The following is a 144,179-nucleotide window of genomic DNA, read 5'->3' on the forward strand; positions in this document are numbered from 1 at the left end:
AAATATTTCACATTTCAATTTAATTCTGATTATAGTCTTTTGCTTAAGATGAATTATTTCATTTATGTTAAATTTGCTCTACTTAATGACCTAAAGTAAGTTGGGTGGAATTAATGACTGTATTGTCACAAAAATAACCTTCCTTTGTCACTGAGATACATCCAGAAAGTTTTTCCCTAAGTTTTTCAAAGTTTCCATTCACTGACGGCTTTACCTCTATAAATGTTTTAAAAAATAAAGATTCACTTCTATGTTGTATTAAAAACAAATTTTGCCTTGGAAGAGAAAAAAATAAAAGTGCTCTCCTTAAGCCTTACTTCCAAGTGGAAAAGACCACCAAAAAAGAAATTTCCAAGTTAAATGTGTAAAAAATTTCATTGTTGATTCATACAAAATATACTACCACATTCATCAATGCTTCAATAAGCTCCTCAACTCGCAGACTCTTGTGTTATACAAACTGAATATTTAGTCAAAGTTTAAAAAAAAAACCTCTCTGGGTAGATGTAAAGGAAAACTTCTTTTCTGATAAATAATCACACTGGGATTTTACATCTCTGACTTTATTTTTATTTTTTTTCTGACTTTATATTATTTAAAAAACGTACAACTTCCATATCCACAAGCAAACTCCCTGGTTTTTAAGAACATTTTTTTCCCGGGGCGCCTGGGTGGCTCAGATGGTTAAGCGTCTGCCTTCGGCTCAGGTCATGATCCCAGGGTCCTGGGATCGAGTCCCACATCGGGCTCCTGGCTCAGCGGGGAGCCTGCTTCTCCCTCTGACCCTCTCCCCTCTCATGCTGTTTCTCTCTCGCTCGCTCTCTAAAAAATAAATAAATAAAATCTTTAAAAAAAAAATGTAAAAAAAAAAAAGAACATTTTTTTCCCTTATGTTTCAGAGTGTTGTATAGAAAAATAAACATCAAAATATAAACTTGTGGAAGAATACAACAAAAAAGCAAATATTCACAAACAGGGAAGGTACTGTAAATGAGATAACTCTCCTTCATAAATTTGGGATTTTAATGGTGAGAAATTATAAATGTACCCAAATATCATAGCCATTTATGTGTCTGGAAGAAAAGCTTAAGATATTAAAATTATCTGGCAATTTAAAATTTTAGTTCATCTCTCATAAGGTTAGCTTCCTAAAGATCTGTTTTCCTGACATAAGTGACACTCAATGGGATACTCATCATCTTCGCATAAGAAAAACCATATGAAAAAAATGACAAAGGACATCATGTCAATTTCAAATCGTATCACAATCCAGTATTATTAGAAGTCAGTGACTTAGCAAGGTTATACAATATTTTATAGAGCTGTTCTATGCCCAGACTACAATATGCTCTATTCTTCTAAGGAAAAAAAGCATCTTACAAACACCCTCATAACAAAATCAAAACTATGTAATATATGATAAATTAATAGAGGAATTCCCTGTTTGCTGAAAAGACTAAATCCATAAATCTAGTTAATTAGAATCGTGGATAGAAATTTGGGTGTATGTAGAAAAATAGGTTAGGCTTGCAAAAAAAAAAAAGAGAGAGAGAGAGAAGTGTATCTTTACTAGAGTCACACTATACCTGGAACTGCAAGAGTTAATAAGAGGTAAGGAGGAGGTGAAGGGAAAGGAGAGATGAGGAAAATAAGAAAAACTGAGCAGGTGAAAGAAAAGATTCAATGGAAGGTATTGTTGGTCACAGCTAGGTGTCAGAAACAAAACTAGAAAAATGGGAACTGCTTCAACACTGGAAGGGAGATAAAAAAAAATGAATGTATACCACATAGTAAAAGAAAAAAGAAAATAATAAATAATAAAAAGGCTTTCAGGCGTTCCACAGAGCATATCTGTGAAAAAAATAAAGCAAGCAAGCAAGAAAAGAAAACAGTGAAATTGAAATTTTCTCCAAAGGTATCTCATCTAGAAGGCTTCATTGTGCCTTCCCTTTCACATCAAGAATTTAATTTTGCATTCCCTTTGTCTGTCTAGAGGCACATTTCTAGTTTATTCCATGGATTTCTTTTTCTTTAAAAAAAATTCTCCTTATTGGCTAAAAGAAAGGAATAAAAATCAGATCCTTGCCTAATTTCTTTTGACCCAAGTTTTGGAAAGATGGGAATATCTTAGTCATCAACTTCCATATTTGCTCATTTTCTCTGCTGCACAGATAACAAGCACCATTTTCATTGTCTTTAAGACACTCTCCTTATGATGCTAATACTAACAGACTCTCTCTTATGAATTTACCATTAATCAAGAAAGCTCCTTCTATATGTTCATGTAATCGAATATAGTAAGTTAAACTGCTCTTTTCAACGCCAGGATTGTGGTTCTAATCTGAGCACACATTATATTTCTGGCCATCTGGGGTCGACCAAGGCTGCGGTGGGAAGTCCCAACCATCAGGAGGGGTGATTTATTCGGGCCGCCTCTTCTTGAATAAACTCAAATTTCAGATTTGACTCTGGAGCAATCCAAATCCTTCCCTGACTCTTTTGCTGGTTTTGGCCCAGGGTGCGTAAGCTTATCGGATTCTGTCCATATTTACAGCCTGGGGCTAATTCTGACCTGAGCTAACCTGCAATCAGGAAGGACACTTGGCCAGTCACTTCCCTAAGCTACAGCACTTGGGAGCGGAACTAAGACCTGGGCAACTGAATCCAATCACCAAGTGATTCTCACATTACCTGGGTAAGGAACCTCAGTTTCTCTCTTTGTAACTTCAAGGGCATCAATTATTTCTCACTTTACCAGCATATTACAAGCATAGTGAGCCGAGCCATTCTCTTCCCCTGACCAACAGTACACAGCATTTGTAGAGGCTCATGGAATGAACAAACTACCGTTCAGCTGATGATGCCAGACCCCATATATTGTGCCTCCTGCTTATGCCCATCCCCCACAAGTAACCTCAGGGAGTAGTCCGGATCCTGAGCTGCTCTCTGGTGCCCATGGCAACCCCATCTATTAATGCTGAAATGTTACTGCAGGTTTTTTTTTTCTAGAACAGTTCTGAAATGAACTGTTGATGCTGCAGTTTTTGCACATCCTTCAACTTATGTAGAATTCACAGCCGGAACTTACCAGCCTGAATCCAATCAAGTTCTCTAAGACACACCATCTAAAAGCTGACTTATGCATTCTTACTGATTAAACCTGCCATTTAACAAAAGCGTTTTTGTATTTCAAAATTCACTTTCCTCCTTTCACTATTTTTTCTTAATTGCCATAGTAGAAAACTACTTTTGGGAGCAAACTCTCTTGCAAACTCTTACCTTAGATTTATGTGAATACACACACTATGTAAGCACACGCATACATGCAATACTTGGAAGGAATAAGCATTTTAAAACTCAGACATATTCTGTATCTAGAAAGTTCTATGTAGTTTCTTTTCAATTTACCATTTCTTTGGGTTATCATATTAACCAACTGATATTGGTTAAGGACAGAACCTTATAAACGCCCTCTGCAAAATATTTTATAAATCACTTATTTGCAAATTCTTTATTATCAGTTTCTAAAAAAAACAACACAAACATCAGTTTCTGTGAAGAAATTTGCTAGTGCCCAAGTAACATTTGATATATTTGATAACATTTCCTGCTTTAACTTCTTCCCTGTAGCATCCTTCTTTAGGGTACTCTCACTTTCACTGGAAATTATATATTTACTCATTTTCCCATTCTTGCTTCTCTAATAATTATTCTTTTAGCTTTATTTTTTTATTTTTTTAAAGATTTTATTTATTTGACAGAGAGAGAGAGAGCACAAGCAGGGGGAGTGTCAGGCAGAGGGAGAAGCAGGCTCCTCGCTGAGCAAGGAACCCAATGCGGGACTCGATCCCAGGACCCCGGGATCATGACCTGAGCCGAAGGCAGTGGCTTAACCAACTGATCCCCCCGGGCGCCCCTCTATTAGCTTTTTTAAACCTTGTTTTAAGGGCTCCCGGGGAACTCAGTCGGTTAAGCATCTGCCTTGGGCTCAGGTCGTGATCCTGGGATCGAGCCCCGCATAGAGCTTCCTTCTCAGTGGGGAGCCTGCTTCTCCCTCTGCCTCCCTCCTACCCTGCTTGTGCTCATTCTCTCTCTCAAATAAATGAAATCTTAAAAAAAAAAACAACCTTGTTTTAGAATTATATTTATTTAATGTGTCTGTCTTTAAGAGTTTAAAAACCCTAAAGCTCTTTTATTTGTATGTCACCTGTTAAGGGAATATCTTTTATAAACTGCAATAGAATGCCAAGTTAGTTGGAAGAGCCAGAACTCTGTCCTGGAATCACCCACCTGAAATTCAGCCACTCCTTGGATAAATAGCTGCAGCTGTGAGAAAGCACAGTGCGGCTAACACTGCACACCTGGGGAAGGCAGGAAATAAATGGAAATTCTCTACCTGAATTTGCAGGGTAGGATGGGCAGAAGGGGATGTTTAAGAGCTGGACTGCAATGATCCTACATGGGAATTTGAACCAAAAACTCAGGGTTAAATCTTGCCTTATAATAAAAGATGGATGAAGCCATTATCAGAGAGAGGGTCTGGCAAGCAGCAGGCGAGGGCATGTCCTTCGGGTGGAGAGAAGGCGGCCTCCTACAGCATTACTGAGGGTACCAGCGGCAAGGTAATTACATTCTCTCTGTGCAGACCCAAGCAGAACCTACCAGGAATATACCCAAGAGCTGGTGGGCTGCTGCAGCAGTTGTAGGGAATCGGTTAGTCATTCCGAATGAAGAGGAGCTTTCCGGCTGCTTTTAGGAAGGACTGGCATAGGCAGGAAGAAGTGAAACCTGACAGATTTGCTAAGCAAGGGCCAGGTAGTTTCAGTAAGAGATGGTCTTTTCTTGTGAAGTGCTCTATTAATTATCCATGTGGGCAGGAATTGTTTCTCTTGAGCAGTTACTGATACAGATATTCAAACAGTTAATGAAACTCCATCTGTATAGAGCTTGCAAGTGAGAGTGCTGGCTGAATTCATTAATTTCAGATGTGAGGCTTTTTTCTTTTTTTTTTTTAAAGCAAGGAGAAAACCCAGTTTGAACAAACAGTATTTGTAAAGTTCTGAAAAGACAGTGTTACTGGAAATGGGGAGAAAAAAATGCTTTCGAGCAAACCCTACTGTGTTTAAAATGAAAAACAATGATAAAGGTTTCCATATGTAATTAAAATCTCATTCTGAAGTTAGCACTGTCACTGGCTTCCAAAGGACTCAATTAACAGGAAACTGCAAAGAATATGACATCTTCTTTGAGTTGCTTTAAGTAGACAAGAGGTTGGATAGTAGCTTTTACTCCCAAATGACAAGCAATTGTGGTTCATTCCAGGGTAGAAGAAAAGGCTAAGAAAAGTAGGTTTATAATATGCCAATAACAGTTTCAAGTGTGCATATTTATCATTAGACCTATGCTAAAATTCAGACTGAAAATGGTATCTTTTACTTAGCTATGAAAATTAACTTATTTCTTTAAAAATAAATACAACCACCCCCACTTCATCTGAGAAAGGAAAGGTGCTCACTCCACACACACTTGACCAAAGTCTCCTTTTCAGACAGAGGCTTTCTTATAATTGAAAACTAAATGCAGTCCTGGGGCTCATCTAATCTTCCGAGAGGTGGGTTTCCCAGGTGCCTGGGGCACTATCAGAGTTTCATCTCAAAGTTCTGAATGAGGTCTCCACTGGTTTGTGGAAATGGTAGCAAGACGGGACAACTTCAGTCACTCTACATGCTAGGGATGTTGACAACCAAGCCAGTCAGCCATGGGTGATTTGCTTAAGCACTGTTTCAGGTGTCTGCCTCTTCTAGTTGCTGAAGATTGGGTCTGAGGAATTCAGCATCTGAAACAACCCACCACATCCAAGCACTGAGAGACTAGGGCTCCCCCCCCAACGAAGAAAGTAGACCATGTGGACACTTGGGAAAAGGCAACAGCACTGCACACTCTTAGGGCGAATGTGCCAAAGCAGGGGCACCTGGGATGTCAAAATAATTAAATTATAAATACCAGCAAGCTATCTGTTAGCCTTTACCTGTGAGGACTAGGAAAGCTAAACACCTTAATTTCTGGACTTTCCCTTTGATCACAGAAGCAGACCCTGGGAATTTTTCGATTCCTTCTTTTCTTACAGGCCTTTTTTTTTTTGGTCCTTAATGGAGATCTTGAACTGCAGAGCCGCCGTGTCAGAACTCAGATGGTTAACATTCACTTCTTGCTGTTTTATTGCATATTACTGTGCGCGCCTGAGCAGCGGGAGCAGATTCGGGCAATTACAATCAAGTCAGGGCACACGCCGCGGCGGAGCAACACGGGCATGATGAGGATACTGATGAGGCACTTATCGAAAACCCCACATCATCCACACTCATCAGCCACAACATGTCACCCCAAATGAGGCATCAGCTGCCTTCAAAAGGCTCATTGCACAGTGTTTACCGCTTCCCTCGGACCCACTTTTGATTTTACGGTCAGAGCTGGGTTCAAACAGCAGCTGTCTGGCAAAGACAGGTCTGTGGCTTCTAGCAGCTTCCCCCAGAATTCTGGGGCTTTGTCTGGGGAGCTTTGGGGAGCAGGGCCTGGTAAGGCGAGAGGACGCGGGAAGGCAGAGAAGTGTCCAGTTCCGTTTCTCTCAAAGAGGAATCTCTTTCCCAGAAGGGGCCCTTGATTAATTTCAAGCACTAGCACACAGTGGTGGCATAATGGGGGTGGGGGTAGGGAAGCAAAAGGAGTCTTTCACAGATCTCCTTAAAATAGTAACAAGGTAGGTGGGACCTCTCAGGAAGACAGTAGTCCTAGAAAGGTCAATCCCTTTGGAAAAGACAGATCCAACCAGGAGAACCATTCAAGTGGTAATTTTTAATTCATCATCAACTCATTCTTGGGTGGTTGGGGGTGGCACTCATTAGCAATTTAAAGGAAGATTTTATTTCAAAAACCCTCTTTCTGCTATAGAAGGAAGTAGATATATTCCTAGGAATATTCCTTCAACCTATGTTGCTTTGGGTTAGTGCAACTTGCAGCTAAACACCTGGGGGAATCTATTTGTTTACTTTGAAAAAAAAAGGAGTATGAAAAGCCACTGCCATCTATTTTTGACATTTCTGGCTGGGAGAGGGAATTAGACTAATACTTCTTTGCACAGTTTTTTAAATAGTTGGATTGTCAATGCCATTTATTTTAAAGCTAAATGCTCTTAATTTTGTAAAAACATCCTACAGTAAAACACTTTCTCGTTAGATCTAGATTACTGATCCAATACCAATAAAAGCCACACAGACTTTAAATTTTTCACTCTTTTTGGCTGCACCACCCCCTCCAACCAAGCCCTAGAGAGTGCCATCTCAACCATACAAAGTGGTCAGAATGAATGGTAGCATGTGACATCAAGCTTCACGTGAGGCAAGCACGGAATAAAGGTGGGCTTCCTCTCCCCAAACAAATTATCTGTCTTGGAGATAGTGCCACGTCCAGATCATCATTTAGCAAGGGGCTAGGGGAGATTAGATGGGTTCAGAGTGACAGTGTGGGCATGGGCCAGGCCACCAGGCAGAGCCATAGACCCTGATAAAGGTCCAGGATCCTGGGACTTAGGAATAATCCCAAGTACCTGTCAGCCTGAGGTGTTCCTTTCCATACCAGGTAATGGGGGTCATGAATTCTCTTTTCAGTTTAAGCACAATCATTTCTAGTTTATTTGCACGATTTTTTTTAAAGTAAACTCTGTGCCCAATGTGGGACTCGAACTCACGACCCTGAGATCAGGAATTGCATGCTGACTCAAGAGTTACATTGACCGAGGCAGCCAGGCACTTCTATTTGCACTATTTTTATATGTGATTCTAAAGCAGTTGGCATTAGGCTTTTAATGGTATTTTAACATCTTTACAAAAAGTGTGGAGCCAAACTCAATACTTTGGAGACTTCTGAGTTTGAATAACTGTGATAAATATGATAAATTAATCTACTTTTTCTGGTAAGTCATTTTCCTCACTCTTCAAAATTAAATTAAACCAGAAGTTGCCAGAAATTTCAGGAAAGGGGCTCCTCACCTCCATTCTGTCTTAGACGTTGTGTTGGTTTTCTTTCTAGGTCCCTTTCTCTTCTAAACCTTCTTAAACTCCTTTCATGTCTCTTACCTGATAATATTCCAGATTGGTCCTTTCCTAAATTTAAGTCCACAGGTTTGTATCACATGCCTGGATTCAAGGGAAAACACCATGACACGGTCTCGGATGGTGGCCACAAAGCTCAGAGTGGCACTAGGCTTTGTTAGCTCCAAAGGAGCTGAGGCAAGCATGTTCTTACATTTCCCTTTGTCAACTTAGACATCTCAGTGCCTCCAGTAAGAAAGAGGAGATTTGATGTCCGAAGAACCTGTTTATCAGACTATGGTAAGTGAGTACTAAAAGCAATATGAAATGTAAATGCAGAAAAGAAAATGGGTGGGTACTATGGAATGGTGAATAATTTTGGAAGCTGAGGTTAAAATTAGCTCAAGAATCTCAAATCCATCTTGGTCCTTCCAAGTTTTGCTTATGACTAATTTTCACTAAGTCATGTCTTATCATTTGGAGCTCTTCAAGTAGGTGGCATCTATCGATGATACATAGAGAGAAAATTGGGTATTAGAGTTCAGCAGCGGTTATAGAGAGGACTCATTAAGCAATCAGGTACATTTGCATGGACATTAGCAACCTTCTAACCAGCAACAGCACCTGCCTTGGTTACTGGTTCTAGGGGTTGCCAACATTCCTTAGAATTCTTTATGAAATTTTAGTATCATTGGTTGTGTGTGTGTGTGTGTGTGTGTTTAAAATTTCTACATATTGGATACCCTTCTATGTCTTGCTACTGATAGAAGGGGTGGGGGGAAGGCAGGAGAAGGACTGCAAATTAAAATGCAGCATAATAAATTCTAGGCAGTTATCCAAACCAAATGAAAAGGAATTATTCCTGTAGAGTATTCACAGGAACTCACTGGTCAGATGGCTACTGAGTCTTCTAGTTTTCAACCTCTGGTTTAGGAATAGACAGAAAATCCTGCAGGATCCTTGCTGGGAGCTTCAGAGAAGATCCAGGCAAGAAAGAGGCGGTTTGCATGTGTGTATTCACATGAGGCATGCACGTCTGAAGAGTGTGTGTGTGTGTGTGTGTATCTCTTTGTGGGGTCATCATCTAACGCTCTTTGTGATGCACATTCTAAATTAGGCAAAAGGGATGAATCTTTCAAATGCAGATCATGTTTGCATTAGAAGAGCAATGAGAACACTTGTCAGTTTCAGAACATTTATGTGCTAGAAGTACTGTTAGCAGAAGAGCAGTTTAGATAAATTCAAGACTTTTTTTGCTGATCACAAACATTAAGCTTCACACCTGAAGCCCTCAGCCCCCCGCTGTGCTCTAATCCTGGCACCATTCACCCTTAGAGACTCAGAGTGCTGTGCCTCAGCTCTCAAACCTTTGATTGCCCTTACTTTGAATGCCACCACCTGCAAAAATGCCTTTTTATTCCCTTTGAGCCTCTTGAGAAGGAAGTAAAAATGATAATTCATGACAAACATTAATTAATTGTTTACAAGATGATCTTTTCTTTTTCCAACTTCTGTTCAGCAGACATGTTGAACTGCAAGATTCCACTCGCAATGCCAGCATTCGTCAAGAGGCCTGCATTGTTGTTTCTCACTGAGGCATAGGACCGACTGCAGACCATTGTTTCTAAAGCTCAAGTGGGCCTGTCTGGTTCGTGTTGGAAGAATAGGGGTGACATGCGTGAGTTCCCCAGTATAAAAGAACTACCAGTTCTAGAAGGGAATGGGAGTTTAGGCACTAATGCAGAGTAAATAAACATTTTTCACCACCTCTTGCTCCATGTGATTTTTTTTAAAGGTCAAGAGCTGCCATTACAGTATTTTAAAAGCTTCAAATTATGCTTAAAGAACGTATCACTAAACTCACAGAAACCTTATCAGAATTGAGGAGCCTACTGTGATTGGTCCTTGAGTTTATCATCACTGGGAGGTGGATTGTAAAAGGAATGCTGATGCCCCATTGTTTCTGATCTCCTGCAATTTGCTCCAAGTGGATGTTGCCCAACTTCTTCCAAATTTTCTTCAAACTATGGAGAGTGCTGAGACACTTCAGTTTCAAAATTTTATACGGTCCACACTGCAGGTCACACATTCTGGACAGGCAAGAATAAAGTGCAGGGACCTTTCACCACAAACATGTTCAAAATGCAGAGAATGGGTCATGTCCCTGTGAAGCCTCCAAATGTGTGTGAAAGAAAGAGAGAGGAGTAAAAGGCAGAGGGAGATTTCTTTTTTAAATTAAAGAATAAAAAGCTTACTTCAAGGAAGTGTAGAGTAACAGCAGAAAGACTTCCTCGGCAACTGAGGTTTTCAGATTTCAAATTAGGAGCCCTTAGATCACAGCTGCTAGGCTAAAAATCAATTCTATATTTTCTGAGTTAATACTACGGATTGCACTTAACAGACATGGAGACTAATAAGGTATGCAGAAGGAGTAAAAGCAGCGCACACACACAAATTCAGGCCTTAGTTTTGGCCATGATCCAGCACAATGATGTTTCAACCAGATTTGGAAAAAAAAAATCAATAACATCTGTGGTATAATGGTTAATTAAAGCAGCTCTTCAGCAGAGCTCAGGAGGAGAGGCTCGGCCTGAAATTCAGACAGCTGAAGCTTGATTATCAGGAAAGAATGCTTTTTTAGCTATGAGTGGATAGGCCAAAAGCTGCAATGTGCCGAAATGGGGAGAAAAATTGCTTTTATTTTAACTTTCTTTTGTAATCAATACATGCTTTTCACCTGTATTAGGACACTGCTCCTTTCAAAGCCTGTTACTCCACTTCAGCATAAATTCTAGCTACTGTCTTTTGAAACTTAGGTTTGAAAAGGAGCCCCCATCCCCTGCAAAGAAACAAATATGCAGGTGTGGGTGCTTGTCCTTAAGACCAGTTAAAGATCAGGCTGATGGTCTGAAGGCTTTAATCAATAAGCTATGAGCAAAGCTGACCTGACCTTGAGGTATACAAAGGTCAAAGCCAAAGTACTTAAGGTGACACAATAAAACTACTAAAAATTCTCAAGGAAACTGTGAAGAGCAGGGTCAAATTTCCTCCCTTTTCCTATTGTTCTGAGTACTGTGCTAGGGATGTTTTCCTCCCCTTTTTAAGGTCAAAGGTCAAAAAATCAACACTGATGTCTCCTGGCTAGACAGCAAGGTCAGTAGGTGACTTCTCTAAAGAAAAAACTATTGGTAACAACCCATCTGACTATTGGCACCTTGCTTTGGCTTCTATCTTGACTAGAAGTGTCAACGAGGGCTACAAATTTCAAAACTCCCTCTAGTCAACTGCGCTCAGAAAAGGGGCAGAGTGAGGGTTCAGGAGCTTCATGGCAGAATGACACTGGAGTGGAATCTTAGAGGATGAGAAAGAGTTTCCATAGAGACAAGGTTGAGAAAAAGGTAGAGAAGGCATTCAGAATTTATGTACACTTGTGTAAATTATAAAAACTGTTCAGATAGCAATACAAGCCTTTCTCAAGAAACAAGAAAGGTCTCAAATACACAACCTAACCCTACACCTAAAGGAACTGGAGAAAGAACAGCAAATAAAGCCTAAACCCAGCAGGAGAAGAGAAATAATAAAGATCAAAGCAGAAATCAATGAAATAGAAACCAAAAGAAAAGTAGAACAGATCAACGAAACTAGGGGCTGGTTCTTTGAAAGAATTAACAAGATTGATAAACCCCTGGCCAGACTTACCAAAAAGAAAAGAGAAACGACCCAAATAAATAAAATCATGAATGAAAGAGGAGACATCACAACCAACACCAAAGAAATACAAACAATTATAAGAACATACTATGATCAACTATATGCCAGCAAATTAGATAATCTGGAAGAAATGGATACATTCCTAGAGATGTATCAACTACCAAAACTGAACCAGGAAGAAATAGAACACCTGAACAGACCTATAACCACTAAGGAAATTGAAGCAGTCATCAAAAATCTCCCAACAAACAAAAGCCAGGGCCAGATGGCTTCCCAGGGGAATTCTACCAAACATTTAAAGAAGAATTAATACCTATTCTTCTGAAACTGTTCCAAAAAATAGAAATGGAAGGAAAACTTCCAAACTCGTTTTATGAAGTCACCATTACCTTGATCCCCAAACCAGAAAAAGACCCCATCAAAAAGGAGAATTACAGACCAATATCCTTGACGAACATGGATGCAAAAATTCTCACCAAAATACTAGCCAATAGGATTCAACAGTACATTAAAGGAATTATTCACCACGACCAAGTGGGATTTATCCCTGGGCTGCAATGTTGGTTCAACATCCACAAATCAATCAACGTGATACAATACATTAATAAAAGAAAGAACAAGAACCATATGATCCTCTCAATAGATGCAGAAAAAGCATTTGACAAAGTACAGCATTCTTTCTTGATCAAAACTCTTCAGAGTATAGGGATAGAGGGTACATACCTCAATATCATAAAAGCCATCTATGAAAAACCCACAGCGAATATCATTCTCAATGGGGAAAAACTGAGAGCTTTCCCACTAAGGTCAGGAACACGGCAGGGATGTCCACTATCACCATGCTGTTCAACATAGTATTAGAAGTCCTAGCCACAGCAATCAGACAACAAAAAGAAATAAAAGGCATCCGAATCGGCAAAGAAGAAGTCAAACTCTCACTCTTTGCAGATGATATGATCCTTTATGTGGAGAACCCAAAAGCCTCCACCCCAAAACTGCTAGAACTCATGCAGGAATTCAGTAAAGTGGCAGGATATAAAATCAATGCACAGAAATCAGTGGCCTTCCTATACACCAACAACAAGACAGAAGAAAGGGAAATTAAGGAGTCGATCCCATTTACAATGGCACCCAAAACCATAAGATACCTAGGCATAAATCTAACCAAAGAGGCAAAGAATCTGTACTCAGAAAACTATAGAATACTCATGAAAGAAATTGAGGAAGACACAAAGAAATGGAAAAATGTTCCATGCTCATGGATGGAAGAACAAATATTGTGAAGATGTCAATACTACCCAGAGCAATCTACACATTTAATGCAATCCCTATCAAAATACCATCCACTTTTTTCAAAGAAATGGAACAAATAATCCTAAAATTTGTATGGAACCAGAAAAGACCCCGAATAGCCAGAGGAATGTTGAAAAAGAAAAGCAAAGCTGGTGGCATCACAATTCCGGACTTCAACCTCTATTACAAACTGTCATCATCAAGACAGTATGGTACTGGCACAAAAACAGATACATAGATCAATGGAACAGAATAGCCCAGAAATGGACCCTCAACTTTATAGTCAACTAATCTTCGACAAAGCAGGAAAGAATGTCCAATGGAAAAAAGACAGTCTCTTCAACAAATGGTGTTGGGAAAATTGAACAGCCACATGCAGAAGAATGAAACTGGACTATTTCCTTAGACCACATACAAAAATAGACTCAAAATGGTTGAAAGACCTCAATGTGAGATAGGACTCCAACAAAATCCTAAAGGAGAACACAGGCAGCAACCTCTTTGACCTCAGCCGCAGCAACTTCTTCCTAGAAACATCGCCAAAGGCAAGGGAAGCAAGGGCAAAAATGAACTATTGGGACTTCATCAAGATAAAAAGCTTTTGTACAGCAAAGGAAACAGTCAACAAAACCAAAAGACAGCTGACAGAATGGGAGAAGATATTTGCAAATGACATATCAGATAAAGGGCTAGTATCCAAAATCTATAAAGAACTTATCAAACTCAACACCCAAAGAACAAATGATCCAATCAAGATATGGGCAGAAGACATGAACAGACATTTTTCCAAAGAAGACATCCAAATGGCCAGCAGACACATGAAAAAGTGCTCAACATCGCTCGGCATCAGGGAAATCCAAATCAAAACCTCAATGAGATACCACCTCACACCAGTCAGAATGACTAAAATTAACAAGTCAGGAAACGACAGATGTTGGCAAGGATGCGGAGAAAGGGGAACCCTCCTACACTGTTGGTGGGAATGCAAGCTGGTGCAGCCACTCTGGAAAACAGGATGGAGGTTCCTCAAAAAGTTGAAAATAGAGCTACCATACGATCCAGCAATTGCACTACTGGGTATTTACTCCAAAGATACAAATGTAGGGATCCGAAGGGGTACATGCACCCCGATGTTTATAGCAGCAATGTCCACAATAGCCAAACTGTGGAAAGAGCCAAGATGTCCATCGACAGATGAATGGATAAAGAAGATGTGCAATATATATACAATGGAATATTATGTAGCCATCAAAAGGAATGAGATCTTGCCATTTGCAACGACGTGGATGGAACTGGAGGGTATTATGCTGAGTGAAATAAGTCAATCAGAGAAAGACATGTATCATATGACCTCACTGATATGAGGAATTCTTAATCTCAGGAAACAAACTGAGGGTTGCTGGAGTGGTGGGGGGTGGGAGGGATGGGGTGGCTGGGTGATAGACATTGGGGAGGGTATGTGCTATGGTGAATGCTGTGAATTGTGTAAGACTGTTGAATCACAGACCTGTACCTCTGAAACAAATAATACATTATACATTAAAAAAAGAAGAAGAAGATAGCAGGAGGGGAAGAATGAAGGGGGGGGAATTGGAGGGGGGAGACGAACCATGAAAGACTATGGACTCTCAAAAACAAACTGAGGGTTCTAGAGGGCAGAGGGGTGGGGGAATGGGTCAGCCTGGTGATGGGTATTAAAGAGGGCACGTTCTGCATGGAACACTGGGTATTATACGCAATGAATTGTGGAACACTACATCAAAAACTAATGATGTAATGTATGGTGATTAACATAATAAAAAAACTGTTCAGGAGAATATGTATATAAGAAGTGATGCAAATGTTTTATAAAATCTTCATAATTAATCTTCATATTTTATATTGGCTCTCGTTCCTTATTTTAAAAACTATCAGGATCAGAGATTCCAATGCCTTCCTTTACAGCTATCACAATCAACTAGTTCTTTCCTTCTTCCATTTGACCACACTCTCTCACTGGAGATTGGAAAATTTATTGGTGTTTTCTCTAAATTAAATGCATTCAACATCTTTGGCTCTTAACCAGGGGTCCAGAATTTATTTGCCAGCATTTAGTCATATACCTAGCAACATGGAACTGGGAGATGTAGACTTTATTCTACAGTCACTTGTTCAGCCAAAAAGTCATGTTAAGGTAACCATATTAGGCCTAAGCAGTAGCTGCTCATGCTGAGCTCAATGTTAGCAAACCAAAATTTCACTCAGTTTCTATGCTTGGCTCTCCCAAAAGAGGAAGGCTTGGGTCAACCAATTAGTGCTTGCTTCTCAGCGTAAGTTAATATTATGAAAATATTATATTTTTCTAAAGACTTTATAAATCATGAATTAACTATAGAATTTTTTTTCATTTGGCAAGGAAAATGCTATGAATATATATGATTCAGATATTTTTACAAGAAAAATACACAAATGAAGATCAAATGAACAGATATGAAAAATGCTTTGAAGATGGCATTAAGTATTATGTAAACATACACATAAAGGGTTGTATTATGTTTGTTATATAAACACATTTTCATTAAGATTTCCAAAGAAAGTAAAGGAGGTACCACTGGGGAAAATTTGAATACAGACTGGCATGATAAAAAGATTTATACTGTGTAGAAAGACAGCTCATAAATGCTGAGGAAGCATTTTAGTTGAGAAATGAAATAATATATATGATGGAGTATAACTATTTCATTCAACAATGGTTATCTGCAGGAAATGACAGGGAAACAGTAAGGAATATTAAGCTAGAATGAACTGAATAATACAGCAAACGTGATATTCACATGACATAAAATCTTGCTGTTTGAATATTCAAAGCCTGTAGGTCAATTAAACTCTAAATCCAGTTTCTAAGTGAAACTCATTTAATTTTTATTTTCTGGGAAATTACACTTGGGAGAATACTAAAATTACTCACAACCATTTAGCTAGTAATATCACCAGCTACATATTACAGGGAATTTCAACCTTTTCTCAGGGTTTTTTCTTTGTTTTATTTTGTTTTGTTGGAGTAGCCACTGTGTACTAAATACACCATTAGAAAAACTAATATTAATGCCTAGAACTTTACATCTTAAGCCTTTTATGTACATCACTAACTTAATTCAAATTAACATTAGCAAGGTAGGTACTATATAAAGTCATGCCCATTTTACAGATAGCAGAATATGGCAAAATTGCTTAACTCAAGGCAACTGACACCAGAGAAAGGTGTGAGCGGAGGTGGTTATGGACACAGTGAAATGAAAGAAATTCTTGGGTCCCCAAAATGTGTTCTGGACAGTGTGTCTTTTATTTCTAAAATGCTCTTTTGAGGCGCCTAGGTGGCTCAGTGGGTTAAGCATCTGCCTTCAGCTCAGGTCATGATCTCAAGGTCCTGGGATCAAGCCCCACGTCGGGCTCCCTGCTCAGCAGGGAGTCTGCCTCTCCCTCTCCCTCTGTCCCCACCCCAGCTCATGCCCCCCCACAAATATATAAAATCTTAAAAAAAAAAAATGAATGCTCTTTTACCACTAGACTAAACTCAATAGACGTATGGTGTCTGATCTGCAACAAGTACTAAGAACCTACTGTGCTGTGTCTAGCTCATAGTTAATTATCCTTCAGCATTGTGCAAATGTCCTGACTTACGACCATTTGTCTTCTTTATCATTTGGTCCCTCCGGCTCTCAATGTCATCATATGTAAAATTTGCAGAATAGTTTCATACTTATTTATTAACCATACATACTTATCTCAAATGCTTATCTGAGATAAAAGTGGTGAAAACTCAACTCAATTTCCATTGTCTTCTGCATAGCATACTCCAAATTCCCCTAAACACAAAGAAAGGAAAATTTACGCTGACTAAAAAACTAACAACTCACTGCTGGCATCTCAGAGAAATTTTTTTACTAAGTATATGACTGAGAAAGCTATAATGAGATAAATAATAATCAGCCTATGAAATGTCTCAACAAACTGAAGAGCCCCTTCTCACCTACGGCCAACATTTCTGACTGGCTTATACAACACTATTTCCAAGCCCCTTCTCCCCTGCCCCAGAAACACTTTCTTTGTAGACTTGCCAATGCAGCCTCCTCTTCCTTCCTTGTGCCTTCACCAGAAAAGTGCCAGAGTGGCTGTCTTAAGACCACGTGGGGACATGCATGTAGATACAAAGCCAATAATCCAAGGATCACAGAACAGAAAGACAGAAAGCTGGTAATAGCTGAACTGCCAGGCCAATCCTGAAATTGCCGACCTCCAGACATAATGGGTAAACAAATGTTGTTACAGTCTTTAACTCTAAGATTTTCTGTTACTTGGAGCTGAAAATATTTCTGACTGAAACACCACACAGAAAGTGGTGGGGAGGAACATGGCCTCACCATGGCTGTATTTCCTCTCTGGCTCAGGACAGATATAACTGGGCAGCTCTCCACTACTGTGCAGAAACTACATTTTAAAATAAATCATTTTTATATCTCTGATAACACAAAAGTAATTAGTGTATACTGCAGAAAATATATAAAGTCCAGAAATACACAAAGAGAAAATCACCCATAATCTCACTACTTAGAGATATAACAACTATAAATATTTTCCTATATATACCTTTCTTAAATTGTTAAAAATCAGAAGCAGACATGTCTAGCTTCCCTCTGTGAAACTACAGATATATAAACCATGCATAAATATGTACACACATTATTTCACAAAATGAATTCATTATAATCCATGCAACTGTATTTTCTCTTTTAATATATGTTGAAGATATTTCCATGCTAATAAACATCTATTTGCATAGATATACATTTGACTGTATAGATACCAAAATTTATTTTGGTGATACCAAATCTATTTTATCATCTAAAAGTTTTAGCTATTAGGGGCGCCTAAATGGCTCAGTCATTAAGCGTCTGCCTTCAGCTCAGGTCCTGGGATCAAGATCCGCATCAGGCTCCCTGCTCCGCGGGAAGCCTGCTTCTCCCTCTCACACTCCCCCTACTTGTGTTCCTGCTCTTGCTATCTCTCTCTGTCAAATAAAAAAATAAAATCTTTAAAAAAAAAAAAAGTCTTTGGCATTTGATTATATACATAAAATATATATATTTCTCTTGGTATAAAACCATAAATATATACTTCTTTTTGTGTATAAATACACACATATCCTTTTCAAATTTTACATAATGCTGTACTTGCAGGTTTGACATCTTTTTCTACTGTATAATTAATATTTTATAGTTACTTAAATATTTTTTGCATTATTTTTTAAGGATTAGGTTCTAAAATTGGTATTTTTAAAAAATTTTATTTAAATTCAATTAATTAACATATAGTATATTATTAGTTTCATAGGTAGAGTTCAGTGATTCATCAGTTGCATATAACACCCAGTGTTCATTACATTATCTTAATGGCTTTATGATACTTCACTAGCTAGGAATATTAGCATTTAATCAGTATCTCTGTTAGTCATGTAGCCTATTCCCAACGTTTGTTACAAAAAGTCACCAACCCCAAACAAAATTACTTGCATATGTGCAAGATAATTTTCTTAAGGTATATTCCTAAAAGTAGAATTACTGGGGCCCAAAAGGACATTTACTTTTTTTCTTAAAAGATTTTATTTATTTATTTGTCAGAGAGAGAGAAACAGAATGCACAAGCAGGGGGAGCGGCAGGCAGAGGGAGAAGCAGGCTCCTTGCTGAGCAAGGAGCTCGATGTGGGGCTCGATCCCAGGACCCTGGGATCATGACCTAAGCTGAAGGCAGACACTTAACCAACTGAGCTACCCAGGCGTCCCTCCATTTTTTTTAATTAAATTTTTTATTTTAATTCAAATACTGTTAACATACAGTGTTATATTAATTTCAGGTGTAAAATATAGTGATTCAACAAGTCTATACATAACTCAGTGCTCATCATGATACATGTACACTTTGAGCATTTACATTTTTAAAGCTTTTAATGGGTATTTTGAAATGGTTTTCCAAAACCATTGTAATAACTTGCACTCCTGCTAACAGTGTAAGAGTATTCATTTCCCTTACACTGGAGTGCATTTGCTGGAAGCCAAAATACTGTCCCCCACTGACCCCATATTTCCTCAACTATTCACATTTACAAAATGCCTTTGTCAGAAACCTGTAAGAAAGAAACAAAGTTGAAGGTGTTGGAAATTCCCATGGGCAGTGGTAGGCAGGGTCCTGGAAAGGGCACTCCCTCTCAATAAGCAGTCAAGGCTTGGGCACAACAGGGAAAGTGGGAAGAACAGAACCTGCTGCAGAGAGCGATGTCTGGCGGTTTCACTATTTGCACTGTCAGCAAACGGTGCTTCAGGGTGGTACAAGAGCCCATCTAAGTGTATCAGGGCTAAAAAAAAAAAAAAAGGCCACTCTTTGATTAACCCTTCATGGATGATATCCAAAACACTCTTCTCACACTTCTTCAAATCAAGAAAGACAAAATTTTCTACAGAGAAAAAAAAAGAGCATACAGATTTCCATTCTTCAAAGTAAATACTCGAATCATACAGAGTGAGAAGGGACAGTAGGTTATGGTCCAAGTAGATTATAATTAATGAGAACCAAATTGTCTTTCATATGTGAACCTGATAGAATCTTAGATCAAAAGTATAATATGGTGCTGCTCTAGAAGTGACAGATCCCAAATTATATAAGCATGCAATACATATTATATGCCTAGAGTCATCTTTATCAATGAGAAATTCCAATATGAACTCCATCAATGATTTCTATTATCAGATTTTTAAAGAAACAATAAAATTACAAAATTCTAATTTAAAAAATGTCTAGGGGGCGCCTGGGTGGCTCAGTCAATCAAGCATCCAACTCTTGATTTCGGCTCAGGATATGATCTCAGCTGTGAGATTGAGCCCTGTGTCAGGCTCCACACTCCGCGCGGGGTGTGGAGCCTGATTGAGATTCTTTCTCTCCCTCTTCTTCTTCCCCTCCCCCCTCCTTAAAATAAAATAAAATAAAATAAAGTCGATTGAGGAGCCCAGCTAGACATGATACCTAAAAGCGGGAGACATTAGTTTGGTTCACAGGTACTGGGGGCCACTGGAGGAGCTAGAGCTGGAGTCCTTAGCGACACAGTTTGTATTTCTCTTTATACATTAGAACTTCATGGGAGGGGTTTAGGCTGAGCCCTCAGGTACTGGATCCATGCTTCTGAGCTCTCCGCTGGCTGGGAGGGGTCCCACTCCACTAGAAGATTTTACAGTTTCTAGCCAACGCTGATATATCCAGTGAGCACAGTAGGCACAATGCCTTGGGACCACAATACTTTTAAGGATCAACAAAAATGTTACTTTTTAATTTCTTTGAAAATCAGGACTAAGACAGGGTCTGGCAAAAAGAGAACAGTCCTGGGTTCTAGGCCAACTCTTCCATGAATTGGCCAGATGATCCTGAGTTCAGGATCACTTTAAAGATGCTTTAGGAATTCAGAGAACTGTATCCCTGTGAACTAAGAATGTTCAATATGCACTTGCACAGGCCTTGAAGAAATGCTAGAATCTAAACTGGTAGCCGCTGAATGGCATGCATGTACAGAATAGTCAGCCTTCTCATCATCTGATTTATTGCTTCTACTTTCCTTCAGTGCCTTTTGTCAATACCTAATCTCCCTATGTTAGATCCGGACATTATGTGTATATTCTAAGCAGGAAGCACTTTAAAAATGAAGCCATGCCTTTTAGCACCAGTTATTCACTAGAGTTTAAGAATTTCTCCTTTTCATTGAAAAGGAACATACAGTTCTCTTGGTACTGTAGCCTAAAGGAAAATGGGCTGTCAGCAAAAAGAGGTAATTTAGCCAGAATTCCTGTGCTCTGTACTTGAGCTATAAACAGGGTCTTCATAAGGGCCTTGTGCACTTTTAAACTTTAATAACTCAGGTTGTGCGTGTTAGAGAAACAATCTGTAAACGGTACTCAAAAGTAAATGTATTAAAGTTTAGGACAACTACATTACACAATTGCACACAATATGTACTCATTTCAGATCCTTTGACAAATGAAATATGGCCAGCAGAATTGAAGTTCATGACAGCTCTAAGAAGAAAATTGAATTTGCCTTTAAATTTCATTTACAGTATACTATCATGTCTAACTCATATGCTTTTGAAGTTAAAAGTTTAATAATGGCACAGAGACTTTATAAAGATCCTGTACTTGAATTCAGTGATAAGTATAGTTTGAGAGAACATCACACCATCTCTTAGCAAAGATAATATACCTGCTTACTTTGGCTGCTTTTAAAACAGCTTCAGAAACAGAAAGTAGAGTAAGTTTCCACAGTTGGTACAACTCAGTAAACACAATAAAACAGAATATCTGAAACCAGACGCTAGTTCCAAGCTTTGCCAATAGCTTGGCCGAGTGACGCAGGAAAATCAGTTCCCTCTCCTGTCCCTCAGGTTTTTTCATTCAGTGATAAAAACAGAGTTACATGGGCCACGAACTCTTTGTCACCTGGTTTTTATGAGCCTCTGTGTGTGTGTACAAGGAAAGGAGTTACTCTCTTACCCTCCACATTTTCCTAGTTAAAAGTCTATTCCAGTGTATCTCAATATGAGGACAAAACACTAGGAAAAAGCACAAAACAAATGGAGTTACTATTTCCTCCTAGTTCCCCAAACTGAAGGTTGCAAATCTACCAAAAAAATCTGGGTGTGTGCATTTGAGAGGGAGAACAAGAATGAGGTTCTCTTAAAGTCCTTGCTGAATACATAGAGCCGAGAGCTGGGACAGAGTTACACAATTTGCAGATTGCTTTGGCTGGTCTCTGTGTGCTTTGCAAAATGATTCATTTCCTTTATTTGGTCAAGATAGAGAGATATTGGGCACATACAAATTTGATGTGGTTTTTGATTGGAATAGTTTATCAGATAAGTAGGTAAGATTTCATGATAGAGATGGAGAGCATTTTAACATTTAAGACCAAGGGCAGCTGGAGAAAATGGTGTAATCCAAAGGTGTCATATTCCCAGCTTCCCCTCTGGGAAAACTTTGCTCCTCCTCATTGTTTTCCCGCTTTCCTGAAGGGGCACAAGTACTGTTCTGCTCCATCACAACTTTCTTCCTAAGGGAATCTGATAAACATCTGCACACTAAGTTGCAAGTTACTATTAACTCCACCAGGGGTATTGTATTTTAACAGAAGCCAAGTTCAAGAAGTAAACTGACTGAATCATCAGTTTGATTGAATGATTGAATGATTGAATGATTTCAGGCAACCCTGGATGGAGTTGGAGAAATACTTAAGGGAAGCAAATGCAAAGAGGCAGGCAGTCTTGCTTAGGTCCCTGAAATTCTGGAGTGGGCAGTCTTCTCCCCAGTCAACTCTGCCCTCAGCAGTTAGCTAGGCTTTATCTAAAGTCGGCCGTGGGTTGTGCACAGAGTTTTGGAGATAGTTTGGAAATGAAGATTTTTGGGTGAGCTGATGGGCTTCAATATTTGGAAAAAATGGGGATGACACTGCTCCCCCTGGAGTTTTTTCTTCAAAGTCCTTAGATAAGGCTATGGCAACTAGGAAAGCTGAAGCAGCAGCTAATACACCAATTGCTGTTGACTGAAGAACAGGCAGTGGGCTAGCCTCTTAGTTCTAGGGCTGCAGCAGGAGGGGTCCTTGGCTCAGTAAAGTCAGGATTTACTCCACTTAATTGAACTTAATCAAACAAAGAAGTACTCTATTCTGGACTGTTTATTTGTGGGGTTTTTTTTTTTTTGATGTAGTGTTCCATGATTCATTATTTGTGTATAACACTCAGTGCTCCATGCAAAACGTGCCCTCTTTAATACCCATCACCAGGCTAACCCATCCTCTCACCTCCCTCCCCTCTAGAACCCTCCGTTTTTCAGAGTCCGTCGTCTTTCATGGTTCATCTTGGACTGTTTATTTGTGATTCTGAAGGCATGAATTAGAAAAAGTCATCTATGCTGCTATTGGCTTTAAAAGATTTTGTAGAAGGTTCTCCAGTTTTGGAACAGAATCTCTTTTCAAAGTAAATATTTTGGACTACTGAAATATGTTGTGGCCTCCACCCATGGCTTTTCATTAGGAGCTTTCCAAAAATGTTAATACTACTTATTGTATTGTTATTTGATTTGTGGTAATGTATTTGCACACTCACTCCAAACTCTCTTCCTTGGCCTATCTTTGATGCAACTGCCCTCTCTTATAAATAGGGCAGGCAGCCAGAATGTCTCAGACAAAAAAAGTCCCAGTTTAAATGGAGCATCAATCAAAAGTACAAAAGCCAAAGCTCTTTCTTCAAGTTCTCTGCTATCATTTGGGAAAAAGAGAACACCAAATGTATCATCTTGGATGCATATGGTCTTGCCCTCATAGGAAAAAGCTTTTAGAATGCTCAAGGCAGCATTTATAGCATTCAGACATTTTTAAAACTTTAATTCAAGTGTGTATTAGTACTCTTGATTTGTTTCTTGTATCTGCTGGCAAACCTAAAGGATTTTATAGGTTTGACTGGGAAGTACTTTGAGTAATGCTTGGAAAAATTTGTTCTCATCTATATTTCACCAATAGCACTGGTGTCATACCTCGAGTCCTGGTTCCTCTACCTAATCTCTCTGAACTTCAGTTTCCTTGTCTACAAAAAAATAAAGACAGAAAAACAGAGACAATAATATCAATGTGCATCACTAATTGACAGGAAAAGCCCCTACACACCAAAACACACACCTCCCAGAGGCTCTCACACAGAGCAAGAGCGAAGGCACTACACCTCTGTTCAGTGTTTCCTTTATCCCCAGGCTCCTCAGGGGGCATTTAGCTAATACTGGCATTCCTTCCAGACAAAACTGCTAAAAGGGCTGAGGAAAAAAAAAAAACCAAATTTTTATTATACTACTAAGCCAGAAAAGCCTCCTTGAGAACTTTGTGCATCTCTTTAAGAAAATGTTTACAAATACCAGGATTTCTTAGTTCCTGAATCAAATGCAGTACCAACAAGGACCACTCCCATATGAGAGAAGGAAACAGTCAGTGCTCAGGTATCCCTGAACAATCTTGCTGCCTTCAGCGTTGGAAACCACATTCCCCCCCTTACATGGCTCAGACTGTCACAGACTTAGATGAGATGTTACAGTGAAGTGCTCCGCTCACTCTAAAACACTCTGCAACATGAAGCACTGTTATGACTCTACCGTATCTACAGCACAGCTGTTAAAAATAACCCTGATTTGCCTTTCCAGTTATATACTGAATCAGGTTGTATGTATGCTGGTACAGGAAGTTTAGACCAGCATTTTTATTTGCAAGAAGCAGTACTGAGTTTGGAATAGGTTAGGAAAGCTCAGGAGGTCTTTTCATTTCTATAGCACTTTGTTTCACATATAGGTCTCAGAATTTGAGGCTACCTTAAAATCCCCCATACCTTGCTAAACCCTCTCTAAAATATTTCTACCTAGGCTCTTCCAGCTTGGACAGGAGTCCTTGGGGAATGGGAAACCTTCCTACCATCGCAGAGGTCCGTTCCATCTGTATACAGTTCTGACTATCGGAAAGTGTACCTCTGGGCTCTAAATTACAATCTGCCTCCTTGAAACTGTTTTAAGAGTGTTAGGTGAAAAATCTTTTTTTTTTTGGATGATAATAGTCATTCACCGTTATTGTAGGAAGTTCAGAAAATGTAAAGAAAATATAAAAAAATAAAAATTACCCATTATAAAACCCCAAGATAACCACTTTCCTTTCATTTTAGTGCTTTCTTCCACATCTCTCTAAACTATATCATATTACATATGCAACATTCTATTTTGCTTTAAAAATTTTTGGTAAGGTGTTTGAATTTCTCTGAAAACATCATTTTTTCCAACATATTATAAAAATTTTTAACCGATAGAAAAGTTGAAAGAATTTTATGGTGAAAGGCCGTAAACCCACCACTGAGATTCTTCCATTAACATTTCACCATGTTTGTGTTATCACACGTTTAGTCATCTGTTCACCTCATTAACCCATCTTATCTTTTTGATGCACTGCAGACATTGCAGATATCTCTACACTTCCCTCTAAATACTTCAGCATTCATATTTTTAACTACAGTCCAACTATTAGTCCAACTAATGCTTTTCTATGTAAAATTTACATACAGTGAAATACATAGATCTTAAGCATATATGCATTAAGTTTTGGCAAACGCACACCTGTGTAACCCAAGCCCATATTAAGATACAGAACATTATCCTTACCCCAGAAAGTTCTCTTATGTCCAATTAATCCCTGCCTGCGTTGCCAAGCCCTAGTTTTGCCAAGTTGCGAATTTCGTATCATTGACTCGTCTGAAATTTGTACGGTTGGGATCATACAGTATGCACTCTTCTGTGTGAGGGTTATGTCTTTCAGCATTTTTTTTTTGAGATTTATCCATTTTTCTGTGTTATACACAAACAAGCAGCTGTTTGTTCCTTTTTACTGCTAGTTACTATTTCATTGTATGAATATACCAATTTATCCATTTTCCTATTGGACACCTGGGCTGAGCCCAGTTTTTGACCATTATGAATAAATCTGCCATAAACGTTCTTAGACAAGTTATTTTGTGAATGTAAGCTTTTCTTTCACACGAGTAAATATTTAAGAGTAGAATTTCTGGATCTAGGATGAGTATATGTTTAGTTTTTAAGAAACTGTGAAACTATCTAAACTAATTGTACCATTTTACATTTCCAATAGCAATGTATGAGAGTTCCAACTGGTCTACAACCTTGTCAACATGTTATACTGTAGTGTTTTTGACTACAGACATACTGGTGAATATACAGTGGTATTTTATGATGCTTTTAATTTTAATTTGCATTGCTCTGATCACTAATGATGATAAGCATTTTCTCATGAGCTTCTCTGCTATTCATACTGTTCTTTTTCTAACAGGTCTTCTAAAATCTTTTGCCTGTTTTTAATTGGGTGGTTTGTCTTTTTATTGTTGAGTTTAGGAGTTCATTATATATCCTGATTACGAGTCCTTTGTCTGACATATGTTTTGTGAATATTTTCTCCTGGTCTGTGGCTTCATTTTCATTGTAATGGATTTTAAAATATAATTGTTTAATTGCAAAAAATTCGATTTTATGAATCTGTATAGTTCATTTCACCACTTCTCTACTGTTGGATACTTAGGGTTTTTCTGTTTCGTTTACAAATAACATTGCGATGAACATTTTTGTACATCCTTATATATTTTAAACACTTACCCTTTGTCACATGTGTTAAACTCTTTTCCCATGGTTTGCCAACAGTACTTCAAAGTTTTTAGTTTTGAACTCTAAAAATACTGGTGAGCAGAGACTGCATTTAGACAGGCCTATACCCAATAAATTAGCTACAGACTTGAGCAAAGTAACTTCTCTAAACATCAATCTCCTCATCTTCATGGGACTATTGTTGACAGTGAGTTACAGAATTGTAGTCCTTGACATAATACCTAGTATATAGTATGTGCTTAATAAATGTTGGATATCTTGATGATGATTTTTACTATTGCTTTTATATTTTTTAATGCATTTGTTTATTTTACCAATTTCAAGATCACTGAAATATTCACTTATATTTTCTTCTAGTTTTTGCCTTAAAAAATTTTCACTCATCGATTCATATAATCTTCAAAAATCATTGTTTTTGTCTCTCCATTCCCACAGTCATAGCTCATTTTATTAATTATGTAACTGATTTGATATTGACTAGAACTGTCTAAACAAGGGTATATTAGTTCAACATTGCTGTGTAACAAATTATCCCCCCAAACTTAGCAACTTAAAACAATAAACATTTATTATCTCAGTTTCTGAGGGTCAGGAATCCAGGAGCAGATTAGTTAGGTAGTTCTGACCCAAGTGCCTCATGAGATTGCTGTCGAGATATCAGGTAGGATTACAAACCATGTGAAGGCTTGACTGAGCTGGGGAATGTGCTTTCAAGATGAGTTTCAAAGAATTTGTGGACACATTTAAAACCACCAAAAATGATGAAGAAGTGTTAACAGCATTCTTTTTGTTCCCTATCTTTTATAAAAATATCTCTAGAATTTTTTTAAATACCTCTAGAATTTTTATCATGACTTAGTCTGACAGAGACATTCTTCATCACATTAGATGCAAAATATTTAATTCCCATAGTTCTAATAATTTCCTTATTTTGAATAGTTTTCTTAGATTCTTTTTGACACAATTGTATTATTTTCTTCCTTTAACCTGTTCATGTAACAAATAGCACTGATCCATTACCTAATGCTAGACCATTCTTGTATTCTCAAAGTAAACAGTAGCTGATTAGTTGACATTTTAGTCAGGATTTCTTTTTTCAGGATTTCTGTTTCGATATTTATATGTGAGTCCATCCTCTTATGGGTCCCTATTTTGTTTCACATACATGTCTTTTAAGCAACATGCAATTAGAATTTGATATCTGACACATAGCACAAAACATGCTTTAGCTATTAATATTTTCTGTGGCTTTAGACCTGGCTTTACATTAAAAATTATTTTTTACAATATTTTTCTTTCAAAAAATGTTTTTTTTGTTTTGTTTTGCTTTTTTTGCGAGCTGTACCCCCAACCACCTATGCCTCCACTCTCTCGCCGCACACGCTCGCCCTTCTCCTCAAAAAAATGTTTTATATATTGTACTCATTTCAAGGATCACATTTTTATTGATCATTTAAACTTAATTCTTTAAATGGGTCAGATGTTTATTGTTAGTCCTTTCATGGCACAATTTCTCCTATTTTTGATCTATTTTTAAATCACATTTTGTTAATTTTCATGTTAACTATTCAAAAAAGATGTACAGGTTTAGACAACTTTGCTCAGCAACACAATGAGGAGTCTCTGAGTCAGAGAGCTCCAAGGCTGTAGTAACCTGGAGTCTTAGAACCACAAGGCTCTGTCTTACCAATGGGTAACAACTGTCCAATGAGGTTTTGCAGAGAATGTGAAACAGGCAGGTTCTAAATCGTTTAAAATTTTGCTTGTTTGGGCCATGTCTAAAATAAATGGATATGTAAAAACTTGAGTGTGGTACCAGTGGGCTTTTGAGCTAACAAATCTCAGTCTCCAGGGAAGAAATAAATAACCTAGGCGCCAATGTACGGGCCATCTTTGGCTCATTTATATAACATTTTTTAGTGATTTCCCCAAACCAATTTCATAAAGTCTGAATTCTTTGTTATGTGTGGCCACTGAAGTCTCTGTTCAGTTGTTTAGTGGTCAGCTAATGACTGGATAAAGGTTTCCTTAAGTGTCTGGAACCAATTAATCTCTAGCTTGTACTTTATTCCCATTCTTCTGCACTAATTTCCTACCTTTTGAATAACACCTTAAGATAGTTTTCTTTTAAGGTAAACTAATAAACATTTATTTTAGAAAATTTTGAAAATCAAAGAAAATATGTTGTTGATTATTGTGTTTTTTCTTCTACTTCACTGTCCATTCCTTTGTTTCTTTTGGCAATTATTTTTTCATCTCTCCAACCTCTAAATACCCAAAAGTGGGAGGGCTCAGTCCTTGGACTTCCTCTTGATCCACACTCACTTTGTTAGTGGTATCCAGTTTTACAACTTCCAATACCATCTACCTGCTGACAACTTCTCAATTTATATCTCCAGCCTAGATCTCCCCTCAATTTGACACTTGTATATCCAATTGTCTGTGTGATATGGCCATCTAGATATCTAATAAGTAACTCACATTTAACATATATGTTCAAAACCAAAGCCTCACCCGCAGCCATACTTGCTCTCACAGTCTTCCCCATTGCAGTGAATGTCAACTCCATTCTTCCAGCTACTCAGACCAAAAATCTGAAGTTGTCCTTGACGCCTTTCTTTCTTGTCTCATATTTAATCTGTTAGCAATCATGCTGGCTCTCTCTTCAGGATTTACTCAGAATCCTGTCATTTTGCACTACCTCCAATTGCTATTTCCATGGTCTAAGCCACTGGTATTTTTTGTCTTGACTATTTAAATGGCCTTCTAACTGATCTCCCTGCCTCTACCATTGCTTTCCTCCCTCCAAAGTCTATTCTCACTAAAACTGCCAGAGTGGTCCTTTAAAAATCCTATCAAGTTACTCCTCTTTTCATCCTTCTCAGTAAAAGCCCAAATTCTTTGAATGGTCTACAAGGTCTAAGTGGTCTAGTACCTCATTATACCGCTAACCTCATTTCCCAAATCTCCCCTCTTCACACTCTGCTCCAGCCATACCTGTCTCCTGGCCAGGGATACACTAGGCATGCTTGAACTTGCTGGTTCCTCTACTTAGAACTCCTGCCCCAGATATCATCATGGCTATTTTGGGTCTTAGCTTAATACCACCTTATCGGTGACATTTCCCTGGCCATCATTTTAGAAAGTGACCGCCCTCTTCCCATTCCAGACACTCTTTATCCCCCCCCCTTCTTTATTTTTCTTTGTTGTTCTTATTACCATCTAAAATACTACAGCTTTTGAGTACCTGGCTGGCTCAGTTGGTTGAGCATCTGCCTTCGGCTTAGGTCATGATCCCAGGGTCCTGGGATCGAGCCCCGCATCGGGCTTCCTGCTCAGCAGGGAGTCTGCTTCTCCCTCCCCCTCTGCCTCTCTCCTGCTCATGCGCGCACACACACTTTCTCTAATAAATAAATTCTTTAAAAAAAAATACTACCGGGTGCCTGGGTGGCTCAGTTGGTTAAGCGACTGCCTTCGGCTCAGGTCATGATCCTGGAGTCCCTGGATCGAGTCCCGCATCGGGCTCCCTGCTCGGCAGAGAGTCTGCTTCTCCCTCTGACCCTCCCCCCTCTCATGTGCTCTCTCTCATTCTCTCTCTCTCAAATAAATAAATAAAATCTTTTAAATAAATAAATAAATAAATAAAATAAAAAAATACTACAGTTTTGTTTATATGTTTATTCTTAGTCTCCCCCAGTCTCAAATGTGAGCTCCAGAGAGCAAGGGTATTTGTTTACTGCTTTAACTTTACTATCTAGAACAGTGCTTGGCATATTGTAGGTACTTAATAAATATTTGTTTTGAAACTGGATTTGACACGTCTGCAAGAAACTTGGATTTTAGAAAATACAACATCCAATCCAACCCTAACCTGTGCCAGTCGGTTGTCTTCTCTCTTCAGCTTGCCAAGCAACATAACTCGATCAACATGTGCAAGTTAGTCCTTGATTTCAGCTAAGAGAGTAGTGCCCGGTCTGCGACAAGGATGCATTTAGATAGCTTTAAGATAGTACTATTTGTTCACATACATCTATATACATCATCATTCCTTCAAGTTCACTGGCACTAATTTCCTACCTTTTGAATAACACCTTAAGATAGTTTTCTTTTAAGGTAAACTAATAAACATTTATTTTAGAAAATTTTGAAAATCAAAGAAAATATGAGGAAAAAATCACTGTCTCCCTATGCAAGTACAATCACTGTTAGCATTTTATATTGCCTTATGGTCTTTTGTTGATTCATAAAATTTGTATCGTTCATGTAATCATAACTATACAGATTCTTACATTTTTCATATGAATATATCACAAGTGAATAAAGTTTTCAAGTACTCTAAGGAGCTACAATAATTTGGGGAGACTTAAATGCTGAATTGGTAAACATTCAGCTAACCATTCTCTTGAAGGAAATCTGGATTGAGCAAATTGCTTTCCCAAAGGCAGTCTCTCTAGGATAGCTGCTTAAACCAAAGAGGCTAATAATTACATTGAAACCTGTACTGGATGGTCTTGTAAAAGGGTATCTGGTTTGCCATTAAAAATTAAAATTGCATTAACCCCATGCTTCCGGCGGTTGAAGCACTAAGGCTGACCTTTTGCATTCCTTACTCATACCTACCTGTAACTGTGACTTTGCAGGGAGGGGGCCTACCTCTTGGAGGTGAGTTAAGAGGGGACTCTCCAGCTGTCATGAGTGGAATTACCACTTTAATTTAATTACAGGTTTTCTTCAATGGGCCGGATGTTGTTAACGTGATTTTGTCTGTCATTTCTCCTGAAAGTTTGTGATCAGTTTGGTTAGTCCTTAGAATATTAATAGTCTCTTTCTTGAGTCTAATTAAGTTACTAGTACCTAAGCAAAATAGCCATTAAGAGCTATGGAAATGTAATTGCTCCACCAACTGGTCAGCTATAATATTTTATTACAGCAATAGAAATGAAAACAATACTGTTTACCTATAGGAGAACTTATAAAAAAGTAATTACATGTAAAAATAGGAACAGGTTTTTAAGAAAAGGTCATTCTTTGAAACCCGTAATTGTGAAGTTAATTGCTTTTTTTTCCTTCTTGTTGAACATACTTTTTAAAACTTACTTTTCTAAGTTATATTCCAAATTCCAGTATGTTTATTAAATTCATGTTCTTGTTCCTTGTGTGAGCTACTGACTGAAATAGACTTAAGGTGGGACATTTCCCAAGAGTATTTAACATTAAAAGGGAACTCTTAGTTAACTCCAATGCATACCAAATTTGTTAATCTAAAATACAAAACAAAACACCACCTGTTTAGATATGTGTAGTCTTCACAGATACTGCTCTGCTCATGGCAATTTAAAAGAAAGAATATTCCTGACAATTTTTTTTTTTACATCTTTCTATTTATTTTTCCCATCCCATTAAGTCATAAGCCCTCTTCTGTGAAAAGAAAATAGTCTATTATGTTTTTGTTCCTTGGAGCTTTTCCCAAGACAGACTACTCTCAGCACTGTGACAATCCTCCATAAGGAAAAAGCTGCTCAGACATGGCTGGAGAGGAGGCGGGAAACCTGGAAGTCTGGTTTCCCCTTTGCCATCAGGCTCCTGTGTGGATTTGGGAGCCCATGGAACTTTTCTGGGCCTGAGTCTCCTTATCCATAACTCGAGGCCCTCCTATAGATCAACCTACTTCTAGCTCTAACCAATCCATGACTTCATCTTGTCCATGAGTTGCAATTACACTTATGAATAAAAAGGCGTTAAGATTCTTCATGAAATGGGGATGCTTTAGCCCTGTACTGAATACTGATTATAAAAGAATTTCCGTCAAATACCATGTGAGGGATGGTTAGACTTATGTGTGTTTATATGGTGGGATACACAAACACACACATTTTTTTACACACACCATCCTTCTTCTTCAATTCACCTCACACAATGCTGACAGTGGACTATGGTATTATTTTTTTCACTCAAAGTTCTCTGATGGCATGTCTTTAAATGTTTAAGGCCTACCAACTAAAGGGACTTCACAAAGTCAGCTGTCTCCATGCCTTTAGAAAGCATGGTGGTTAAACCACCTCACAAAGATTTGTGTTTGAAGTGACCATTCATTTATTCATTCATGATATATTTATCGAGCACTTAATGTCGGCCAGCTCCTGTGCAAGGAACAATATCCTTAAAGAAAGAGGGAAAGAATGAGGAGGAGGAGAATTCCTTAGGAAATGATGACAGAATTAGGGCAAATTATTTGGGACTTCATCCACTAAAATTGTGGTGTCTTCAAATGACTGACTTTAAATGCTGAACTTGCAAAGAAAAAAAAATTGAGCATGAGAATGCCTTTTGCAAATTTTTGGTTACCAGAGGGGGTGTGGTGGTAAATAGGAGGTGGTGGTGGTGTTTTAAGGTATTGAGGATATCATAATATTTGTCTGGAAAATAGAAGGTGATAAGATGTCACTTAAACATGAGACACTAAGTAAATGGCTATGTCTCAGGAATCAGATGGGAAACAGTCACTAAAGAAGAATAAATCTGGATAAACCAAAAGTCAGAAGAAATATAAGTGCCCAAGCATTCGGCAATTAGACTCTGAAAAATGTTATTTCATCACAAAGGAGTATTGTAGACAGCAGGGGAGAAATCGTGAAGGCTCAAGGCCCCTGATTTCCTCCTATTCTTTTGTTACCTGACTTACTACCCACTAACACGAATTCCACCTCTCCTACCCACACCATCCCTCACACCCTCTTTATTTTCAGTGCGCTGGCCGTGACTCGTCCTACACCCCATCTTGCTCTCAAGCCTCCCTGCACAATACACTCTTGCCACTACTTCAGGGCTCAGTTGAGCACACAAGACTGAGGCTGCTTCCATTTTCCACGTTTCTCTTTCACCACGTGAGGACCATCACTCGCCCGCCTGCTCTTCTGCAGCAGCTGGATCTGGGTGAATACCAGGGCCTGAGGGGCAATGATTGCTTTCTCTTTCCTGCTAAATTTTGGGGGCATTTCCAAAGTTCTCACAGGGCTCGGCCCACCTCCCCTCCGTGCTTTTCCACAAAGCAAAATGTTACGCTGTATTGCCAGAACTGCTCTTGTAGAATCAGGCCCCGAGGAGGCGTGGAAGCGCCTGCAAATTGCCTCGGAAGCCCACGCTTTTCAGGAGCCCACGCACAGTGGTAGGTGTAGCTGCCACTGCTTCCCTCTGAGCCCGCGCTGCCCAGTGCGCAGGTGTGCTTATGCGGCCCAGGCTGCTAGGTGTGACTGTAGTTGTTTTTTTTTTTTTTTTTCCTTCTACGCTTCCCCTTTCAAAGTAATCACTGCAGGAGCTTACACATGTATTCTAGTGACACTAAGCATATTTTTGAAATTCTTCTTTGGTAATCTGAAGAACAAATTTATATCAAGAAAATCAGGATCAATTTACAGCTGCACCCCTTTTCAAAACCAGTCCTACTCAATTTGGCTGGCCTCTGCATGAATTACTTACTTCAAAAATCAAACCTATTTTCTCTGAAGATATTCAAAAGAGATGTAGGCTTTGACTACCACCCTGAGAGGGGTTCCAAAAGTTTGTCGAGAACTGTAACACCTAGGTCTCCCAGGGATACCATTTTGATTTATTTGGATGGATTAAGTCTGGAATATTTATTTTAAGGAAATCAAGCAAACCACAATATTTGGTTTCCTAGTAGAGGATCTCATTTCTCCAAGGAGAGTCACATATCTTGGAAAAACCCCCAAGTTTCTCATTGTCTCAGAATTCCTTACACTGAAATTTGATCACTAAGTAAAATGACAGTTTATTTTTAATCAGGTTGGTTCACTTCCAATGTTTATGAACTTGACCTTTGAACTTCTGCAACCTGTACTAAACATTCACCTAGTGTTTACTCTGCTAGGTACTATGGGAGATATATAAATGAAACTGGCCATTCTCCTTCTCTCTTTCTCATGTTTAGTGAACTTCTATTCATCCTCCAAGAACCCAGTTTGACATCTTCCAAGACAATGAACTGACATTTGACACCAAAATTTTACATATGATTCCACATATAATCTCCACAAATTGAGGTATCACTGAGACAATGCAGTATATGTTTTACATCTAAAATCCTTATTATTTGACATCTGATTTCTAGAAAGGATTCTCTTTCCTCTTCTAAACAAGATAAACAAAATACAAACATGACAAGATGAAGCAAAAATACAGAATCCTATATTGTCACCTCCTTTGAATTTTTTCATATTCTATAGGAGAAAAATCACAGAAATATCTTAAACAGATAAAATTAATGTATGACTAATGTAGCAGTGATTATAGAAAAATATAGGTCAGTATTGTGGATGAATAAATGTTGCTTTCTCCCACCTCAAAACTAGTGTTCTCTATCAGTGTGTGTACAATGGAAGAAAGGCATCATTTCCACAAAGACTTTTTTTAAATCCGGAGATGACACAGGGCCAGGTGATATTTCTTAAATACATTTAAAATGTTGCTTAAATAGAACAGTAACGAGTTGGATAATAATGTTAGTTTTATGAGCCAGAATAACTGGGATATTCCAAAATGACAGCAGTTGGCTGATGGACAATATTAAATTCTCTCAACAATGACTTTTCCCAACATTACTAAAATTTTTAAACATAAATCAAAGTTCTAAAACTTCTACAATGAGGACCCACTTACCCACCATCTAGATTTTACCATTAACATATTTCTATACTTGCCTTATCACATACTATTACCCATTTCTCAGTACACCTTTTTGAAGTTTTTCAAAGTAAACTGCAGTACACGTCTGTCTAAATACTTCAGCATGCGTATCATTAACTGCAGTTCTATATTTATGGTTTTCCCTTTTGAAATAAAATTTATACATGATAAAAAGCACAAATCGTAAACGTTCATGCACTGAGTTTTGACAAATGCAGACACCTGTGTAACACAAACCCCTACCAAATATAAAACATTATCCTCACTGCAGAAAGTTCCTTCATGTTCCTTCTGAGTTAATCCCTGCCCCAATCCCCACAAATTAGTTTTCAACATGAAGGCTTTGAAAAATTTGATGAAATTTTAATAAATTACTCTCCTCTTAATAATAATATACCTAAAATATTTACATCAAATACATGCTTGGAATTTACTAAATATGAGACTTGAGTTTTACTTTGTATTGTTGGTGGTGTACATCAAGAAAGAACAAGGTTAGCTTAGTGGTTAATATCATTTTGTTTGCAAGATTACCAAGTAAAATATGTTGTCCCTACCCTGCACCATGCCTATAAATCTTGTATGTAGAAACAAGTGACCCTGGGTCTTTGTGGAATAGATTGTTTGGGGAACCTCACATAGTTGCCTTCCCCATTGCTTGGGGGCCACAAAGGGGAAGTGAGGCTGTCACATCCTTTAGCCTATTCCTCCCTGGGGTGGCCTATCCTTGCCTCTGTCAGCATGTTTTTTGCCTTCTTCCATCAGTTTGGAAGGGAAGGACAGGACAACTCAAGAAGTGTCTTTCAGTTGGGTTAAATAAAGGGTTCTAGGAAAGGGAAGCGTTAATGTTGAGAAAGCTCTTCTAGCTGAAACGGAATGAGGGAAGGAGCCATGAGTGTGTGCTTTGGCATAGTTTTGGGCCAGAGAAACAAAGGGGAAGAGGGTGAAGTTGACAGCAAAGAAAAAGGAAAGGAAAGAAAAAGATGAACACTGAGAAAACATTTGGGAGAGATTTCCTAATTCTCTCTTTATAAAGTTATCTTCCAGCAGCTAATGTTCAGCCCAGAGGGCTGCTGACTACTAGGCTCTAACTCCTAAGACATCTCCCAGCGATCTCTGTGTTTGTCCCCTTCATGCAGGATAAACTCACCAAAGCCTGGGAACTCTGGCCCCTTTCTCAGGGGGATGGGGTGACCTGATGGTTCTAGCCACAGAACAGGACAGGATAACAAGGAGCTGAAACTGTCTGGCAGTGCTTGGCACTCTACTAATGGGATGGTTTATGTTTATGGTTGCCAAAAAATTTGCTTAGAATGAGCAAAAATATAGAATTTTGTTATACCCTCATTTTCTTTATCTTAGCTTTAAAACACATATATTAGTTCTAATGTACATTAACAGATTTCTTTTTTAAATTTTATTTATTTATTTTAAAATTTTATTTTTAAGTAATCTCTACACCCAAAGTGGGGCTCAAGCCTATAGCTCCAAGACCAAGAGTTGTATGTTCCACCAACTGAGGCAACCAGGCACCCCTACATAACAACCAATTCCTGAGCTTTGAATTGTTTGCCTTTGTAACTGTTCTATATAGACAATGTTACATATATAGACATGCATAGACAATATCAATGCCTGTATATATAATGCTATAATCATTCAAGAAACTTACTTTTAATTTATGAATTGCTTAGGTCCGTTAATGTGCCAATTCTTTTTTTTTTTTTAAGTAAGCTCTACACCCAAAGTGGGACTTGAACTCACAACCCTGAGATCAAGAGTCACATGTTCTACCAACTGAGCCAGCCAGGCACCCCAATGTGCCAATTCTAATATTTACTTTTCAAAAAGATGAGACAGACTCAGGAACAGAAATACTACTCAAAGTCATCAAACTCCCACGTTGGATGAATTCAGAAAGCTACTCTTTGGATTTTCATTATTTAGCCTCTGCCTCTTGAAAATACAATGTATCTGCCCCTGCCTTAGTCAAAGCTGTTGACAATGAACTTTTTCTTTCATTTACTATTTGCCAAAAGGTTCTGTGATAGGAAATGTTATGCAGATCTCAACTCAACTTCCCTCACCCTGTTCAACCAGTCCCCCACCACAAAAACACTCTGACTTTCCAGCAAGCCTCCTCCTGTCTCTTTTCCTGACTTATATTTCAGACTTCCCCGAAAAAGTAAATGGGAGGAATTCACAACTACCTACCACATCCAAGTCCAAAGCTCTAGATTAGAAAGCTCCTGGGCAATGCAGGGTTTATGAAAGCAACCAAGCCTTCCTGAAAGCAATACGATGAGCCCACTGTCTGGAATATATGAAGTACTTGATGAAAATATAAGGAATGAATGAATGAAGAATGAATGAATGAGGTCCAGTGGGCACTTAACAAAAGAAATAAAGACAATCCCTGCTCTCAAAGGGCCTATAGTCTGTTTGGAGAGAGAGAGAAAACACTAACTGAATGGCTGAAGAGTACTTAGAGAAATAACCTTTCAACACTCAAACTAATTTTGTACCAACTTGGCCCATTAAGACCAATGAGCAATACCACAGATGAAGTCAATCATGAAAGAATACCTAAAGGAAGGGGATTCTGAGAGGGGTTTGAGGGTAATGAATTATGGTAACTGTTGAGGGGGGCGGGGCAGGAAGAGGAAGCAATAATAAAATGTGTAAAGGCTTAGGAAGAGGGGATTTGTTTATTGGAGCAAAAATTTCATTAAGAAATAATAAAAGCGAGGTTGGTGAGATGAAGAATAAAAAGAAAAAGGGATATGTCTTGATGAATCTTTAATATAATGGCTCTGTAAGCTTGCAGGTTGGGAAAAAAATCCTATGAAGACATTGTTTAAAGAAAGATAAACTTGTTACTCTGTTGGTTATCATTAGGGAGGCAAGCCTAGGGATGGAAAACCAGCCTGAAGTCTTTGGGATAAAGTTAGCTCCAGGGGCGAGGTCCAGAGGAAGGAGATGGGAGATGGGAATGGAAAGGAGGATCCACTTCTACTAAGTGAATACTGACAGCACAGGCCAGGTCATATTTAAGCAAGACCTGAAAATTCCCTCTGACCTACAGTATCTATCACTTTAAAACTCCAAGCCTCCAGGTATAGATTTGTATAGAATGAACATAATGAGGGTATGCTTTCCTCTCTGCTTGCTAGACCTTTCTCATACCCATCAAGAAAAGAACTTGCTTACACTACAATTGTATCTGATCTTAGCCAATCTACTTTCATCTTCCGTAAGAAGTGAATGAGAGATTTTCTTCTGGAGTCAACCTATTCAAATTATTTTTTGATTCCTCTATGTTTCTTGATGAAGATTTTCAAAGGCCATTTTAATGAACTCTTGAATAATTACAGATTTTAAACATACTGAAACTTAATGACATAACCATTTAAGACTTTCTGAGTAGTTACTTTAACCAAACCAGTGTGATCAAGAATGCTTGAATTTATCTGAAGATTGATTTATCTCAACATTTCTGGGCCTTTGGTTACGAGTTTAGAAGAACGTTTGATTCTGGCAGTGTTACCTGGTGGTTTTGGGCCACCCAACTTGGATTTGAATCCTGGCTACACAACTTATTGGCCATGTAACCGTATTTACTTCTCTAAGCCTCAGTTTTTTTATTAGTAAAATGGGGACTGACAATACTTACCTCACAGAACAGTAGTTCTTAAAGTGTCGTCCTCAGATCAGCCTCATCATACCTACATCTAAGAACTTGTTAAAAATGCAAATTCTCAGGCCCCACGCCAAATTTATGGAATCAGAAACTGCAGACAGGGTCCCGCAATCCGTGCTTTAACCATCCACCAGCTGATTCTGATGCTAGTCACAATTTGAGAACCACTATTATAAGGTAGGCATTACATACTTATAGGGATTGTAATAAGTAAACAAGATAACACACCTAAAGTGTTTGGTGCAGGCTTGGCACAGATTAACTGCTCCATAATTGTCAGAGATAATTATGGAGGTGATAGTGGGCCACAAATGGGAACACTATTCTCAGAAAAGGGAAAACTCATCCAGGTACCTCACAGGTAACCGAGCAAATGTCTGTTTTCTAAAACTGCTCAAACATGAATCTGGCCATAATTCCCATATCAACCTGTATCTGTCAATGACTTAGCATAGATCCCCTGAACACAAGCTAATTTGAAGTCCCAGAAAACAAGATAAAAATAAATTAGTTACAATTACTTTTATTGTTGATTCCAGGTTACCACTCTTTCCCTGACGTCCTCTAACATCTATTGTCAATTTGGGATGCTTACTATGGTTACAACTTTGAAAAACCATGATTTACCTGTTTGCATTAATTTCCTTCCCTCCCTCCCCCTTTCCCCTTTTCTTTTTTCAAAAGATTTTATTTATTCATTTGAGAGAGAGAGTCAGACAGCAAAAGAACTCAAGCTAGGGGAGAGAGAGGGACAAGCAGAGTCTGTGCTGAGCACGGAGCCCAACATGGAGCTTGATTTCACGACCCTGAGATCATGACCTGAGCTGAAATCAAGAGTTAGATGCTTAACTGACTGAGCCACCCAGACGCCCCTCACTCCCCTTTTCAATAAAACTTTCATTGCTCCATTACATCATTCTTGCAGCCAGAGTGAGAAGCAACCCATTAAGCAAGCAGCCCAGAAATGAGATATTCTCTGATTTCTATATGAGGAATCAAGACAACAAAATATAGGGCACCTGGGTGGCTCAGTTGGTTAGGCAACTGCCTTCGGCTCAGGTCATGATCCTGGAGTCCTGGGATTGAGTCCCGCATCGGGCTCCCTGCTCAGCCGGGAGTCTGCTTCTCCCTCTGACCCTCCCCCCTCTCATGTGCTCTCTCTCTCTCTCTCTCTCATTCTCTCTCTCAAATAAATAAATAAATAAATAAAATCTCTAAAAAAAAAAAAAGACAACAAAATATAGACAGATTCCATGACTCTTCTGTCAACTTACTCAATAGTTTGGAGCTTCTACAATCTTCCAGTCCTGGTGCTACAATGAACAAAACAACCCCTCATGAGAGGGGCGGGGGAGACAGAGAGTAATCAAATAGTCATTTAACTAAGTTAAAATTACAATTGTGATAAATGCTATGAAAAAGAGGTATATAGTACTATGAGAACTTGTAAGAATGAGATTAGACCCAATTCTGGCGTTGGAGGAGGTTTTCCTGAGGAAGTGAGTTAGAGTTAAGATCTATGATAGGAAGAATTCTCAATATGGCCCCATGACCTTGGCTCCCTGGTGTTGTGCCTTTATAATCTCTTCCCCTTTAGTGTGAACAGGATGCAAGACTTGCTTCTAACCAATGTAATACGGCAAAAGTGATGGGAAGTCACTCTTGTGATTAGGTCGTAACATTTATTAGAGAGGTAACAGTGGAAATGAAGACAAACAGATGAACTTGAGAAAAATCCAGGAAGTAAAACTGATAGGACTTTGTGATGGTTTAGAGATAAGGATATGGAAGAGGGAAGTATCGAAGTTAACTCTTTGATTTCTGTCTTGGTCATTCTCTGGCATGGGGAACATTGAAAAATGGTCAGATCTGAGGGAGGGGTCAATGCTAGTGAGTTTTGTTTGGGCATGCTGAGTGCCAGGTACCTTTGACACATACAAGAGATGTAGTAGTTGTATGCAGCAGTCCAGGGCTGTGAGAAAAGCTCTGGGCAGAAGATGTGTATCTGAGGGTCTTGGTAGCAACTGAAGCGTTAGTGGATATGGACATTCTTGCCCAGGGAGAGATAAAGAGAAAAGAAAAGAGACCTCTACTCAAATCTTGTAAGACTCCTCCAATTAATGGCTGGCAGGGGAGGTAGAGGTCTGGTAATAAACCAAGAAGGAGCTGCCAGAGAAAAGGAGAAAATCAGCAGTGCAGTGACACTTGCTTGCATGTCTCTCAAGGTGTCTCTCTTAGGTGTGCAGGTGTCTTTGACACAAGGATTATTTCATTCTCCCTCCTAGATTAACCTGGAAGCACTTGTGGTCTTTGCCTTTCACATTTATTATAATTCACCAGTTCTAATAGTGTCCAGGGCACATAATAGGCACTGGCTACATATTTCTTGAATTGAATCATTTCCTTGTTGTTCAAGAAAGGGTGAAATGAATAGATGTAGAAGCCCAGTTCCTTTAAGCACATAAACAAATGAGCAGAGTACAGGATATTGTTTCATTGCATAGATGGTAAATATACAGCTACGTGACTAAAATGGTTCAAAAGCCATTTCAGTAGTTTCTGTTGCTGAAATATGTTTAATCAAATGTTTAATCTCTTAGAGATTCAGAGAACTGATAACAAAACAGGACTTTTTGGCTGTACGCTGCAATCAAAAGTTAATTATTGTTCACACTTTTGGTGTTCCTCAGGTTCTTCAAGAAGGCAAACTCCCAGTGGAAAAGGTGTTAGAGACTATTTGTTTACTTACTCAAAAAATGCATAAAGAACTTCTTACATTCATAATCAGTCCTTTACCAAAAACTGCCAACTAGTGTCCTGGATTTGGGGTCTTTTCTAGAGTGAGTTAAAACATGCTGATGCCTTATCAGGTGCCAACAGAATATGATATAACTCTAACCAACCAACTAAATCCAAACCTCTCAGAAAATGACGCTAAGTAATACACATTCCCAAATCAATCTGCCACCCTAGGCCCTTATGGTCATGGACCTCAAAGAATGTGCTTGGATTCATTTTCTTGGGCTACTAAAACAAATCACCACAAACTGCCTGTCTTAAAACAACAGAAATTTATTTACTCAATGATGCTGGAAACCAAAAGTTTGAAATCAAGATATAAGCAGGACGGAGCTTCCTCTGAAGGAACTAGGAGAGAATCCTTCCTTACCTCTTTCAATTTCTAGTGACCCTAGGCATTCCATGGCTTGTGCCAGCAAAACTCCAATCTCCATCTCTGTCTCATATGACATTCTCCTCTATGTTTCCATGTCCTCTCCTTTTCTTTCTTTTATAAGGACATTTATCATTGGATTTAGGGCCAAACTGGTAATCCAGAATGATCTCATTTTGAGATCCCGACCTTAATTACATCTGCAAAGACCTTTATTTCAAGTAAGGTCACATTCTGAGGTTCTGGGTGGCACAACCTTTGAGGGGTTTACCATTCAACTCACTACACCACTATAACTTCCTAAGAGCCAATTAAGTTAAGCAAGCTCAATTATTCCCATATTAAAAGAAAAAAAATAGACTTTCCAGAATGTATTTTTAAATTATCTAAAGTAATAGGGGGCTTGATTCTGAACTTTCTAAAAGGCCTGAAAAGATGATTTTCTGGATCTAGGTAAGAAGTCCCTTCTAGGAGAGCACTTGGTGCCTGTCAAAGTGTCTTCTGACAAAAGATATCTTCAGGAACTTGGAAGTCCACCATTAGCATCACCCCTTGAGGATCTTTTAGAAACAGAGGCAAGTTAACTAAGCAAAAGGATGTGCCTGGAAAAGATGATACATTTCTGGCTAAAGCTTTAGCAGAGATCAAATTTATTTGATTAACTTATCTCGCCAAATTACCTAAATTACTATCAAATAATAAACTACGTGTTTGGGAGAATCTAGTTCATGCTACCACTAATAAATTTTTTAAAGAGATATAAAATCTAGGGGCACCTGGGTGGCTTAGTCGGTTAAGCGTTTGCCTTTGGCTCAGGTCATGATCTCAGGGTCCTGGGATCGAGTCCCATGTCAGGCTCCCTGCTCAGCGGGGAGTCTGCTTCTCCCTCTCACTCTGCCCCTCCCCTCTGCTTGCACATTCTCTCTCCTACCCTCCCTCTCTCAAATAAATAAAATCTTAAGAAAAAAAGATACAAAATCTAGTCAAGACTAACTCAGTTTGCAAATCACTCATGCCTATGAGATCCACTCACTTCTTCCTAATCTGGGGTGTTGTATTCCCGGCAATTAGTTTTCACCAGAGAAAGAGCCTTATAATGGCCTGATAGGATGAGTCTGTGCCTGTGATCCCCAAAAAGTCAAATAATCTACCAGCCTGCCACTGAACCTGTACTAGAAGATACAGCTATCACCTGATCACCTGTGTAGATGATAGCATGATGATTCAGTACGCATTTTTCAAAATAACTTGTGAGGTCATAGCGGCAAAGGATTGGCTTGAACTTGCTCCTCAGTGACTCATAACCTTTACAGCAATATCATAGCCCAGTTGGAAGCAACAGAGTTCAGAGTCTACAAAACACACCTTCATGTCCCACTAATTGTGAAGAAGAGGTAAGAGCGTGTAGATCATTCCTGAAAACAACCAGTTATGAGAGTCAGTTGCAGCAGAGGAAAGGAGAAAGAATGAAACGTTCTCAAGCCATTAAGAAATGACACTGCTTGTAAACTAAATGTAATTAGGCATCCTGGCTCCTGTTGATTGCTCCTATCAGTAAACATTTGCACCGGGTAAAGAGGAATAAGTCACTGCTCTGAGTTATGGTACAGAAGATTAGATTACAGGAAAGCAGAATGTAGGACCTTAAACTTGGGCCATGAGGCATAATCTTTCTGACCCCTATCCAATGGGATTGGTCACTCTGGCCCCTAACTGGAAGGCTGAATACAATAATGGCTTCAGAGAGGCAAGAGCTCCATAAAAGAGTGACGTAAGTTGAACTCTGAAGGCATATTAACTGTGATCTGCTCAGTACCTGGTGAGAGGGCAAAGACAATTTTGCACTCCACCATTACCTTGAATTTCTGGAGGCTCCAGCTCTCATCATGTCACTCTTTGGTCTAGAAATACCAAGCTCTTCCATCTCACAAGTGAAGTCCAAAGATCTTTTCTCGATAACATCAATTGCTGTTACTGTTATTAATCTGCCAAATTCTAAAAGCACAAAGAAAAAAATATCACTTCCAAATCCCAGCATCCATGGAGAAAACCAGTGTTCCACATAACATTTTGTTATGTTTCTCTGGTACTGTTGAAATGCAGAAATGTATCCAATTTAGAACAACAAATAAATGGAATTTTTAGAGTCAGTTTTCACTTACTCCACAATATTTAATAAGCACTTACTGTAAGCTAAGCACCATGACAGACACTAGGAAGACAAAGATGAGTAAGACCATGTCATTTCCTTAATGTATTTCCCAGCTGAAAGAGAAAGACATATGGACAGAGGGTGGTAATTCAATCCTGTGTAGTCTCAAGAATCAGAGATGCTAAAACTCAATTCTTCAGAGTTCTTCTCTTGGGGCCTTTCTTCCTGGTAATATTATATAAGATCACACGGATATTCCTGAGCACAAAGACATTTCTCTCCATCTTTGTTCCTGTAGACCCCTAGTGTGAACAGTAAAATCATGGCAAGTGTCACCTTAGGTCTGAGCAAAAACTCTGACAGGCTATAGATGGCAAAGCCAGCCAGGGAAGGAAGGGAAGAGACTTTAATTCTAGGTGAAAGCAAACAGCCCCGGAGGTCCCTCCGTGTAAGAGAAAGCCATAATGAAGATGATGATAATCGTATTTTACATTTGCTGAGCATTTTATGTGCTCAGCACAGTGCTAAGCTTTATATACACAATCTCATTTAAGCCTCAGAATAAAGTTATGGGGTAGGTATTAGCATTCTTGTTTTATAGATAAAAAAATCATTAAGGCCAGAGAGGTTAAAAAATTTTCCTAAGATCATCCAGGTAAATGTGGCAAACTTTGCCTTGAACCCCAAATCAGTGCTCTTAATCTCAGAAAATCACAAATCAGAAGACAGGAGCTAGTCAAGAGAAGCAGCGGTGTGGAGAAGGAATTCTACAAATGGCTTCATATTCTGATTCTATACTTTCCTCTGTGAAGTCCCTTTATAATTTTTTTGCTAGTTAGTTTTTCCATTTCTTTGCAGGGAGCCATATCTTATTTATCACTGGGTCCTCAACATCTACAACTAGGTCTACTGGCCTGTAGCATGGGTTCTCCAAACCTGTGTTGAATGAATGACAGATTAATACAAGAATTCAGGCAGGACAAGACTACCTATTTCTATAGGGCTGCAGCGAGAGTTGGCAATGATGTGAGCGAAATGACTCAGCTGGTACCTGCACAGTGTAGACCCCATAAGTGTCAGCCTCATAATCCTACAATGAAAACAGTGTGCATGGGGGCTGCTTTTTCCCTTAGTCTGAAACCTCAGTAGAGGCCTCATCTTAAGACATATCTCAGGATGTAAAAGGCCACTGAAGGGAAATAAAAAGAGGGAGAACTAGACAGGAATGAACTCTGTTTGGGATCCCCACAAACTGTCGTACTGCAATGCATTTCCAAGAATATAAAGTCTCTTGCCTTGATGCCCATGCACAGCACCACTGGCTCCCTAAAGCATTTTCAGAGCTTACTGCAATGCCGGGCTCAGTGTTTGCATGCCTGTATTGTTCTCCTGAGGCACAGCAAAAGTCCTTTTTGATTCCTGCTTCATCCATAGGAAAAAAAAAATACATACTAGAGAAGTCCTGAGTGGAAACGGCATTGTCACCAAGCATAATAGAAACATTTTAAAGATAAATTTCTTCCGATTGCTATGGCCTTTTATCTGGCAACTCAGAGAAGGGTGTTAAAACTGATAAGCAGATTTTCTTTGCAGTACAGTAAAATATCGGGGACTGTGTAGGAAGAATGATCACGCTTATGTTGTCTAAAATAAGATCTGGCTTTTGTAAAGTGTGGTCTACTCAAGATATCACTGTTTATCTCCTACAAAGCCCATTTAGTTGTTTTCTCACCTTTTCTCAATAATCTCATAAAAAGCTCTCGTTTTTCATTCGAATGTGGCATGAAATCTGGCAGTAGCTCAATTGGCCTTTTTCTGGGATGATGAGCCCCTTCCAAATATCCAGTCATCAGCTGCTTCACCTTTAAAGTCAGAAGCTCTTTGATTAAAAAACAAAAACAAAAACACTTTGGTCAAATTCAAGTCCTCCTCTACTCGTTGGTTTCCAAACAAACTGTTGTAACTCACTTTCAGGGGATGTGGACTCTTCTTTACGACCAGAAGAGTTCGTTCTTTTTCTCTTTGCTCACCTCTCCCTGATCACAGAGAGGAAAAGAATGATTCTACTTTGCTCCTGGCTCAGGATGCACATCAGCCAAAGTCAGAAGGACAAATCCTCCTCCAGGGGGGCTGACGAAAGCCATCTTCTTGCGAAAATTCACTGGCTGCCTCTCACACGCCACTTCCCAGGACAAATTCCAGCTGGAGGAGTTCAGAGACAGTAAAAGGTTGTTACTCTTAAAGAACTAATATGATTTTTACGATAAGCCAAGGAGGGCTCTGTAATTCATAGAGTTTCTCTCTTTGCGTGGCTGCTAGAAAGCTCAGAGCTGGAAATTGTACTCTTTTTGGGTAGGATTTCTTGATATCAATTTTTCTTCAGCTATCACTTCATGTTTGTTTGCTGCCCTTTAGTTTCTATCAATGAGTCTTTGTTTTATTAGAATTCTTTTCTTGCATAACTTGCCTTAATCTCTTTTTGAGAAGTAAATGAACTATGAGTAAAAAAACATTTAAAGTGGCTATCATTATTCTGACCATGCTGTTCTTACCTGCGCAACAGGAAAATTAACCCAGGAAAAACAATATAAAATCATCTTCCCAGTGAGCGATTTCTAGCTGGAAACTGTTGGCCTAACCAAAACCAAAATGAAGAGAATAACTCACTCATTTATGTAGAAAAGTCCTCATCATTAATAAACATTTACTTATAGGTTCAAAGTAAACTCATAAAGCTGCCTCCTCTCCTTCCCTGCTGGCCATTTAAAAAAATAGCATAGAATAAAAAAGCAGCCCATTTTAGATAGGTCTACTGAGTCACAGAAGTCAAAATAATCAGATTAAGAAAATATCCTAGGTTCTAGAACTGGTGACAACTGGAGATGTTGTAGTCTAGGAAGTCTGCAGAGACAGAACTAGTTCAAAGTTGCAGACTGCAGCCTTTACAGGCCCACCACAACACAAATAATTTAAATTCAGCATTATGAAAAGTTAGGTCTCATTCCTCTTACCTCCAATTTCTCTGTGAAAATGACAATATTACAAACATTTTACTTTTTTTTTTTGAGAGGAGGTTATCAGTTCCTGTTTATAACTTAATAAAATAATCCTAATTAGATTTTTTTCTGCTTAGGGGAATGGAAGAAAAAATTGTCTTTGATAAATCAAAACCAGATAATGTGATTCATTAAAAACATCCACCAAAGTGATTAAGCACAGCACTTAGAAAAGTACAAAAATTGTGGGAAAAATTTAATCAGAAAAATCAAGGCTGAGGTCAGTGTATGGAAAATTTATTTACAACCCAACCACTATATCTGCAATCAAGAGGTAATGTCAATATAAATGCCATTTAAAAGAAAGACATATACAATATGTTCATCTCCTCGGGGATGGCAAGAATTGTGTCGGAAGTAAACCGAGGCAGTTGTGAAGGCAGGAAATGAGTAGAACATGTAGCTGTACTCCTAAACGCCTGTTATCTGACCCACAAAACCGTCATGCCCTTTAAGAGTCCCTCTCCAGACATTAGAATGGACACTGCTGAAATCATGGTGCTTGATTTTGTCAAAAGGAATCGATATACCCCAGAAACATGTTAAGAGGCGTGAATCATGTATGTTCCTGACATGAAGGTGGATTTAAGACAGTGGCAGCCACTAACCCAAGAGCATTCTCCCTTTATTTGTGCCTATATATTTGAAAAAAAAAAAGGGGGTGTGGATGGGGGGAAACATCCCCAAGTTTACTTTTTTAAAACTAAATAATGTTGCCTTGTGGCACTCATATTGTATCTATTACACATTTCACTTCAAAACCTCATCTCCCCTAAACCCTCTTCAATGCGCTTGAAGTAGCACAGCCAAAGGAAAGGAATTTTCTATTTAACTAGAGCACTGACATTCTGTTACACAATTCGATCTTGTCTATTTACCTGCTCTCAAAAACACAAGACACTAAACACAAAATGCTGAATGCGTGGAGTCTGCAGTGCCATAGGTGTCTGAATGCATCTGCAGCTTCCCTCTCACTCATCAGGGTAATTGTTGCCATGTTATTCCATTTTTTGATTAGTCTAGTCCCTCAAGCTCAATGCTTTCTTCTGGCCCAACGTTCTTCTGCTGGTTGTCATGGTGATTGAATTGTTAGAGAGGAGAAAGGCTCTGTTGTCTGTCATTGTTCTGTTGTGGTTTAGGTAACGCAGGAGGCAACACAAGTGAAGTGGATGGACCTTTTTTGCTCTGCATCATTTCATAGTATTGAAAAATCTCACATAAAAAAGGAGCAAATAGGCCCAACCAAAGAAATAACCAAGCTCTTTCTAAAGGAAAGTGCACATTATTATAAAGAGGCAAATGGCACTAATGATGAACTGAGTAATCTATGAAAAATGCTGCTGAATGTTACATTTATTACTAGAACAATTGCTGCAACTTAAACATCACATACAATACCTACCATTTTTGCAATTTAGAGTAAATATAGTTTTTAAATATACAATTGTAGCATCAACTCTGATTCTCAAGGCTCTCCTACTTTAACCTTATGTTCTGTTTAACCCAAAGATAGCAAGTTGGAAGTTAGAACTGAAGCAGAATTAAGAGTTGGGCAAATTTTTTTTTGGTGGTAAGATAGCATTATGGTCAATTTCTACTTTGAGAGCGTGGCAGTGATTTTTTAAAGATTAGAGCTGACTACAAAGGAGAACTTTTTATTCAAAAGGTAACAAATGTTTTTGAAGCCAATCAAAATAAATATAATCATTCCTCAATTTAATTTTCAATTTTCCAGATTTTTTAACCAGAAAATGGAGAGACATATCATAGGTATATGATAAATGAAGGGATATTACATACACAGGGACCAAATTAGTAATAGTTCCTATGAAAAACTGCTCTTAATCTTCTTTCATCATTGCACTGGTAGACGTATACCTGATTAATCAGCAATTACTTTCATTAGTACTGGTATAATTTTTGTCACTACAAACTTTTTCATTTGTTTGTTTACTTGATTTTGGAATGATTTAATTTTTATTTAACTGTTTCATTTAATTATTTTAATAATACAAATTTTTAAGTAGGTAACATTTAGTAAAATATGATTTAAAAAATTTAAAAAGATGAAATGGTTTACTCTAACAAGTTTCCCTCCCACCCCCTGAAATTTATCTATCTAGTTCTCTCTTAATCCTCCACATACAACCATTGTTGTTAGATTCTTTTGCAATCTTCCAGAATTCCTTATGCAAATATTAGAAAATACTACTAGAGATTCTTATTCTATCTCTTCCATAGTCACCACTATGCTATTCAGTGGTGGTATGCTATTCAGTGCTCTATACTTTTCACTTAACAGTATATTAGGTGGTCTTTCCATATCAGAACATAGAAATCTTCCCCCTTCTCCATTTTCTTCTTTTTTACAACAGCATAGTATTCCACTGTATAGCTGTACTATAATTTATTTAAGCAACCTCTATTAATGGACACTTAGGTTGTTCTCAATATTTTGCTTTTTAAAATAACAAATAATCTTATAATTTGTTATTTTTTATGTGCACAAATATAGGTAAAAGATAGAATCCCAGAAGTGACATTTCTAGATTAAAGAACATATTTACATTTGTAAATGTAATGAAAATTGTCAAAAGGCCCTCTGTAATAGTTCCAATCTACATTCCCTCAATAGTGTACAAAAGTACCTGTTTCCGCATACCTTGCCAACAAAGGATAATATCAAACTTTTGAAATTCTGCCAATCCCATAGGTAAAAAATAGTACCATTTTATAGTTTTAATTTAAATTTCTGTTATGAGTGAGGTCAAGTATCTTTTCATATATTTTAGAGCCTGTTGTGTTTCTTTTCCTGTTAATCCTCTCTTTAGATACTTTGCCCATATTTCTTTTAGGGTGCTGTTATTTTTCTTATTTATTTCTAGGAGCTCTTCATGTTTTTAGAAATGTGTCCTCTGTTGTGTTATAAGCTGGCAAATATTTTCCCCAACTTATCATTTCTCTTTTAACTTTGCATAGGAAGGTTTTTTCCATCGAGAAATTCTCATGTTTATGTTGTCATACAAACCTTTTGTGGTCCTGTCTTTTTTCTCCATCCCCACTCCAAGGCTATGAAAAAACCCTCCCATGCATTTCTGTAGTACTTGTATGGTTTCTTTTTTCAACTTTTTCCTTTTTAAAATATTTAATATTAATATTTAAACTTTATCCTTGTGGAAGGTATAAGATATAGGTCCAACTTCAGATTTTTCCAGATGGCTATCCAGTTATCCTATCTCCAGTTCTGGAATAATCCATCTTTTCTCCCCACTGACGTGATATACTCCCTTTACCAGATGCTAAAGTCTATGTTTTTGGTCTATTTCTGGACTTCCTATTCAGTTACCTTGACCTGTGTGTCTGTCATACATTGAGTACCAGTCCATCTAACATAACAAATACAAACACAATCAAGAGTATACTACAACGGGGCGCCTGGGTGGCTCAGTTGTTAAGCGTCTGCCTTCTGCTCAGGTCATGATCCCAGGGTCCTGGGATCGAGCCCCGCGTCGGGCTCCCTACTCAGCAGGAAGCCTGCTTCTTCCTCTCCCACTCCCCCTGCTTGTGTTCCCTCTCTCGCTGTCTCTATGTCAAATAAATAAATAAAATCTTAAAAAAAAAGAGTATACTATGAGAACTGTACTTACTCTTAAACGCTCTTAATGATATTTGGATTTTCACACTACAAGTATTTTGCTGTATTTAGCCACTGCTCACTCCAACTCATCATCCAAACATATACCCCTTCCTTAACTGCCCCAGGAAATATATCCATTATTACGTTGAAGCAGACGCTGATTGTCACTCAAGTTCTGGGAAAATACAGCTGAGACATCACCAATTTTTCAATTAAAACTACAAATTGAAGAGTATGTATGGCAGAGAGCTGTTTTCTCTTTCTGAATATGCCTTTAAGGGTACAGAGTGTGGGGTGTTCGTACATCTCAGCGTGCTTTCACTCAGCATCTCATAGTGGTTTACAGCCACAGAAATCTGTGAAACACGCTGCTCTCCCTTTCTGAGGGTACTCCACGATGACTTTAAAGCCTAGCCATTAAAGGCATTTGAAAGGGCACTTACTATTTAGTACCCTGTAAACATATATTTTGATTTTCTTTCATACTGTTTAATGGCATAATATTCGGCAAGGATCTGTGGAAACCAGCTAGCAATCACAACAGACACACTCCAAGGAGGAGTACCAGCACTTCCTAGATTGTGTTTCTCTCCGTTCCCACAGCAAAAGGGCTGCAGCCGATTTCATCACTGTGCCAAATATTCATAAGCTTGTTGTCTGTTATTGGTTTAATGTAGTACATTCACACAGATTGAAGTTGATTTTCAGTAAAGGTCTATAAATAACACTCTTTGACTGTGATCTTGAGGCTTTTGAGATCAGTTTTCCAGCTTCCACCCCTCCTTCTTACCAAGCATTTCAATACTGGGGAGACGATTAATGTCCTCGCAACAAAAGATAACTTTTGGAGCAGAACCTACCCAATAATCAGAAGTGGCAAGTAAAAGAGGGAAGGTGGTGACCTCTCTCAGTGACCCGAACAAGAAGAAACTGGAGGAGCCTTTCCTTTTGCTTAGAAAGTGCCCAAACCACTCACTGCAGGAAGCATTGGCTACCAATCGCTTCTCAGACACCCATTACAAAAGGTGAGCAAATCTGAAAGCTCTCCCCCTCCCTCCCCAATTAGTTCAGATTGCAGTCGACTTTCAAAGATAGCCATTGCAGGGGTGTTTTTCTGGTGATGATGCTTTGAAAATAATTTTCTTTCTGAAGGGCCTTCTTTCTATTCTCTCCCCAGGGCAACTTCTGAAAATTTGTTAGAACGCACTCAAACCTCTCAGGCTATCTACGAGCCCTCTAGGTGGGTGGAGCAAATGGTCGCCTTACAAAGAAATACGCCCAGGACAGCTGCACGGTTCTGATCATTTGGGGATCTCTCTCACACAGACGCCCCCTGCAGCCCCCAATGCAGCGTGAGGAATTTTTTTAAAGTACACAGTGAGATTAGTTAGGTGGACACCAAGTTGTTTGTTTGCGTGTCTAAGCACAAAGTAGTTTGGCTGAACTGCTCTTCCAAATCGACAGGACAGATTTCTCACCGCACCAGTATCTACATACAGCAATGGAAGAAAGCAAGCTAGAGCACTTGTATCTTCCGGGCACACTGACGCTAGAAACTGACAAGAGAGGGAATTGGTGGGAAAGACAGTCCCAAGGGTTTAGGGGAACCTGAATAACCATGGGTTATTCAGAACTGTTGGGATATACTGGCATTAGTCCTAGCACCCAAGCCAGGATAAGACTCATTACATCAACAGAAACCTCCCCACATGGTGAAAGAAATCACGCACACTTCACAGTTTGGGGTAAGTACTTGCCTCATTTCAAGCACTATAACTTTCCACTGATGTCTTTTCTGGGGACCCTTACTTTAAAATGCTCTTTAAATTAGGTATAGAGAAGAAAGCAAAAGCTACAGTACACTTCAGTGTGGTATAATTTCTGGGAGTGAAAAAAAAATAGCTGTTTCTATTCTTTCTTTTCTGCCTCAACACCAACTGTCATGCCGAGAATTACACGAGGGCTAGGATTTAATGGCCATGCCAGGAATTGGAAGCAGCACCTGTGGACCAGAATTTAAATCCCATGGACGATTTTTCTTGATGCTTTTATAGAGCATGAATGAGGATGTAATTTAAAAATAAGCCCTGCATCCTATTTAAAAAGATAAGAAGGAGCTGGATGTGTGTAAATGTTTGGATTAAATATGACCAAAGACTGTACCGTATTTAAATGGCTTGGCACTTTAAACATGATGGAATCAGGCTTCATAATGGTGCAAGCATCTACCTAATGGAACTAAATTTGCAATATAGGTGCATAGTGGAAAAGAAGGACAGACAAGTGGCACTGAGAATCTAAGTGAGACAGCATCAAAGAATGAAACATATTGAGTTTAATGATTGACCTTATCGGAGGCTTTCTGCTCTGACAATGAAGATGTGAATTATCCTATTATTCTAAACAGATGGATCATCTTATTAATGCACCCTAGCCTTTCACATTTTTATTTAACTTGAAATTAAATTGAACAATCAGTAACATCCCTTCAAGGAAACAGAAACTGATTCTAGAAATATTTTCTGTAGAGCTATAATATATTTTTTTCTTTCCAGAGACACATTTTCAGCTCTGCCACACTATAATGCTTTGGCTTTCATTTGGATATAGCTGAGGTGTCTTGGAAGTTTCTCTGTAAATTCCTTCAAATCCAGAGGAGCTGAAAGAGATTCTAGGAGCCTGTGCTTTTCTTAATGACTCCACATGGAACAGCATCTTTGGAATTCTGATTTTGACATTGTCAGCCACTTGATAGCCCCTGCTACAAGGAGCAGCACGTGAGCCATAATCAAATGTTTTCTGAATTCATCCTCAGTTCAACTCTCCCCTTAAACCGAAATTAGGCAGTAAAGTAGTATTTGTTTAGAAACACTTACTAGGTACCTGTTTAATACTATAAATGCTATCCTGGCAAAACCTTCACACACAAAAGAAGTATTTTACTGGAAGATCAATATCTGCAACTACTGAAAGGAAAGGAGCTATTTCAAACTCACCGACAAAGCCTTCTGTCTTAGCCCCCATTCCACTCTCTCTTTTTTTTTTTTCCCCCTTTTTGGTTTTGTTTCCTTTCAGCATATTTTAGGAACTAATCAGCTTTATAAAAGGTACCACTGTTAATCTACTGTTTGTCTTGGTCTTCATTGCAGCTCCTTAAAAGATAGAGTGCAAACAAAGCAAGAATTAAGGTCATTCCATTTAAATCCTTCAGAGAGGAAGACAAGGGCTAAGTTATTGCTGAGGACTACAGAGAGGAGGGCTGGAGGAATCCAGGATAAAACAAAACAAAACAAAACAAAACCCTCATTGTTTATTATTTGCCAGCCTCAGAGCAGCCCCCATTCCCATATTTGTGAAGGGATTACCCTCCTACCTTCAGAGATTAATGGGAAACCCAGACAAGTTCCTAGCCCATAGTCCACCCTGCTCCAAAGCTCATTCTCCAGGAAGGTGGACCTTGGAGTGCACTCACTGGGGAGACCCAGAGGAGGACATGGCTCACACCCTGCACACAGCCTGATGTGATTCTTCCTCTGGCTGCTAGAGGAACACAAGCAAACGTAACTGTCAAGGGGATTCCATGCTTGCACAGAGGCAAAAACCACATCTTAGCAGGTGGTAGCTATATATGTGAAAATCTTAGCATGTATCAGACTTAAAAAGGGGAGGGGAGCAAAAGTAAAAATAAAAATAATAATCCACGTGAAAGCATCGCAGTGGCATGTAATACGGGGCCTGTTTCTTCTACAATCCTGATTGCAACCCTACTACCAATATTTTATTTGAGACAAAGTCAGTTTAAGTGTACTTGAATTTCTTTTTTTTTTTTTAAGATTTTATTTATTTATTTGAGAGTGAGCAAGAGAGAGAGAGCACAAGCAGGGGCGGGGGGTGGAGAGGCAGAGGGAGAAGCCAACTCCCCACGGAGCAGGGAGCCTGATGTGCGGGCTCAACCCCAGGACCCCGGGATCACGACCAGAGCCGAAAGGCAGAAACTTAACCGACTGAGCCACCCAGGTGCCCCTTGACTTTACTTGTTGCTGCTATAGTTATTCATTAAATATCACTAAAATATATTAGTCTTAATTTTTTTTTTAATGTGGCAATGGGTTGATCTGTTTAAGTGAACGATTCACTGTAAAGTTTTGCCTTTAAAGAATTAAGGTCAGGAGGCAGAAAGCACGGTCTGTAACCAAGAGAGACGCAGATTCTTAATTCCCAGTATTTAGTAAGGTTTGACACATAGTAAATGCACAATAAGAATTTGTAACATGAAGAAAACCTGGGGTATTTTTGACTGCTGTAATAATAATAGCAATAATATTAATAATAATTGTTAATGTTTACTGAATATTTACAATGTAAATATGTGCTAAGCACTTCACTTATTTACCTTACTTAATCCTAACACCAACATCATGTGGTTATTATCCCCATTTTAGAGATGAGAAAAACCAAAGCTCAATGAAGTTAAGTCACTTGCCCAAGGACACATTAAGTAATCAGTAACAAGGCCAGCCTACAGGGCCAAACTGTTTTACTCAAAACCCTCTGTTCTTAATGCTATCCTGCTGCTCCTTCAAAGCAGCATTTCTTAGCTTGAGTTTAGAAAATACTCTGTGACTGTTGCTGCTGATTCAGTGACATTCTACAGATGAACAAATTACCCTCAAAGAGAATAAGGGTTCCATCTTTAACCAAGATATGAGACAAGAAGAGACTTCCTTCATAGTAACTTAAAGTTTTGTCCTCATCTCCCTGAAGAATTTAACTATTCACAAAATACAGTGATAATTTTGGTGCTGCTTTGTCGAGAGTCATATGAACAAATTTCCTGAAAGGGGTAATGCTCCTTAATAGATATTTTACCTCCACCAGTATTACATACGCACACGCACACACACACAGAGTGTGTCAAGTTTTCCCCAGACAGAATATCTATTTGCAAAACCCTTGGCATATGGTGGGTCTGCCTGGCTTTCTACAGTGTTTGATTATGACTGGCCTAGCTAATTCATTTCATTGTACGTTCGCCCCTCTTTGGAAACTGAACAGGATTAAATTGCATTTTTGAAGCTTTAGCAAATCACCGTGTGATTTAAATTAGAATAAAGACAAACACTGAGATAATTTTTTCTTGAGAAAACTGTGATGGCATTTCTGGCCCAGCAGGAATGTTTGTCCAGAGACTCTTACAGTCTCTCTTGGTCATTGGGATGCCATGTTCTAAGTATATTAACCATTCAGTAATAAATGTAGAATCCATAACCAAAGACTAAGCAGAATGAAAAGCCATACATGAAATTGATGTTTCCTCTTGAAGAATCCTAAAACCCCATCTTTAATAACAGTCCAATTTATTCTCCCTCCAAACTTTATTAGCTTACAGACTAGGCCAAAGAGGACTGAGTTATATCCATGTATTTAATAACTTCTCTACTGAGGAAAGTGCTAAAAACATGGTATTCTAAGTCACTGATAATAAAGTAATAGGGCCTGGAGCTAAAAGCTAAGGGACACCTCTGTTGTTTTTAAGTATATTTTACTGAGCTGTTCAATAATTAATTTCTAGCATGATTATTTACTCAGTCTCATCTGCACCATAGGTTGTAACACTACTGGCCCTTCCAAATAAAATGAGTCGATAAAATAAACAGCAGGAATTAAGAAGGTGTTCTCCTTTGTAGAATCTCTAGTAGTTCTATAACAGAAAAGCTTTAAATTACAGGGGCCATTTAACTTACCTAATTTCAGGACATGGTGTTTTGCTTAGAACCTCTGGATGCTTGTTTCAATGGTGGGCTCTGATGTCTCATCCTCAACAGCTTGGTGCTCATATTATTAAAATGCTACAAAAATTGTGCATGAAACAAGCATGTTTTATCCCTTTTCATTTTCAAATATAAGTCTACAGATTCTGCCATGAGTTTATGGTGATGGTGACTTGGTCCTATATTCCATAGGCAGCATGGAAGTGGTCTTCATTTTGCAGTGAAATTTATCAGGCTAGTCATTAGATGAGCTTCCAGGGTTTTCCTGCTGGACAGGCAGTCACCCCTAAAGGTGAGCTGAATATAAAATAAAATATGTTGCTATGGTAATGTAAAAGCTTCCTTTAATGGACATTTCATCTTAAAGAAAACAAAGACGATTCTTCTACCCTCATTCCCCATCCAAAATAGAGGAAAATAATAAAAAATACAGTAAACTGAACTTCTGCTTATAATTCCTAGGCATCAGTGTTATCTAAACATCACATTTAGGAAATTTTGTATTGTCCGAAAATGACTAATTTAAAAGAAAATTTGTTTTTTAAAGAAATTGTCCCCAAGGTGAGACAAGCACACAGAGTGCAAACACACACCAATTTGGGGGGAAAACACTTTGAGAGATACTGAATTAGTACTTCAGGATATCAACATTCCTTTCTTCAAAATAAGGCCTACAAATGAATTACTATGTATCAAAGTCACATGCTTTTTACTATTGAAAGATTTCCAGAGGACAGAATGGTTATTTGACAATGAATCAACCCATGGCTATATTTTGTTTGCTTTATGAAGGACAACCAATCGGCCACATGTAAATAGTTTTGTAAGTATCCCCCTAGGGAATTGTGGATCAAGATGGCAGACCAAACACATGCACGTACTCCTAGCCACACCCCCTGAAAACACAGATATTTTAACAGAATAGATTCATGGGTATACAAAGAAATAAAGGAAATTTTCATCTGCAGACAAAAAATTCTAAAGAACCTAGAAGACAGAAAAGAAAGGGGTATGGTACTGACTGAAAATAAAACCAGAGAGAAAGAAACACAGTCAAAACCAGGCACAGGAGGGCGCCTGGGTGGCTCAGTTGGTTAAGCGACTGCCTTCGGCTCAGGTCATGATCCTGGAGTCCCGGGATCGAGTCCCACATCGGGCTCCCTGCTCAGCAGGGGGTCTGCTTCTCCCTCTGCCCTCTTCCCTCTCGTGCTTTCTGTCTCTCAGTCTCTCTCTCTCAAATAAATAAATAAATAAATAATCTTTAAAAAAAAAAAAAAAAAAAACCAGGCACAGGAGAGAAGTACAGATTCAGAGAAGTCTTACGCTTAAGAGTAGGCCCTAGAAGAGTCTTGAAGGTTCACTAAAGAACTGCTGTTGGAACAACAAAGGCTAGTAGGTATTCCCTTTCCCCTTGCTTATACAGCGCTGCTGGCAGGAACTGCTTTTAACCCCTGGCTACACCCTCAGAACATCTCTCTCAAGAAATATCTTGCCTACGGGCTCCCCATGTGGGTGCAAGGCCCTGAAACAGGAGGACAGTAGAGTGTAACTCCTAACTAGAACAGACAGGGAAAGAGGTGCGCTAAGGAAGCACCTCCGCCCAGGAAGAACATGCGCTACCTGCCTCTGCCTCAGAATTAAGCCCTCCTTATTCTGGCAGTGGGGAAGCACTGAAGGGACTACTTAGTCTATAACCTGCGGCTCCGAGCCCAGGCACCACAAAAGAAGCCTGCCAGTCTCAGTCAACCCTCTCTGTCAGGGGATAGGCTTATTTATAGGACAAACCAATAAATACCACTTCAGAGGAGAGGTGTATTGGCTGCCTACATTAATGAGCCTAGTCTTTCATCATCAATTATGTTAAATGAACAAGTGAAGTTTACGAGATATTGAAGGAAAACTAACAGCATTTTAACAACAGGAATAATGATGAAAAGCTTCCTAGAGGATTAAAGATAATTAAAGGAATAAAAGAAAACTGAAAAAATAAATTCTAGTTTCTTCAAAAAGACCTAAGAGGCTATTGCATCCATTAGACAAAAATAGAACACTATCTAGTGCAATAAGACCAAATAAGAAAACTATTAAGAGAGAGAGAAAAAGAAATGAGGTGCATCTACCTGAAAGGAAGAGACAGGCTGTTATTATTTGTAGACATACAATCTTCTACCTAGATGATACAAGGGAGTCAACTGAAACATTACTAAAATTAGTAAGTGTTTAGCAAGCCAGCTGATATAAGATCAATAAACACAAATCAATAGCTTTACTACAAGCCAAGTGGAGAGACACTGTGGCGTGGCTAACCGAACTTTCATTCATCTCCTCCTTTCCCCTTTCTGCCTCCCTTGGCACTTGAAGGTGGTGATGTGACACAGTTCTGGCTAGTGAGGAGCGGGCCAACTCTCCTGAGGAAATTTTTGCATTCCTGATACAGGAATCACACCTTTCCCATCTCCTTCTCCTTCTTGTACAAATGCTGACATGGGGCTAGATCTGCACTGAGCATCTTTTGAAGATAAGGCCACAAGAGATAGAAGAGACACATACCCTGCTTAACGGAGCTGCTAAACCAACACTGGCAGCTGCTTACCTGTGGACTTTTTGTTATGTGAGTAAAATAAGCTCCTGTTTCTTTAAGCCACATTTGAGTTTTCTATTCTTTGTGGCCAAACACACTCCTAAATATACGTATGTAATAACCAATGCAATGGAAAAAGTATTTCATGCACAAAGGAAGTAAAAACTGTAACATTAGAAATAAATACAACAAGAAATAAGCAAGACCCAGAAGAAGAAAATGACAATTAAAAAAGGCTACAAGGGCGCCTGGGTGGCTCAGTCGTTAAGCGTCTGCCTTCGGCTCAGGTCATGATCCCAGAGTCCTGGGATTGAATCCCACATCGGGCTCCCTGCTCTGCGGGAAGCCTGCTTCTCCCTCTCCCACCCCCCCCTGCTTACATTCCCTCTCTCACTGTGTCTCTCTCTGTCAAATAAATAAAATCTTAAAAAAAAAAAAAAAGGCTACAAGAAAATGGATGGACCAGTTTCTGATTGGGAAGACTTCTATGATAAAGATTTTAATTTAAAACCTAATGTAAGGGGCGCCTGGGTGGCTCAGTCGTTAAGCATCTGCCTTCAGCTCAGGTCATGATCCCAGGGTCCTGGGATCGAGCCCCGCATCGGGCTCCCTGCTCTGCGGGAAGCCTGCTTCTCCCTCTCCCACTCCCCCTGCTTGTGTTCCCTCTCTCGCTGTGTCTCTCTCTGTCACATGAATAAATAAAATCTTTAAAAAAATTAAAAAATTTTAAAAAATTTAAAAAATTAAAAAAAACCTAATGTAATATTAATAAAAATTCTAATAGGATCTTTAATGGAACATGACCAGCTGATACTAAAATTCATTTGAAAAGGAAAATGAGCAAATATAAACCTACAAAAGTTTTGGAAAAAAAGGAAAAATGAAGACAATTTATTCTATCAGCTATCAAACATATTGTGAAATTCCATTATTTAAAACAGTGTAATCTTAGTGCAGAAATATGAAAATATACTAATGGAACAAACAGAAAATCTAAAACAGACTCTTGAATATGTGGAATTTTGTACATATAATAATGGTGGCATTTCAAATCATCAGGAAAGAATGGATATTTAATATGGTGTTGGAAAAGTAAAGTATCCATTTTATAAGAATAAAGTTTGTTCACTATGTAACACACATAAATTCTAGATATAATGAAGACCCATATATAATAAAATTTAAAGCACTGGAATAAGATAAATGAGAATTTTAAAAAATTTTATAAAGATTGACATATATGATTGACATAAAGGCACCATAAACAAAATTAAAACACAAACCACAGCTTGAAAGAAATGCTTTCAAATGTTTTCAACATGTACAAGCAGAAAAAATATCAATATCAGTAATTATAAAGAGTTCTTACACATCAACAAAATGACAAACTCAACAGGAAAATGGACAAAGATTTTAAACAAACAAGGGTGAATACAGGGAGTTAAAAAATACAAAAAGATTTAATTTCATTAATAACAGAAAATTGCAAATTAATAGCAAAAGTTGGAAAGAGTGTTAATATACAGTTGTCAGGGGCACCTGGGTGGCTCAGTCAGTTAAGCAGCTGCCTTCAGCTTAGGTCATGATCCCAGGGTCCTGGGATCCAGCATGGCATCAGGCTCCCTGCTCAGCAGGGAATCTACTTCTCCCTCTGCCCCTGCTCTCTCTCTCTCTCATGTGCACACTCTCTCTCTAATAAATAAAATCTTTAAAAAAATATACAGTTGTCAATGGATAGAAAATTGTATACTCTCATACACAATTGTAGAAGTGAATTGTGTAGTCCTAGAAAGTAGGACTACAACAAGCAGCTTTTATATTTAAGGTATAAAAATAGAACAGCCAATTCTGATTCTAGGATTTTGACATACTACATGCAAGATTATATCTTTATCAAAATTCCTTTGCATATAAATCTTGAAATATAACCATTTTGGGGGAAGGCAATCAGATATTTCTACCCATGTTGAAAATGCACAAGCATTTTGGCCCAGTGATACCATGAATTCTCTTTTAGCTCTATCACTCATCTTACTATCACAGTCAATGTTCCTGGAGGAATATTCTGTAGTCACTTTGAACAGTATAGCTTATTACCTTTGCCCACCCCCAGTTCCACTGGAACTCTTCTGGTGGGAATCATAAATAGATACCTGTCATACACAATGACATCTTTTAAGTGCTTGTTCTATTTGTCCTTGAAATATTTGATGCTGTGGACCATTCTTTCCTTGATATTATTTCTTCCTTTGGCTTCTAATCCTCTTCATTCTTGTTTTTTCCTTTTAACTCTCAATCTCTTTTGCTCACTCCTCTATCTTTGATCCTTCAAAGTTAGTGCTCCCCAAGAATCGTTGCCTGGCCTTCTCTTTCTTACTCTACCTCAAGGCTTGGTTGAGCTCAACCTATGGGTTTAATTTCTATTTACAGGCTTGAGATTCTAAAATAACCACATCTTCAGTCCAAACCCCCTACTGAACTCTAGATCCTTATTTATACCTCCCTTCTAACATCTCCACCAGGCTCTTCCACAGGTATTCCACCAATCTCAATAAGATGTTTCTCTTCATATATTCTTTGTTTTGGCTGAAGCTCTACTGTCCACCCAGTTACAGTAGCTAGAATCCTGGGATCATCTAAGACACTCTGCCATCCCTCACTCTCATATTCAATCTGTCAAACAAGTCTTATAGCATCTTAGTTATACCTCTCATATCCACCTGTTTCTCTCTATCCTCATTGCTACTATGTTTGTTTATTCCCTCATCATCTATTCAAGTTCTTAACCTGGAATGCATGGGCTCACATGAATCCATGGATGGACTTCAAGAGATCCATGAGCTACTTAGTATTATATGTAAGTATTATATGTAAGCCACCTAAGTATTATATATAAGTCTGTATATGCATATGTAATTCTAAAAAGGGATCTGAGGCCCCCAAAAGGTTCGTTTAATCATTGTTATAATCTCCTAGTTATTCCTCCTGCTTCTAGTCTCACCCTTCTAACCTATCCTCCATCTTGCTGTCATAATGTCTTTCCAAAATATAAATCCAACCATGGCCCTGCTATTCAAAACTGCTGCAATATCTTACCATTTTAAGATTAAAACCCAAACTCATTTGTAAAGCCATCTGTGATCTGGCTTCTGTTGGCTTCTGCTGACTTCTATTGACTTCTGGAGCCTTTTGTATCTCAAGGTTTCTTCCTCCTTACTTTAACCCATGATAAATTTTTAATACTTAAAATGTCCCTAATATCCTGGTTCTTTCATACCTCTTTACTTTTGCTCATATCACTTTCTTTGCCTGGATGCCCTTCTTCACAAAGCCTTTCCTGTGTTTCCTTTGCCTCTAAGCCCATCAAGGTAGAATTGACCACTTCTTCCTCTCCACCCAGAGTATATTATTATACAGCGTATTATACAGAGCTTTATTATGCTCTCTATATTCCTTCATGCCACCTACTTGAGGTTACAGGTCAACTCAACTGTACTCTCTGAAGGCAGGGACAAAGTCTTGTTTTTGTCCTCTACAGCAAATAATACAGTGTGCCCTGTAAGGCCTCTCTATAAATGTTAATGACTTTAAAGGGAATACCAGGTTGGCTGTTTTGTTAAAAAGAAAAGAAGTGGAAAGAGGGATGAAGAGAAAAATGCATCTTAGATAAGAGAATGTGACTGAAAAACTTTGCTAGGTTCTAAACAGTATCTTATGAATATCATCACTTCATTGCAAAGACCAAGAACTCTAAAACAAATATGAAACAAAGAAGATGGTAGAGAAATTTTCAACTTTTTTTTTCCAAGTGGGCCCCACACTAGGCATGGAGCCCAATGCAGCGCTTGAACCCACAACCCTGAGATCAAGACCTGAGCTGAGATCAAAAGCCAGGTGGTTAACCGACTTGAGCCACCCAGGCACCCCAAGAAATCTTCAACTTTTGTTGGGAGCTCAACATAGCTTTCTATTGCCTTCATTCAAATATTAATTTTTTAGATTTATTTCTCATATCCCTTCAGTAAAATTAAAAGATGCACAGTCCGAGGTCTATAGTAGAAAGTAGAATTAAGACATCAGTGTTTTGAGTTTACAAATCAACTAAGTGAAGTTTAGAGGATAGAAAGTAGGACTACAACAAGCAGCTTTTATATTTAAGGTATAAAAATAGAACAGCCAATTCTGATTCTAGGATTTTGACATACTACATGCAAGATTATATCTTTATCAAAATTCCTTTGCATATAAATCTTGAAAAATAATGTGGGATCCTGAAGAATATGTATCATATTGCATTTGTGTGTGGTCAAATGTTGAAGGCAGGAAGGGAAATGGAAAGAGATGAAAGAAAATATGCTATATATGAACCTGAGGGTGGAGGGGAAGAATTTCTAAAAAATACACCAAGTTCTTGAAAAGGAAGTTTCCTACTGGCTTCAGTGAAATAACAATCTAACATAAAGAAGGCATTATCATTGCATCATGCAAATATTGACTGACTTGGCTAATCAGGGCTGTATATCCACAGCTTTTTTTCCCTGGAGTCTGCAGCGACAGCTTTGTGTACTCTGCAGTCTCTTGTGCCTGAGCCAACAACTGATAGAGTATCAGATCAAAGCCTGGATACACAGATGCCAGGCAATTTGGTATTAAACAAGTGATAAGAGTACAAAAGAAGTCTCAATGTACTTTCACCACAATTTGAACAGCAAATAGTTAATTAGGTTGATAATAGATGTCAACATTTCATATGATGTCATAGTTCTAGAAGGTATATGCTCCAGTCTCAGATGAAAAACTAAATTATTTTTTTAAAAGAAGCAAAGATGAATACTATTTCATTATTTGTGATTTTTCTCACCTGAGGCATTTAGTTAAAGTCTTATTTTTCTTCAAGTTTTTTTTTTCTATAAAGGGACAGAATAGAATTTTTACCTGCATAATTTAAGTGAGGTGTTTAAAAGGTGATATGATGAGCCAGTAAAGTTTGCATTCAATGCAAATAATCAAGGCTTGAATTCATTAAGAATTATGGAGATGCTGCTATTTCCAGAGTGGTTTTTTTTTTTTGAGATTTCTTTTGTGTGTGATTTATAAACTATCTTACCCACTCATTCCAAAAAATACAAAAAATGATGTCATGAAATAAGAAACATTTCTATCCTCCTGATACTTTTTCTAAATGAAAATAATTAACTATCTAGTTATTTTAAGCAACTAAATCAAACATCAGAAAACTGAATGCCTTAAAAAATTTTTCTGTGTGAGTATCATATTAAGAGGTCAAAAGTATGAAATGCTCTCAAGTATATATATATATTTTTAAAGATTTTATTTATTTATTTGAGAGAGAGAGACACAGTGAGAGAGGGAACACAAGCAGGGGGAGTGGGAGAGAGAAGCAGGCTTCCCGCGGAGCAGGGAGCCCAATGCAGGGCCGATCCCAGGATCCTGAGATCATGACCTGAGCCGAAGGCAGACGCTTAACGACTGAGCCACCCAGGCGCCCCTCAAGTATATTTTTTAGCTAAAAAATATATAAAGGTTATTAGAGAGACCATATATCTTCCCAAGTCTCCAATAGCAAGCATGAGGTAAATAAATGCCTTTCCAATACTATATGAATTACCAAACTCTTGGAGCAAAGTTTACAAATTGTATTAACTGTATGTGCCAGAAAAACCCAAAACATAAAAACAATCCAAAACCTCCACAGCCAGATCATGTCAGGAAAGATGAAAATAAACATCACAGAGATCACAGAGTTGGTAGGACTTTACCAAGTAAGTGAAGTGTCACTAGCTTTAGTTGGAACAACCACATAGTAAATCTCTGGAATACTACTTCCCTTTTCCAGATTTTATAATAAAATCAATGTATATTAACAGTGCCATCTACTGCTTATCAGTAACACTACAGTGCCCCAAAGTGGCCCACTGAATCCAAGACAGTTATTTTTATTTTCATTAGGGGCATCATCATTGGAACTGGTCCACAGTGCTCTTCTGAGGACACTATAAAATATGATAAATACATACAGTCATCGACTAATTGCTTTCTTTATTTTTTTTAAAGCCAGATCTGCTTTCAAACAGTGATTCATGGGAACAAAAATGTAGTGAAAAAGTACTGGAGTACAAGTCAGGGGAGCTAGGTTATTGTTTTTTCCTATTCCACCATTGTTTGATCTCATTTTCTGGTTAGCCTTCACAATACTTTCTAGCATTATGTTAATGAGGTAATCTTTAGAATTTATTTCTTTCAGGAAAAAATATATCATGTGGGCTCCAGAATGAAGGCATCTAAATCTTCTTGGAAATCTTTTCCAAATGCTTTTCAAACTTAACTGAGAATTCTTTAGTTGAGAATCAGAATAGTTACTTTAAAACTCTCTAACATGCAAATAAAATTATTTAGATGAAAACTAAAATATACAGGCAATCGGTTTATTTAATACAGAGAATTCCAGTATCTGGGTAATTTAGTAAATATTTTCACTTGTTTATAGTCTTGCAGACAGAGCCCAAATCCAATGAGAATAGAGAAATTTACCCCCACAAAATTCACATCTTAAAAATATTTTAACTTCATGGTATCCTGTGCCTCTTGCTGTGATGCACTGAGAAGAACACAATATTACTTAGTATAATATTCCTGCCAAAAATACATAACCTGAATAGAATCATGAGGAAACATCAGGCAAACCCAAATTAAGAGACTTTCTACAAAAAAAAATGGCCTATAATTTTTTTTAAATGTCAAGGTCATACACAACATAGAGGACTGTTCCAGATTCAAGAAGACTAAAGAGACATGGCAACTATATGCAATGTGTTATGCTGGACTGTGTCCTGGAGCCAGGGGGAAAAAAATCGACATAGAATATATTATTGGGACAACTGACAAAATTTAAATATGGACTATTTATTGGATAATAGTATTGAATCAATGGTAATTTTCTTGGATTTGATAAATAAATCATGGTTATATAAGAAAACATCTTTATACTTAGGAAATACATTCTGAAGTATATGGAGGTAAGGGGGCACAGTGTGTGTAACCACTCTCAAATGTTTCAAAACAATAATTATATATGTATGTATATATATAAATGATAAAGCAAATGGTAAAGCTATATATATATATATAAAGCACATGAGGCAAAATGTTAGTAACTGGTGAATCTAAGTGAAGGGTAATCAGGAGTAGTTTTGTACTGTTCTTGAAACTTCTCTGTAAGTTTAAAATTATTTCAAAATAAAAAAGTAAAAAAAATAATGGTAGATACACTGCCTTCCATTTTAAAACATAAATTTTAAAGCAGGAAGAGACTTAAAAAAAAAAACAACCATGTAGCTCAAGCATTTTATTTCATCTAAGAGGAAATTGTAGCCTAAAGGGCTAAAGAAAACTTCGTTAAGGTTGCAAAAGCAATGAGACAACTCCTATCTCCAGAGGCCCCACCAAGTATCCTTTCCAGCAAACCACACTGACTCTATAAAAAGATGATACATCACAGATGCCAACATATCATTTCACTGGCTAAGTCACTGCTGCCAAAACCTCCCAAGTTCCTCACAGTACAAGCAATTCATCCCCAAACAGTCTGTGCCAGCAGTTTGCTGGGCATGAGGAAAGACAATGGAAGACCTGGGAACTCAGAGACAGTGCAGCGAGAGGTGTCCCAGTGCATACATAACCCCAGCTGTGGCCCTTGATCTTATTTTAAACCTGAAATTACATGTAACGGGATCAACTCTTGGATTAACAAAGCAGTTATAGGCATTTTTTTTTTTTAGATAGTACATTTTGTTGGATTTTATGTCTTTTGTTACACGATAAAAGATGAGAGAGTCAAAAGTACAAATGCTGGGGTTCTTGGAATCCAACATTAGCATGCCTTTCCATATTACAGGTTTTCTTACACGGTACAATCAAACCTCGTTAGAAGGTAAGATGAATGAGCCTATTTTCTACATTAAAGTGCCAGCAGTTACAGAGAAAGCAAAGGCAGGGGAGAAAGAAAGAGGGAAAAAAACACATCAAGAAAATAAGGAAGAAACAAGAGTTCCTTTAAGTAATCCGCACACTTGAATTTTTTTAACTTACTAATCAGTGAATTGTAAACAAATTAAAAAAATACCTTTTTATGTGAAAACCAGCCTTTTTGTCTGTACCATAATATATGTATTTATGTTACCTATCACAGCCTCTAGTAAGGTATCAATAATTACTTTTATATTAGCTTATCCATTTAAAAGGCAATAATTGAGTGTTAAAGGAAAATACTGTTTTCATAATGCTCAAATGTCTGATTAATTTTTTTTTTACAGATTTTTAATTTATTCATTTGAGAGAGAGATCATGAGCAGAAGGGAGGGTCAGAGGGAGAGGGAGTAGACTCCTCGCTGAGCAGGGAGCCCGAGAGCAGGATTGATCACCAGGACCCTCTGATCACAACCAGAGCTGAAGGCAGACACTTAGCCCACCGAGCCACCCAGGTGCCCAATGTCTGACTAATTTAGTCAAAATTCTGTTAATCAACCAAAGTTTCATCTGTATTTGCTTCAACAGCATTAACATTTGAAGCCATCAAAAGCAGAAATCTGAATGATGATCCCCCATCCCCAAGTAATTTTTTTCCTCCTGAATTGGCTAAATTTTAATCAATATATAAATCAAAGAATGAACAGTTTTAGACCTTCTGTGTATAACTGTATTTAAACCTGTGTAATAACAGAAATAAGAGTGCAGGCAGAATTCCCAGAAGCATCAAGTTATCACTCCTGGAGTATCCACTGAAAGCCGAGTGGTAATGGGAGAGGCAAGATAACATGTGGTCAAGACAGTGGACTATGGGTCAAGCCACCCAGTGTTGTTGAGTCCTGGCAATGCTATCTACTATCCTCTCTATGCCTCAGTTTCCTCATCTGGAAAATAGGGTAATAAGGCAATCCAGATCATGAGTCTGGGGCACAAAATCTGGTAAATGACTGCTAGCTATTACTATGCAGTTTACTAACAATTTAAACTTTTCTTTTGCACATATTTTACAAGACCCTTTCATGAACACTAATGTTTCTCTCTCTTTTAAGATTTTATTTTTAGGGCGCCTGGGTGGCTCAGATGGTTAAGCGTCTGCCTTCGGCTCAGGTCATGATCCTGGGGTCCTGGGATCGAGTCCCGCATCGGGCTCCCTGCTCCTTGGGAGCCTGCTTCTCTCTCTCTCTCTCTCTCTCTCTCATGAATAAATAAATAAAATCTTTAAAAAAAAAAAAAGATTTTATTTTTAAGTAATCTCTACCCCCAACGTAGGGCTCAAAGTCACAACCCCCAAGATCAAGAGTTGCATGCTCCACCAACTGAACCAGTCAGCCTCCACCCCCCACCACCATGCTTCTTAAAGTAAGATCCATGGACCTTCTGCATCTGGCACCTGAATTTGTTAAAGTGCAGATTCCAGGCCTTAACGTCAGACTGAATGGAATCTTACAGGGTAGGGGGGGAAGAAGCTAGAGCCCTGGACACTGCATTAAACATTTTACCTAACAGTTTGAGAACCCAGATGTTATTCACTTATAGACCTCCATTTACTTTGCTCGTTTCCAATTTAAATTTAATGCCTCACAAACCACAATGCATTATGATAAGAAGACAAAATGTAAATAAATCATCCTTGCCAAGGAATATGTATGACATACCCTAACCTTTTAAAAATGGTGCCCTGGCCAGCAAACATTTAGACGGTGGACTGATTAAAAGAACTTCAGTTAAATCTGTTCCCTAGGTTTCTGAGAAGCTCTGCATTGGGCTATAATAATAGCTGGTGTTTATTGCCAAGAATGGCATTACTCCTCAAATAAGTTATGTTCTGCCCACAAAGTAGCAAAGCTAGTCTAAGAAATGCAGGGTTGCCAGTTCCCACCAGAAAGCAACAGAGTAATAGATGCTACAAAAACCCAGAAGCCTAGTCTCTGGCTCCTCTAGGGCACTTCTCACCTGTCTTGCATTTTAGGGTTCATTCATTCATTCATGCATTCATTCACTCAAAAAGTGTTTCCTAAGCAATCCATTATGTGAGGCACTAGTCTTATGGGTGGTGGATGCCCTAAATTTGTTGATCCTGCTCTTTTGCCACCACATCTGTAAATTCAACTTCAGTTCTATATGAGAAGTTTGTGGGAATATGGGGGGGGGGGGTGAGTAGAAAAGTAGAATATTTAAAAAGAAAGCATTTGCAGAACTGAAATAAACTGACATTAAGATCTGTTGTATCTTCAACAAATGGTGTTGGACAGCAACATACAAAAGAATGAAAATGGACGCAAAAATAAATTCAAAATGGATGACAGACCTAAATGTGAGACAGGAATCCATCAAAATTCTAGAAGAGAACACAGGCAGCAACCTCTTTGACCTTGGCCACAGCAAGTTCTTACTAGACATGTACCCAGAGGCAAGGGAAAATGAAAAGTAAAAGTAAAAATGAACCACTGGGACTTCAACAAGTTTTAAAGCTTCTGCACAGTGAAGGAAACAATCAACAAAACTAAAAGGCAACCAATGGGAATGAGAGAAGATATTTGCCAATTACAAAGCTGGTCAAGGGTAGTATCCAAAATCTATAAAGAACTTACCAAACTCAACACCCAAAAAACAAACAATCCAATTAAAAAATGGGCAGAATACATGAATAGATATGTTTCCAAAGAAGATATCCAGATGGCTAACATACACATGAAAAGATGCTCAACATCACTCATCATCAGGGAAATGCCACCATGAGATACCATCTCACACCGGTCAGAATGGCTAAAATTAACAGCACAGGAAAAAACAGATTTTGGCAAGGATGCAGAGAAAGGGGAACCCTCTTACACAGTTGGTGGGAATGCAAACTGGTACAGCCACTCTGGAAAACAGTATGGAGATTCCTCAAAAAGTTAAAAATAGAATTACCCTATGATCCAGCAATTACATTACTAGGTATTTAGCCAAAGGGTACAAAAATACAGATTCAAAGGAGTACATGAACCCCAATGTTTATAGCAGCATTATCAACAATAGCCAAACTATGGAAAGAGCCCAAGTATCCATCAACTGATGAATGGATAAAGAAGATGTGGTATATATATACAATGAAATATTAATCACCAAAAAGAATGAAAACTTGCCATTTGCAACAACACGGATGGAGCTAGAGTGTATTATGCTAACAGAAATAAGTCAGTCAGGGGCGCCTGGGTGGCTCAGTTGGTTGGGCGACTGCCTTCGGCTCAGGTCGTGATCCTGGAGTCCCGGGATCGAGTCCCGCATCGGGCTCCCTGCTCGGCAGGGAGTCTGCTTCTCCGAGCTCTGATCCTCCCCCCCTCATGCTCTCTGTCCCCCCTTTTCTCCCTCAAAAAAAAAAAAAAAAAAAAAAAAAAGAAATAAGTCAGTCAGAGAAAGAAAAATACCATATGACTTCACTCATATGTGGAATTTAGGAAGCAAAACAGATGAACATATGGGAAGGGGAAAAAAGAGGGAAGCAAACAATAAGAGACTCTTAATGACAGAGAACAAACTGAGGGCTACTGGAGGGAGGTGGGTGGGGGATGGGCTAAATGGGTGATGGGTATTAAGGAGGGCACTTGTTTTGATGAGCACTGGGTATTCTATGGACGTGATGAATCACTAAATTCTATTCCTGAAACCAATATTACACTGTATGTTAATTAGCTACAATTTAAATAAAAATTTAGAAGGAAAAAAAGATCTGTTGCAATCATAGGTATTCTAGTAGATTCTCATCCTTTCTCTCTAATCATAAAAGAAAGAAAACAGATACCCAGTGCTGTATGGAGGACTACACACTTATAACTTCAGAGGCCATGGTGGAATTCTGCTGATAGCATCTTTGGGCAGGAATGAAGAGCAGAGAATTCCAGTGGAAATATGCCATTATGTCTGCCCCTCCCAAATTTTGACCATATTCTCCTGCTGGATTTCCCTCATTCAGAAAAACAAGAACTCATGAGATCAAAATGAGAAACTATCATCTATCCAACCCCAAATTCTGACTCTGACAGTGGCACCAAGGAATATTTGGAGGGACACCTAATGTTGACCTCAAACGTGAGGAATAGACCCCTATCTAAATCTTATTAAGGGAAGTTTAAGCTGTTTTTAGAGGACAGTTTGTTCAGTCTACAAGAAATAAACAATATCAAGCTTTTACTGTTTGCTTGGATTTTCCCTAGGTAAATTCATTTATTTGAGCTAGAGTGCATTGTGTTTGTTCCTTCAAAAACATGAAATTGTGATGGTTTTATTGAAAGGATGATTTAGATTCCATTTACCACAAACATTAAGTACTTTTCCTATTTACTTTTTTCAGCTGTATTTTTAGCTGTCACTGCAAATCCCCAGTAGACTGACCATGCCTTGAATTAAAACACAGTAACCACAGTCCAAATAACCTAAGGTTCAATGAATTTCAGAAAACACACTGGAGAGGCCCCATTTCCCTTCTATCTCAGTTTCTGAAAGCTTCTGATAAATTTGTTTTAGAATAGCAAAATTCCAGAAGGGCATGTTGGAATTAAACTAACACTTGTTGGAGATAAAATTATGTAAGAAAAGCCAGTCTCAGTATTCAGTTATTTAGTTACCTATAATTCTGTCAGGTGGTATTTGTAACTAGGACCACCCTTGTTCTCTGAATAAGTTTTTTTTAGCCCTTCCGAAATCATAGTCAATCTTTATCTGACATCAACTTCATGCTTTCTTTTATAAAACTTGGCAGCCGTTCTTACTTTCAACACCACATGGTGTATCACAAAATCATTCCTCGACATATGAAAGCCTCAGCTGTATTTGTTTCTCCTCGTTTCATTATTTTTTTAGGGGATATATTTCACCTCCATACCATTTCAGTTTGCTCATTTCTTTATTAAGAACTCTAAGGTATTTAGTAGGATTTTCATTTGTACGTAGTCAACACACTATCTGGTTTTGCAACAAGAGTAAAGAAAAAAAGTGGGATTTTATTACATAAAGCCAATAAAATTATAGAATTGTGTAGCCACATTTCTCCCATTTCATCTCCAAGGAAGAAGACAAAGAAGGGACTACTTGCACCTGTTCTTTTTCTCCTCATCCACAGAGTTCAGGATTATTTTGTCATGTCCTCCATGGAGCACTGACTGATAGAAAGAACCTGGTCTTTTGTAACTTCATGTATTTCTCTTGGGGACTAGATACAACAGAGGTGTGCCTCAGGACTATGAAAGAAATGGGAGGAAAATGTGAGAAGATTTAAAATGGAAACTGAGATTTCTTAATCTGGGATATGGAATATCAAAAGGTAATTTAATAATAAATTTTAAATATTAAGGTTAGACCCAAAAGATATAAGCTGAAACAGTGGAATAAGAAATTTAGATAAAAAAGTAATTTTGGGGGCACCTGGGTGGCTCAGTTGGTTAAGCATCTGCCTTCGGCTCAGGTCATGATCCCAGGGTCCTGAGATCGAGCCCGGCATCGGGCTCCCTGCTCAGTGGGAGGCCTGCTTCTCTCTCTTCCACACCCCCTGCTTGGGTTCCCTCTCTTGCTGTCTCTGTCAAATAAATAAAATCTTTAAAAAATTTTAAAAAGTAATTTTCATAGATGGAAGAGAAATTACCCAAGAGGGTAGACTATTCTCCCTTGTTGGTGTTCAACGACAGGGGGGTTCATCTACTAGAAATAGTTTAAATAGAGCAGAGTATTGTGCAAGACAAATTTTTAAGATAAAATCTATGATTCTCTGATGACAGACTAATCAGAACTTTAATATCTAGTTTAACACATCGTAATCACAATATGAATTCTAAAGCTAAGATTAGGAATAAAAGCATAATTACTTCCTTCCCAAATGGAGTTAATCTGTATCCCAAGGCTACGGTTTGGTATAACTGGGAGTGTCAACTGATTCTGTCTTTAACAAATTGAACCCTATTACTTTCTATTATCTATTACCTAGTACCTCCATTTTTTATTCTTTATACAATATAGAAAGCAAAAGAGAATGATTTGAATATACTGATGTGAAATTCTTTTGGACATTAACCAAATACCCATTTTCAGGTAACAATGAAATGTATTGTGGCATGGTCTTGGTAAGCACATTTTGTGAAAGACAATGAATAAATCAGTATAGAAAAGAATGATGTTTGCTATAAGACTAGTGAGCAAAGAGTTCCAATTTAATGGCTTTTGAATAAGATTAGCCAACAATTTGATTCAACATTTTAAAAAATTTACATCATTACGAGTTAGTAAATAGTTTGTCTAAAAAACCTCTGGCATTCATTATTTTTATTTCCTTCTGGTCACACAAGTAATAGGTTTATTATTCAACCTGGAGATTAAAATAAAGTATAACAAATAAAATAAAAATCATTCATACTCCTACTACCGAAAGGTAACTATTAACATTTTGGACTCAATTTCTTCCCAATGTTTGAGATCATGTTTTTGGTGTTTTTTTTTTAAGATTTTTAATTTATTTGTCAGAGAGAGAGAGGCAGGCAGAGGGGGAAGCAGGCTCCCTGCAGGACTCAAAGCGAGTCCTGCGAGCCAAAGGCAGACGCCCAACCAGCTGAGCCACCCAGGCATCCCTTGAGATGTTTTATCAGCAGGTTTTTTTCTTTTAAAATCTCTCTCTTCTCTTTTTTTTCCCCATGAGATAAACATCTATATCATTATGTCTTCCTTCCTTCAGAATGTTATTTTTGATGTCTGCAAGATAGCCCATCAAAGGGATATACTATATTTATTTTTTTTTTTTTTTTTTTTTTTTTTTAAAGATTTTATTTATTTATTTGAGACAGAGAGAATGAGATACAGAGAGCATGAGAGGGAGGAGGGTCAGAGGGAGAAGCAGACTCCCTGCCGAGCAGGGAGCCCGATGCGGGACTCGATCCCGGGACTCCAGGATCATGACCTGAGCCGAAGGCAGTCGCTTAACCAACTGAGCCACCCAGGCGCCCGGGATATACTATATTTAATCTTTCATTATTACTGGAGATTTTAGCCAATCCTCATGAATAGTCAGGAGACAGAAACCTCTCTACCTATGTTAGGCAGAAAGGCATTTAATACAAAGAATTAGAACTCTAGGCTGGGTCCTGGGAATGATTCCTAGAACACCATGACAGAATTGATGGATCTGGGAATCAGGATATCAATCCTATAGGTAAGGGATATTAGCTTTCCAGTCTCTGCAGAGCAGAGGGGCCGACAAGAACAAGGCTGGAAGGATGTTGAGCCTTAACCCACATGTCTACTATAACTATTGTTAATAAGGCTACAAGAAAAGTCTTTGACATGGATCTTTGTCTACACTCCTGTTTACTTCCTGATGGTAGATTCCTGGAAGTGAAGTTACTAAGCCAAAGAATAGAAACTGTTTAGACTCTTGATGTATAAATATTGCCAAATTGCTTTCCAGAAAAGCTGTATCACTATATACACATAAAGCAAGACGTGAAAGTGCCCATCTCACCATACACTTACCAGTACCAACTACCAAATCTCTTTTAAAAAATCTTCAAGATCACGATCAATGGTGGAAATCTGACCCTAATAGTCTGGTTATCCTTGTATCAGTAAGAGAAACCAAGACTTTCTCTAGGATATCCAAGGGACTTATTAGATTATACATATTCTTTATATATATATATATATATATATCCATTATGAATGAACTCCCCAATGACATAGCCAATCATATGGTTTGCCTTTAGAAAAGGCACTTCACAGAAAGCCTGTGCAGGACCTCTGACAGAAAAGAACCCTGGTCTGGGATGCAAGCAGAGACTGTGCAATAATGGTCATCACTGAGGTAAAAGGCAAGGGATGGCACAGAGATATTTGAAGCTGTTTTTCCTACTAGAAACCAATAGCAGTGTTGAGGTGTCAACCAGGGCTTCATTATCCATCTACCTGTAATTTCCATCAGCACTTCTAAGTCACATCTATTAGACAAACAATCTAAAAAAAACAGTCTCTTGCTAGGCAAATAGAACTTCACAGCAAGTCTTTCTGGTTGTCTCAGTTCTAGTCAGACTAAAGCCCTTAAGTCACTCCTATATACAAATCCTGTAGCTGCACTCTTGGGACATATATTACCACTTCTACCCCTGTCCCAGAAGAGGAGAGCATAAAAGATTCTTTAAAGAACCTTTATCTCCACCCCTGGGTAGGTTCTAATAGCTCCAACTATATACAGCATATAGAACTAACAATGTTGTCCTGAAAAATGACCATAATCATCATTTCTCTGTAGGGTGGGTTCATTTCGTTTCATGAATGAAAGCCCCTCAGGTGTGGTCGATCTCTCTCACACCGGCTTCCTCTGTCTCTCAACCATACTCTGTGTTTCTGAACACATTCTCCTCTTGCTAATCACTGGCTAATCCCCTCAGATGTCCACTCTGGACCAATCAGTGGCCACTTCTTCCCAAAGAAAGGTCTACCTGCTTCTGAGCTGAGGGCTTGGAGGCTGTTTTCGTAGAAAAGTTGTTCTCAAAATGTAGCACTGGACAAGCGGCAGCAGAAGCATCTGGGAACTTTTTAGAAAAGCAAATTTTCAGCCTCTACAACAACCCTACTGGATCGAAACTAATTGGGGCCCAGCCATCCGTGTTTAATAAGCCATCCAGGTGGTTCTTCTGCACATTAAGTTTGGGTACCAAAAGGGCGCCTGGGTGGCTCAGTTGGTTAAGTTTGGGTACCACTGGACTAAAAGATACAGGTGTGGGTGGCACTATGACAGGTGCACATGGTATGGTATCCTAGGGGAAATAATTTCGCTTGTATCATATGGTCAGGAGAGTGTACTCAGGGCAAAGTCATTTTATAAGAGAAAAAAAACATGCAGCACCTTATGTGTCCCCATGTACTTCGGTCAACCCATTCTTCTCACCAAAAGAGAAAAAAGATTTGACATTCAGGTGTCAATGCCTGTAGCAGGGCAAAAAGGGAAACAGAGTTCAGGATAAAATGTTAATGTGGAGTTGCATTTCTAAAATTTGTAAAAGAGGATGGTACTGGGATTTTTCAAAGGAAGATAGCAGTGGTCTTTAATGCTTTAACTACTGGCTGATGTGGCAGAGTAGAGCCCCAGACTGGAAGTCATAGGACCTGGGTTCCAGTCTTCACTTTTCTGTTCAGTTATTTTATCATCTTGGGCAAATCAGGACTTCAGTTTCTTCACTTGTAAAATAAGCATTAACTAAGGTCACATTCAGTTCTAGAATTACTTTATCTGCCTATGGGACTCTTGGAGGTGGATCTAAAACTTACCCTGACAGTCGCCTTTACCCTTGAGATTTTTGTGGTTCTAAATAGAGGATGGAGCCCTCTAAGAGGACATCAGGGCATGGATTGTCAAGGGTTCCCTTTGTGTGAAGTCATGACTTTAAGAAAGGATCCTAGAAGCAAGCAGGACATGGTGGTATCAGGAAAGGAAAGACTGGGGGTAATCTGAGTTATTAGGAAAGCCCAGGCAGGGCCCAGTGAAAAGAGAAAAAAGAAATTACAGACATAAGGAATTCTAGTCTAGGCTTCACAGCTAGAGCTTCAACTCACTAGTAAATAAGGCTGGCTGAAGATTCCCTTGGACAAAGTCTGAAGGGACCAACAGAAGATGGAGTGAGCAGGAGAGGAGCAACATAATTAAGAGAAAAAACATAGAAATAATCAAGCATTGACTATTTCACTTCCAGCAAAGCAAATGGCTTTCTAAGGAACTCTGAACAATTCACAAGTTCTCTAAGCCTATGTTTCCTCTCAAAAAACAGAAAGTCAAGGTCAAGTGAAGTTTGTAGCATTTTCTTGGCACAAAAGTATCTCCTTTCTCTGCCTCCCATACAACCCCACAAAAGAAGTGACTTCTCCAAGGCCACAAGGAAGAACCAGGACCCAATGCCAGCCTCACGACTCATAAAACTCCTTTCCAACAGCACCAGTCTACACCCATTTCACATTCCACCCTATTACCCACTTGGCTCAAAATATCAACCTTATTTGATCTCTGTTTTGGTTTAGAAACAAAATGCACACACATAAATTCAACCTTATGGGTACCATATAAAGCTGTAATGCATACACTGGTTTCTCCCAGGACTAACCTGATTTCCTAAGGAAAAAAAAATCATACATCTATCTCATTTTCATCATTGTCCATTGTAGGAAAAAGTAAATTTTATTAGTGTTTCATGTTTATGTCAAGGTTTGAGATGACTTTTTCAAAGGCTAATTTTCTCAGAGAAGTTTGCCTGGATTAGCAATTCTAAAAAGTTGTTATGCATTATTTTAATCTCTTGCCTGACAGAATAATTTCTGCACAGATAAAAGCCTAAGTGAAAGGCAGCTATTGTGTATGCACAGTAGCATATTTTTAAACCCCATCCTATTAAGAAAGACAGAATAACAACAAAATGTGCCCTAAGAATCAAGGTCCATACTTTACATTACTGAGAGTTATGCCGTTAAATCAATGCATGCTGGGTGGAAACTTTTCCCCTAATGTGTGTACAATTTTATAGGTTCTTCAACTACAGAGCAAAATGCACAGGTACTGTGAGGCTTCTTAAGTCTATAATTCTTTAATAGCTTTTGCTTTTAGTGTTTCCCTCCCCATCTGTTCAGTAAATGGTTCATTTTATATTGCAAGTCAAAGATAATTGAGCACAAAAGTGTTGACTTGATATTCCTCCTTCAAGGGTCAATGACCAACGGGCAGCAAGTTAAAATTAAAGTAGGTGAGAAGAGGAGGTGGTGCTGGGCTGTACCCTAAAAACTGTTCCATTTTGGGGGAGATTGACTATATCTGGTGATCTCTGAACTAAAATCAATGCTGATATATGACGTTGGAAACAAGACCCTGACAAAGGTGGTGTAATCTCTTTAGTCTCTATCTTACAGGGGTCATAGGGAACTGGGAGGGGTTCAATACTGAGCAACAGAGATGATTACAGGATATTAAAAAAGGAAGGCCCCAAAAAGTTCTATAAAGAAGACAAAGATCCAATGTTCCTACTTCTACTGAAGGAGTGGAAACAGCATGGCCTAAGAGCTAACACGATATTTCCTAAACTTGGCTGGGAAAACTGGCTAAATTAAAAAGACTAGGTGGCGGGGGGTTGGGGGGTGGCGGGGGTGCCTCGGTGGCTCAGTTGGTTGAGTGCCTTTGGTTCAGGTCGTGATCTCAGGCCCTAGGATCGAGTCCCGCATCGGGCTCCCTGCTCAGCAGGGAGTCTGCTTCTTCCTCTGCCTCTGCCCCTCTGCTCGTGCTCTCTCTTTCGCTTTCTCTCTCTCAAATAAATAAAATGTTAAAAAAAAAAAAAAAGACGAGGTAAGTATAAATGTGAAACAAGAAAGAGTAGTCAAGGTAGCAAAAATTATTATAGAGGTGAGGAAAGAAAAAAGAGAGCTAGAGTATCCTAGTGGATGGAGAGGAGATATCAAGGTTTCCAAATGGGAGAGAACACGTTCATCTTCAACCTGCACACACTTCTCCGCCTGCCAAATAGAATTTGCAGAATCATGGCAAACTTTTCTATAGATGCCGGCAAATACTGCAAATCTGGAAAGTGATGTCCTGTCCAAACCAAACATCTAAAGGGGGTTATCTACTCAGAGATCTAGAGATTATTCTTCTCTGTGAAATGTCTAGTTATAACCAGTCCAGAGCTGCAGATGTCTGAGAGCTGAAGAGGCTCCAAAGAGCAAGCTGAGTGCCTTAGCAAAGGCAGCTGTGGTGACATTCAGCCTCAGCAGCCAGGTTACCCACCAGGCCGGACAAATCCTTAAAGAGACACTTACGTGTTCATTGCAAGAGGAAAGGGAAGAAATCACTCAAGCAGAAATGGGGAGTTTGAGCTTTCTGTTTAAGACATTTACCTGTAAAGCTCTCAGAACTGAAATGAGATTGCTTTTGCTTTACTCTCCTTAAACAGTACTTTTCATTCTTCGGTCACAGTTTACTTAAAAAAGAAATAGGAATTAGATAATTCAAGAAAGGAATTCCGCCTATCAACATTCTCCAAATGCAGACCAGTGCTACTGTTCACCTATACCCAGATGAATCTAAGAATTCCATCTGTTTGTTCAACATGGTACGTATTTTGCAACCCAAAATGTGTTCCGGGAATGAATGAATTTACTAAGCAGGAGTTGGAAACTGGAACACACAAAGGAAGTTAGAAATTCTGGGGCCATCTTGTCTTTGGTTCTTTCTTTTATACCTCTCTTTTTATTACAGGTTCTAGCCCTTAATTTCTCTGCTAGAAAAAAAATACGGTGTAATTCCATCCCCTGCCTAACTTAGAGAAATGCTGCGAGATTTAATAAGCCATCACTCATGAAAAACCTTTGAGCTCTTGATAAAAAGGTACTGAATAAATTCAACATTACTGTTCTAATTATTTTCATTATGCTCACCTTTCCTTTGGCCGAGGCCTATGTATAACATGTTATTATTGTCCCTTTAGGTTAATAATGGCTTTGTCCTTTTTTCCTGTCACTGTTAGCACCTAATGCAGTAATAATAAAATGCTTGTGCATTTCCAAAATTTTTCCTACCAATTGCCATTAGGCTATTTAATGCCTATATCTCATTCAATGTATCACAACAGTATTAGTATAACATAGAACTAGCAAATACATTAATCCACTAATGAAAATAAAACCATACTACCCAATTTCTCCATCCCTGATCCATAAGGTAATAATATGCTGATGATAGATATCTGAAAATATGGATTTATTTTTCTCTTTTTGAGTATAGTTTTTCAAAGCATCTTTGTTTTGAAATTTGGTTCAGATAATCTAGATTCTCTCATTCTACAGAAGACAATGTGTTCATTACTGAGCTCTCAATTCTTTAAGATTAAAACTTCAGTAACCAGAATAAATGTTTTGTTAAGCCCAAACACTTTCATTGGAAGGAATTAAACCAATTCTAGTTGCCAGGGAGAAGTGAATACACAATGGTATCAGATATCAAATATCAGTTTTGCAACTACCAGAGGGCCAGTTTCTCTGAGCTAGTCTATGAACCACACTCACCAGAATCTCCAGAATTTGTTAAGAGGCAGATACCTGGGCCCCACGCCAGACCTACTAAATTCAAAACCATGTTGGGGCTTCAGTTGCCAGATTTAACAAACAAAAATACAAGTACAAAAATACACATAAAACATGCCCTAGGTGGGGCCCAGGAGTATACAGTTTAATAAGCACTCCAGATGGATCTTAAGCACCCCTAAGCTTGAAAACCACTGGCCTAGGCAATGCAGATTAGAAATCACAATGAAATATCATTACACACCCTCCAGAATGGCTGAAATCAAAAAAGACTCACAGCACTAAAAGTTGGTTGAGGATGCAGAGCAACTGGAATCCTCATACGCTAGTTGTGAGAGTATAAAATGGTATAAGCACTTTGTAAAAAGGTCTGACAGTTGCTCATAAAACTAAATATATCCCGGGGTGCCTGGGTGGCTCAGTTGGTTAAGCGACTGCCTTCGGCTCAGGTCATGATCCTGGAGTCCCGGGATCAAGTCCCACATCGGGCTTCCTGCTCAGCAGGGAGTCTGCTTCTCCCTCTGACCCTCCTCCCTCTCATATGCTCTCTCTCTCTCTCTCTCATTCTCACTTTCTCAAATAAATAAATAAAATCTTTAAAAAAAAAAAAAAAAAAGAAAAACTAAATATATCCCTACTCAATCACTTAGCAATTCCACTCCTATTCACTCAAAAGAAATGAAAACATTATGTTTACACAAAGACTCGGACAAGAATGTTTACAGCAACTTTATTCACAATAGCCAACACTGAAAATAGCCCAGGTATTTGTCAATAGCAGAATGGACCAACAAACTGTCACATATTTATTCAATGGCAATAAGACTTGGCAATAAAAGTGAACAAAGTATTGATATACGCAACAATAGGGATGAATCTCAAAAACATGCTAAGAAAAAGAAAGCTTATACAAGAATATATACTGTATGACTTCATTTATTTGAAATTCTAGAACAAGTAGAACTGTTCTATGGTAGAAAAAAATTTAAAAGGTTTCTTCTGGTAGAGAGGAGGTGGGGGTTAAGTGGAAAGGGGTATGAGAGAGCTTTCTGGAGTGACGCTAATGTTCTGTATCTTGCTAATAAGCATTTGAATTAAAAAGATGTATGCAGTTGTTAAAATTAACTGAATAGTACACTTAAGGGCTCTGCATTTCATTCTTTGTAAATGTTACCTCAAAGGCAAAACTGTAAACCAATTTTCAATTCTAGTTTATGATGTATATGCTGAAGTATTTAAGGAGAAGTATACTAATGTCTGAAACTTTGAAATGCATCAAAAAAAAAGATGAATAGAAGGTGGGGTATACATACACACACACACACACACACTAAAACAATCAGAGTAAGATGTTAATAGTAGGGCCTAGATGATGGGAATATGAGTGTTTACTATAAAATTCTTTCACCTTCCTGTTTGGAATTTTTCAAAATTAAATACTGGAGAAAAAAATCACTGACCTAGAAGAACCACAGTTTTCTGACTGAGGACATCAATTTTATTTTATTTTATTTATTATTATTTTTAAGGATTTTATTTATTTATTTGACAGAGAAAGACAAGCGAGAGAGGGAACACAAGCAGGGGGAGAGGGAGAGGGAGAAGCAGGCTTCCCACACAGCAGGGAGCCTGACGTGGGGCTCAATCCCAGGACCCTGGGATCATGACCTGAGCCAAAGGCAGATGCTTAACGGACTGAGCCACTCAGGCACCCTGAGGACACCAATTCTAAAGAGGCTTCTTCTATCTCCACATTTAGGTACCTCTCCCTCAGCACCTAAGGGAAGCCCAGAATCACCCTCTGGAAAGAACTTGTCCTTGTTGTCACAGTCCTTCCTTCACCCCCTCTAAACACTCACTTTGATTCTCTTTTTCCTTATGGACTTGAACTTTCTGCACTTGCTTTTGTTTTCTACTGAGGAATTCTTTTTTCTTTTTTTACTTGTCTAAGTCATGACATAGAAAGTTGTTCTTCAAACATTTGAACCTTCACCTTTAGCATGGTGACCAACTTACACTTAACACACATGAATGGTGCTCACTTCAAGAGAGAGAGCAAATAGCTCACAGTGTAGCTTTTGGCTCCCATAGCTCTTAGCTCTGGGTTCTCAAGTAGCATCAAAGTCTTGGAGGTAGTTCCATAGCTCTCTCAGATAATCACTCAAGGAATAGCTTTGGTGAACAATCCTTTATACCAGCCACACTCTGATGAACACAGGAGATGAGAGTTTTCTTTTTATGTTCTGTTTGTGATTTGTCTTACGTGATTTCTCTCTTTCAGATCAGGTATATTTAGCTTGCAATTGCCAGCAAAGTACTGGCAATTATCAGTCTGCTATCCGCTCACTCTGTAATAGCCACACTATGGTAATCCATTAAGCAAAGAGGGTTCCTGAATTCTTTAAAAGAATCATTTCTTCCTGAATCAAGACCCAGCTAGGTCTTGTTTACTTGAGGTTCTGGTCTATCATTGTGGGCTAAAAGATCATTTTAGTGGGTAGGAGCCAGAAAAAGTATACCTGTACAACAAGGACTGCTGAAGGTCAAGTTAATGCTTTTACATCTCTGGAGGATGCATCCCTGGTTTAAAAGAGATTAGCACGGAGAGAAGGGTAGTCTTATTTGAAAGCTTTCTCATTTTCTGATTACATTTGCAACATTTACACTTTAGCTTTCTACTTAATTATAAAAGTATTATATGCTTAACGCAGAACATTTGGAAAACATAGAAAAGCACAAAGCAAAAATAACAAAATTTATCTATCATTTCACCACTCAAGATAAGCGCTATTGTCCTTTTGATATACGTCATGTTTTGTTTGTTTTGTTTCAATTATTGCTCTCTAGTAATTACTGACTTCTATACATAAGAATTATTAACTATTTGTTTTTATTATCTCCTATTCCAGGAAATGTTCAAGGGAATCTGTCACTAAACTATGTGCACAATTTTTAAATTGAGTATTATTTTTTATTGATTATAAAAATAATGAGAAATTCTGAAAAACATTCAAATTTTTGAAAAATATACTTATCAGGAAAGGTACATCTCCCACTGCCACATACTCTACAGCAATATCATTAGCAAACTGACACCTTTTCAACTAACTCTGCTGATGAAACTATACATATATAATTTTTATAAAAAATGAGATTATGCTTGGGGCACTTGGATGACTCAGTAGGTTAAGTGGTCAACTCTTGATTTTTGGCTCAGGTCATGATCTCAGGGTTGTGAGATCAGAGCCCCAAGTCAGGCTCAACAGTGGGTGTGGAGCCTGCTTAAGATTCTTTCTCTGCTTCTCCCTCTGCCCCTCTCTACCCTGTCTGCCTCTCAAAAGAAATGAGATTATCCTCTACACATCGCTCTATAAATAACTTAGTAGTGGACATTTAGATTATTTTTAATTCCTAGCTATTACAAATAATGCTGCAACAGTTATCTTTCAACAGAATTAAATTGCATATATCAGTCTGAGTAGGGTTTTATTCTGCGATAAACAACCTCAATGTCTCAGCTTCTTTAAGACAAAATAACCTATTGCTTGTATACATCACAGCCTAACATAGATTGGTAAGCAATAGTGGTAATGGTCTCTGCTCCACATAGTCCTTCATCTTACAACTCCACTCTTCTTTTGGTCCCTCCCTCCTCTGTATGCTGCCCATGGTTGAGGAAATCAAGCAATAATTGAGAATATGCTCCACTCACAATCACCTCAGCCTGGAGGTGACCTACATCACTTCCATTCATATTCCATTGGAATAAGTAGCCACATGGCTCTATCTATATGGAAGTCAGGTGTATGCTAGTAAGGAAGGAACACAAATAGTGAACAATATAACAGCTCGCATGACATATTTACTAAACTTTCCCCACAGGATATTTTCATAAACATGAGATTATTGAGTCAAAGGTTATGAACACCTGAATTTTGATAATGTCAAACTACGCTCTATGAAAACTGAACCAATTTATATTCTGCTAATAACGTGTTAAGAGTGTCTCTTACCCCACATTTTGTCAACACAACACATTTTCATTGTTTTAAGTAACTGTCAATTTGAAAGATAAAAAATACTATTTTTGGAGTTTCATTTGTATTTATTTATTTATAAGTGAGGGTATATATCTTTTCATACATTTTAGTCATTTACATGAGCCCATTCCTGTCTTTTGGCATTTTTCTTTTGGATTGTTCATATTATTTGTTGATTTATAGTAGATATTTATGAATAGCATTAACTTCTGTCATATATTTTATAACTATTTCCACAGCAGTTATTATTTTGTTAATCTTATATTTATCATACTTAATGTTAATAGTGTAGATGTGTTTAATATGTAAGTTTTTCAGTTTATGGTTTCCAACTTTAGTGTCCTACTTAGACCTTCCCAAACAACAAATTATAAAAATACTCACTAATGTTCCCTTATAGTACTTTTATAGCTTTATTTTCTACACTTGAACGGATGTAATAAACTTGGAAAACAAGTAAGGACATTGGAAAAAAGAAGAATCATTGCCAATCCACACCTAAAGATAACTGCTATAAACATTTAGGGTATGTCTCTTCACCTGGTTTTACAATGATGCAAGATCACCCAGCTGAAAAGACAATATCCATATACCATTTTACATCGTGATATATTCCAGAAAAGTGTTAAGGCAACTAGGTTAAGCATATGCTATAAATAGACGTTTTAAAAAGTTTTGCTTGGCTTTTATAAAACATAAAAAAAAAAATTATCACATTGAAGACAGAAAAATAATTCAACTGATGATGTGTATGAAAATGAAGTTGTAAACAGAAAGTTTTGTTACCAGTGATGTAAAAGGTAAGAGAAAGAAAATTCAAAACAAGAACCATGCAACTGATTTTACTGTTTTTGAATAGCTGTCCTCACTAGGAAAAAAGTCTTCCTATTCTGATTCCAAAAACTTTTTACAAACTTTTTTTTTTTAATTTTTTTTTTAAGATTTTATTTATTTGAGACAGAGAGAATGAGAGACAGAGAGCATGAGAGGGAGGAGGGTCAGAGGGAGAAGCAGACTCCCTGACGAGCAGGGAGCCTGATGCGGGACTCGATCCAGGGACTCCAGGATCATGACCTGAGCCGAAGGCAGTCGCTTAACCAACTGAGCCACCCAGGCGCCCTTTTTACAAACTTTTTGTTAGGTACTCTTTCATATCTATTTTTAAATGAGGCAATGAATGCAAAATACATAGATAGTTACTAAGACAGTGTTGGAATGTGTAGGGAGATTATACCTAAGAGTAGTCATACTTCCTTTTTTTTTTTCATCTAAGTATAATTAACATACAACATTATGGTCATACATTCTTTATATATTTGTAATAATTATGTGCCTTGTGTAAGCAACCTTGAAAATTTTTATAAATTTCTCCAGGCAATTTATTTAATGGAATATTGCCACAGGATAAACTTCCCTTTCCCAACATTCCCAGAAATCCCTGAAATACAGAAGTACTCCTGACAAAGTTATTTTAATTGAAGTAATAAAGAGAATTTAGTATCTTATACGATAACAACGAGGATGTAGATGACATGCAGGCAAGCCCTAGTCCACAAAACCCACTCTCCTGCACCCCCAGGGCCATGTGAGTGGAGTCCTAAGGTGACCCAGGGAGTGAGACTGCCTCTGAGAGTAGCCTTTCAGCTCCCCACGCCTCAACTGCCTTCCTGGAATATGAGAAGTCCCAGGAATTCCTGCTTGCCCTCCCTAGCCTGAACTGAAATTTCATCTGGTCTTTGTGGACACTGGTTCCACAGTGACTTAACTTTAGATTGCTTTGTTTTTCAGGTTGTGAGAACCTGCACACAGCTTGGACAACTGTTGCTGCCTGTCTACTATCATCTTCCACACATGGCTTAGGTCACTGGAAGAAAGAGAGAGTAATCACAAACTCTTCCCCTTCTTCTACATACAACTTCTCCTACCACAGTCAGAACCACCTTCCTTGACAAGGCCCTCCACCCTTATTTATCACTTTGTTAAATCTTCCATCAAATGACTCTATTAAAATATTTAAAATATTATGTAAACTTATTTTTAGAGAAATGATGGCAATAACTAAAAAAAAAAGTTTTGGTTGTTTTTGTTTTTGTTTTTAAGCTGACAGCCATTTTTGTTGGTTGCTCTAGGAGAGCAGCAGAATTCTTCTTGAAGAGAAAACTGCTCTTTTATTTGGGAGTGCATTCAAAGGGCTTTTTTAAGCGAGTGAAGATGGACCCCAGGAGAGTCTGGACAGGAGAGGGTGAGCCTAAGGGAGAGCCAAATTTCTCTGCATCATAAAGTTACAGGAATTTTGGAGTGGGTTCCTCCCACCAATCCAGGGCTGAGGAGGATCAGACCATGAAAGAGGGATTGAAAACAAAAAGCTTTCTTAGTTAGAGTCCAGAGAGCAAAGAGCAGGCCCCAGAAATGCACAGGTGCCAAGGAGGAGTCCTTGAAGTAGAGATTTCAGATAACTTTAGCAGTAGCGCTGCCCAGTATTCAGTTTTAAGTGATTCCCTGTTTTGTGCTATAATTCCTCTGTACTATGCATATAACACAAAAAATGAAATAAAACACTGCTACTCAAAACAGCATCATCATGAAGGGGAGAGCAGTGAGTCTGTATTTTGAAGCAAAGCAGACTTGCATGGCCTGGGGCAGCCTGTAGGAGCCATGGACAGATGGAGAGAAGAAATCAGAAGCAAGAGTTTGGAGCAAGAAAAACTCGGAAGACTAACTCTCATCTGAAGAATCAGCAGAGGAATTAGAGAACACACTGGACTTCCAACAATATATAGCATGGTTATTAAACAAAAGATGACCTTGGAAGGATCGAGGAGTTTGGACTTGGTTTTATGAATAATCTTTATATGGAATAGTATACTTTCTCACTGCTTAAAAACCAATAGCCTTGAGCAGTTACTGGCAGTGAACTACACCACGGGCCCAAAAAATTGAGGAAGAGCTGTATCCCTGCAGTTAGTCCCATTAAACTAAAGTAGTGAAGGCAAGAAACCTCACATATGATCACATATAATAATGATGAGAAAAAGTTCAACAGAAAGTAATTATGCAACATTCAGAATTTATGTAATGTCCAAAGACGCTATTGAGTTGGTTCACTTTAATATTGTCATTTGTTCTCTCATTTCTTTGCAGGATATTTGTAGTTATAGCTACCCCACCTCTATTTCTGCATCAATATAGAACAGCCTTGCAAGCAGGACTAGACTCAGTTCCAGAAATTTGTCTGCAATACCTTCAAACATGAAGGAATGTTTTTTTTCCAGCAGAAATATCAGAGGCCAGGGAGCTCATAAAAACTCCCTCTTCAAGCATCTCAGTACCTAAAACATCTTAAATTTTTGAGAACTGAAGTATAAAATATACTGGGGGGGGGGTGAATTAGTGATGGCCCAGGAAAAAATACAGGGATTAAATTTTTTCTCTAGAGCAAAACAGGATTCATAACTGAAAGATGAATGGAGAAAAAGAAAAAAAATGATCTGAGACCTAATGTATTTCTTTTCATCTTACTTTTATTCCATGTGTGAGAGAAGACTGTTCTGGAAAAGGCAACTTGAGGCACCAGGCCAAAGGTTGAATGGAACAAGTATCAAACCTAAGACTTCGCAATGAGAGGGAACACTCAATCGTGTTGATAAGCACTTTTTCTATAATCTGCCAGTGTTCTTTAGACAATGACATTTCAGCTTGTGTTGTGGCCTCCTGGTTATTAGCTCACGGCTACTGCATCTTTGATGTTTCACCCAAAGGTATAATTATACTGTATCAGTATACCATTTTGGTCCACTGAGACCTTAATACTGTTCTCTAGAAAAATGACAATCTAATCATTCATGATATCATGTATATGTATTTATATCATTTTCTTTATTGAAAGTCCTCCTCCCACCTCTTTGATACTATCAAACTGCTATTTGCTGAGATTTTCCTTCTGTCATTGTTTCTTTTTCTTTCTAGATGAATTCAATATAATTATGGAAGTAAATCTCTTTGGGAAATTAGGAAAGCCCTCCAAAGCTATCATCCCAGTTGCCAAACTGGAAACCTGTTGAATTTTGTTAACAAAACTACAGTGATGCTTAATTTCAGAAAGTATCTTTCAGAAGATATAGTCAAGACAGGTTACAAATATAAATTTAGAACTAGATCTTAGAGTAAGTTGATAGATAAATCATACCTCTACGGAGTGGGTTCTTCTTCCCACTTTCTTTTATATATAGCAAATAATTTAATAATTCATAAAAGAACACATTTGTGCCAGGCACTTTGCTGGGAATGGCCTATGTGATTTTGCGTTTGAAATAATTTAACAGGAACTTTTACTTGAGTTTTTATAAGTGGGGTGGAGATTTAATGACAACTCATAGAAAATGCCATGGTGCCTGTGTTTCTGCCCAATGCAGAATGCGCTTTCAGGTAGGACTGAAAACAAGAATCACCCTCGAACTTCTACTTCCAACCATTATGGGGTGACTGACACTGGATGAAACCCAAACAATTCCCAAACTGGACAAAAGATGTGAGTCAGCTGATTTTAGGCACTATCTAATAAGCAATGTAAGGCTGTGATTCTTGAGAGAGAGGATATGCATGAGGTAAGCAGCACAACTGCCCCAGTTGTCTACCTGGGGAGACAATCTCCTGCTCAAGGGATAGCTATCTGCAGTCTGAGTGGAACATGGTGCTCCTACTGAGCTGAGGAGGCAGGTATCAGAGTTAACGGTAACCGAAGCAGTTAGAACCTATGGAGGAGGGAGCAGCGCAGAGAAGGGATCCCAGAAACCTATTAGGGATCTCCTGAAAATCCATGGCTGGGAGCTGGATTATACATGTGCAGGGTAAGGCAACCTGAGCCTATCAGCTCCTGTGGAGTTGAAAGTAAAACCAAGACACTAGAGGTTGAGCAGTGCTTGGGGAAGAACAGTGGGAGGGGATGTCAGAGTCCTAGCCTTGCCAGAGTAAAGAGATATTAACACTTCATTAAAACTGCTGACATCTAGCTGTAATGCCATAAAGGTCACATTTTAGGAATAAGGGACATGCCACAGAGAGAGACCTACTCTAGATCCACTCTAATAAAGTCTAAAACCACACCTCAGAAAGATCTGTGGGGAAGACACAGTTTGAAAAGTAAGTACTGCCAAGTTAGAGAAGTTTGGGAAATGCCTGGGGCTTTCTACAGATCTACACTAACAATGCAAAACACCAAATCATACAAGTTAAAGTGATCAGCCAGTAAATGAACTGCCTGCTTAAAAAAGAATCAACTTTCTTCAGAGGAAGATTACATAACCTAGAATCACTAGAATCTGTTATCCACGAAGTCCAATATTTGATAAAAAATCACTATACATAATAAACAATTAAAGGAAAATTAGGTTAAAAGGTTAAAATTCAAAGAAAAATTCTATCTTAGTTGGGAGATCAAACAGGAAATCCCAGCAGGAAATGGAGATTATAAATACAATCAATCAAGCAAAAATTCTGGAACTAAAAAGTACAGTAACTGAAATAAAAAATTGACGGGCTTAACAGCAAGTCAGAGTTAATAGAACAAACAGTGAACTTAGCTACCAGCCAACAGAAATTAATCCACAGAATAAAAAGAAAAAAGACTGTAGACAAATAAACAGTAAACAATAATGAGATACCACTACACACCTATTATTAGAATGGCCAAAATCCAGAACACTCTCAACACCAAATGCTGACAAGGATATGGAGCAAAAAGAATTCTTATTCATTGATGGTAGGAATGAAAAATGGTACAGTAACTCTGGAAGACAGTTTGGCAGTTTCTTACAATATGAAACACATTCCTGGGAATGACTGGGTGACTCAGTCAGTAAAGTTTCCGACTCTTGATTTTGGCTCAGGTCATGATCACAGGGTCATGAGACTGAGCCCCGCCCTGGGCTCTGCCCTGGGCATGGAGCCTGCTTAAGATTCTCCATCTCCCCTGCCCACACGTGGGTGCATGCATGCGCTCTCGAAAGAAAGAAAGAAAGAGAGAGACTCTTATCATATGATCCAGCAGTTGTGCTTGTTGGTATTTATCCAAAGGAGTTGAAAACATGTTTTCAACAAAGCTGCACATTGATGTTTATAACAGCTTTATTCATAATTGCCATAACATGGAAGGAACCAAGATGTCTTTCAGTAGATGAATGAATAAACTGTGATACAGCCAGACAATGGAATATCATCCAATGCTAAAAAGAAATGAGCTATCAAGCCATGAAAAGACATGAAGAAAACTTAAATGAATATTACTAAGTGAAAGAAGCTAATCTGAAAAGGTACATATACTGTATGATTCCAACTATATGACATTCTGGATAAGGCAGAACTATAAAGACAGTAAAAAGATCAGTGCTTACCAGGGACTGGGATGGAAGGAGGGATGAATAAGTAGAACACAGAGAATCTGGGGGGCAGTGAAATTACTCTGCATGATATTTTAACCATGGATACATGTCCTTATAAATTTGTTCAAACCCATAAAAGGTACAACAAAAGAGTGAATCATATGTAAACTATGGACTTCGGGTGATAATAATGTGTCAATATGGGTTCATCAATTGTAATAAATGTACCACTCTGGTGGGGAGATGCTGATGATGTGAGAGCAGAGAGTATATGGGAAGTCTCTGTACCTTCTGGTCAGTTTTGCTGTGAACCTAAAACTGCTCTAAAAAATAAAGCCTATTTAAAAAATTAAGATAAAAATAAATTTTAAAAGCCTCACGGACCTATGAGAGTATCAGTCAGCCTAGCAAGAGAGTAACTGAGTAACAGAAGACAATAATATAAGGACAAAAATAATATGAAGAAATAATGACCCCAAACTCCCAGGGGTCAGAAAAACCCTGACTTAGAGATACAAGAATTTCAGTGAATCCACACAGGATAAATATAAAGAAAACCAGAGCAAGATGCATCATAGCCAAACTGCTGAAAACCAAAGATAAAGATAAAATCTTGAAAGCAGCCAGAGAGAAAAGAAGGCACTTTCTATACAGGAGAATAAGAATAAGAATAATCAGACTTCTCATCAGAAACAATGGAGGCCAGAGGCAATGAAATAACTTCTTTGAAGTGCTGAAAGAAAAAAGACCCAGCAACCCAGAATTTCATATCTAACAAAAATAGCTTTCCCAAGCAAGAATTAAATAAAAACATTTTCTGAAGAATGGAAGCTGAGAAGATTTGTTTCCAGCCTACCCGGCACTATCTGAAGGGTATCTTTCCATCTGAAGGATATCTTTCAGGTCAAAGAGAAACTTGGATCTATAAGAGAAAGGAAGAACAACAGAAATAGTAAACAAAAGTAGACGGGCAGCTGAAATATGAAGAATTGAACAAATTTCCTCAGGATCATGATAAAGACAGAGCTCAGGATGCAACTGAAGTTCCCACAGACGTAATTTCAAATTACCTCTACCTAAGAATTAACTATCTTAATATCCAGCCCTTGTAACCAGGATGATGCTGAATGGTAGCTGGGAAGTTTTTAAGATTAAGGTATTCTTTCCCAATCTTGTCTGGGAATTTACCACTTAATTTAACTTAACATTGAATATAAAGAGTTCAGAGTCTACTTTCATATTACCCATCTACTTACTTTGGCTGACAGAAGAGGATTATAATTCCACAAATACTTAGTAAGAGAGTGACTTGTCTAATATGTGCAGAGTTTCACACTTTTTGTTTTATATTTTTGAAAATTCTTCTATAACTTTGAAATAGGAGTTATTTTAACTCAAAAAAAAAAAAAACAGGAACTAGTACAGAAACAGATTATCCTCTAACGTGTACTTAGAGTTATCCCTTTTATTTATTTATTTATTTTAAGATTTTATTTATTTACTTGAGAGAGAGAATGAGATAGAGCATGAGAGAGGGGAGGGTCAAAGGGAGAAGCAGACTCCCTGTTGAGCAGGGAGCCCAATGCAGGACTCGATCCCGGCACTCCAGGATCATGACCTGAGCCGAAGGCAGTCGCTTAACCAACTGAGCCACCTAGGCGCCCGAGTTATCCCTTTTAAATACCTAATTTTGCTTTAAAGAGGAAGCAGACAATTCATCAAACTTTATCTGTAGAATCAAATAAAAGGGGCCACTGTAAGGGTTTAATATTTTTATTTCATTTTTTAAAGCACCTACTCATCTTACTCATCCTTTACTTATCTTGGTAACTCCAGAACAATTTTTCTGTTCTGGCAAAAAGGTAGAATCCTAAGAACTACTTTAATAAGGATATAATCAGGGGCACCTGGGTGGCTCAGTCATTAAACGCCTGCCTTCGGCTCAGGTCATGATCCCAGGGTCCTGGGATCAAGCCCCGCATCGAGCTCCTTGCTCCACGGGAAGCCTGCTTCTCCCTTTCCCACTCCCCCTGCTTGTGTTCCCTCTCTTGCTGTGTCTCTTCTGTCAAATAAATAAATAAAATCTTAAAAAAAAAATAAGGATATAATCATACTCAAAGCAAACCTTAAGTTTTTTTTATATTAATGAGAGCCAATTATTTTATGATGAACATAGAAGTATTTTGCTGCTAAGACAAAACAAGGAGGCTTTTTGGGATAAGAGAACATAAGAATTGGCTGGAATCCTAAGTTACTGGGTTAAAGTGCTATTGGGGGTAAAGAGGAGACTGCATTAGACCAATCAGATACTGAGGTATATAAAATTAAGCACCAGAAATGGAGTACAGATGTCATAAATAAAGAAATCAAAATACATACTTTATGAGACACTATAAATGCAGTACTTAAAATGTAGTACTTAAAATGTAGTTGGAAGGCTATGGGGAGATCATTTGAAAACAAGGAACATTAAGCAAATGTTCAGAATTGGTGGGGGGAGTGAGAAACCTCTTCAGATATTACCATAATTTTCTATAAATTTCTAGTGGCTCTGGTAGTTACACAGTTATTTACATATTTTTATGCCTGGAAATTAAATGATACCATTTTTTATTTTCCTGTTAATTTAAGAAAAGAACTAATCAAAGATCATTAGAAATTTTTGAGCTAGACTCTGATACAAATTTTTTAAATTCTAATTACTAAAGATCAAAATCAAAATCCTCTATATTTTTAGTTGTCAGAGTAGATGAGCACAATAAATAGCTTATACATTTTCATAGGTTAGCACATTAACTAAAAATGCTAAAGAAAATATCTAACCATCTATAGTTTTAAATATATTTACATGTCCAATCCAACCCTGGAAACCCACTAAAACACAAATTCAGATTGCAATCCAGTTACAATGCAAGCCAGGCACAAAAGCCTTCTAATGATCTTTGATTAGTTCTTTATTAAATTCATCAAGGGAGCAAAGAAAATTTAATAATCTTCACCAGTTGTCATCTTTCTGATTAGAGTTTTGATTAGAACTTTCAGCTTTTATTTTTCTCCTTGCTAGCCTCTGCCAGAGCTTTGCTCTTGCTTCTAGTTGTAGAGGAAGAACAAGGCAGATGGAACATGTTTAATACCTCACATTTACTAATATTCCCTAGGTATGCATGTCAGGAGTTTATGAGAAAGTTCTCTTGGAGTATTCTCTGTGGATTCCCCTCCCCACCACCCAGCCATCTCGGATAGGGAAGCTCCTGCTTTCATCAGCTTTTGTCCAGGAATGCATTTTGCTTACTGTTGACAGTTATTTCCCCCAGGAGTTGAAACTAATTTTTTTCATCCTGTTAAGTTTACAAATAAAAATCATATTGGGGGGTTGGTTAGTGATACTATACACATTTCATGAGTGAAAGCAGTGGCATTATAGGAGCGAACCATCCATAGGTATTTGAGAAATGCCCATTAGATTGTTCAGAATAAAGGACTCTGAAAGGTCACTCAGGCTGGCATAAAAGGAGTAAGATGAACAATAATGATGTTTACATTTTTCTTCTTCATACAGCATGTGGGAGAATAATGACATTCAGATTTCTATATAGCATATTTCTTCCTAGTATTCACAAATATCGCTTCAATTATTTTTCTATCATTGCTGAAAAGTAGGAAATGTGTAGCTATTATCATCTCTGTTTCCTATTATAGTCTATCATGCTATTTTAGTGGCTGCTACCTGAAAAGAAGGGCAGCTAGGCAGTGTGTTTATAATCACACTCTATCACCATTTAGACCTCAGGACTGGAGAGAGATAACAGGAAAGAAAGTAAAAAAGAAATAATGAAAATGCAAACATAGGAAATCCTTAACCTACAAAAAGGTTGTATTCCAAAAGTTCATTTATTAAGCTATTTTGTGTGGAACTCAAAAATCTGTATTTCCATGGGAACAATATTATAACCAGTGGTTAGGTTCCTAGGCTAGCCCATTACAGCCTATTTATTTATGTAGTTGAAAATACAATTATTACAAAGATTATAGTAGCAGAAAACTGTTTGGTTGGAAATATATGGTATTTTAACTACACAGAAAATTAAATTAACTTTTAAAGAATAACATAATAGCCAAATGTCACTTCTTAACCCAGATTCAGTGCTTTGGACACTGGCAACAGTCAATGACGCTGTGATAACCGCTAAAGGTCTAGGAAACTCACAACCACAAACTCACAAACTCACAACCATAGGACCCTCAGAAAGAACTGCCCGACAACCCGTCAAATAGGCCATCTCACCCTTTCTTTATTTCCCAAAGTCACAACAAACAGTGGGCAACCTAGGAAAAGGCACCTGGTGTCAAAATTTCAATCCAGGATCCCAAGGGAAGCTCTCCTCCTTCTCACTTCAAATACGGTACAGGTTTCTGATTCCAATGGGTTTCTTTCCAGTTGATTAAACTTGGGGTTATTACCAAAATATATTAGTTGCATACAACATGCCAGGCACCACAGTGTGAACAGAATACTAAAAATATTAATTTTGAGACCCAATAACTTATAATTTAAATGCAAAAAAAGTTTAAAAATATAGTACATAATATTTTAGGATTAGGGTACTTAAAGGGTGTTAAAATTAATGTCTAGTTTCAGCAACTCCAATGAGCAAACGAAAATCTAACTAAAAAGAATTGGTTGAATCAATTGTTAGACTAATAGATGTTTTTGTTCCGAATACTAAACTGAGACTATTCTTTCCTTGTTGCTACTGAGAAATTGGTTTGAACTCATACTATTAGTCATTCAATATGTGTTACGCACCTTCTATTTGCTAACAACATTTCCAAAATGAAATAAGCATAAATAATACCCTCCCCAGCATCAAAAAGCTCTAGCATTTTGAAGACACAAACATAAAGCTGAACATCTCAAAAGACATGACCTATTCCCCAGCATACACCATATCATTTCCAGGCACAGTTCAACATTCTAGACCTTATGGTCCTAGATTTCTGGCATATCTCTATGACAGCAGTTAATATATTATACCATAAATCTTTGTTATAAATGTAATTCAACCACTTATCTAGGAGCTCTTAAAGGGCAAGGACTATGTTCTACTTATTATTGTATATTCAGTGCCTTGCATAATGCCTGGGCCATAGTAGGAGGTCACTAAGTGGAGAAGTGGGGACATTTTTCCCAATGCTTTATGTTCCGTTCCATGGGCATAGAGCTGTGTGACACTTTTTCTCTCTCAGCTGGCTCTTCTATTTATTTTGTTCAGAACCTGCAAGGGCAAAGAGGTGCTATTTATTGCTCTCCCAAACCCAACCAGATAGGTGGAAAGATGATAGGACAAATAAGTTAACCTGCCCCACATTCCTACTTCGCTTTAAATTGTCATTGAATATATAATCACCAACTAGAAAAAGACAGCAAACACTTCTAAACTTCAAAAAGCTATTCTGGTCAAAGCGGATGCCAGAAATAGACAAAAGAGTTTCAGAGATTCTGATTGTACCTGAATCCATTTGCTCCTCTTTCTCACAAAGGAATTTGTGTACTTACAACCACACACACACACACACACACACACACACACACACACAAATACTCATTAGAGATCTAAGACATCATTAATAATGGTAATACATATTCATAAATGTTTTTTAAAGTGTATCATTTATGCAATTGACATAAATAGATCTTTGAGTGCTATTTTAATCTTATATTACAATTATATATTTAGGACACATTACCCATAGACTCAAAAATTTAGAAAAATATTTTAAAATGTGCTATGTTTGCCTCACAGATGAGTTTTAAAATGGTGCATTCCAGATTCCACATGTAAAACTGGAAGATCTCTGACTGAATCAAATGACACATTTGGTCCCCCCCTCTCCTACTGATTCAGTTACGTGATTTGGGACAGACTTCTCATTTCTCTGCACCTCATGTTTCTTAATGTATAAAATGAGGGGTCAACTAGTTAGTCTCATAAGGTCCCTGTTTTAGCTCTAAAGTTTTATCTTTCTAATTATGGTACTTGTATTTTTTTACTACAGTCCTAAGCTATTCTTAAAACCTTCTATCTTTTTTTTTAATCTTTGAGTTTCTGCTAATATTATTTCACTCTAGTGGACAGTGCTCTGGTTATGTTATCTATAAAGTTTTGGAAAGATTCTAATTCCAACATATAATTAGGGTAATAACAAAGAATTTCTACAGCCATGTAAAAAATAGAAATTAATTTATTAAATACCAGAATCAACAGCTTAATTAAACTACCAGTAATAGGTTATAATGGAAGGAATGTAAGAACATGATGGTTTATTAAAGAGGGACATCCTTTTGTATAGGTAGGGATAATAGAAATGGAACCAACAGGCCGTTAATTCCACTTTCCAGAACATAGACAATGTACATGAAACCAGCCTGACAAAAAAGTGGTCTATTCAGGCTAAGTCATACAGAGAAAATATCATGATAGAAAATAAGCCATTCAGCAGTAACAGTTCCGAGCATTGTGTAGTATTGGCAGCTTTACCTTCAAGCTACCAGCCTTATTGGAACTTCAAAATTATACAATTCACATGCCTGGGAACATGCCGGACATCAGCAGGGGAGGGAGGCAATGTCTTTTGTAAGAAAGCTTGAAAATTTTTAAAGGTACATTATGAAATGGCTTGGCAGGCTTGGCATGTAAATACTAAGGTTAGCATATTCTTTGTTGTAGCTCTACAGAATGTTAAGCACTGTATTTTAAAAATCTTAACATTTTAGAGTACTTAAAATGAGTACTCTTCCCATTTAATTGGAGCCTTTTTTCTGCTCTGATGGGCAGGCTATGAGGTTTTCTAAGAGCTTTCCCTAAGTCTTAGAATCAAAGAGGTTTGATTGGTTCTTTCCTTCACCAGCTTATTTTATTGTGTTGGATGATGACTTGGCTTTTCATGTAACCCTGAGACACAGGGATTTGTTTACACTCCCCTGGGCTTTGGGAGGAGACTCAGGCCCCTGGGGATAGAAGGCAGGTCTGGCTAACATTGAGAAGCTAGGATTTGGTAGTACAGTTGCAGAATGAGACCGCATTCTACCCAGGACTAAACACAACTGGCAGAGTTAACCAACTCCAAGCACTTGATGCAGAAGTCAAAGTTGGTTCAGTCTTCTTTGTGAATGAAATTGTATTCTTTTTCCTGTGGTTCTGGATGCCCAGCTAGAATAAACCATTTATAATGACATAATTGATCATGGCATCTACGGAAATTATACATCAACATCTTTCACCAGAGTGCAAAGGAGGCAAGAGAACTAGCACAACAGAAGGAAATAGACCAGCCAGCTTCTTCCATTCTTTGTAATTTATTAGAAAATGATTAAGCTTTCAATATAAAATATATTGGTGAAATCGTAATAGGATTAATCATCCTGCAAAGAGGAGAAAACTATTAAAATAACTTTGCATTCAGCATTGCCGGATTTCAAATGGTTTTACTGAGGCATTTGTTCTAACATGTAAGAGTTTAACTTCTCAGCCACAAAGCTAATCAACCATGAAACTCATTATCCCAGAGAGAGAGAGAGAGAGAGAGAGAGAATACGATATATCCCTTATCAATCACCTTAGAATTTATAGCCAGAAGATATGTATTGCCTGTCCTAAGCCAATTTGTCAGTCACTATAAAGTTCAGAGGACGTCTTCCCCAATGACAACTCTATCAGGAGAACTGCAATTTTAACCTTCTTATGCAGGCAACAATGTTTACATTTTTGTCTATGTTTACTTTTCAACTCTTCAGTAGAAGGACAGAAATTGAGAATGAAAACCACCAGAAAATTGTCAATCCCTCTACAGTTGCCTTACAACATTCACTATTAGTCAAGATGAATATCATAGTTTCTCTTTCTGCCTGATACATGAATAGGACTAAACCAATGATAAAAGTACATTCTCTAATAACCACAGAGACTGCAATGATGAAGGAATGATCTCCTAGATGTATTAAGTGCAAAAAGAGGGATGCAGAAAAATACATACAACAGTCTGACATAAAAACTATGGAAATGTGTATATTTCCATCTGCAAGGATACACACCAACACCTGGGCTGGGAAACAGCACTTTTGCTTTGTCAGGAATATTTGAATTTTTAACAAATTAAATAGATTAATGCATTATTTGCATTAAAACAAAATGATTTATAACATTTAGCCCTAAAACTTCAGACACAGCCAAGACTTAATAATTCATACATATTCTGCTCTGCTTTGGAAGGATTATGTTTAGTTATTACATTCTCTGTGGCATATTTTATTGAAAAGGCATGAAGAACTTAGTCTAAAGTCAAAGGAAATTTGTGAGCATGCTGATGCTCTATAGTATCTAGAATACTCTAGTATACCACCTAGCATTCCATCATGCACACAATAGACACTGGATGGATAAATGAACAACAGATAGAGGAACAGATGGATGGACAAAACAACAATAGTAAGACTTTTTGAATTTACCATTCATCTTGGTTGACTGACAGGAGAAACAAACATCTTGGGATGGTAGTTCTTTTGAGCAATTTTGATTTTGCAGTAGGTTTAGAATTGCTAGTTTTTCCAGTGCCTCTAACTGCATTTGGAAGAGAATTTCTCATCCTGTTCACTGATAGCTTTTCAATGTTTGATATGCTCCAGGAGTCACAAAACCACTGAGCAAATTTTCAAGAGCTTTCAAAAGCAGTAAGCCCTGTAAAAATTATATTTGCCTCACCAAATGTGAAACTTCCTCCCGTGGGTTCTTCTACTGTCCCAAATCACTAGTTTCATTATCTTCCTGTAGCAGATGTTCAAAGATTCCATCAATTTCTACAAAAACCAAAAAGGAAAAATAAATAGATCAAGGCACACTTGTCTAATTGTTTCATTATAGTTAAGGGACAGGTAATCAGTAAAATACCTACAATATTTCAAGTTTTCTTTAAATAATTGTGGTAACTATCTTTCTTTTTTACTCATTCTTAAATTTAAATGCTTTTTGAGATTAGAAGCAAGTTATTTATAATTTTATTGTGATAGGAACACTTAACATAAGACCTTATCCTCTTAAACAGATTTTTTTTAAAGATTTTTTTTTTTTAAGATTTTATTTATTTGGCAGAGAGAGACACAAGCGAGACAGGGAACACAAGCAGGGGGAGTGGGAGAGGGAGAAGCAGGCCTCCCATGGAACAGGGAGCTCGATGCAGGGCTCGATCCCAGGACCCCGGGATCATGACCCGAGCCAAAGGCAGACGCCTAAAGACTGAGCCACCCAGGTGCCCCTTTTAAAAGCTTTTATTCATTTATTTGACAGAGACACAGTGAGAGAGGAAACACCAGCAGGGGGAGTGGGAGAGGGAGAAGCAGGCCTCCCATGGAACAGGGAGCTCGATGCAGGGCTTGATCCCAGGACCCCGGGATCATGACCCAAGACGAAGGCAGACGCTTAACAACTGAGCCACCCAGGCGCCCCCCTCTTAAACAGATTTTTAAGTGTATAATACAGCCTGTAAATTATAAGCACACAACTGTAGAATTTATTCATCTTGCATGACTAAAACTTAATAGCTGTTGATTAGCAGTTTCCCATTTTCCCCTCCCCCTAGTTCCTGAAAACCACCATTCAATTTCCTACTTCTATGAGCTTGACTATTTTAGATGCCTTACATAAGTAGAATCGTGCTTACATGATCCAATCAAATCAAAGAATATTTGTCTTCTGTGACTGGCTTATTTCACTTAGCATAACGTCCTCAAGGTTCATCCAAGTTGTCATACATTGCACGATTCCTTCCTTCCTTCCTTCCTTCCTTCCTTCCTTCCTTCCTTCCTTCCTCCCTCCCTCCCTCCCTCTCTTTCTTTCTCTTTTGTTAACTCTCAATCTGTTGTCATTATGCTGGGGGTAAATAAATGAGGTAACGGTCAAAATGTAAATAATCACACACACACACACACACACATACACAGCCAGTTGAGTCACTAGAGAGTAAGAGAGACAGAAAGACCACAGGACTTCAGACAAACATGTAGGCAGGTTCTAACACTGGGGCAGAACACTGTGCATGGTGTGGTGGGGGCATGTACACAAAAAAGACACCACCCTCTGAATACCTTCTGTAAGCATCACATTCTTGCTCTTTCACTGTTTCCTCCAATGTCCTTTCATCATAGTCTTAACATAGTCTTATGAACTGTTCCATCTACTTCTCACTCCCTCCACTTCCAGCTATGCTGCTTTTCACTTGGGATCCCAGAGAATATTCCCTCACTAGCTGTGTGATCTTGGAGTAGTCAATGAACCACTGTGGCTCCTTACCTGTAAAATAAGAGTATCAGCCTGGACAGACCAAGGTTACTTACAGGAGTAACATTTGATATTTTCATGCCTTTTACAGAATTACTTCAAATGTAAACATCAAGGGTTATCACCATTTAACATCCCATCTCTTATCTTCTGCTTCTCTCTCTTGTTAATAACTACTGGCAGACCTCAGACTGTCCTCACGAACCCCTTCTCAACAATTCAGATGTTCTAGAATGTCTATTGATTATTGAATCCAATCAGGATAGCATGCCAATGGCTCATGGTCACAAGGATTAAAAGATAACACATATGGGCATGTTATAACACAGACTGATGTTACTGATAAATGTTTACATTAATAACATTACCACTGAAATGACAATAGTGGCAAATGGTTGGTCGACATTATGTAGATTCAGGACTGGGTGAATTCATCTTTAAGAGAGCTTTAATAAACCTTTAAGCATTGTGAATCTATGACTACCAATACATTGTTCTAGTAATGGAGTGAGATAACTGGGACTGGCTTCCACATTCTGGTCAAAGAAAGATATGATGTTACCTGAAGAAATAACGTGTCCTATGACATTAACTTCAACAGCAGTAAATTACCAAAACTATGAAAATATCATCCTTCCAGTTATTTATATTATGAAAATACTGCCTGATGACTACTGGCAGCAATGCAGGACTACTGAGCAATTTAGTTAAAGGCGTGGGGACATAGGGTACAGTGGAGAAATGTATAGATTGAGGTAACCAGTGTTTTTTAATTATCTGTCTAGATCTGAAAACTGAGAATCAATAAATCTACAAGTACCTAAGTATGGATAGCTGTTTTAAAAAATACTTCTAATTTTAGCCCATTAAGCACGATGAAAAGAATGACTAGCTTTCAAAGTGCACTTGAATGGCAAATTCCCTTTATAAGAAAATAACACATGAATGCAAGCCTAGTTCAAGACTGCAACTTATAAATTGTCTAAAATCTTTTCTACCAATGAACACTGAAATTCATTCATAACTATTTATATTCCTCTTTACAAACAAATGCTTTAACCTTAGTATTTTTATAGCTCCTTCCTTTACATCCCACAAATAAAATCTCTTACTTTCAGACGGACATTTAGTAAAAATGTAATTCATCTTGCCTATCTCATTCTATCTATATGGCCTCTAAGTCTTACAAGTACAGGTGGAAATTATCCACAGAAAAATTTTCCTGTCTATAGTTTTCCGAATATTTCAGTGTTCAATTAACCACAGTTTAAATTAATCAGAACATCCAGGAAATGAACACTGGTGAGACTGAATGAGGCAGAAAATTTGATTGTGTTATACATGAAATTCAGCTATTCAGTGAAATTCTCCAATTGTGGTAATTCCACTGTCCTGATTACAATTATTTCATCTATGTGGTGCATATATATTTTAATCTTCTCCTGACACTGTCTGTTGTTATAAATGAATTTGTCTTCCCAGCTATTCACAAATACATTTGCATTATTGAGGTCATGTCTGACTATAGGGCTTGGTTCCATGATTTAAACAATACTTAATCTTAGCTCCGGGATTATTTTTGCATTAGATAATAATTGATTGGAATCCACTGACAAATAATAACGATACCATTTTCTGTTAATGAGTTTGACAAAGGAGGATTCACATCCTTGTATTTTTAAAAGAAACATTTCTTGACCTTGAATACATTAATAAAACTCCCTTGTATCATTAAACGTTCATAACAGAATGTTAAATTTCACAGTTTTTAGTCAAAAGTCCCTCTAGGTATGGGTAGAGTTCCTCTAAAATCAGAGCCCAAATGTTTTCAGCCTATGTGGCCTTAACCTTTGGAAGTTAGTCCATTCCTGTTATATTCTGTATCTAGATTTTCCTTCCTTCTATCCTTTCTTCCTGCTGCCCTCCCTCCCTCCCTTCCTTCTTTCTGTCCTTCTTCCTTTTTTTTTTTTTTTTAAGATTTTATTTATTTATTTGACGGAGAGAGAGAGAGCACACACAAGCAGGGGGAGCGGCAGGCAGAGGGAAAGGGAGAAGCAGGCTCCCCGCTGAGCAGGGAGCCCGATGCAGGACGCGATCCCAGGACTCTGGGACCATAACCTGAGCCGAACGTTTAACTGACTCAGCCACCCAGGCACCCTACTTCCTTTCTTAACATCTTTTTTTCTTTGTTCTTCCTTCCTTTCTTTCTCCACTGGGTGTCAAAATTGCTTTTACCACTTTCCAATGTTGAGGCTGGATTTCATAGGGAAAAAGTTTAAAAAAAAAGCGGAAAATTGTAACCTGATCAGAAAAACAAGAAAGATATGGGGGCAAGTGACATATTCTTTAGTGTCCCCTTTTAACTCCTCCCAACTTATGCTTTTATTTTATATTTCATTCAATTTATACCACAAAACCTAAGATAAGCACTCTTGCATTAGGTTTCAACCTTGTTTCATTTTTTAATTCTCAAGCAGCTATCTATGTAAAGATTGTTAAATTTCTCTTCAAAAAGAAAAAAATTGCCATCATTCATATTTTACTGAAATTCTGGTAAGTTAAAAACATTTCTGTTGGAGAACTGACATGGTCTTGAATCAGTATCTAGATGTTCCCAGTATTGGTCCAAACTCCATTACTGATTGACGACAACATGGTTTTAGAAATCATGTAACTTCCTTATTAGATTTTTTTTGCCCAAAGCAGGGACAGTGATAACATCCTAAGAAAAGAAGTACAAGTGATTTGTTATGAATTGTCTACGAATATAAATTCCTTTCATTGACATATTGGTCATACAACTTAATAACCAAGCCCTAAATGATACTGCCATCACCCTGGGCTCCAAGTCTAAGGATTACTTTGTGAAGTTGCGTAGGGCACAGAGAAAGAGAGAAAGACATTCTCAATCAAGCAAATCTAACAAGATCTGGCAGACTCAACTGTGCAGATGGGGTGAAATTTGGACTTCTTCCACTATTAATATAGTCTCTATTCTTGTGTCATCTAAGGGCGATGCTCTATTCAGATTGTCTCTTATGCTGCAAATGATTATAATTTAAAGACTAATGACATATATATATAAATGTATATAAAAAATAATGTATAAGAGCCACTCATGAACTCCTGGGGAGTTGGAGTAGCAACCAACTACTTTATACCTAAAGTAGCTTGTATATCATCTGATTAGGTTTTCTTGATAAGGAAAGTTTTTATTGTGTAATCTCAAATTGTTATTAAGACTTCTTTCTTCTATCTCAATATCTTTTCACACTGGGTGTATAGATGGAAAAGGAAGAAAAATATTTCTTAGTCATATAATTACCTTGGAACTCCAACAGTATAATTTTTAAACTCCAAAATCTTTGATAATAATGAATTATAGCCCTTGGTCATTTAATCTTCATCTCTATAGTTTTATAGTTCTTGCAAGAATTTGTGCCTTTTTTCTGAGGGGGAAATTTGTGCCATAAAAATTCACCTTAAGTGGGATAAAGCATCAGTGGACAGCATGATACTCATTAAGACACTTGTTTCTCACTTACATAAATGATATAAGGAACTCTTGTGTAAAGGAGGGTGTTACACGTAAAATGATTTCATTTGCTGACTCACTTTACTGAGGCAGATTGTGGAAACTATCAAATGACAACCATAAGTGTTGAAATTAGACATCTGAACTGTTTATGAAACATCTCTACCTGGGTATCCCAAAGGGCACTGAATCCCAACACGTTTCAATGAAGTCTTTTTGTTGTTGCTGTTATTGTTTTTGTTAGAGAGGGAGAGAGAATTTTAAGCAGGCTCCATGCCCAGTGCAGAGCCCGATACAGGGCTTGATGGCACAGCCTTGAGATAATGACCTGAGCTGAAATAAAGAGTCCGATGCTTAAATGACTGAACCACCCAGGTGCCCCACTGACGTGTTTCAAACTGAGCCCTCCGCCGCCCACGGTCAAACCTGCTACTCCTCTGCACTCCTGATTTCAGCTTACTGTGCCAGCTTCTCTAACCAAACTACCTCAGTTCAGGCCCTCCTCACCTCTCACATGGCTATTGCTAGTAACTCCTGATCCTTCATTCTTACCTCTTCCCAACCCATCCCACACACCGCTTCCATGGCAATCTTTATTGTGAGTAGTATTTAATAATATTTCCTTTTCTTTTCTTCTTTCTTCCTTCCTTCCTTTCTCTCTTTCTTTCTCGTTCCTTTCCTTTCCTTTTTTTTTTTTTTTTTGGATGCCCTTTTTGGGAAGTACCTGGTCAAGACTTCAGTCCATTTTAAAAATTGGGCTGTCTTTTTATTTTTGATTTGTAGAAGTTCTCATACTCTGAATATAAGTCTTTGGTGTAGGAGTTCTTTATACTAGATTTTAATCCTTATTTGTACTGTAAATATCTTTTCCTACTCTGTAGTTATATTTTCACCATCTCAATGATGTCCATTAATGAACAGAAGTTTTAAATTTTATTCTTTTTTTTAGAAGTTTTAAATTTTAATGAAGTCCAATTTATCCATCTTTATAACTAGTGCTTTTTTTGACCTGTTTAAGAATACCTGTCTACCTCAAGTCATGAAGATATAATTTTATGTGATTACTACAGAAGCTCTATTAGTTTACTTTTCATATTTAGATCTAAATTCCATATAGAAAGCTTTTCATTTTCACTCCAACATGTAAAGAGCTTGGAAGTCATCACTCCTGTCCTCACAACAAGAAATCTGAACAAACTAAAAATCAACTCTTCTTAGATCCATAAGAAAATTTTGATCACAGAGCAAACCACTTCCTCAAAAACTGGAGACAGGCAAATACAGAGACTCATCACTTATCAGGAACAGAAGCTACTGTCTGGAGCCAGCACCCACAGGAACGCTTAAATTGTAATCGACAAATTGCTGGACACTCAGTGTGAACTGGCTTGAAAGTTAAAAACATCAGAGGGCTAAGCCTTAGGGAGATCTCCATACTTTCATGAGTTTTACCTTCAAGAGACCCATCAGGGTGTCATGGTGAGCATTTGAGAAAAATCCTCTCTTGCTTCCAGCACTGGAAGGAGGAAAAGTAATCATTTTGAAATATACACAGGGGGAAATTATCCATTTTGAAATATGCCTAGAGCATTCTACTTTTCTTTCTGTTTTCCGTAACAAAGACCAGCTCCCAAGGGAAACTACTTTGCAAAAGCTTTATTTGACGAGAGCAAAGACAATGAACCAATGCCAGCCTCTGCTAGTCTTTCAGTCTCACATGGTGGTGGTGGTGGTGGGGAGCCCAAGAAACTCTTCTGAACGTCATAGCCCAGGGACTCTTGCTATAAAATACACACACACGTATGTGTGTGTGTGTATAAATAATTATAACACTTTCCCTTCCCAATATCTTACCACCATATCAACAGAGCTCCAGGATAATAAAGGATTACAACTAAGATAGCTGCAAGACACAGACTATTTAAAAAGTTCCTAGGAAAACCCAAATATAGAGAGGGAACAAAAACAAAGGTACAGAAGAACTGACACTTGAAGCCACAGCAAACAAAAACAGTCTAACTTCTAGCCTGATAAACAAAATACTAAAGACCTATTTATCACAGTTCCTCTTACCCAATGCTTTGCCTGGCTTTCAACAAAAAATTAAAAGGCATATTAATGGGCAAAAACCAAACAAACATAGTTCAAACAGACAAAGCAAGCTTTGCAACAGACTCAGATTTACATGATTTTAGAATTACCAGGTCAGGATTTAAAATAACTATAATCAGTATGTTAAGAGCTCTAACAGGAAAAGTGAACAACATGAAAGAACTTACAGATAATGTAAGCAAAGATAGAAACTCCAAGAAAAAAATCAAAAGGAAATTCTAGAAACCAAAAACACTATAAATCTTTCATCTAACAGCACAATAACATTCTTCTCAAGCTCACATATAATATTCATCAAGACAGACCACATTCTGGGCTATAAATCACAGCTGTACACATTTAAAAGAACAGAAATTATACAGAGTATGTTCTCATCCCACAATTGCATTAAAAGAAATTAATAATAAAAAGGTACCTGAAAAAAAACATGTACTTGCGGAGGGGGAGACGAACCATGAGAGACGATGGACTCTGAAAAACAAACTGAGGGTTCTAGAGGGGAGGGGGGTGGGGGGATGGGTTAGCCTGGGGATGGGTATTAAAGAGGGCATGTTCTGCATGGAGCACTGGGTGTTATACACAAACAATGAATCATGGAACACTACATCAAAAACTAATGATGTAATGTATGGTGATTAACAAAACAATAAAAAATTTTAAAAAAAACGATGTATTTGGAGATTAGGCAACATACTTCTAAATAACATATGGGTCAAAGAAAAAGTTTCAAGAAAATTTAAAAAATATTTTTAACTACGGGTATCTGGTGGCTCAGTCAGTTAAGCATCTGCCTTCAGCTCAGGTCATGATCCCAGGATCCTGGGATGGAGCCCCCTGCTCAGTGGGGAGTTTGCTCACTGGGGAGTCTCCTTCTCCCTTTGTCCCTCCCCTGTTCTCTCTCTCTCTCAAATAAATAAATAAAATCTTTTAAAAAATATTTTTAGGGGCACCTGGATGGCTCAGTCGTTAAGCGTCTGCCTTCAGCTCACATCATGATCCCAGAATCCTGGGATCGAGGCCCGCATTGGGCTCCCTGCTCAGTGGGGAGTCAGCTTCCTCCCTCTCCCACTCTCCCCTGCCTGTGTTCCCTCTCTGTCTCTCTCTCTGTCAAATAAATAAATAAAATCTTTAAAAAATATATTTTTAACTAAATGAAAATAAATTTATAAAAACATGTAGAATTCAGTGAGAGCAGTGCTTAAAAGGAAATTTATAGCATTGAATGCATTAGAGAAGAAAGTTCTAAAATCAGTTATCTAAGCTTCTACCTTAGAAAACTAGAGAAAGAGAGCCATATAACCCTAAAACAAGCAGGAGAAAAGAACTACTAAAAATCAGAGCAATCAATGAAATTGAAAGTACAGATATAATAGAAAACATCAAAAAAACCCAAAGTAGCTTCTTTGAAAAGATCAACAAAATTGATAAACCTTCAACCAGGCTAACCAAAAGAAAAAGAGAAAAAAACACCAGTTACTAATATCAAAAATGAAAGAGGAGATATCACTACTGCCCTCATGGCTATTGAAAGGAAAATAAGTAACTTATGAACAATTCTATGACCACAAATTTGATTACTTGGATAAAACGGACTAATTCCTTGAAACGTATAATCTACCAAAACTCATATAAGAATAGATCGTCTGAATAGGCCTTTATCTATTAAAGAAATTGAATCAACAATTAATAGCCTTCCAAAACAGAAAACATCTGGCCCAGATGGTTTCATTGGAATTCTTCCAAACATTTAAGGAAGAAATGATAGCAATTCTTTATTGTCTCTTCCGGAAAATGGAACCAGAGGGAATACTTTCTAACTCATTCTACTAGGTCAGCAGTACCCTAATACCAAAACCAGATAAAGACATTACAAGAAAGGAAAATTATAGGAGCAAAAGCAACCCAACGGAGAAAGGAGAGTCTTTTCAACAAATGGTTCTGGAACAACTGGACATCCAGAAGCATAAATGAATGAATGAATGAATGAATGATCTAGATACATACTCTTTACCTTTCATACAGACCCTATACCTTTCACAAAAGTTAACTGAAAGTGAATCACAAACCTTATTGTAAAATGGAAAACTATAAAACTTCTAGAAGATAACATAGGAGAAAATCTAGGTGGCCTTGGGCTTGACAATGAGTTTTCAGATACAATTCCAAAAGAATAATTCATGAAAGAAAAAACCGATAAGTTGGACTTCATTAGAATTAGAATTTTCTGCTCTGTGAATCTTCTGCTCTGTGACACAGTTAAGAGAATGAAAAGATAAGCCACAAACTCAAAGCATATCTTTACAAAACACATATCTGATAAAGGATTTGTATCCAAAATATACTAAGAACTCTTAAAATTCAACAATAAGAGAACAAACAACCCAGTTAAAGAATGGACAAGAAACGTGGACACTTCATTAAAAAAGATATACAGATGGCAAGTAAGCATATGAAAAGATACTCAATGTCATATGTCATCAAGAAATTACAAATTAAAACAACAGTAATTTATCATCATTCACCAATTATAATGGCCAAAATCCAAAACACTGACAACACCAAATGCTGGTAAGGATGTAAGAACAGGAGCTCTCATTCATTGCTGGTAGGAATGCAAAATGGTACAGCCACTTTGGAAGATTTTGGCAGGTTTTTACAAAGCTAAAGATAGATTTACCAAACAAATACTAATGGGCTCCTGGGTATTTACTCTAAGGAGTTAAAAACTTATGTTCACAAAAACATTTACAGTAGTTTTATTCATAATTGCCCCAAACTGGAAGCAACCAAGATGTCCCTCAACGGGTACATGGATAAACCAACTATGGTACATCCAGACAATGGAAGGTTATTCAACACTAAAAAGAAAAGAGTGGATCAAGCTATAAAAAGACATGAAAGAAACTTAAGTGCATACGGGCTAAGTAAAAAAGCCAGTCCTTTTTTAAAAGGTTACATACTCTATCATTCCAACTATAGAGCATCCTGGAAAAGGTAAAACTATAGAGGCAATAAGAGGATCAGTGATAGTTTTATTTCTTCCTTCCCAATTTGGATGCCTTCTATCTTTTTCCTGTCTGACTACTGTGGCTAGGACTTCCAGTACTATGATAAAGTGGTAACAGTGGACATCCTTGTCTTGTTCCTGATCGTAGAAGAAAAATTCCATTTTTCACTGAGTATGATGTTAGCTGTGGGATTTTCATATATGGCATTTATTATGTTGAGGTATATTCCCCTTAAACCTACTTTGTTGAGGGTTTTTATCATAAATGGATGTTGTACTTTGTCAAATGCTTCTTCTGTGTCTACTGAAATGATATATAGTTCTTATCTTTTCTCTTGTTGATGTGCTATACCACATTGATTTTTTAAATACTGAACCACCACTGCATCCCAGGAATAAACCTTACTTGATTGCGGTGAATGATTTTTTTAATATATTGCTAATTTGTTGAGAATTTTTGCATCTATGTTCATCAGAGATATTGGCCTGTAGTTTTTTATTTTTGTAGTGTCTTCATGTTTTTGTTTTGTTTTGTTTTTTTAATCAGGGTGATACTGGCCTCACAGAATGAATTTGGAAGATTTCCTTCCTCTTCTTTTTTTTGGAATAGTTTGAAAAGAATAGGTATTAATACTTCTTTAAGGGGCGCCTGGGTGGCTCAGTTGTTAAGCATCTGCCTTTGGCTCAGGTCATGATCCCAGGGTCCTGGGATCGAGCCCCACATCAGGCTCCCTACTCCGTGGGAAGCCTGCTTCTCCCTCTCCCACTCCCCCTGCTTGTGTTCCCTCTCTCGCTGTGTCTCTCTCTGTCAAATAAATAAAATCTTAAAAAAAAAAAAACTTCTTTAAATGTTTGGTAGAATTTGCCTGTGAAGCCATGTGGTCCAGGACTTTTGTTTGTTGGAAGTTTTTTGATTACTGATTCAATTTCATTGTTCATAACTGGTATATTCAAATTTTCTATTTCTTCCTGTTTCAGTTTTGGGAGATACATGTTTCTAGGAATTTATCCATTTCTTCTAGGTCATCCAATTTGTTGGAATATAATTTTTCATTACATTATCTCATAATCCTTTGTATATCTGTGGTGTTGGTTATTTCTCCTCTTTCATTTCTGATTCTGAGTTCTCTCTCTCTCCTTTTTTTCTGAGTCTGGCAAAAGTTTTATCAATTTTGTTGATCTATTCAAAGAAACAGCTGTTGATTTCATTCATCTGTTCTACTCAGGTTTTTTGAAACTTACTTCGTTTATTTCTGCTTGAATCTTTATTATCTCCTTCCTTCTACTGGCTTTGGATTTCATTGGTTCTTCTTTTTCTATCTCCTTTAGGTGTAATGGTTAGGTTGTTCATTTGAGATTCTTCTTGCTTCTTTTTTTTTTTTTTTTAATATTTTATTTATTTGACAGAGAGACAGTGAGAGAGGGAACACAAGCAGGGGGAGTGTGAGAGGGAGAAGCAGGCTCCCCGCTGAGCCGGGAACCCCCATGCGGGGCTCGATCCCAGGACCCTGGGATCATGACTTAAGCCGAAGGCAGACGCTTAACAACCACCCAGGTGCCCCAAGATTCTTCTTGCTTCTTGAGGTAGGCATATATTGCTATAATCTTCCCTCATAGAATAGCTTTTATTTCATCCTGAAGATTTTGGACTGTTGTATTTTCATTTTCATTTGTCTGCATATATTTTTTTAATTTCCTCTTTGATTTCTTGATTGATCTATTCACTGTTCAGTAGCATGTAATTTAACCTCCATCTATTTGTGGTCTTTCCAGATTTTTTCTTGTGGTTGACTTCTACTTTCACAGCGCTGTGGTCAGAAAAGATGCATGATATGATTTCAATCTTTTTTAATTGGTTGAGACTTGTTTTGTAACCTGTGATCTATTCTGGAGAATGTTCCATGTGCACTTGAAAAGATGTATATTCTACTGTTTTTTGATAGAATGTTCTGAATATATCCATTAGGTCCATTTTGTGCAATGTGTCATTCAAAACCAGTCTCCCTGTTGATACTCTGTCTGGATGATATCCACTGACACAAGCAGGGTATTAAAGTCCCCAACTATTATTGTATTATTGTATCACTATCAATTTCTTCCCTTTTGCTTGCTAATAGTTGCTTTATGTATTTGGGTGCGCCCATGTTGGGTGCATAAATATTTACAATTGTTATACCTTCTTGTTGGACTGTTCTGTTTATGATTATATAGTGTCCTTCTGTCTCCTGTTACAGACTTTGTTTTAAAGTCCATTTTGTTCTATATAAGTATTGCTACCCCAGCTTTCTTTTCGCTTCCATTTACATGATAGATGTATCTCTATCCCCTCACTTTCAATCTGCAGTTGTCTTTAGGTCTAAAATGAGTCTTTTGTAAGTTGGGTCTTGCTTTTTTATCCAATCACACTATGTCTTTTGATTGGAGTGTTTAGTCCACTTATATTCAAAGTAATTATTGATAGGTTTGTACTTACTGACATTTTGGTACTTGTTTTACAGTTGATTTTGTAGTTCTTCTTTGTTCCTCTCTGCTCCTGCTCTCCCCTTGTGGTTTGATGGCTTTCTTTAGTGATATGCTTGGATTTCTTTCTCTTTACTTTTTTCATATCTATTATAGGTTTTTTATTTGTGGTTACCAATAGATTTCTATACAATATCCTAAGCATATAGTAGTCTATGAATAAACAACCCCACTTACAATTGCACCAAAAAGAAAAAAAAAAAATACCCAAAAATAAACTTAACCAAGGAGGTGAAAGATCTGAACTCTGAAAACTATAAAAAACTGATGAAAGAAATTGAAGATGACACAAACAAATGGAAAGATATTCCATGCTCATGGATTGGAAAAACCAGTAAATATTGTTATATCCACACTACACAAAGCAATCTATATATTTAATGCAATCCCTATCAAAACACCAACAGCACTTTTCACAGAACTAGAACAAACAATCCTTTGTATAGAACCACAAAAGACCCCAAATAGCAAAAAAATCTTGAAAAGAACAAAACTGACAGTATCACAATCCCAGATTTCAAGACATACTACAAAGCTGTAGTAATCAAACAACATAGTACTAACTCTACCTCTGAAATACAGTATATGTGAATTAAATTGAATTCAAAGAAAAAATTTAAAAGAAAAACACAATATGCTACTGGCACAAAAATAAACACATAGATCAACAGAAGAGAATAGAGAGCCCAGAAATAAACCCACAATTATATGGTCAGTTAATCTATGACAAAGGAGGCAAGAGTATACAATGGGAAAAACACAGTCTTTTTAACAAATGGTGTTGGAAAAACTGTTAGCTACATGCAAAAGAATGAAACTGGACCACCTTCTTACACTATACACAAAAATAAACCTAAAATGGATTAAGGACCTAAATGTGAGACCTTAAACCATAGAATTCCTAGAAGAAAACATAGACAGTAATCTTTTTGACATCAGTCGTAGAAACATTTTTCTAGATATGTCTCTTTTGACAAAAGAAACAACAGCAAAATTAAACTATTGAGACTACATCAAAATAAAAAGCTTTTGCACAGTGAAGGAAACCATCAACAAAAGAAAAAGACAACCCCCAGAATGGGAGAAGATATTTGCAAATGATAAGTCTGATAAGGGGTTAATATCCAAAATACATAAAGAACTTACACAATTCAATTCCAAAAATACAAATAATCCAATTTAAAAATGGACAGAAGATATGGACAGACCTTCTTCCAAAGAAGACATACAGATGGTCAACAGACACATAAAAAAGATGTTCACCATCACTCATCATCAGGGAAATGCAAATCAAAACCACAATGAGATATCACCTCATACCTCTCAGAATGGCTAAAATCAGAAACACGAGAAATAAAAAGTGTTGGTAAGGATGTAGAGAAGAGGGAACCCTCGTGTACTGCTAGTAGGAAATGCAAACTGGTGCAGCCACTGTGAAGAACAGTATGGAGGTTCCTCAAAAAATTACAAATAGAATTACCATATGATCCAGTAATTCCACTAATGGGTATTTATTCAAAGAAAATGAAAACACTGATTCAAAAAGATATATGCAATTCTATGTTTATTGTAGCACTATTCACAATAAATATGGAAGCAACCCAAGTGTCTACTGGTAGATGAATGGATAAAGAAGATGTGGCATGTGTATACACATACATACACACACACACACATACACACACAGGAATATTATTCAGCCATAGAGTGAAATCTTGCCATTTGCAACAACATGGATGGATCTAGAGGGTGTAATGCTAAGTGAACTATGTCAGAGAAACAAACATATCATATGATTTCACTCATTGTGTGGAAATTAAGAAACAAAACAAACAAAGAAAAACAGACCAAAAAACCCCTCATGAGACTCAAATATAGAGAACAAACTGGTGGTTGCCATAGGAGAGGTGGAGGGGGGGATGGGTGAAATAGGTGAAGGGGATTAAGAGTACACTTATTGTGATGTGCACTGAGTAATGTGCAGAATTGTTGAATCACTATACTGTACACCCGAAATGAATATAACACTGTATGTTAATTATATTAGAATTTTTAAAATAAATAAAAATTTAAAAATCAGTGGTTGCTATAGATTCATGGAGTGGGATGGAAGAGATGAACAGGTAAAGCAGAGGGGTACTTTAGGGCAGTGAAACTAGTCTGTATGATATTGTAATGATAGATACACGACTTTATGCACAAAACCCATAGAACTGTACAGCATCAAAGGAACCCTAATGTACACTGTGGACTTCAGTTTAAAATAATGTATCCAGGGGCGCCTGGGTGGCTCAGTCGTTAAGCGTCTGCCTTCGGCTCAGGTCATGATCCCAGGGTCCTGCGATCGAGCCCCGCATCGGGCTCCCTGCTCCACGGGAAGCCTGCTTCTCCCTCTCCCACTCCTCCTGCTTGTGTTCCTGCTCTCTCTCTCTCTAATAAATAAATAAAATCTTTAAAAAGTAAATAAATAAATAAAATAAAATAATGTATCCATATTGCTTATCCAATTGTTTAAAACTAGGAGAAGCTGTGAGCAGAGAAGAGGGAGTATATGAGAATTCACTATATTATCTATTCAGTTTTTCTGTAAAATGCAAGAAACTGCTCTAAAATATAAAAAACTACTCTAACATATAAAGTCTATTAATTTTTTTTGAAGATCCACATAGAACTGATTTGTGTGTATATTCTGAACTAGGGACCATGATTCCATGTTGTTTCACGTATCAGTAGTTTGGTTTTTTAAATTGTTCAGTAGTATTACATTACATGGATATTCCACATTTAATTTGTTTTGGGGCTATTTCCAGGTTTTGGCTATTATAATAAAGCTGCTATGATCATTCCTGTACAAGTCTTTATGTGAACATACACTCATTCCTTTTGGGTAAATACCTATAAATGGATTTGCTGGGTTGTAGAGTAAGAGAATGTCTAACTTTATATTAAACCATCAAACTGTTTTTCACAGTGGTTATACAATTTTACATTCCCAAGACCAATGTATGAGAGTTTCATATTCACACCAAGACTTGCTCACACCAGTCTTTTAAATTTTAGCCATTGCAGTAGGTGTGTAGTGACAGCTCGTTGTGATTTTAATTTGCGTATCCTTAATGACTAATGGTTCTGAACATCTTTTCACGTGTTTATTGGTCATTCACATGTCTAAAACTGTCTAAAATTTTGCCTAATTTTTATTGGGTTGTTTGTCTTTTATTGAGTTATACAATTCTTATACATTTTGAATAAAAGGCCTTTGTCAGTTATATGCACAGCAATTAATCTGACACTCTGTGGTTTGCCTTTTCTTTTCCTTAACAGTGTTAGTAAAAAGTTTTGAAAATTTTTTGAAGAACAATTTATCAATTTCTTCTTATATGTATTTTGTAATCTAAGAAATCTATGGCTATCCCAAAACATGAAGACATTCTCCCTAGTTTTCTTCTAGAAGGTCTATTGTTTCGGATCTTATGCTTAGGTCCATTTTTAGTTAATTTTGTATATGGAGTGAGTTAAGGGTCAAGATATATTTTTTTCTCCACCTGTATATTCTGTTTCCAGCCCCACATACTGGAAAAACTGACCTGTCCCAAACTGAATTACCTTGCCACCTCTGTCAAACAGCAACAGACCAATTTCTAACTCTCTGCTCTGGCCTTAATCTATATTCTATCTTTACATGAATTCCTCTCTGTCTTGATTACCAGTAGTAGCTTCACAGAAAGTCTTTTTCTTTCTTTTTAATTTAAATATTAGTTAGTTAACATTCAGTGCCGGATGGTTTCTGGAATAGAATTCAGTGATTCATCACAGAAAGTCTTGAAATCAGATATTGTAAGTCCTTCAACTTTGTTCTTAATTTTCAAAATGATTTAGCTATTCTAGATCCTTTGTGTTTCCGTATAAATTGTAGAATCTGTCTATCAATTTCCACAGTAAAGACTGCTGGAATTTTCATTGAAATTGCATTGGAAATATAAATCTATTTGAGAAAGACTGACATCTTAAAAGTATTGATTTTCCCAATCCAAGAAAATGGTATCTGTATTTATTTAGGTCTTCTTTAATTGCTGTGTCTTTTCTGTGTACAGATCTTTCACATATTTTGTTAAATTTATTTCCAAGTCTTTCATATTGTTTAATGCTCCTGTAAATGATATTTTAAAAATTTCATTTTCTACTGCAGGGTGTGTGTGCATGCACATGTATTACATATGTATGTATTACATATGCCTATATACCTATTTACACACACACACACACACAATTTTTGTACAATGACTTTGTATTCTGTACTCTGCTAAAGACAATCATTAATTCTAGTAGCTTTTTTGTAATTCCTTAGAATTTGATCCATACATCATCATGTCTATTGTGAATGTTTCTAAGTTCATGAAGGTTATTGGTCTGTAGTTTTGTTTCCTTATAAGGTCTTTGTCTGGTTTTGGTATTAGGATAATGCTGGCCTCATAAAATGGTTTAGGAAGTGTTCCCTCCTCTTCGATTTTCTAGAAGAGATCGTCTAGATTTAACATTACTTCCTCTATAAATGTTCAGTGGAATTCTCCAAAAAGCTATCTGAGTCAGTCAGATTTTGAGCATCTCCCAACCCTGTGTGAGCAATGGGAATTGTTCAGTTTACAACATCCTGGTAGTTCTTTACCCTGCCCTGTGGAGTTTCACCTTACTCACACACAGTTCAGCATTCAGCAAGACACTCAAGAACCAGACATCTGGTTTTCCTATCAGTGTGTTAAAAATCTTTTTTCATGATTGTAGATTTTCCTGTTATTCTTTTTGGTTTTGTCAGTGTGTGCTTTATATGTTTTGACGCTGTGCTATTAATTGCATAGTTTTAGCAATATATATAAGTATTTTTTATCACAAATTGCCGATGGCACTTTATTTTTTCCTTTTCAACATCCTGTTTTGCAGCTTCCTTGGCCCTTTTTGCCCAGATGCCAAAGAGCTGGGCACTAGCATGAGGCAACACTGGAGAGCCCTTGAAGTTCTTCTCAGATGACTCTAGCTTTCTCCTTCCTATAGACATTCTGTATGGGCACAACTGGTCCTGTCAGCTGGGTGGCCAATTTGAGTTTTTCAACAGAGCTGTCTCCCTTCTTGGGAGCTGAGGGCTTCGTGAATAAGAGAATGAGCTTGGAGTGGTACTCTTTGAGGTGTCACAGGTTTACCTGCAGAGGACTTTGTGGACCTGTTCCACCTCTTGGATCTACTGAGATCCCAACGGTCCATGCCACCTTCTTGTAGGTGCTAGCCACACTTAACCCTTACAAACTAAAGCCCCTGCCAGCTCGCAGTTTGGTGTGGTACTTCACCATGGGGCACCTCACTAAAGGCTGGATGGGTCCAGACATGCGGTACAGGGCAATGTGGCATGCCTTGGCTTACTGGGCCTTGTGTCTTCCGATCTTCTGTGCCATTTGGTTGAACCACGTGGAAGTGGGGCTCAAGATCAGGCCATTCCAGCTAGGCACCATGGCTGCTGCCTATGGGACTCTGAGGAATAACAACCAGCAAAAAAGGTATAAATAGTATATATTTCTTTTTTTTTAATTTTTTTTAAATTTTTTATTTTTTAAAGACTTTATTTATTCATTCGAGACACAGAGATAGAGAGACAGAGAGAGAGAATATGAGCAGGGGGAGAAGCAGGCCCCCTGACAAGCAGGGAGCCCGATGTGGGGCTCGATCCCAGGACCCTGGGATCCTGACCTGAGCTGAAGGCAGACGCTTAACCATCTGAGCCACCCAGGCACCCCTAAATAGTATATATTTCTAATTGTTTAACACTTTCATCAATATATCTCTCCTTCTTTCATCAAATGGCAGGTAAGATGCTGGCTGGATGTTCAAGGATGGCCTCAGTAACATGACTGGCAGTTATTGGGCTGTTGGCCAGATACTGATGGATTATTGGCTGGGGCATCTTGGGTCTCAACATAGCCTCTCATCCTTCAGCAGTATGGGTGATCTAAGATCTTCAAGTATAACAAGAGTGCAAACACCCTTGAAGTGTAACAGGAGGGCAAACACATTTGCCAGTGTCCAACTGGCCAAATAAAGTTATATGGACAACCCAGCTTCAAGGTAGAATAGATGCCAACTTTTGTTGGAGGACCTGAAAGGTGACATTGCAAAGGGGCATATATACAAGAATGGGAAGAACCTGTGGCCATTTCTGTAATGTACCACAACTCCTAACATTAAACATGATGAATGTGTCTATACTCTCTGACTCCATTCCTCCTCTCCCTCTCCCTCTTCCTGTTTCTCTCTCTGTCAAACAGCAAATGTACTGGCATTCTATTTTAGGAAGACGTAGAACAGCTAATTTATTAAATTTATATATTTTGTTTTATAAACACTACTGGATACAAACAAGGAAATTGTCCTTCTATTAGAAAGATGCTTTGTATTCAGACATAACCTGAATATTCAAGAAGTCATATTTGTCATAGGAAACAAACTGAGGACTGCTAGAGGAGGTGGATGGGGTAAATGGGTGATGGGTATGTGATGTAATGAGCACTGGGTGTTATATACAATTAATGAATCACTGAACTCTGCCTCTGAAATTAGTAATATACTATATATTAATTAAATGAATTTAAATAAAATTAAATTTTAAAAAAGAAAGAAGTCATATTTATCAAAAGCCAGAATACTTCCCACTTCATACTTTGTGCTTAGTTTTTTTAAAAGAAGGAAAAACACTAGCATATATATTTAAGAGTGGGAAAAGTAGCTATTTTTAATCATATCTGTCTTTGTAACAATGAAATCTGTATTTAAAAAATGCTAATGCTGGGCGCCTGGGTGGCTCAGTTGGTTAAACAACTGCCTTCGGCTCAGGTCATGATCCTGGAGTCCCTGGATCGAGTCCCGCATCGGGCTCCCTGCTCGGCGGGGAGTCTGCTTCTCCCTCTGACCCTCCCCCCTCTCATGTGCTCTCTCTCATTCTCTCTCTCTCAAATAAATAAATAAAATCTTTAAAAAAAAATGCTAATGCTTAAAAAATATTCCCAGCATTATAATATAAAGTTACCATTTTACAGAAAATATAAAGCATTCACTTACTAACGGAAACATTATTATGACATTCTTACTTTATATCATGAGCCTCCCTATGGATTTGGTCAGGGCAGATGAACCCTGGAAGTAAAATACTCACTGGTGGATTAAAAAACAAAATGTAACACCCTCTTAGGGACTAAATAGATCTAAAAGGAATAATTTTTAATAATAATTCTGGGAGTCTTAAAATATAAGGCCTTTCCCTAACAATCTTGTCAAATACTTAAAAGGCATTTGGGAAGAAAGCACCAGTTTTAGGTATTATTTCATAATAGAGCAGAAGTAGACATCAAGCTCCTTGTGGTTAAGCAGATATTGTAGTGCAATTTACTGTCACATACAATCCCTTAACCAGAGCCCAATTATCTTCTTTCATTAAAAAAAAAAAAAAACTGTTTCTAATTTTTCATCTATTAGATCTCTAAATCTGTTTTTCTAATGGTCCTTCTGCCATTAACCACCTCTTTATTCTGCATGCCAAATACCCTTTTGATACATTTCTGCATAAAGCATTTCAAAATTTTGCTCAAGGAAACATTTCATAAATATTTCTTTAAGGGAAGACGACAGCAGAGTAGGAGGACCCTAGTCTCACCTTATCCCAAGAATACAACTAGATAACTATCACATCATCCTAAATATCTCAGAAATTGACCTGAAGACTGTCAGAACAAGCTCCACAACTAAAGGCAGAAAAGAGGCCACACTGAAGAAAATAGGAAGCATGGAGACACGATTTGGTAGAGAAATGGATAGTGCCACTGCAGTGGAGAGGAGGCCTCAGTAATGGAGAAGGGCAAAACACAGACTATAACACACAAGGAAGTGTATGGGGGAAACGAATCCCCATAGTAATTGACTAGGAAAGCTAGAGGGGCCAAATTTCATGAGTTCTTGCCATCAGCGGGGCTTAAAGCCTTGAGTTCTAAAAGTCAGCAGGCTTGGCTTAAGGAGAGCCCAGAGACATTGGGGCTCCTCTTGGAGAGAAGGCAGGGCAAATAGCCCACGGACATACAACATGGAAATAGTGATCTGAAGAGCATCTAAGGCACAAAGTGAGGAGGTTACTTGCTCAGCTTGGAGTGTGTGCCAGAGAGGCAGAATTCATGGAGAGACCCCTCTGGGAATAAAGGAACTAGCAGGCACCATTTTCCCACCCTTTCCTCCCCACATCCATCTGCATAAGCACAGGGCCACCTGCAGGAACTAGCGCAGCACTTACACTTATTACCTAACTTGCTTACACTAAACCCCAAACCCCCAAGTTCCAATGGAACCTCCCCTTTGCCAGTCATGTTTGCCTCAGTCCCAACATGGTGCGCCCCTCCCCCAGAAGACAAACCCAAATCCCTGCCAACACTGCATCTCCCTTCCCAGGAGTTTTGCAGAGCCTCAGTTCCCAAGCATGGCAACAGGTCTCATTCCAAAAGCAGACCAGAGCACACCTAGTTAAAACACACCACATTCAGACCAAGAACCAAATACTGCCCACAGCAGGCAAGGAGAGACACTGCAGATAACCAGCCTGAAGGATAAAGCAGCCAGGACACAAAAGGACAGCACATGCAGCACATGTTGGAGACATTCCTAGAAGTGCCAGACCCTGGGGAGGAAGGGACACTACACAGCAGGGTTCTACAGGACCTCTTATTCATAAGGCCATTAGCCTCAAGAACAGGAGATAGGGGCACCTGGGTGGGTCAGTCAGTTAAGTGTCCAACTCTTGGTTTTGACTCATGTCATGATCTCAGGGTTGTGAGATTGAGCCTCCCGTCAGCCTCCCTCTGCCCCTCCCACTCATGCACTCTCTCTTTCTCAAATTAAAAAAAAAAAAAAACAACCAGGAGATACAGCTGACTTTCCTAATGCAGAAAAACAGGCACAGAGACTTACACAAAATGAGAATACAGAGAAATTTGTCCCAAATGAAAGAACAGGAGAAGGCCACAGCTGGAGATCTAAGTGAAACAGACATAAGTAACATGCCTGATGGGAGTATTTAAAGCAATGATCATAAAAATATTCACTAGACTTGAGAGAAGAGTGGAAAACATCAGTGAGACCTTTAACATAGAGGTATAAAAGAACCAATCAGATATGAAGAGTGCAATAAATGAGATTAGAAACATGCCTGATGCAATGAACAGCATGCTGGAAGAAGCAGAGCAACAAATTAATGACCTAGAAAACAAAGTAATGGAAAGTAATCAAACTGTACAAAAGAAAAAAAATAATTATGCAAAATGAGAACAAACTTAGGGAACACAGTGACTCCATCAAATGTAATAACATTCATATTATAGGAGCCCCAGAAGAAGAAGAGAGAAAAGGGGGAAGAAAATGTATTTGAAGAAATGATAGCAGAAAACTTCCTTAATCTGAGAAAGGAAACAGATATCCAGATCCAGGAGGCACAGAGAACCCCCAACAAAATTAACAAAAGCAGATTCACACCAAGACATATTGTAATTAAAATGGTAAAATACAGTGATAAAGAAAAAAATTTTAAAGCAGAAAGACAAAAGAAGACAGTAATATACAAGGAAAACCCCATAAGGTTATCAGGGGATTTTTCAGCAGAAACTCTCCAAGCCAGAAGGGAGTGGCATGATATATTCAAAGTGCTGAATGAAAAAAACCCGTAGCCAAGAATACTCTATCCAGCAAGACTATCATTCAGAATAGAAGGAGAGATAAAGAGTTTCCCAGACAAACAAAAACTAAAGGAATTCATGACCCCTAAATCAGCCCTGCAAGAACTGTTAAAGAGGACATCTTGCATGGAAAGGAAAGTCCAAAAGTGACAGTATGAAGGTAGGAAAACAAAAGCAGCAGAAATGAATATTTCTGTAAAAAATCAGTCAAGGAACTCACAAAATAAAAGGATGTAAAATATGACACCATATACCTAAAATGTGGGAGGGAGAAGAGTAAAGAACGGGTTCAAACTTAAATGACCATCAACTTAATATAGACTGCTATATACAGATGTTATATACAAACCTAATGGTAACCACAAATCAAAAACCACTATTAAATATGCAAAGAATAAAGAGAAAGAAATCCAAATATACCACTAAAGAAAACCAGCAAACCATGAAAAAGAGAAAGATGAGAGGATCTGAGAAAATCTTCAGAAACAACCACAAAATGAGTAATAAAATGACAATAAGTAAATATATATCAATAATTACTGTGAATGTAAATGGAGTAGATGCTCCAACCAAAAGACACAGGGTGACAGAATGGATTAAACAAGACCCATCCATATGCTGCCTAAAGACACCTGCAGATTGAAAGTGAGGGGATAGAGATACATCTATCATGCAAGTGGATGTCAAAAAAAAAAAAGCTGTAGTAGCAATACTTATACCAGACACACCAGACTTTAAAACAACTGTAACAAGAGACAAAGAAGGACACTACATAATAACAAAGGGGACAATCCAACAAGAAGATTTAACAATTGTAAATATTTATGCACCCAACATGGGAGCACCCAAATACATAAAGCAACTATTAAACATAAAGAAACTAATCAATAATAATACAATAATAGTAGGAAAGTTTAACACCCCATTTACCTCAATGGACAGATCATCTAAAGTGAAAATCAACAAGGAAACAATGGCTTTGAATGACACATTGGACCTGATGGACCTAACATATATATTCAGAACATTCTACCCTAAAAGAGCAGAATACACATTCTTTTCAAGTGTACATGGAACATTCTCCGGAAGAGATCACATATTAGGCCACAGAAAAAGCCTCAGCAAATTCAAGATCAAAGTCATACCATGCAACTTTCTGACCACAATGCTATGAATCTAGAAGTCAACCACAAGAAAAAATCTGGAAAAATCACAAATACGTAGAGGTTAAATAACATGCTACTGAACAATGAACGGGTCAACAAGGAAATAAAAGAATAAATTAAAAAGTACATGGAAACAAGTGAAAATGAAAACATAACAGTGCAAAACCTTTGGGATGCAGCAAAAGCAGTTCCAAGAGGAAAGTTTATAGCAATACAGGCCTGACTCAAGAAGCAAGAATAATCTCAAATGACTTAACCTTAAACCTAGAGGAGCTAGAAAAAGAACAACAAACAAAACCTAAAACCAGCAGAAGGAGGGAAATAATAAAGATTAGAGCAGAAATAAATGATATAGAAACTAAAAAAACAATAGAAAAGATCAATGAAATCAGGAACTGGTTCTTTGAAAAAAATCATTAAAATTGATAAAAAGAGAAAGGACTCAAATAAATAAAATCACAAATGAGGGAGGAGAAATAACAACCAACACCACAGAAATACAAACAATTATAAAAGAATGTATGAAAAATTATATGCCAACAAACTGGACAACCTAGAAGAAATGTATAAATTCCTAGAAACATATAACCTCCCAAAACTGAAACAGGAAGAAATAGAAAATTTGAACACTGATTACCAGCAAAGAAATTGAATCAGTAATCAAAAAACTTCCAACAAACAAAAGTCCAGGACCAGATGGCTTCACAAGCAAATTCCACCAAATTTAAAGAAGAGTTAATACCTATTCTTTTCAAACTATTCCAAAAAATAGAAGAAGAAGGAAATCTTCCAAATTCACTCTACAAGGCCAGCATCACTCTGAGACCAAAACCAGATAAAGACACCACAAAATAAGAGAACTATACAGGCCAGTATCTCTGATGAATATAGATGCAAAAAACCTCAAGAAAATACTAGCAAACTGAATCCAACAATATGTTAAAAGAACATTCACCACAATCAAGTGGGATTTATCCCTGGTTGCAAGGGTGGTTCGCAAATCAATTAACATGATACATCACAACAATAAGAGAAAAAATAAGAACCATGTCATTTCAATAGACAGAGAAAAGCACTTGACAAAGTACAACATCCATTCATGATAAAAAACCTTCAACAAAGTAGGTTTAGAGAGAACATACCTCTACATAATAAATGCCATATATGAAAAACCCACAGCTAACATCATCCTAAATGGGGAAAAACTGAGAGCCTTTCCCCTAAGATCAGGAAGAAGACAAGGATGTCCATGCTCACCACTTTTATTCAACATGGTACTGGAAGTCCTAGCCACAGCAACCAGACAACAAAAAGAAATAAAAGGAATCCAAATCAGTAAGGAAGAAGTAAAACTTTCACTATTTGCAGATGACATACTATATATAGAAAACCCAAAAGACTCTAACAAAAAAGTGCTAGAACTGATAAATGAATTCAGTAAAGTTGTAGCATACAAAATCAATCTACGGAAATCTGTTGCATTTCTAAACACCAATAAAACAGCAGAGAATGAAATTAACAATCCCACTTAAAACTGCACCAAAAATAATCAAATACCTAGGAATAAACCTAACCAAAGAGATGAAAGACCTGTACTCTGAAAACTATAAAACACTGATGAAAGAAACTGAAGATGACACAAAGAAATGGAAAGACATCCCATGTTCATGAGTTAGAAGAACAAATATTGTTAAAATAGCTATACTACCCAAAGCAACCCACACATTTAATGCAATCCCTATCAAAATACCAATAGCATTTTTCACAGAGCTAGAACAAACAATCTTAAAATTTGTATGGAACTACAAAAAAAGCAATCTTCAAAAAGAAAAGCAAAGCTGGAGGCATCACCATTCTAGATCTCAAATTATATTACAAAGCTTTAGTAATCAAAATAGTATGGTATTAGCACAAAAATAGACACATAGATCAACAGAATAGAAAACCCAGAAATGAACCCACAATTACATGGTCAATTAATCTTCAACAAAGCAGGAAAGAATATCCAATGGAAAAAGGACAGTCTCTTCAATAAATGGTGTTGGGAAAACTGGACAGCTACATGCAAAAGAATGAAACTGGACCACTTTCTTATACCATACACAAAAGTAAACTCAAAATGGATTAAAGACCTAAATATGAGACCTGAAACCATAAAAATTCTAAAAGAGAACAAAGGCAGTAACTTCTCTGACATTAGCCGCAGCAACTGTTTTCTAGCTAGGTCTCCTGAGGCAAGGAAAACAAAGGCAAAAATAAACTATTGGGACTTCATCAAAGTAACAATCTTCTGCACAGCAAAGGAAACAATCAACAAAAGTTAAAAAATAACCTACAGAATGGAGGAAGATATTTGCAAATAACATATCTAATAAAGGGTGAGTATCCAAAATATATAAAGAACTTACAAAATTCAACACCCTCAAAACAAATAATCCAATTAAAAAATGGGCAGAAAACATGAACAGACATTTCTCCAAATAAGACATCCAGATGGCCAACAGACACATGAAAAGATGCTCAATATCACTCATCATCAGGGAAATGCAAATCAAAACTACAATGAGATATTACCTCATATCTGTCAGAATGGCTAAAATTAACAACACAAGAAACAACAGGTGTTGGTGAGGATGTGGAGAAAAGGGAACCCTTGTACACTGTTGGTGTGAATGCAAACTGGTGCAGCCACTGTGGAAAACAGTATGGAGGTTCCTCAAAAAGTTAAAAATACAACTACCCTACGATCCAGCAATTTCACTACTGGGAATTTACCCAAAGAATACAAAAATATTAATTCAAAGGGATACATGCACCCATATGTTTACAGCAGCATTATTTACTATAGCCAAATTATGGAAAAAGCCCAAGTGTCCACTGATTGATGAATGGATAAAGATGATGTGTGTGTGTGTATATATATAATGGAATATTATTCAGTCATAAAAAAGAATGAAATCTTGCCATTTGCAATGACATGGAGCTAGAGAGTATAATGCTAAGCGAAATAAGTCAGTCAGAGAAAGGCAAATACGAGATATGATTTCACTCGTATGTGGAATTTAAGAAACAAATGAGCAAAGAGTAAGAAAAAAAAAAAGAGAGAGAGAGAGAAAGAGAAACTAAGAAATAGACTCATACACCATACCAATGGTTACCAAAAGGGAGGTGGTTAGGGGATGGGTTACCAGAAGGGAGTTGGGTGAAGGGATGGGTTAAATAGGTGATGGGGATTAAGGCGTGCACTTGAGCACCCAGGGATGTGTGGAATTGTTGAATCACTATATTGTACACCTGAAGTTAATATAACAGTCTATGTTAACTAACTGGAATTAAAAACTTAAATTTTTTTTTTCTTTAGGGCTTTCCAGTCTGCAAAGTGATTCTACAAGAAACTACCTTTGTCCAAGAGCTGGGGCTGGAATTTCTTGATCTCAAATCCATGGCCATTGACATCATGGCTACAAAGACATTCTACTCTCTCTTGAACCTATTCCAGATTGGCTTTTGTCCCCATAACTTCACTAAAACTACTCTAGTAAAGGTCAACAATCTAATGGACAATCCTAAATACTCATGCTGCTAGACCAATCTGCAGCATTTGACGCTGCAAATTCCCCTCTTCTTGAAATACTTTTTTCACTTGGCGTTTGGGACATCATTCACTCTTCGTATTTCTAAACCAATGGCTGCGCCTTCTTTGCCTCACTTTTACTGTGTCTTTCTCATCATCCCGGGCACTAAATGTCAGTATGAATCCAGGATTCATACTAAAACGTCTTCTCTATCTTCACTTACTCCCTAGGAGATCTCATCTAGTCCCAGGACTTTAATGCCATTTCTGCACAGGCAACTCTCAAATTCATTTCCTTAGATCCAATTCCTCCCTTGTACTCCAGGCTCATATGGCCAATAAACTACTCAACATCTCCACTTGAATGTCTAATAAATAAACACTTAAAATTTAACATATTAAGACACAATATTGGGGTGCCTCAGGGGCTCAGTCATTAAGCGTCTGCCTTTGGCTCAGGTCATGATTCCAGGGTCCTGGGATCAAGCCCCACATCAGGCTCCCTGCTCCACCGGAAGCCTGCTCCTCCCTCTCCCAGTCCCCCTGCTTGTTTTCCCTCTCTCCCTGTGTCTCTGTCAAATAAATAAATAAAATCTTAAAAAAAAAAGACACAATATTAATTTCCATACATCCCCCATTACACCTGCTCTTTTTCTGCAGCTTTCACCATAATCAGTTGCTCCATGTCATCCAAGATTAGCTGTCAACCTTACAGTTACTCCATGTCAGAAACTCTGGAGTCATCCTCGACTCCTCTCTTTTTCTTACTCTTATACTCAGTTCAAGAGCAAATCCCCTGGACTCTAATTTTAAAATACATCCAAAATCCAACTATTTCTCATTATGTTTGCTGTTACCACTCAGATCTGAGCCACCATCACTCTTCAACTGGGTAATCATAATAACCCACTAACAAGTCTCCCTGCTTCCACCATTACTTGCCCCCTCTCCAATTCACACATAATCTGTTCTTCACCCAGCAGTATAATCACATTGCTCTACTTAAAACTTTCCAGTGATTTCTCACCTTGTTTAGAGTAAAATCCAAAGTTCTTATATAGACTACACAACTCTCCATAATATGGCCCCCTCAGTATTTCTATGATTTCATATTCTACTGCTCTCCCTCATGCTTGTTTTATTGCAGCCACACTAGCCTCCTTGATGTACTTAAAACATGTCGAGCATGCTCCCACTTCTGGGTTTTCATGCTTATTATCTCCTCTGACTGCAATGCTCACCCCAGATACCCACATGGCTTGCACCCTCTTCCCATCATGTTTCTGATCAAAAGTCATCTTCTTAATGAAGCCATTCCTGTATATGCCCTATATAAAATAGCACCATCCATTATTTTCGACTCTTGTTATTCTGCTTTATTTTTCTCTGTAACACTTATGAGGAAAAAAGAAACACTACATGCTAATTTTCTGCCTTTTCCTTCCAGAATGAAGGCTCCTCAAGAGCAAGGACTTTGTGTTGTTTAATTCCGTATTCCCAGCAGCAAGAAGAAATCCTACCTCCATATAGATATTTATTAAATATTTGCTATAGGGGTGCCTGGGTGGCTCAGTTGATTAAGCGACTGCCTTCGGCTCAGGTCACGATCCCAGAGTCCTGGGATCGAGTCCCGCATCGGGCTCCCTGCTAGGCAGGGAGCCTGCTTCTCCCTCTGCCGCTGCCTCTCTCTCTCTCTCTCTCTCTGACTCTCATGAATAAATAAATAAAACGGACAAAAAAAATTTTTTTAAATATTTGCTATAGAATGAAAAACTTCCACGCATCCTTCAAGACCTCTTTTCTAGAGACCTCCCTGACCTGCTCAAGGATAACAAAGCACTTTCTTATCTCTCCAGACTCCCAAAGAATTCTGTTTTTCATCTCTTCTGTAAACCTATGATCTCTTCTCACTATTTGATAATATCCTAAATTGATTTGATTTTGATTGTATTTGATTCCCTGGCACCTAGCATAACATCATTTAACAACTATTCAATGAATTAATGAATGAATGACTTGATAAAAGGCCTGTATTATAAACACAAATTTTGGGTAAATAGAATAAATCTCCCCTCTCTCCCACCCTCATACTTCCACTTTTATTTTTCTTCCAACCACCCTGACCTGAACTCTGAAACTTACTATTAACCTCTCCTTTACCCATGCCTTCCTATAATCACATTCTCTTACTCTTGCCTCTTATTAATCCTAGGTAAATGATCTCAGAAACTTAAAGCACAAATAGAAATTTTCTAAAGTGCAAATAGAACATTTAAAGCAGTACTGAAGTTAAATACCTAACAGTCCATCTTCACCCTGCACTTTCTTTAGGGAGACAATATTCCACAGGAAATATATCACCAATAAAATATATCACCAATATATCACCAATAAAAAAAAAAAAAGACAGTGGGTATCAGGGGTGGTTATGCTCCTAGTAGTGGTATTTCTTAAGACATTCTTAGAAGGATTTGTAATAAAAGAGATTTAAAATACAATATTCAGGGGCGCCTGGGTGGCTCAGTCGTTGCGCGTCTGCCTTCGGCTCAGGTCATGGTCCCAGGGTCCTGGGATCGAGCCCCGCATCGGGCTCCCTGCTCCGTGGGAAGCCTGCTTCTCCCTCTCCCGCTCCCCCTGCTTGTGTTCCCTCTCTCGCTGTGTCTCTCTGTCATATAAATAAATAAAATCTTTAAAAAAAAATACAATATTCAATTTTATGCACTTCCAACTTCATTATCAGCACTACCTTCATCATGGAAAATTATTGTTAAAGCCTATGATACATCATGAGCAGCAGACAGAAAAATGCCTCTGGGGATCATACTTACAAAGGCAAATATCACAATTGTCAAGCAGTTATCCACAAATAAGACATCTGTCAAATGGATATTGATCACCCCTTCTTTATACAAAGAGAGATTACAGAACTGTGGAATATTAGAGCAAGCAGCCCAAGAAACAAACTGACTTGCCTAAGGTCACTCAACAAATGACCAAATTAGAACTTGACTCATCCTTGAACTCAACTTCAGATTCCTCATAATGCATGCTTTCTACTAACCAAGGTCTCTGTAGAGAGGATTACCCATGCACACACATGTGCATAAATTCTATTCATATTAAGGCGTGTTTCCTTTTTTCCCTATCCATGATGGTAATAACAAGAATTAAAAGCTCTTTGATTATAAAGTAAACTTCCATTTTTCCTTCTTGATAGGTTTTCAGATTTTCCTCTAAAAGTATTTAAAAGTACTACTCAAGTTGTTCTTAGTTATCTAGAGTGGTTTATGCTGCCATTAGCTTCTATAGCACCATCATTAGAAAAATGGGCTGTACTTCGTCTTAAACCTCTACATGCAGCCAAAATTGGGTTGCTTTAAAGGGCAAGATGTCAAAAGCAGATAAGGCCTTTGTACTGTAATGAGCATAATGATGAATAATGGTACTTATGTGCAATAAATGATGCCCTGCCCATAAACAGCCTCTCCACCCAGATACTCTATTTAATTCAATAATATATTCCAGGTAATTTGTGGAACTAGATGAGAAATTACCTTAACCAAGAAGACTAACTGTGGAATTTACTAAAACATACCATGTTGAAAATAATTAATGGAAGCAGAGTTTGCAGAAGTAAAATTATGGCATTAAAAAATCCCATTACATGAATTCTTCTTCCAAGTGGCCTGCCTCATAGCAGCTGAAGAAATAAGGGCATGAATGATGTTGGTAATAAAAGACATGCTAATAATATCCATGTGCCATAGTATTCAGTGCTTTTGTGTTTGTTTTAGGAACAGAGATGATAATCCATATAATCATCATCATCTCCCACCTGGACTACTTCAAAATCCAACTGATCCCCTTACTAACTATATTCCATAGAACAGAGTAAACTTTGAAAAACTTAAATCTATCACATCATTCCTCTAATCAAACTATTTTATGGTTTCCCACCAAAATCTGAATAATCCAAAATCCTTACCATGCCCTACAAAACTCCAACAGGATCTATTTTGGGCCTAGCTCCTCTCTGACATTGTCTCCTACTATTCTCCCCCCTTGCTACTTCATGCTAATTACACTTGCAATATTGACAGTTCTTTTTTTCTTTTTTTAAGTAGGCTCCACAGGGCGTGGAGCCCAACACAGGGCTTGAACTCATCACCCTGAGATTAAGACCTGAGCTGAGATCAAGAGTCATACACTCAACGGACTGAGCCACACAGGCACCCCGGTATTGACAATTCTTGAATACTCTATAAACTATCCCTGCCTCAGAACTTTCGTTTTTCCCCTGGAACTAATTTTTGCATATATTGCTTCTTTATCCCATTCATGTATCTGCATATATATATCACCTCCAACTTCTGTTTCCAGCAATGTAGCAGACTAGGTATCTTGAAAAAACACCTTCCCAGTATAGCCAAAAATGCTAGATAATACATTTTAAATATTCTAATGCATGTTATTTCAATTTATTATTTTATTATATTATTTATTATCTATTAATTTTTAACAATAGATATATTTATAATAGTTAACTGATAGTAAATTATCTAGCTAGAATGCTAGATGATATATTTTTATTTTTAATGTATAGTTTAATGGAGAAGTTTTTTAAATCCCAGAAACCAAAATGTTAAAGCAAAAACATTAATTACAAAATACTGTTTTCAGTGTTCTCTTACTTTTTGAGATAATGTTTTCACTTTAACGTTTTGGTTTCTGGGACTGAAAACAAGTCTTCCCGTGGGGAGTTATGCAGTTTGAAAGCACCATGTGGTTATCCTACATGAGGCAAAAGGCTCTGACTTTTTTTAAAGATCAAGCCTGTATTTATTAATTCTTTACATCAGTCTCTTCCTCATTAACAAATTTTTAACTGGTGTTTTAGAGCCATGTTAACACAAATAATTTAGGTATCACTTAAAGATTTATGATTTTCATTGTTCATTTAAATTTTTTCTATCTATTTTAATGTGCTTTTTTGTACATTATAAATGCTTTATTTTATTTATGCCAAATAAAAAATTATAGGAAATGTACCAGATATTGATATACTTGCTACTGAGATTAAATCTCTATTAATATTTTGCTTTTATTTAACTATTCTCTTTATCTTTATTGTCAAAAAAACAAAACATTACAAATACAAGTATAATCTCACCTTCCATCCCTATCTATACAGAAATAACCCCTGCCTAAAATAGTGTTAACAAACTCACACACGTTTTGTTCTTCCTTTGAGTAAACTTCCTAAATGTTTGGTACTATATCTATACTCAACCTTTTTTTTTTTCTACAAGATTATGTTTTCAAGACTTTTGCACATTGATACATTCAAATCTAGTTCATTCATTTTCATTTTTATGCTTCCCACTGTGCCAAATTACCATGTATTTTTCCATGCCCTATTTTCAGAAAGTTAGGTTTTCTTAGCCTTGTAAAATTAACAAATAATTCAGAAATAAGCATCTTTGTACATGCTTCCTTGACCACGAGTTTCTCCCTGATAAGCAAGCCCCAGAAGTAAAACCACTGAGTTACAGAGTATACGCACTGTTGATTTTACTTGCTACTTCCAAATTGCTTTCCAAAGTGATTAGATCCATTTTCCCTCCCAGCTGTGCATTAGAGGTCTTATTTCTCCATGTTATCACTAACAGTTAATATTATCAAAATTAATAAATTTTAAAATATAAAATGTTATATCTTTGCTTTAATTCACATTTCCTAATTACTAAAGAAGTTGAACATCTTTGCATATATTTATCGGACATCTATCTTCCTCTGTGAATTTATTATTATATCTTTTGACAATATTTCTTTTTGATATTTTCAATTTCTCATAGCATTTTATATATTCCGGACACAGATATCTGACTGGTAATATGTGCATTACTTGTAGCTGTTTTCCCTATGACTTGTATTTTCATTTTTGTCACCTTTTATCATACTGAAGTTTTATGTTTTAATGTAGGAAAATGTATCTATTCCTTTTTGCTTTTTGCATTTAAAATTATCTACTAACGGCATAAAGAAATTCTCCCATTTTATAGCTTTGCTTTTGGTATTTAGATTTTTAACCTACCTGAAATGTATTGTTGTGAATGGTGTGATATGGAAATCTAAATTTATCTTGTACTGTATCATAGCCAATATCCTCAGAATTATTTGTTAAATAGTTCAACCTTTTCCTACTGATTTTACTACCTCCCTCATATATAAAACTCCCAAATATACCCTGGTCTGATCTTAGTCTCTCTATTCTGTGTTAGTCTATTTGTCTATCTGGGCAAGTACCTCAAGGTTTTAATAATACAGATTCATATTACTGCCTAGTAGCTGTAAAATGACTCATCACCTTTTGTTGTTTTTTTTCTAGTCACCAAGGCTGAGTTTAGGCTTTTGTATCCTGTCCTCAGTCAAGGGCTGCAGGCTGCCCCCAGGGTGGGAGAGCCAAACTTCTGGGGCATTTCTGAGTAAGGTGGCTCCCTGAGCCCAAGGACAATTTTCTGAAGTGTGCAGTTGTAAGCCATTAGCAGCAAACACTCACAGCAGCAGGAAGATGGGGGTATTGGCTTAGCAGAAAGGATATGGGTAGGTTTCTAGTACTGGGTCTCAAAAGGAAATAGATGGCACACTCAAATTAGGGTAATTTAAAGACAGTGTATTTGCAAAGACTATTTAAAAAGGTGTGCTTGGGGTTAGGTAAACTACAAGGGATGAACCCGTTACATTCCTAGAGCTGGGGGGGAGGGAGAGGATGATGAGATAGAGCAGTTACTTGAATCAAGAAAGGTTCCAGAAGAGAAAGTTGCCTTGACAGAAGCAATGACCTTCATCAGGCTGGGGTGACTACTTAGGGGGGGAGAGGCCTGGGGGGTTAGGGAAGTAAATACCCCAATTTCTCCCCTTCCTCCCTCTGACCTCCTGCTGGGCTCCCCATTTGCTAAGCTCAATGGGAAGCCAGGGGAAGCTTTTATGTTGTTCATACAGGACAATCCCCTGGAGAAGAGCTCAATGGGAAGGGTGGAGATGAATCTCGACAATGTTTTGCACAAAGGCAAATAAAAGATGTTTCAGACAAACAAATGTCACCTCTGAGCAGTCTTTTCAAACAAGCTATCTAAAATAATGTGCCTCCAACCTCTGTCCTTTATCACTATTCTAACCACTTACTCAGTTATCTGCCCTCAATTGAAGCACTTATATTTACATGAAATTATATTTAAAACTTCCACAAAATAATGAGGAAGAAGCAAACCCAAGAACAGAAAGAAGGGCAAAGTACAAAAATAAACAATTCACCAAAGTATAAATGTTTAACTACATTAATAATCAAATAAATGAGATGTATTTTAAAATACATACATAATTTTTTTACCTAACAAATTGACAAATATTTAATATAGCAATTTCCGATGATAGGGTTTGGGAGAAACACACTAAGGTGGGACTTTAAAATTGGTGTAATATTTCTGAAGGGTAATTTGAGAATTTCTATCAAAATTTTCTAACATGCTATTTTACCCAGCCATTCCTCTCTTAGGGACGTACTGTGGGAAATTATTCAAGATGTTCCCAAAGATAAGAGTTATTTACAATGGCTAAAAACTACCAACAATCTATAAACCAATAACAGGAAACAGTTTATCAATGTTTCCCAAAGTGTGTTCCTTAGAGCAGTAGTCTTACGAGATTTTGATAGAGAAAGCGTTCCACAGTCAGTTAAATGTGGAAATTCCCTTGAAATGAAGGGCAAAATTTACAAGCCAAACTAACACGACGTGATAGCTAAGCGACTACGTGGGTTCGTAACTGGGTACAAAATTCCAAATTTAGCCTCATTAGTCCTGTGTTCCAACCATGAGAACTCACAGAAGGAGGTCCACTGTGAATGCATTTAGCACCAGGTTTCCCACAAAGGTACCTTGTGGTCAGGCGAAGGGTGGCCCCTTCTGCAGCCAGAGCGACCTCCACCTTCCGGTGCGGACCTCGCCTCACTGGAGCAGGCACAGGCGCAGGCGCAGCAGCCCGCCAGCAGCCCGCCAGCAGCCAGGCCAAGCCACGCCCCCTCCGTCGCCGCGTATTTCCGCCTGGGTGGGTGGGCGGATATGTCAGAGACTTTCAGTCTTAGTCCCTGGAGGTAGCTTCGCCCCTTTGGCTCCTCAGCAAAGCACGCCCCCCGTAAGTCTGATTGGTGAGTATTGATGTTTGCAATACAGAGCTAATTTAACTAATTGGTTAACTAATTTAGCTAACTGATTATCCTTTTAACTGAAATTCATTTTTATGTTATAAATGAGATGATTCATTGTGTAATCTGTTCCCCACTTAGAGGTTTAAAACAATGAACGTTTATTGTCCCACAGTTTCTGTGGTTCAGGAACCTGGGCACAGCTTAGCTGGCTCAGAGTCGCTCATGAAATTGCAGGCAGGCAGTCAACCAAGTCTGGGTTCACTTGACCCAGGAAGGATCAGCTTCCAAGCTAACTCATGTCGTTGGCGGGATGCAGTTCTTCGAGGCTGTTGGCTGAAGGCCTCCTTCTGTTCCTGTCCATAGGATAGATCCCATATGGCAGGCAGCTTCTCTCAGGGTAAGCCAGAGAGAGTGCAAGATCCTAAGAAAGAAGCCACAGTCTTTTTGTGACCTAATCTCAGAAGTGACATCTATCATCATTTTTGCCACATTCTGTTGGAAGTGAGGCACTAGGTCCAGCCCACACTCAAAGAGAGGGGGTTACACACAGGCAGGAACACCAGGAGGCAGGGATCACTGGGGCCATTTAGCTGCTGCCTATCAGTCATTAATTTGAAAGTCTTAAGTGACTAAGACTTGCTGAGTAACCCCTTATCTAATCACAATGGAGGTCTGACAGAAAGGGTGGAGGAAGGGGCCCAAAAGAAGCATCGAATTCGCAAAATAGATGGGTAAATATCTAACAAAAGAGTTTTTTCTGATTTAGTTTGGTGAAGATTTTCACTGACTAGGGGAGGTTCTTGGGCCCCAGGGGAAGGAAAAGGGGAGTGGAGAGGTACTGACAGGAAAGGTGAAGGGTGGAAGAAAGGATAGAAAATGTATCAGAAACCAAGAGAAGGGTCGACCAGGACTGCTTCACAATTTTGCCAAGGGCTAATTCAGCTTTATCACTGCAGTGTCGCTTCAGCCCTTGTCGTCTGAGGGCTCATTTCTGGTGTGAATTATCTAGGCCTCTTGTGACTCATCTGCTTCATGCACATTTTTGCCATTTCTTGCTCCTTTGTACCACAGGAAAATTCAGAAAGGAAAGAGGAGGTAGTAAAATTCACAGCAATCCAGTGTTTTATTGCACTTTATCTCCAGAGTGAAAGAATAACATTCTCCACTCTCTTTCCAATGCCTATGTACTTAAACAGATAACTGGATAAGTTAACGGGGGAACTCTAAATAATTGCACAATTCAGCACAATCAATTTGAGGAATTAAAAAAAATTGTTTTGACCTAAAATCTCTCAAATGTGGGACCTCAGTCAATTTATTTGTCAATAAATTGGTACCCCTCTTTCTCAACATCTGTGGGAATACTGTTTTTCCTCCTGAATTGACACAAACGATCTCATCCTTCCACCTACAATTTACTCAGTGAGACATGTGAAAAGTGGGATCTATTTTTGGCTCCCTAGCAAAGCTGCTAAAGGGTATAATCTTTTTCTCTGCCCTGCCTGGGATGGGCGAGGTGACATAGGAGGTCTTTTCTATTTCTAATTTTTACAACGCCTTTCAGCAAACAGCAGGTAAACAATTTTAATACAAGGCCATTTTCATTATGTGTCTACTAGAGAATATGTCCCTGCATTAAAATAAACAGTAATAATACAAAAAAAGTTTGCTCATACAATAATAGCAACCTTCCTAAATTACAGTGATTGTGCCACCCAGCAGTATAATACAAAATGTGGTTTTTATCTCAAAAGACACAGAATTTATTATTTTCCACCTACCTGGCATTTTAGAGCAATTGGAACCAGGTTTCTGAAAGAACAATTCAGTACATTAGCTCTCAAATACAAAAAATATATTTTCAGCATCGAAATGACTCATTCACACTTCAACAAAATGCTGTCCACCCTGCCCTGGTAATTATGTCACGTCTGGTGTATACTAATTTACACAGTGTATTGTTTTTCTGCATAATTAAGGCTATTAAGCTGAATTCTGAGGCGGTGGTTAATTAATTAAACAAGCACACAGAGAAGTTACTGACAGAGTCAAAGCCTTGTTTTCACTCTCCTGGTGGGCAAGATGCTAAAGAAATGGGTGAGAAGGGCTGTCACCTGGAACTCTCCTTCAGTCACAATTTTCTATTCACAGGGAAAAGTACAAAAGTCATTTCCCAGAAAGCAGACACTTTAATTCATTGCCCCACAGTCTCTCACCACCGAATCACCAAGTATGACATAGTATTTAAAAATAAAAGCATATAATGAGACCGACTACTACTTCTCCATAGTTTCATCAAAGTAAAGGATTTTCCAATATACTGACTTTGACTTGGATACTACCTTTTCATGGATCATCAGCTAGATTAAGTCAGGGAAAGGTGCTCTCTCCAGACTTTTCATTCTTTTCAGGGCCACCCCGAACTCCAAATTCATCCAGAGTAGTAGACCTATCATTCACTGACACATATAAGAAAATCCCAGTTGGCCTGGGTTTCACAGTCCTTAAACAATTACAACATTTCTGCTTTTTTCCACACAACACTAGTGCTGTGCTTTGCACCCAGTACATTGGAAAGTGGGATGCCCAGAAGCAATGATTCGAAGTATCTTTTCTTCACAGTTATGTAGCCTTTTCAAACATGTCCTCAAACACTAAAAAAACCTTTAGACGTGTCTTTTATATGTTCTTTATGGGTTTTTGTTTTGTTTTGTTTTTAAGTAGGCTACACACCCAATGTGGAGCCCAAAGCAGGGCTTGAACTCACCACCCTGAGATCAAGACCTGAGTTGAGATCAAGAGTCGGATATTCAATCGACTGAGCTACCCAGGTGCCCCTTTAAAAAAGCTTTTTATAAATGTAAATTTGTATTACAACATAAAGATGTATTTCACAATGACTTAATTTTTGGAAAATGTTACTTCTCTCTTTCACTACTCCTAGTGATTATTTGATTATTACTCTTATACTAATCATTATATAAGTGGTAATCGAATCTTACTAGTGTTACTATGTCCAAGAACCCAGATCTGTGTCAGGAGAAGAGGGGAACCCACTGTATGAGGAGATGCTATAAATCAAACAAATGCCAGTATATGGTAGTATTCTGTGTACGTTCTTGCAACATAATTAGGAGATCAAGTATAAGAAAATTCAGAATTCTTTAATGCACTTAAAATCACTGTCATGAAGCAATGGATGGCAAATTTGCATGTGAAAGGAGTGTGAACAGCAGGTAGGAAGAATTGTGAAATTACTGTAGTATTTATTATTATAACTCGGTGTCATGCTAGTCTCATTTTAGAATGAACTATAAGAATAGATTAAATTAGTGCCATTTTCTTTCCTTGTTAACATCTTTGTCACAAGAGCAAGCTGTCAGAATCTTATCTAAAATAGTCCATGGATTATTCCTCATGATAGTTGGCCATTTCTAAACTCTGGGCTTTGATTGGTTGTTCTTACCCCTGTCCTTGCAGACATGTGAGTTGAACACAGGGAAATAATAATCTTTTAAGAAACTAATCAGGTTGCAGACACTCTGATAAAGGTAGGAAAGACAGTATAATGTTACAATTTCAAAACAGCCTTTGATCATAAAACATTATCTCCTAAGAAAATGCTTTCAACAATTGCTAAAAAAAAAAAAATACTTTTTGACACATGACTTTAGAATAGGGACTACTCAGAGATGTGTAATCTTATTAGCATTTCTCTGAGTTTTTTAACTATCATTAGATAATGTACAATGGACATTTCTCTGAGGGGTCAGAAGCACCATGGTCTAGTCAACCTTAAGACAAATGGTGATCAGAATTCGATGATTTCTTACTTTCTTCCTGTGTCTTTATGTCACTCATCGGTCCCCTGGGTTCAGTCTCTACATCTAACATACATGCTCTATTAGTAGGAGTTCTTCAGAGAAACCAAACCAGTAGGATATAAAAGGTTTATTATGAAGAATTGACTCACCCAATTAAGGAAGCTGAGAAGTGCCACGATCTGCCTTCTGCAAGCTGGAGACTCAGGAAAACCCGTGGTGTAATTCAGTTCAAGTACAAAGGCCTGTGAAACAGGGCAGCTGATGTAAATCTCAGTTGAAGGGCAAGAAAAGAGGTGATGAGGGCACCCACTTTAGGGAGGGTGATCTACTTTACTGAGTCCACTGATTCAAATGCTAATCTCATTCAGCAACATCCTCACAGACATACTTAGAAGTAATGCTTAACCAGATAAATGGGCATCCCCTGGTCCAGTCAAGTTGGCACATAAAACTATCCCAGATGTCCCTTTCCACTGTGATTTTCCTCTCTCACAATTTCCCAAAACGAAGGTGACCGTAAGTCTTGGTTTGCCGCGGACTGTCCCACTTTATTTATGCCTGTTGTCTCAGTTTAATTATTAGCAGTGTCTTCTTTCAAAAGTTTATATTTTATCATACTACATAGATATGTCTTAGCTCCCCTACTAGACTATGATTTGAGGACAGAATCTGGCTTCTCTCATCTTCTTGGTTATCACAAGGTCTTGAACAGAGAATATACCTAATACTTTTTCAATTAATAAAAACAGACTGCTAAATCACTTCAGTGCCTAAAACTACAGTCATTAACACTTTTGAAAAACTAGTATCTAGAAGGAGAAGATAGCCTTTATTTATACTGAGAAGATCAAACCCCACTTGAAACATCTGTATAAAAAAAGAAACATCTGTATAGCAGGTGATGGGGCTGCTGTGTAGAATTTTCAGTGTGTACCTTACATGAGGGCACCCAGCTAAGGAAGTGGGTTCAGCTAGAATTCAGCCTTACTCCATTTGTCATTATATGTGCTATTTGGGCTACTAGAGACCCACTACCCAGTTTCCAGAGGTCTACACAGGTTTTATGAAGCTTCAGAATAAACGAAAAAAATATGAATACAAAATTAGGTATGCAAGTGAGTACTTATTTAGAATAAGAAATCAAATTTGGAAAAATTATCAAAGTATCACAAAATCTGTAAGAATAATGTAATACTTGTGTTACTTAACTGCTTGACATACCTCTATAATATACTTTTTCACCTGCTTTTTGGCTACAGAATACTTTTTTTTTTAAGTTTTTTTTTTTTTTTTTTTTTTTAAGTAATCCCTACCTCCAATGTGGGGCTTGAACTTACAACCCCAAGATCAAGAGTCGCATGCTCTACCTACTGAGCCAGCCAGGTGCCCCTGGCTACAGAATACTTAAGTGATTTTTTGATAGGTGATATCCAGTTTTCCAAGCATCATTTGCTGAAGAGACTGTTCTTTTCTCATTGAATGGCCCTGGTGCCCTTGTTGAAAATGAACTGACCACATATATAAGGGTTTATTTCTGGGCTCTCAATTCTATTCCATCGGTACGTATGCTATCCTTACGCCAGTAACACACTATTTGGATTACTGTATCCTTATATTAAGTTTTGAAATCAAGAAATATGAGTCTTCCCATTTTGTTCTTCTTTTTCACAGTTGTTTTGACTATTCAGGGTCCCCTGAAATTCCATGTATTTCATTTCAATTTTCAAGTCAGGACTATAGCAGTTAGAATAATTTAACTGTATACAGAAGTGATTGCAAGCTACATAAATGGATTCCCACTGAATCCAAATAATATGCATTCCAAATCAATTTCCACTTAGTTGTATCCAAGAACTGCTCAAGGCCACTAATTCACTACCCTACCTGAGGGGAAGTGTGATGGATGGGAAGTTGAAGTAGTAAGGCACAGATAGCAATGGCTAAAATATCTTCTTTTGGCCAGTTTTGCTAAGACATATGCCCATATGAACTCATTTCTAGGGCCCCGTGTGGGTGAAGTACCCTGAAATTTAGCTTTACCATAAATTTGCCTCTTAGACTTTATGGGCACCTAAGAAACCCTCAAATACCTAAATGGCATCAGATAGAAGTTAGATTGGAATTTAACTGAGTGAAACTATTCTGAGGATACTGAATGTACTTATTTCAATCTCTGAGCATGATTGATTGAATAAACTGTATTTTGGGGTCTACACCACACCAAAGCATCTTTGTGGAAGGTAAGTAATAAATCCAATCATCTGAATATATCAACTACACAATCTCAGGTAACCAGATGTATAAACAAAGCTTTTGGCTTCTCAGTTTAGAACATTATCAGTGAGAAAGCTACCTTTTTGCATCTGTTTCTGTGTCTGTCCCCTCATTGTTCTTAAATTTAAGAACAGAAATTTTTCACCTTTATGTCCCCAACATCTAGCTCAGCATCTAGCCTATTCTGGCTGCATACAGTAGGTACAAATATGTTTTTTTTTTTAATCAGTCAAGGGATTAATAAAGGTTTAGAGTATTAAATCACAATTTTTATTTAGTGCTTATTGTACACAAAGCATTATATGGGAAAACTTTCCTCTTGTCCTTCAGGAATCACACTACATTTTAAGAAAATAAGAATTCTAGGGAGACTATCACAATTAATTCAAAGGAATTGAATGGCTCCAAGTGAAATAATAGACAATTAGAAGTTGCTTGTTCACCAGTTTACGGTCAATGTCACATTTGCTCAAGTTCGTCTAAAGCCTTCAGAGTGCAGATGCTCCAGGGCTCTTTTTGTTAAAGAAGAATCATTCCTTCAGTGACAACTTTGTACTGCATGGCAACGCCATACCGATCCCTTAGGAATATACTAAGACTGACACATTCTGTCCATGTGGAACAAATACTCCAGCAGAACTAGATACACACAATCACAATCACCAGATGACGCTGGGATTCAGCCACAGCAGCTAACGTTCTTTTATTATTAAGGGTGTTCTGGCGCCAGTTTCTAACCTGCAAGGGTGGAGGGGGGACGTGTTTCCCCAACAACAACAACGTGCTATCTACCCAAGACAGCATCAGTTCCACAGGTAAAGGGGTCAGTCCTACCAGATTGCCCTTACCCACCCCCACCCCCTGCCACACACACTTCAGATGCCAGTGGCAAGTCCAGGTTGTCATCTGGGCTTCAGACAAAATTGCTATAGATCAGAGATTCCAATGACCCTCTCCTTGGGTCCGATTAATTTGGTAGAACAGCTCACAGAACTCAGAGGAACATTTCACTAGCTAGATTACTGGTTTCTTATAAAAGGCTATAACTCAGGAACAGCCAGATGGACAAGATACCTAGGGCAAGGTACATGGGAAAGGGCCCAGGGCTTCCATGCCCTCTCCAGGGTGCCAGTCCTCTAACATCTGCACGTGTCCATCAATCCAGAAGCTCTCTGAACTCTCTCCTTTTGGGTGTTTATGGAGGCTTCATTACAAAGGCATGACTGATGAAATCATTGACCATTGGTGATTGAACTCAACATCCAGTTCCTCTCCTCTCCCTAGAGATCAAGGGTTGGCTCCACTGGCAACCAGCCCCCATCCTTAGGTGCAGTCCAAAAGTCACCTCAGTAACATAAAAAGATACCTTTATAGTTCTCATCACTTAGGAAATCCCAGGGGATTTAGGAACTCTGTGCCAGAAATGAGGATGAATACCAAATACATATTTCTTATTATAAATCACAGTATCACAGTTAAGTTGCTTGGGTCTCTGTCTCATGCAGTTAGTTGGCAGGTGGCAGCAGCTGCCCAAGTGAGGTAATACAAGACCCCATCCAGGAATGAGCTACAGATAGCAGTCCGTGCTGCCGGTCTGGTCTGCAGCACTTAGATGCTGACCTGGGACATCAAAGCAGAGAGAAATTGAGAATTGTAACAAAAGGTGTTCTAGTTTAATTGTTGTTATGGACTGAATGTTTGTGTCTTCCCGAAATTCATATGTCAAAACTCTAATCTCTATGTGATAGTATTTGGAGGTGAGGCCTTTAGTAGATAATTAGGTCAAAAGGGTGGAGCCCTTTCAAATGAGACTACTGTCCTTACAAGAAAATACCAAGAGCTAACTAGCTCTCTTTCCCCTGGTAAGGACACAGTGAAAAGGCAGCCATTGGCAACCATGAAGAAGGCCCTCACCAGAAACCAATGGTGCTGGCACCCCAATTTCAGACTTCCAGCCTCTAGAATGATGAGAAATAAACATATGTTGCAGATAAGTCATCCAATTTATAGTATTTTTGTTCTACACCCAAATTGCCTAAGAAAGCTGTTCTTAAATTTCTTTAATTTTACCTTTTTTGTGTGTGGAGAATTTTGACCTTCAGATATTAACCATGCTTCGTCAGTAGACATGCTGTTTATGAATGAGGACAAATGAAATCTTAAAAAACAAAACTCAACTGCCTGAAGCACCCCAGTCTAAATCTCAGATATACTAAGAGTGGGACTAAGAAAAGTAAATGAGAGGAGAATAAGGCAACATAAAAATGGACATTGATCAGTTGGGTTAGGCAGAAAAGAGACAGTAATGTTTTATTCCCTACAATAAATTTGATACATTCGGCAAAACAGAAGTTTAACTGCTTTGGTATTACAAATTTCAGTATTTTAAAGAGAAATTTTTAACCCGTACCATAAAAAAAAAAAATTGATGTTTGTTAAGTTGAATAGAAACAAGAAGAGGAACTTGTTCTGGAAGTTTAAAACAAAAGGTGCCCTCAGTGAGCGGCAATGTGTTGAGAGGATGTGTACAGGCCTTTGTAACAAGTGGCTTGGGCTGGAATCCCAGCTCTGCCTCTTTCTCACTCTTCAAGTTTGGGCATGTAATTCTACCTCCCTGAGCCTCAGGTTCCTCATCCACATCATGGGGAGGAAGGAAAATACTAATATTTGTACTTGCTATTACTACGCATAATCTCCTATTCCTACTTTAATTATACTAACTTGGTGTTGTGAGGAGTAACTTAGTTAAGTCATTTAATCTGCCTGGCACAGTACCTGGTACTTCATAAACACTCACTAAACCCTCCAAAGAAAATCTATCAAATTTTACTGACATTTTCACCTGGTTCTATAAACTCAATATTTGACTTTTTCTAAAATGAGTTTTAAAAGACCACTATTATTGCCATAAGTATTGAGTGCCTATTACTACATCATAAAATGGGTAAGAGCATCCAAGTACAGTACATGACAACTTTCAGCATTTAATCCAAAAGGGCAATCCTGGACCCGTGTGCAATTTTTTCTGTATAGTAATTTGTTATTAGGTTCATCTGGAGGCGCCATTTGTGAGACCCCACACAAACCAAACCATTAATCAAAATTAATCACAGAAGTAAGATAAAAGCCTATGGCCAGCCCCGGGCCAGGGCAGCCTATTACACAGTCAGAATGCATTAAAACCACGGACACCGCAATTTCTTGCACAGGCTGTGG

General features: G+C 37.8%; 1 pseudogene; it reads right to left on the reverse strand.

Moving 5' to 3' along the window:
- Positions 1 to 35,087: 35,087 nt before the first annotated feature.
- On the reverse strand, positions 35,088 to 117,668 carry LOC110590537 (annotated as a pseudogene).
- Between the last annotated feature and the right edge of the window lie 26,511 nt (positions 117,669 to 144,179).

The sequence above is a fragment of the Neomonachus schauinslandi genome, chromosome 9, assembly GCF_002201575.2.
Source record: "Neomonachus schauinslandi chromosome 9, ASM220157v2, whole genome shotgun sequence".
Lineage (NCBI taxonomy): Eukaryota > Metazoa > Chordata > Mammalia > Carnivora > Phocidae > Neomonachus > Neomonachus schauinslandi.